At 37.3% G+C, this 143,227-nt stretch overlaps 8 protein-coding genes and 1 long non-coding RNA gene across 34 annotated transcripts; 4 read left to right on the forward strand and 5 right to left on the reverse strand.

Annotated features, from left to right (window-relative positions):
- Window positions 1-14,194: 14,194 nt before the first annotated feature.
- usp18 (ubiquitin specific peptidase 18) lies at window positions 14,195-19,359 on the reverse strand. Of its 2 annotated transcripts, XM_037759839.1 has the most exons (11): window positions 19,249-19,359; window positions 19,052-19,153; window positions 17,713-17,809; window positions 17,389-17,531; window positions 17,234-17,313; window positions 17,020-17,154; window positions 16,686-16,781; window positions 16,448-16,609; window positions 16,232-16,363; window positions 15,873-15,916; window positions 14,195-14,563 (listed from the first exon to the last, which is right to left on the reverse strand). In XM_037759839.1, exons 2-11 carry the CDS (start codon window positions 19,107-19,109, stop codon window positions 14,491-14,493), a joined length of 1,020 nt encoding a protein of 339 aa, XP_037615767.1. In that variant the 5' UTR covers window positions 19,110-19,153; window positions 19,249-19,359; the 3' UTR covers window positions 14,195-14,490. The 2 variants fall into 2 exon arrangements, with proteins under 2 accessions (XP_037615767.1, XP_037615768.1); XM_037759840.1 differs by lacking the exon at window positions 19,052-19,153 and having other exon boundaries at window positions 19,249-19,322.
- An 848-nt stretch (window positions 19,360-20,207) lies between these two features.
- pex26 (peroxisomal biogenesis factor 26) lies at window positions 20,208-23,129 on the reverse strand. Its single transcript, XM_037760935.1, has 5 exons — window positions 22,740-23,129; window positions 22,510-22,650; window positions 21,131-21,456; window positions 20,905-21,045; window positions 20,208-20,795 (listed from the first exon to the last, which is right to left on the reverse strand). The coding sequence occupies exons 1-5, from the start codon at window positions 22,937-22,939 to the stop codon at window positions 20,695-20,697; spliced, it is 909 nt and encodes a 302-aa protein (XP_037616863.1). The 5' UTR covers window positions 22,940-23,129; the 3' UTR covers window positions 20,208-20,694.
- Window positions 23,130-23,821: 692 nt separating this feature from the next.
- llph (LLP homolog, long-term synaptic facilitation factor) lies at window positions 23,822-26,131 on the forward strand. The gene is made up of 3 exons (XM_037760936.1): window positions 23,822-23,973; window positions 25,273-25,489; window positions 25,644-26,131. Exons 2-3 carry the CDS (start codon window positions 25,285-25,287, stop codon window positions 25,805-25,807), a joined length of 369 nt encoding a protein of 122 aa, XP_037616864.1. The 5' UTR covers window positions 23,822-23,973; window positions 25,273-25,284; the 3' UTR covers window positions 25,808-26,131.
- A 691-nt stretch (window positions 26,132-26,822) lies between these two features.
- Window positions 26,823-35,608, reverse strand: hcls1 (hematopoietic cell-specific Lyn substrate 1). 21 transcript variants are annotated; one of them, XM_037760914.1, is made up of 21 exons: window positions 35,450-35,608; window positions 34,046-34,132; window positions 33,880-33,953; window positions 32,463-32,586; window positions 32,213-32,323; window positions 31,972-32,026; window positions 31,837-31,892; window positions 31,549-31,603; window positions 31,194-31,249; window positions 30,704-30,758; window positions 30,361-30,416; window positions 29,825-29,879; window positions 29,486-29,541; window positions 28,983-29,037; window positions 28,779-28,834; window positions 28,471-28,525; window positions 27,877-28,073; window positions 27,726-27,778; window positions 27,523-27,689; window positions 27,381-27,449; window positions 26,823-27,291 (listed from the first exon to the last, which is right to left on the reverse strand). In XM_037760914.1, exons 2-21 carry the CDS (start codon window positions 34,130-34,132, stop codon window positions 27,155-27,157), a joined length of 1,629 nt encoding a protein of 542 aa, XP_037616842.1. In that variant the 5' UTR covers window positions 35,450-35,608; the 3' UTR covers window positions 26,823-27,154. The 21 variants fall into 21 exon arrangements, with proteins under 21 accessions (XP_037616842.1, XP_037616841.1, XP_037616840.1 ...); XM_037760913.1 differs by having other exon boundaries at window positions 27,523-27,775; XM_037760912.1 differs by having other exon boundaries at window positions 27,523-27,778.
- A 712-nt stretch (window positions 35,609-36,320) lies between these two features.
- golgb1 (golgin B1) lies at window positions 36,321-56,895 on the reverse strand. 5 transcript variants are annotated; one of them, XM_037760911.1, is made up of 21 exons: window positions 56,818-56,895; window positions 53,847-53,925; window positions 52,643-52,816; window positions 52,443-52,556; window positions 52,154-52,315; window positions 51,915-52,037; window positions 51,163-51,276; window positions 50,220-50,910; window positions 50,040-50,116; window positions 48,176-48,236; window positions 44,754-46,771; window positions 41,821-42,989; window positions 41,334-41,745; window positions 41,018-41,251; window positions 40,013-40,843; window positions 39,716-39,909; window positions 39,469-39,628; window positions 39,228-39,328; window positions 39,066-39,137; window positions 38,154-38,241; window positions 36,321-38,043 (listed from the first exon to the last, which is right to left on the reverse strand). In XM_037760911.1, exons 2-21 carry the CDS (start codon window positions 53,913-53,915, stop codon window positions 37,906-37,908), a joined length of 7,002 nt encoding a protein of 2,333 aa, XP_037616839.1. In that variant the 5' UTR covers window positions 53,916-53,925; window positions 56,818-56,895; the 3' UTR covers window positions 36,321-37,905. The 5 variants fall into 5 exon arrangements, with proteins under 5 accessions (XP_037616839.1, XP_037616837.1, XP_037616835.1 ...); XM_037760909.1 differs by having other exon boundaries at window positions 41,821-46,771; window positions 52,154-52,312; XM_037760907.1 differs by having other exon boundaries at window positions 41,821-46,771.
- On the forward strand, window positions 55,484-57,753 carry LOC119482985. The gene is made up of 2 exons (XR_005205588.1): window positions 55,484-55,858; window positions 56,712-57,753. It is a non-coding gene; the product is annotated as an uncharacterized LOC119482985 (long non-coding RNA).
- A 1,849-nt stretch (window positions 57,754-59,602) lies between these two features.
- guca1a (guanylate cyclase activator 1A) lies at window positions 59,603-63,114 on the forward strand. The gene is made up of 4 exons (XM_037759906.1): window positions 59,603-59,967; window positions 61,201-61,350; window positions 61,441-61,534; window positions 62,356-63,114. Exons 1-4 carry the CDS (start codon window positions 59,770-59,772, stop codon window positions 62,481-62,483), a joined length of 570 nt encoding a protein of 189 aa, XP_037615834.1. The 5' UTR covers window positions 59,603-59,769; the 3' UTR covers window positions 62,484-63,114.
- A 1,493-nt stretch (window positions 63,115-64,607) lies between these two features.
- On the reverse strand, window positions 64,608-75,692 carry orc5 (origin recognition complex, subunit 5). Its single transcript, XM_037760859.1, has 15 exons — window positions 75,595-75,692; window positions 75,194-75,330; window positions 72,590-72,682; window positions 71,093-71,278; window positions 70,669-70,743; window positions 69,739-69,850; window positions 69,274-69,404; window positions 69,105-69,153; window positions 67,430-67,520; window positions 67,235-67,284; window positions 66,886-66,998; window positions 66,721-66,768; window positions 66,530-66,640; window positions 64,987-65,099; window positions 64,608-64,870 (listed from the first exon to the last, which is right to left on the reverse strand). Exons 2-15 carry the CDS (start codon window positions 75,305-75,307, stop codon window positions 64,825-64,827), a joined length of 1,332 nt encoding a protein of 443 aa, XP_037616787.1. The 5' UTR covers window positions 75,308-75,330; window positions 75,595-75,692; the 3' UTR covers window positions 64,608-64,824.
- On the forward strand, window positions 75,225-113,991 carry lhfpl3 (LHFPL tetraspan subfamily member 3). Its single transcript, XM_037760860.1, has 7 exons — window positions 75,225-75,340; window positions 76,489-76,895; window positions 77,524-78,028; window positions 109,240-109,470; window positions 111,435-111,463; window positions 111,690-112,848; window positions 113,273-113,991. Exons 3-5 carry the CDS (start codon window positions 77,590-77,592, stop codon window positions 111,455-111,457), a joined length of 693 nt encoding a protein of 230 aa, XP_037616788.1. The 5' UTR covers window positions 75,225-75,340; window positions 76,489-76,895; window positions 77,524-77,589; the 3' UTR covers window positions 111,458-111,463; window positions 111,690-112,848; window positions 113,273-113,991.
- The last annotated feature ends 29,236 nt before the right edge of the window (window positions 113,992-143,227 follow it).

Raw genomic sequence — 143,227 nt, forward strand, 5'->3', positions numbered from 1 at the left:
TCACTTTTAGTCGTGTCTGAAAGGCAAATTGCAAAACTCTCGCAAGATGGTTAAGGTTAGGTGTTGACCTTGAATGGTTAAGGTTAAGATAGGTCGTCAGCAGCAAGTCTCGCTTGAGTTTTTTGCAAGTTTTTGCAATTTGAGGGTTATCTTCTAGACATGACCTTCACTTTTGGGGAGCTGTCATGTTGTACATCTTTAAATAGCCTACAGTCTATGCATGGAAGTGTGTAATTTCCATGGATGTATAAAGAGAACTGGATACAGCGTTGGAGGCGGGCTCCCTTTCATTCCTATGAGAGTTGCTCAGTGACGCATGAAGCCCAAATGGCTCGACTGCCGAGTGATAAAGTACCTGAATCATCTGGCGATCTTCTGCATCCACTGGCCCCATAGAACAGGCACAGGTAGCGTTTCCTTTAACCCCGCCTCCCAGCCATTTAGCCACTACGAAAATTTGCTTCAAGACCCGGCGCTCTTCCTGGGGGCTTGATCATTTTGGGAGGGGTGATTTTAAGAATAACAGCATAAAAACCAAACTGCAGTGAGTGCACTCCGGATACTTAATGCTAGCTAGGCTATCATGAAGAGGAAACGTTTGGATCTTTTATACTCAAACCGACATTCTCAAAACTCCTCAAATTTCTCAATTTTCGCCGCCCATCCGCGTAGTTAGAAAAATGTGGATGTGCACGAACAGGTGAAAACCTGCCGCGAAGGGCCATGTCAGATGGTGTGTTGTCACTTTGACTGTGCAGACACTAGCGACCCTCGTGGACGCGGCGATCATAAATCACCCTTCAGGGTTTTACAACTTAAATACATGTTTCACAGTTTCACAACTTCAAACCCTTTTTCTTTACTTTGCTGTTTCTGTAATTAACTATACCTGCTAGTTAGTGGATATTTCTGAGATGAGCACACAAGGTGAAGATCAGAAGTCAACAAGTCAGGTTCAAGTTTAAGAATGAGGCAGGAATCTTTAAGGCAGATAGAAAGACAGACAGAAAATGCAGTGAACCAACAGGCTGGTGAGGAGCTACAGTAGCAGCTGAGGGTTGCAGACTGCTGCGGTTCAACAGAGAGGACCAACAAAGGTATCAAAGGCCAGCAACAGCTGGGTCTGCTTCCTCCAGAGAGCAGCGTTTGATGGATGGGGAACATGATATAGACTTTTCCACTGTGCAGCCACACAACAGCCTACATGACATTCAATACTTCACTGCACATGTCCACTCCGGACTAATCGTCTTGACGTGACACACAGAAGCAGAGGACACATGTCACTCGTGTCCAAGTTGCGAAATGTGCTTCTTTCTCATCTTACAGATAAGAAGCTCAAATATATGACATTCGACTGGTTGAGAGCAGCACAAGAGGGAGAAAGTGATAACACATTCCCTTATGCTATAATCATTTCCTCCCTCCGGCGCAGTTTCTGCCTTGACAGCGAGCTCACCAGCTGAGAGGCAGAGAGGATGTACTGGGAAATGTGCAGAAGCAGCAGCAAAAAATGAAAGATATGGGAACTCTTTCCTCTTAAGTTCACATAAAGTCAAGCGTTGACCGGCTCTTTGAATGGAGTTTGCAGAAGCCATTCAAAATGAGCTTTCTGTCCAGAGATGACTTGTGATAATGTGAAAAGGCTGAGTCATTATTATCATAGTAAACGATCATACCGACAAAACCATAGTTATTGTGTAAATGCTTCAACAAACACGTCTCTCAAGAGCTGAGAAGTTTATCTATAATACACTTAGGGATTAATATTGCGTCCCTGTGTGAGTGTTTTTATATCAAAATCCCTCTCTTTTTTCTTCCTGTTGGTCATGGTAGCCAATTTATTCATTTCTTGTTACACTAAAGCTGCAATAATCAATATTTTTTATGTTAACAATGTATCAAATCACTATTGTCCACAGAGGCGTTTTTGGATGCGAGGGGTTGCATTGCATCCCGGCATTGGACGCTTGACGAACGCTTTCACTCGTGGGCTGCTGCTCCCAGCTTTCAAACCGGAACCAACATGGCGGCTCGTTTGGAAATCGGATATGACGAAAGTACTTCACAGAAATGTGTTGCTGAAAACCTTTTAGGTGAGAAATAAGCCATGCAGTTGCTGAATCTTTAAAGCGAGCTGCGCCAGATGCCCCTGATTTGCATAAAGTAGCCTGTTGTTGGCCGTCACCATCTTGGTTATTTGCAACCAGAAGTGACACCAGAGGGTGGAGCTAAGTACAACCAAACGCTGAATAAGACATTTTTTAGGCGACCAAAAAAGTTATAATTAACTTTGATGAACTGAAAACACACTGTGAAAGGGTTAAAGTTGTAAGACGAAAACACAGCGACCTGTCAATAAGGTTTATTTGACTCTAAATGGGACCATAATTTACTAAATGACCATCATGCTGTATTGAAGAAGACTTAAAACTAGCGATTGAGACCATAAACTCATGTTTACAATGTTTACCGAGGTAATAAATCAAGTGAGAAGTAGGCTCATTTTCTCATAGACTTCTATACAATCAGACTTCTTTTTGCAACCAGAGGAGTCGCCCCCTGCTGGATATTAGAAAGAATGCAAGTTTAAGGCACTTCAGCATTGGCTTCACTTCTCAGAACGTTTCACTGTGACTTTAAACACAACTTAATTTTCTCAATCTACCTTAAAAAGTGGCTTCAAGAAGCTTCACAGTAACGTGAGAATGACTCGTGATCACAAATCTGTATCTCATCTAGACCACAAGATAAACTCTGCATGCGATCCATTAAACTTGCAACAAATATTGGTATTGATTTCGTCATGGTAACAACTCCCACGCTGTGCAGTGCACAACTTCACAGCTCAGTGCAGTACCTGACAGACCACTGAGAGTGAAAGCATTCAAAGACTCGTCTCAGTGAGAGCACTTTTTTGCTCAGTCAGTCGTTTTTGCCCACAGACGCTGAGTTGCATCTCGGGCAGCGACAGGAACTCCGACGTTCTCACCACCTACAACTGACACCCATTTATCTGTCACTGATGTGGGGAAACAACAATGGGCAACAGACAGACGGACGGGCACGTGCAAACACGCTGAGCACTGCACCCTCTTTTGACACAACAGGAACGCATGTTTTCCCACACAAGCTTTAGACACCAAACGTGTTCTCACAACTGTTCTTTTTCATGATAACAGAGAGGTTTATGTAACCCTCCACCTATAATCACAAGATCAGCACACCTCTGTTTTTTCGCATGAAACATGGTGGCATGACTGAGCAGCCTCTATAAAAGATAAAGACTGTGTTTTATTAGAACAACATCTCTGAGATTGGCCACGGGGAAGAACCAGATTCACACATCCACTGCAACCAATTAGGCTTCACTCACGTTGCCACATCAAATAGCTGCTTAAAAAACTAATGGGATTGCATGTTATTGTCATGCTGATGGGATTTTTTGTCTACAAGATCTGAACCTGCAGAGGTTTAATCTCATTTCCAGATGTTTCATCCTCTGGCCATTATTCACATGTGCAAGGAATTTCAGAATAATGCCTTGTGGAGCTTTACATCATCTATCATTGGTAATGCATCCGCACTGCGAGGCATGTGAATTTCTTTTCTGCACACACTGATTTCAATATTACAAACAATCACTGGCTCCTCCGCTGCAGCCCAGAGGTGCAGTGGGTCACTGTAATGGAACTTTGTGTGGGCTGAGAGCTCGCTGACGTCGGCTCTCGCATTGCAAACGCTTTTGCTATGTCATATCTTGGAGAATAGGCGCAGTTATCCAGACGACTACAGCAGTGGATTGTGCAGCAGATCAAACAGGCGGGCCTGGGGCGCATTATATATCACATTTCATTTTGAGTTGAGGCCCTTCATTCATTTCTGACATTTACAGTTGGATCGGTGCGCCCCCTCTCCAAGGCCTCTTGGCGCTCAGACTGCGCTGAGGCCCCACCAGCCACTCTGGAAAAACCCGGTGCATCTGACTTGCATTGCCTGGCTCCACTTGTGTGTTCTGCTTGGCCCGTGCCGCTGGAGGAGGAGAGCGGGCCAATTACCAGCTGCCGCTCCGAGACCAATATGATGTCATCCTCCCGCTCCGCCATAACAGGCTGCAGATGAGAGGGGCCGGGCCTCTCGGCAGCCTTATTCACTTAACGAAAAGCAGGAAAGCATAAAAAATGGTATTGAATGTCCCTCAACATTAACATTTTTCTCCATTTATTATCCATTAAAGTAGCCCATAATGCATCACAGCCTGTTAGGAGACTGGAGATAGCAAAGATAATAGCTCACTGTTTGCACCTTGTTTGAATAACGCTGATAACAGCCCATGAGAAAACAGTGGTAACGCCATTGTGCTTTAAGACCTGTGCATTTCACACATGTGAGGCGGAAGTGAGGTTTATGTGTTATCAACTCAACGCCCCACCCGTAAGAAAAATCACCTGCGTGATAGAGTCGGCTGCTGTGCCCTTTTTCGTTTGTAGTGACACTCCCTCATTCCTTGGAAAGCCGCACTCAGCCAACTGTGTCCTCGCATATCAAAGGAGGGAGTTTAACAAGAACACTGGAGGAAAAGACACTTAGATACACTAAGATACAGGCCCATGCACTCGTTCACTCAAAACACACGCTCGCAAAAACTCTGGAGACCACTTAAGTGCTATCCCAGAAGGCCTTGCATTTCCTAGGAAGTCTCGAAGCCACATCAGAGAATCTGAAGGGGCCTGTGGGCTGCAGCAGATCTCCTCTCATTTCCCCACATACTCCATCTCCAACACCCCACAACCGCACACTACGTATAGACTCTGGAGATGATATACAGGCCGAGCTGATAGCAGGCCGCAGCTCAGAGCGTAAACAAATGGCAGCTTTTACTATTTAGGTGTGATTTTATCTTCATGAGAAAAAATATCCAGTCAAACAAAACCTTTGAGGGGAAAAAAGCTTTATCAACAACTGTCCACATTCATTCATGTGTAGAGATAGACGCTGTTTACATGTAAAGAAAGCTGCAAGTTATGTGTGAAATGTTGAAATTGCAGGATCATTTACTGATGCTCTTCACACTGACAATACTCAGGAAGTCTTCCTCCATGTTGTTGTGATCTGTGGTTACATTGTTAGGGAAATGCAAACCACTGAGGTTTGCATTGTTTTTGCTGAGTATACAGAAAAGGCCAGTGTTGCTATATGACGATGGGAAAGAAGGAAGAGAATTATTTCCAAATTCAATATTTCAATTTTCAGCTCGTTCCCACGAAAACGCATATGAATGACACGATAATGCGCAAGGCATTTAGCGTGCAATAAGAACGCCTTTCTTGCGTTTGGCATGTCATTTGTACGCCATGTAGTTCGTACTGTAAATGCATCAACGTAAATATGCTACGCTCAGAGCTAGGGACGAAGAATAAAAAGTGAGAAAGACCCCTTATGGCGGGCGAGAGGGGAGGTGGACGGGTCCAACAAATACAGCACTTTCAACCAGGACCGGTGTTTTGTTTTGTAAGTTACATTAGTGACGTCAGTGACATGTTTTTAGTGATGTTAATGACATTTGTCAAATTTTTTAGTGACGTTTATTAACATGTTTTTTAGTGACAGTAGTGATGTGTTTTTAGTGACGTTTGTCATGTTTTTTTAGTGACGTTTGTGCCGTATTTTCTGTTCTTATGTTACAACATTTCCGTAAGTATTTTACTTGGTTTACATACTTACTATACTTTAAGCCCAACCATGACGTTTTTCCGAAACCTAACTAAGTGGTTGCGTTGCCTCAACCGAACTGTGGACGTTACCGTAGTTTTGTTGCGTGGCGTACAAATGACACACGAAAAGCCTAAAATGCGCTCTCATGACACGCTTAATGTCCGTGTAATGTTGTGCTATTTATACGTCTTCCCATGAGACCAGGTTGCAATTTTGATTAACCATGCTAACGGTTCTGTGAGTCTGTAGCCTACTGGGGCACGGCGATGCTTTGAGCATGCTAACATGCTCACAATAACAATGCTAACATGCTGATGTTGAGCAGGTGTAATGTTTACCATGTTCACCATCCTATTTTAGCGTGTTAGCATGCTAGTTTTCAGTGCATCAGTGCATAGTTTTGCAGGTTTTTAGTCATAGGATTCATCGTCTGGGGACCATGAATGTCTGTACAAAATGTCATGGCAATCCATTTAATAGTTGTTGAGATACTTCAGTCTGGACCACACTGGTGGATGGACCAACATTACCTGCAGTCTTTAATCATTAAATACCACTAAAATATCAAAGAGTCTGGACTTCAAAAGTTTCAACTGTCATCTAAAAAGTACCTGCATTTCCCTCATCCCACTGCCTCTCTCTCCCCCATAGCTGAGGATGCATTATCAACAATATCTGTTGGTATTTGTTGTGGGAGAGTGAAAAAGGCTTTGAGAATAAATTCCTCTCTAAATCTTCACAAGCCGAGGTTCAGATACGACTCAGGGGAGGGCGGGTGCAGCGAGGTCAGGCACTTCACCTCCGCGTGAGGCGGTGAAGGAACGGACTTCATACCTTTACAAATGAAAAAGCTAGTAGTGTAATAATTTACGATTAATGAGTGATAAGAGGAGCTGTCAAATATTTTCAGCTGAGTGTAGAGCTTTGAGGCAATGACCATGTAATCGTAGGGTCCCTGGTTTGTGTTTGGATGGGTTGTTTCCCAACCCGGGGGTCAAAACGGGAACCTCTCAAAGGGGTTCCTAAAAAAATCTAATTTCTAACGAGGACCCCAGATGATGATGATGATGCCAAAATGTCAAACTGTCGCTTTAAGGGTTCAAAGTCGCAAAGTTTGGAACCACCGAGGCTTTGTCACCGCCGTCGGCGTGTGATACCACCGCACAAGGCATCCTTTAGCACAGCCCGTTCTTATTCCCAGGGGCGTCAAATAGCGAGGCTCGTCACGGCCATCAACGTTCGATACCGGTGCACAAGGCACCCTTAAGCGCAGAGCGTTCCATTAACTATAATGTAAACGCTCAGAGGAAATGCGCCGGGAGTGTGGTGACGTAGTTTAAAGAGCAAAAAGACACACCGGGTGGACGGGAGGGGAGGTCGATGGATCCAACAAACACGAGTCATCCAGGAGACTCGCTGTTTGTGTCCCGTGTTAACAACATTCATTTTCACCGTACAAACAAAGTAGTTTTGAGCCCAACCGTGTAGTTCTTTCCTAAACCTATCTATAGTGGTTTTGTTGCCTAAACCTAAAGTGACGACAAAACGACCGTGTGTGAAGAGTTGGGATGAGAACGTGTTGGAACTGCTGCTTAATTGCATGCCATCTCTCTCTACTGTCGCGATTGAATAAAGGAAAATAACGCCAAAAAGGTGCAGGTGAGAGTGTCAGGTTTGAGGGGATACGGACAGAACTTCCACCCACCTATCATGTCTGCAGACTGGATGACTTGACTGACTGTAAACATGATAACTGACGGATATACTGCAGCTCCTATCATCCTCTTTCATGAGGGCTGCCTCCTCTCTGTAAGAAGACCTCCACCTTGTCACTGTGTCTTTGGGTTTACGCCACAGAGACTGTGTGAGCTATGCCCTGCTTCGCATTCCTCTGCCATCCAACCTCTGTCCAGCCTGGACTTTCCCACAGAACCCTAAACCCTGTGAATGAGAGTAGGCCTTTGTTTCAGGCATTTTTCATCCTGATCCCAGCAACTTCCCCATGGTGGAATGCAACAGGAATGCCAGAGCCAGCTACCTGGCATTAGAGAGTCTTTGTGCGGAAATAGGAGAGGCTGAAGGAGAGAGCAGGTCAAAGAGGTTTGACAATGGATAGCTCACTTCTCAAGGTGCCCAGCCCATATTACAGAGCGAATGAGCAGCGCAACCTGGGTCAAGTCTCCAAAACGTGGCAAGGTGCACCAAGGAGAAGTGAAAAAAAACGAGCCAGTTTCGCTATGAGCTCTCTCTCCCTCCTGTCAGGTTTTTCCTCCTACTGTACAAATCATTAACTGGAGCGCTGATGTAGCAACTGATTGGCATGCATGCACAAGCACAGCTGAAATGTGTGTCTGCAACAGTTAACAGGTTGTTATGAGCTTATCACTAGCTGAGAGCTGGAACGGTGAGGCAGCGGTTAGCCTCAAGGTGCAATTCCATTCATTCTTGTATAGTGAGAAACCAGAGGAGGAGGATTTTAATTGAAGGGATGCCATGTGAAGATAAGGATTTATTATGATGCTATCTGATTAGGTTTACCCACAACGGGTCACAACACGAGTTAATGTGACTTATTACGACCTACAAACTTGACACGTTATATAGCCTATTATTTATCTGGTAATAACGTGACAATTTTATTGTTATAACAAGATTTTTTCATGTTTTTACGACATATATACTTATCACATTATATAGCCTAATATTTATCTTGTTATAACGTGAAAAGTTTATTGTTATAACAAGATGTTTTTCATGTTATAACAAGATATTTCCACGTTATTACAAAATACAAACTTATCACGTTATATAGCCTACTATTCATCTCGTTATAACATGAAAAGTTTGTTATAACAAGATGTTTCTCATGTTATATTATAGGATGTTTTCACGTTATTAAGATAAACAAACTTATGACGTTATATACCCTACTATTTATCTCGTTACGTGAAACATTTATTGTTATAACAAGATGTTTTTCATGTTATAACAAGATATTTTCACGTTATTAATGTGAGTGACATTCAGTTGTGATTCTGCAGCAGATGCATAACGACAACATATCGCATCATAAATATAAAGAGGCTCATACCGGTGGGACCAGTGGAGGGGCCACCATGTGTGGAAACATGGTGGTGTACATGTCAGAGCAGGAGCTTTGAGGCAGGACGCTCACACGCTGAGAGACAGACAGTTACCCGGGCCCCGTCAGTAGAGCCATTTCACCTGTAACCCGAGCAGCGCCGGCTTCTGAGACGACGGCTGATCTTCCCTGGATCCTGAGTCTGATGATAAGGAGCTGAGATAAGGGCGCTAACTGAAGGGTAACGACAGAGCTAGGAAGACGAGGGTGGGGCGTCAGGTCATATATCCCCAATTACCAAGGGGCCTCCGCTCACCTCCTGTGAGAACCAACATCTGTAACACGCTCCTCTCGCTTGGCACTCCACTTCATAATAGATATAAATAATCTGAAAAATAACTGAGATTGAATTAGCCACTAAATGGTACTGTCACTTTTGGGCCGACCGAAATGAAAGTGAATCATCGGGGTCCAAACCAACATTTCAACCGCGCTTTTTCTTTTTCCTGTTCACTTATAGCTGTTCGACATCCCGTTTTCCTAGAAAACTCAAGCAGATGTTCTATCTATTAGGCTCAGACTGCCAAGAATCTCAGGGAGGACAACTAAAGAGAGGCTAACTTAGTGTTGACCAGACTCCCCTTCTCCCACCAGACAGGAAATTTTATGAACTCACAGGGGAAAGATAAGGCTCCTTTCCTCGACACGACCGCTCATACTACGAATTCCAGTGAAATCACCACAGACCAACGTATGTGTTAACACCTAATGCTGAGAAATGACCTAAATATGAGCCGACAGCAGCCGTTTTGAAATTAGAGGTGAGTGTCAAAGGTCACAAATCAAAGCGAATCTTCCAAGATGTCTGTAGTGGCCATTTGTCGCAAAAATCACACTTAAATCTAAGGGCCACTGATGCATCATGGAAATGTGGATTAGGCAGGCAAAGGAGTCCCTTGTCCATGCAAAGTTTCTGTGTTTCTAATGATTTATTTAACTAAAAAAGCAAGCAAACAAAGCACAAAGAAAACATGCATGTTGCTGCTTCTCTTGGTCTGCTAAAAAACAATAAGCCCACCCAGGTGCATGCTGGTCCTACCTGCCTACCTGCCTATATAACCCTGACTCATAAACAAAAGAAAATACTAATTAAGCAAAAAACTAAATATAATAAAGAAGAAAATAGTTAAACTAAGCAAATATCTAGCAAAGCAAAACCAGAGTCTAGATAAAGTAAACATCTAAAATAATAAATCAAACAATACTTATTAGTAGTAAAACAACATTAACTACAAATAAATAGCTCCTACAATTGCTATAATTAGGAATTTAGGTCATTTGAATTATGCAGGATTTTCTTTTTATGATTTCTTTTTTCTTTTATCTGATTTACCTCTTTTTTTTTATGAGAGGAAATATCGAAGTCATGCAGCAGATATTTGCCTTCAGAGCTTGTTTGCTATTTACAAAAGCACACGTCACCATGGTCACCAGGTCTGGTCTTTGGACACGGAAACAGCGAAAGAGAATCATTTCCTATTTGAAACCTCATTATGTAACCAAAGGATAGCTGTGTGAGCCGGATTGCCACCCCTCAGATATGATGTTAGAGGTTATTAGAGCACATGAGGGGCAGTTAGAACGGGTCTCAGATTGGACATTACAAGGGAAACATCCTCCTTTACACCGTCATCTCATAGGGGAGCATTTCTGCAATTTAAGAGGCAAGACCAGCCACCATTCATGTCTTGAGCAGAAAAGGGGAACTGTGTCGAGACAGAGACAGAGTATGAATGAGTTCACTTCCTTTTTTAAAAATAAAGCCAGAAGATGAAACCGATAGATTCTGAATGCACGTTATAACTTTGGAGAATCCAAACTAACCAAAGTCACACAATAACACAAACTAACTAACTATCGAGGCAGCGGTAGACCTGCGACTCCCGTGTTCTGCGAGGTCAAATTACTGTTTTTTTCAATGGAGTCTGGTGGCTTTGAAGAGATCACAGACAACGGCTTCAGTTCCCATTTCAGAGACATAGACTGTAAAGCTGTGTCATGGCAAGATAAACCATATAAATATTCTAAATATGGTGATTCTTTTAAGTGGGCCTTTCTTTTAGGTGTCTAAAATATGTTTTGCTGCCGTCCCCGTCGACAGCAGTACATTGCTTTGCTCCTGAACTATCCCTTTAAATATCACAATAATAAAACCGATCTACTCTGTGAGGCTTTAACGTGCTTTCAGCTGAAAGCTAATGTGAACAATGCTAACATGCGGATGTTAAGCAGGTGTAATGTTCACCATATTGCTAATATTTGTGAATTAGCAACAAGCAAAGTACAGCTGGGGCTGATGGGAATGTCATCACAGTTCAACTTCACTGCCTTAATGACAGAATAGCATGAGGCCTATCATGACATGTGACAGGAAATGACATTATTGGTGAATTATATCATCAAATAGACAGGAAGAGGGCTGGAATACTTAAAGAAATTAAAGTCAGACAAAAGCGTTTATCTAAGCCTGTGAAATCCTCCACACAAAAAAGGGAAAATTTAAGAGTTCTCAAAATGCCAAATTCCATTTTCTCCTCGGTGCATCACAGTGGTGTGTGCTCACCTAGTAACTGGTAAACACACATCAACAATGACGAAAAAGCATTAACGAACCTCGATATGCTCTCCAAAGAAAGCAGTTTAAGTGTTGCCACACTGCTGAGGAATATTGTTATGGCCTATGTGCCCACTGGGACCGCGTTCACACCATATATCCGCCTCAGCTTACTGATTTATCAAGTCAATCACTATCACTGCTGGCAAACTGATGTGCCAAAACTATACAACATCAGGTGTCCTTGGCTGACTGGTTAACACCTGATCGAGATAAAGTAAATTGCAGAGATTATGATCTGCCATAAAGTGTCTGAGTAACCATATCCAGGGGCCAGAGCTCAACCTCAAACAATAGAGACAAAGACCTCATACGTGTGACACGTGCTGCGAGTGAAACGAAGACGTCCAGACGTTCAGTCAGACTTTATTCGCGTGGCCTCGGGGTGGGCTGCCTCTGTCATGCTGTTGTATTGTTAGTGTCTGTGTTGTGGTGAACATCAGGGTGGTGCTGGACAGGTGCTCGACTAACATCTACTCCACACATGGTCGTTCAACATGAATTATTAATTAAAACCTCACAAAGAGACGAATCAGGTCTTTGTTTCTTCTAAAATTTCCGTTGACCTACTTGTTTACAATCAGTCTGGATGACGGGGATGCATACACCAAATGTGCCTTTTATACAAAAGTATTATAAGTAGGTGGAAGGTAACTAATCCACTTTATACTTCTATTCCACTACATTTCAGACAGATGTATTGTACTTGTACTTCCCTAAAGCTTAAGATTGCAGATTTAGATAATCAACAAATAAAATATGATGCGTAATATAGATAAAACTATCCAATAGTATGTAAAATAGTTAAATTAGCTCCACCTCAAATAGCTAAAACATTAAAATGTTTCCTACTAGAACATGTTTACATGCTTTAATGTTCAAAAAACGCTTTACTTATCTCATACTGGTTGTCAGCTGGTCCAGTTGGTCAACCAAAACAAACTGTTCGGTCTGTGCTCCAGCTCCGCTCAACTAGCTTTGTTTGAGGGCATGCCAAACTAGCCGTTATGCAAATGTGTCACTTGGTGACATCACCATGTTACAAAAGAAAAGGTGGGACTTCAATCAAGGCGTTTCAGTCAGTTTAGGAGCATTTTTCTTTAGCGTGGACTTTGCGCTTTGAAACTTTGCAGATTTAACGTGCACAAAAAACTATAAAACACACTGAAGGAAAGAGAAAAAGCACAAAAACATAATAGGTCCCCTTTAATATATAAATATTGATTATAGCAGCTTTAATTAAATGATCTGAGCATGTGTTCTACAACTAGGAGATAACATTGCTTGTAAATCCATCCACCTACACAATAATCTCAGCATTTGCTAATATGTAAAATGCAAATTTTCTCTCAGTATAGGTATTACAATGTCAGCTTCTTACTTATACAAGTCAGAGGAACAGATCTCAATGCAACACTGACTCAAATCTAGACACATAATGTAAACATCTAGACTTTGGTGTTTGATTGTGGGAGGAAGATACCTCCTATACAGAAAGCTGCGCCTGTGCCGCATGGCAGCGAGATGACTAAGCATGAGGCCCGCTGCCTGTGGCACTGTGCAGACATGTTCCATTCTGTCAGAGCGCTGCAGCACATAGGCACCATTTCACACGGTCCCCCGACTCTTGGCCGAGCCAGTGGGAACTTTAGAGGCTCTGCTGACAGCCTATACCAAGCATTTAAGCACTGCGGGTGCAACTGCGACTTTTAATCTCTTTTCACTGTAAAATACATGCAGAACAGGCATTTTTTTAGTCCCTTAAAGTGCATTAATTTTGAGCTTGAGATGTGCTGGTGTCAGGTAGTGAGAAAATGCAAAAAAACAAAAAGTAAGAGTATTATGCTGAAGGATTTTATTGTTTTTGGCAAACCAAATGAGAAAAAAATGACTACATTGTTCTTCATGGGTGACTCATATATTATAGAGCAGTGTCAGGAAAATGAGCACTGACTCCAATAGCAGGTATTTCCCCCCAAACAGTGAATATCTAAGCTAAGCATTCTTCTCAAACCAACACCCCCCTCCCGCCCCCCCACTGAGTGTGTTCACAGTGTGTGTGGTCTGAGGGTGGAAAACCACTCGGTGTGTTGAGTCTTCAACGCCACCTGCTGGTGTTTAGTAGAAATTACTATGCTGGTGTACAATCTGAATGAGCTCAGAAAGATCAATAAATATAAACTAGGACTGTCAATCAAATAAAATATTTAATCATGATTAATAGCATGATTGTCCATAGTTAATCGCGATTAATCGCACATTTTCTATCTGTTCAAAACGTACCTTTAAGAGACATTTTTCAAGTGTTTAATACTCTTATCAACATGGGAGTGTGCAAATATGCCGCTTTATGCAAATGTATGTATATATTTATTATTGGAAATCAATTAACAACACAAAACAATGACAAATATTGTCCAGAAACCCTCACAAAAATATGCTCAAATCACAACATGGCAAACTGCAGCCCAACAGGCAACAACAGCTGTCAGTGTGTCAGAGTGCTGACTTGACTATGACTTTCCCCAAACTGCATGTGATTATCATAAAGAGGGCATGTCTGTAAAGGGGAGACTCGTGGGTACCCATAGAACCCATTTTCATTCACATATATGGAGGTCAGAGGTCAAGGGACCCCTTTTGAAAATGGCCATGACGCCAAAATTTAGCCTACGTTTGGAGCGTTATTTAACCTCCTTCGCGACAAGCTAACATGACATGGTTGGTATTGATGGATTCCTTAGGTTTTTTAAAATCGTGCCTGCTACAACCTCTGAAAGATTGATTGAGTTAATGCATTAAGAAATTAGTGGCGTTAAAATCAATGAATGTTAACGTGTTATTATCACCTTAAATTTGACAGTCCTATTTAAAACCCTTCACCACGTACAATACAATCAAAAGATATACTAAATTATGAAAAGTAAATAAGTTATACTCCTTAAAATTCATGTAGTTTTTATGTTAATCCAATATATTGCACCATGACCCCAGGTATAATTCATCTGCGTACACCCACTCAGCCGGAAAGTTCAGGTTGTTGTCCCTCCTCTTTCGAACCTCTTCTGTACATTAACATGTATGCTGTGGCTCTGTAACAATAACATTAAATGTTTTAAAGAAACATGTATAAAATGTACAGAACAATGCTTCTATGAGTTAGGGTAGTGCAATAAACAAGAATACAAATTTCCCACCAGACACAACAGACAAGACGGATTTCCTGTTTATGAGTTTAAAAGTTTGAAAGCCCTCATGACAAAAACATGACCACCTTTTAGTCTTTAATCTTCACTGAGGAACAAGACAATAAGGCTTTGTCTCAAGATCTAAAGCAGTTTCCGCAAGTAGGAAGATAAAAAGCTTCATGACGGCACCGGGAGTCAAGCATAAGGCTTTAAATGTTATTAATAAAAATCTTAAACTCTGAAAGCAACTGGAGGGCTAAAATGGGAGTCACATGTTTTTTTGTTTTTGTTTGCTGAAGGCGATGGTTGCTGTATTCCAAATTTTTTGGAAGTGAGACGATTTTATTGATGAGGCTGAAGACAGAACTGGAGTTGTTAATGCGAGAGGTAATAAAAGTTTGAATAGCTCTCTGTACTGAGCTCAGAAATTAACTTCAGAGCATGTCTTCAATAACCTGACCCGCCACAGGGTTTGTTACACAGAACCATCTGAGGAGACGTCATTGGAAACTGCCTGGAAAAGGGCAGGCACTTGGATGAACCATCTGTCAATCAAACTCTTGCCGAAGCCAGTCGGGAGAAGAGTGAAAACATCTTTTCAATCGAGAAAAGTCTTCAGTGTTGTTCTTTGGTCTTCTTTCTTTTTTTTGTCACTTTAGTATTTATGGCTTTTTTGTATACACAAATAAAACACAAATATAACAACGAAACTTGCAACAGTGCAGCGAGGGGTTCAGTTTACAACTGATGATGCAGTATACAGGGTTTTTTTCTTATTAAAACATTCTTTGGTCTTCTTTCAATGAAGAAATACCCTCCAGTTCTGATACAACTGATGCTATGCTTATTGTTTAGAACTAACAGTCGTCTCTCCGTGTTGTCACACACACCTCAGCCACGCCCCTAGCTGTAGTAACTCCTCATACGACGCTGATTGGTCCGTGATCTGGCTTGCCGGACACATTACATGCATTACTTGAAGCCTGACAAGATGGATTTTCGTGTGATATTTGAATTCTCGCGGGATCTTGTGACATCGCAAGAATCCGGCTGCCGCGCAAAGTAATGTTTTTACATGTCTTCCTTCTCAAAATTAAAGAAATAGTTTGACATTTGTAAAACAACAGGTGAACCAGAATGGAGCCCTGAGGCACTCTAAGCCAAAGTTATACCTTCCAACGTAAACATAAAAAACGTATGTTGAGTAATTTACCTGCCATGTCCTCCATATGTTCTCGTCACGTCTTCCCAGGAGGCCTGTGTGTTGGGATGCAAACCAGAGACCAAATGAATCACAAATTTGCATAAATCTACATTTTAGTGATGCACAAATCCCTCTTGAACAAGTGTGGTGTAAAAGCTATATTTCCCTTTCACCAATGGTAAAAGGGAGCAAACCTAAGACATGTGCTTCAACAAAGATCTAAATGGGAGCTTTCATGTCTATAACTATGCATTGTGATTGATATGAAGTGTTCCATTCACAAATATATACTTTACAAAGTCTTCAACAAGTACAGGCCAGAAATAAATTGCATTCAAGTGAGACAGATTTTGTCAGATTGGACGTACCTGTCGTACGTGGCTGTCATCTGCGTAGTACCAGCGCTGGTTCCCCCTGTGGCGAACGTAGGCAGTATAGTGCCCAAACATTGCATATCCAGAGTGCACTACCACTGCATGCAGCGTGTACTTGCAGTCATTCTGGGAAAAACAACTTTGTCAACTTGTGGATGACCAAAGAGAAAATTTGTGGATATTATTATTATTTTTATTTCTTATAAGTACCTGGGAAAAGTCTGAGGAGAACGCGTCTTTGTGAGTCTCAGAGAAGTCAAATGTTTCTGGAAAAGTAACCCTGCAATCAAGTTTCCGGGTGGAACCGCGGCTATTCCGAAATCTTTTCAGATGCACGCACAAGATCTGAGGCAGGGAGAGCAGTTTGACACCCTGAGAGAGAAAGAAAGAGGTTTCACTGTGGTGGTTCAGTTCATACTTTGCGGGAAGCGTTTAAACCAAGTCTCACCTGTTTAGATGGAGTCTTCCTTTCACATTGTTCACAAAAGCAGCAATTTATGCCCCTCAGCTCCTGATGCTCAAAGAAAGAGGTCATGCAGTCCTCCTGAAAAGGTTCATGTAAAGAATACTTCAGGAAAGTTTACAGTAATAGTTTGACATTTTGGGAAATGTGTTTATTTGCTTTCTTGACGAGAGACGAGAAGATTGAGACCACTCACACGTCTTAGTGTGGTATCAATCTTCTCATCTAACTTTTGGCAAAAAAGCCAATGATTATATCTCCAAATATGTTTAAATATTCCATAAAAACAATCCACATCTAAAGAAAAGAGAAACGTCACCAGAGAATCGTGATCTTCTTTCACACGCAGAGGCAGGCTGAGCAGGAAGCTGCTCAGAGTCTGGACGGAGCTGCACTCTAAACACTGCAGGTACGTCTCCACAGGAATCTTGTACAGATTCTGGATTTCAAGAGCCTGAAAACAAATGCAAGCACGATATAGATGATGCACTTACAGGTGGAAAAATAACGTATATTCATGATTAAAGACCAACCAGAGGTTTGTTATCCATCTGCTGTTGCAGGAGGTTCAGGATGGAGAGGAACACCTCGTCAGCATCATGCTGTATACTAACTGCAAAACATTGTCAGAAGTTAGAAGATAAACCACATCAGTATTCAATATTTTGTTAAGTTTGTTTTTCCTTACGTCGTAAGCAGTTCCTGTCCAGAGAGTGGAGGAAGTCCAAATGGGGAGCAGGCTCAGGGTGGTCACTCTTCATGGCCGTGAGGACTTTCTTTAGCTGCAGCGGGACGTTACCACCGTAATCTCTCACGCCAGCTGCTTCCCACCTTGTGAAATTCATAAACCCTCATTAATCTTTGTTTTTACAGTCTTAGATCCAAAAAATGGCGACGGCCAAAATGCCGAACTCAAGGCTTAAAACCGGCAGTCCACAAACCAATGGTTTGGTTAAGGTATCATTGTTTTATAAGTCATGATCATAATGAATATGCAACGTAATTTTCTTACTTGTCTAGTAGGTCTCCTATTTCCCAGGTAGCAGAGAAGGTCTGGAGCAGCGTGTTCACACAGCAGGACAGATGGTAGTTGCTGAGGCCTCTCATTCCTGTGACAGACCATCAGAAATGTTAAAATAATCCTGTTGGTGAAAACTTGAACCAAGCACATCATCCATGGCCCACCTAGGGGCATTCACACGTGTGAAAATAAAATAAAAATGTAACGGTAAAGTCCTGATGCTAAAGGTTACTATGGCTGGCAGAACACCCACCTCACTTACATGCTGTATTTAAATAAACAAATCAATCATTTTATAGAAGACTGAGCCCGTTTGGTTTGTTGACTTAAGGCTCGACGTACAGGAGATGTTTATTTTACACAGATCCAAGATCAGTATTTTGTTTTCTATGTCACTGCTGAACACATGAGGGATTTATTGGTTGTGAAGAGAAAAATAATTGTATGAAACGCAGCAATAGATGAAACCACACATTGTGTGTGAGAAACTGCATTGTTACAGGTTGTGGAGGAGTTCATTGAGATCTTAATCAACCATATTGTTTTAACAGCTGATGAACAACCAGGTATGTGTGGGTCTGCTAGAAACTTAAAGAGCCTAGAGACTCTCAGGGATTCCCAAAGGAACTGCACAGAATAAAAAAGTTATTTAACTCACTTTTTATCCCCTTTAGAATCGTAAACACTAGGTCTGTGTATTGGCAAGAATCTGGCAATAAGATACGTATCACGATACAGGGGTTACGATGCAATATATTGCGATATATTGCGATACTGTAAGTAAGGATATATATTGCGATTTTTTCAAATCTAATTTTAGGAAAAGTATCATAGTATAAATAACACTACTATATGCATAAAATCTGAGCATAAAAAAGTTAGAATAGTAGGATCTGCATTTGCATATCTTTGCAAATAAGTAAAGTATTTCCTGAGTTAATCTTTGCATGTAAACTATTAATTGGAATTCAATACAGAGTTTTTGAGAGTTGATAGATACAGTATTACAAAACATAATATTGCAATACTGAATATTTTCGTCCACCCCTAGTAAACACTGAGTCAGTGGTAACAGACAGTAGAAATATGGATCATGTAACCTTAATAGGGATAATAATTAATAGGAATTGCTTTTTAAAAATAATATTTCTTAATATAAGGAATGTGCCATGGTGGCAGGTGACCTGAAAGTTTTACCTGCCACAGCCAACATTTACCCTGTTATTTGGCAGCTGGCAGGTGCTAATTTAATTCCCTGATTACAGGTAATATTTAAATCATATATATCAACAAAACTCACCATCAGAGAGGCAGAATGTGGTCTACTTACCAAAGTAGGGGTTTCTCATATAAAGAGAAGAGAAAAAACTGCAGATCGTTCCAGACATCAGCAGCACAGACTTCACTTCACACAGTTAGTTAACCTGGAGGTCTGCAGACAAAAACTAACCTCCCAGACTGCAGTCAGACTGGTCCTTTGACCTGTTTACTGGGAGAAAACGAGTCAAATGAATGTGTTCCTCTCACCTCAGAGTAACTATAAACATCAGCGATATATCAACAGCTTCAGGTTCACTTCCGTTTTTACAGTTTTCACTTCGTCTGTTTGCTGCAGAATCGAAACTTAGATGTTGCCATGCGCATGCGCAGACTGTGTCTAAAGGTATTACATTATATTTTAATATAAGTTTCAGTTTGTCATCTCAACTGTAAAAACACTGTTAAAATGAAATATGTATTTATTTTTTTTTTCGTTGTGATTTATTATCACAATTTACTTTGTTTCTCTTTATTTTTTTCCCCTATTTAGTTTGTATTTATTTTTGTTTATTATTATTCCTATTCTATTTTTTGAATTCTTATTTCTATTTTTTAACTTTATCTCTCATTTTTATTTTATTTTAATTTATTTATCTATATATTTATTCTTTTGTTAATTCATTTTCTATATTCATCTTCTCTTCTCTCCTAATATAAGTATAAACAAACATGTTATTCTTCCTCCCTGTACAATATGACAAATATTATTCATCCCTACTTAATGAAACAATGTATGGACATTGAGGGGATGATGAAGCTCACGGACTGCCTCTTAAGGACACTTATGACCCTGTTGTGTCTTAAAACATGTGGCTGTGCTGTACGACTGTGCCGTACCTGTTAAAAGGAAATAAAATGTTAAAAAGTAAAAAAAAAAATGTATATACTGTACCACCATTTTATCACTATAATGACTGATATCATTTGTATTTTTATATAATTTAGTTTTTAACTTGTCATTTTTATTTATTTTGCCATATTTGTTTAGTATCTTGAAATGTAGTAAATGCACAAATTGAGCATATACATGTTTAGATGTCTGTATTTGTACTTAGGCTATACCTTACCCACAATGACCTGGTTTAAATGCATTTTAGTGACAGATAGCTACATGAAAATAATATTCAATCATGAGCTAATTAAATAACATTAATGTCAGAGAGTTCTCAATTCAGAAAGTTGTTACACATTCTTTTTTTAAATCTTTTTCCAGTTATACACTACAATCGTACAATCTCACAAGTCATAAACAAAATATCATATATTTATTGTATCTGTTTTAATTTATTTTATCACGATCACATCTGTATCCCTTTGATATCTTATCTATATCCATTTCATTACCAGTCTGTGTTATATGTTTTGTAATTATGTGTATGTGCTGCTGCTATCTTTAATCTCAGTGAGGCACTCTCCTGGTTAATAAAGTTATTATTATGATAAAGAGGGAGTTGCTTTAGGATGATGGATGTCAGTCTACAAATGTCTGTGGTTTCTAACACAGAAAATAGCAAATACAGCTGGAAATGTCTTTATTTTGAGTAATAAAAGTAATTAATCTGACTGATGATAAAAATTGAAAAAAGGGACTAAACCATATTCTCTTACCAACACAACAAAGTAAAAATGAATCAAAATGATGGGATGTGATTTTCAGTCTTTCACAGCCTGATAGTACGGTGCAAACATGGCACTCCACATCTGTCTGAGCAGCTGGAGAAGTTTGGAAATCCACATGAATGAAGATGGAAGAGCTGTGGGGAAAGAACAGGAAGAAATGCACTGATTTATTTCCAATCAAATGTTTTATACTTCAACAAAGACTTGTGATGAAATTGAGTTCTAAAGAGCATTTAATCAAACCTGGATCCATTCGGAACAAAAGCATGTAGAGAAGAACGGCAGCCAGGAAGACTCTCCGGAGAGGAAACGAACCAGAGCCGGTCGCCAACACTTTTCTGTACAAAAACCTGAGCATGGCTTCAAGTTTACGGATTATAGATCCTGTAAAAACAATCAGAAAGTCTGCATTCATTATTTGTACTTATATGACTTAGTATAATGCATGTCATAAGGACTTAGCTGAAACCTTGAGTTGAGACAGGAAGTGCAGTGATGTCAGAGTCTGGACTGAACTCAGGATTTAGAGGCGGTTCATGATTCTGTCGCTCTTTTCCTTCAACAACCTCCAGTGCAGTCTGCCTCTGGTCTTCTGTGAATGCAGCGCATCCAACCTCACCGCCGATCAGCTCCAGAGCTTCGTCTCTGTGTTCAAGAGGCACGAGGACGTGCAGCAGGTAGAGCTCCGCCACTGTCCCGAACCCCGTCACTCTGCTGTTGGACGGGCAGTGTAACCAAACTCTGGCTGCCTCCTGCATCACGGCTGGCTCTCCCACCTTGGAGTAAAGAAGTATGCTGCCAACATGAGAGAGAAAATATATTCAGTGTGGATTTTAGAGCTGAAAAGATCAGTCAGTAAACTGATAAGTCAGATCAACAGAAAAATAATCTTTGTTTCAGTCATTTAGCAAAAATGCCAAATATTCTCTGATTTTAGCTCCTCAAATGTGAAGATTTGCTGCTCTTCTTGTTATATATGATGGGATATTAAATAGGGCTGCAACTTCATTGTCGATTTATCATTGTCGAATTATTTTCTCGATTAATCGATTAGTTGTTTGGTCTATAAAATGTCAAAAAAAGTTGAAAAATGTGGATCAGTGTTTCCTGAATAGTGATATAATGAAAAATGTAAAATAATCGTTAGTTGCAGCGCTAATGTACTTTTTTTTAATTCTTATTTTATTCTCGGTTTTAATAAATAAATATAAGAATAAGAGATAGAAAACAAATTCAAATAATCCAGATATCTGCCGTATGTGCCCGTTGTTGGCCTGGCTATTCAGTGATGCGCAATTTCCTCACAATTAGAACTCCAACTAATGATTATTTTTATAAATGGTTAATATTGTGATTATTCTTTTCAATTAAATTGTTAAAAAAAAAAGTTTATGAAACATCAGAAAATAGTGAAAAGGCCCATTGCAATTTCCCAAAGCCCAAGGTAGTATCTCCAAATATCTCAACATTTTTATATATTTACTGTATTGTTATTGTTGTTATTATATATATCTTGTCCTAATTGTTTGTTATCACTATTATGTAGTCATATTATTTCTTTATATTAATCTTGTCTCTGGGTGGAGGCTTCAGATAAGCCCAATGTGTTTTTTGCCTCTTCCTGCACTGTTTATTATTCATTTATTTTTTTTGTTATGTTGTATAGTCTTAAATTGTGCAAAAATAAATAAACAAACAAACAATTGCTTGTTTTAATATTAAATTTAAAATGATATAAAAACAGAGAAAATCAGCCAAATCTCAAATTAAACAAGATGGAACAGAGAATCAAGAGAAGACAATTTTTACTTCAATTTTCTGATCAATCTAACTAAAAGCTCTGCTCACCACATCTGCATTATTTTAGCTGGTATTTTGTCCTGGTGCTCGTATTGCTGAAGGACCCAGGAGAGGACACCATGCCACTGATTCAGCTCAGCCAATGCTTGAAGCCCTAAGATGCAGAAGCCAGCTTTAAACTCTCCACATCTGAGGAGACAAAAACACAGAAAAGTTAACATTAACCATCCAGGCTGCAGGGGAACACACATACAAGGTGCTTTTTAAAGACTTTTCACCTGTTGTCCTCTTGCTCCATGTTGCTGAGACTCTCCAGGCCTCTGTCGCATGTGTCAAAAGCTGCCTGGAAGTCTTTGAGGACCATCATTTGCTCTGCAGCTGTGTCCAACATGCTGAACGTCTGTGTTAAAGAAGAAGTGCTGCAGGCTGAGAGCAGAGAGCTGCGAGCAGGAGCCAGGCTGGTTGAACAGCTGCTCATGACTCATTTAAGACCAATAAAACACAAAATACAAGCTATTTTACAACACTAAAAGATGCTGCTTTACTTTAAGCAGCTTAGTTTGTACCTGGATGTCAAATAAACCTGTTTGGAGGTCATCTTTGTACACTATCCGCTCTTCAACATCCTTGTTTACAATCTATTAGTGATGTGTCGGTCACAAACGAGTCGGTTCATTGAGCCGGCTCTTTTAAGTGAACGATAATGGTACGTGTCATTGTCTATGTAAGCAGCCATGCAATGCATTCTGGTAGCGTGGCGTCGCGATTCGAGAAACGAAGCATCACCACGCCCGCTCCTCATTTGCATAAAGTTGAGGGCTCGTCTACTTTATGTAAATCACTGGCTTCCGACGCGACTCGCCGCCTCTCGAAACTCCCTAGAATCTTTTAAAATAAACGTTGTCGATCCAAAATAAAGACGTTTCGGTGAACTATTTTCGTGAAATAAGAGAAGAAAGTTTCCAAACGAGCCTCCATACTGGTTCCGGTCTGAAAACTGGTAGCAGCAGCCAATGGAGGGTAAGTTCGTCCAATCAGGTGGGGACAGCCTTGTGTCTAGCGACAGCCCACCATGTAAAATTCCGGTATTCAGGTAATTATATGATTTAGTTATAATCATATTGAATAATTTAAGTGATATATCTGCACACATACTAATCATAGGTCAAAACAGCCAAAGCTAAATTTGGCTGAACTATAAAAGGTAGAAGTGGTAAAATGAAGAGCCGTTTGGGAGCCGAAAGAGCCGGCTCTTCTTGGTGACCTGAGCCAAATGATCTGGCTCACTAAAAAGAGCCGGAATTCCCATCACTACACTGTAGACTTCCTGGTTTGAGATCGCCAGCCAATCAGATGCTCCAATCTTCAGAGTGACTGAAGCAGCCAATCATGTAGCTGTTTGTTTATAACGCGTCATCGTTTTTTTCCTCTCCAGCTTGTAAACACGTGGACCGAGCAGAGTGTGTTCCTGTCTGTCTACGGAGGACATTTAAGCTATTTAACCACTGTTCTGTAAGTCACCGCTTCTTGTTTACATGTGTAATAATACTAACACAATGTATTGATTCAGCATGCTGAATTAAAGATAGCGTTTAAGTGTATTATAGGCTGCTTTAGCTTAGATGGCTAACAAACTAGCAGTCTGTTGACACACTTTGCTGTAGAGTTAGCTTGCTAATATCTAGTCATGTAATGTAACTACCACGAAACAGTGACATTGTATAACGTTGGCTTTATTATTCTGGTTGATATGTGGATAACTGAGTTATAACTATGATATTTTGTCATATAAATAATGAGAAGCACTTGTTTTAAGATTATTAAAGGCCAGAGGCAGCTTTTGTGGGAGGCTATTTTATGTTATAAAGCTGTTCTAGCGGTCCTAGGAGTATCAAAAACAAAGTGAGGGATATGAAATAGACCAGTGGTTTCCAACTTTTTTTCCATAAGGGACCCCATTTCTATCACTGAGTAAACTGATATTTCATATTATATTCAATGCATAACAATAACAGTACAGAACAATTGTTAAACTGTACGAATAACCTGGAATAACTGCAGGAAGTTTGTGTAAAATGAACAATTAGGATGAATTTTGAGCAGATTCCCTGTGAATATTCATCCAATGAGTTTTCCTGTTATTTTTAGGAACGTTTAATACAATTTTCTGTGTATTATGTAGTTTTATCATTTTTAACAATCATACATACTTAATAGGTTTCTTTTTTGACAAATTCAGTGTTTTCTTCTACCTGACACTTGACCATTGTTCTATTAGCTCTTTGGTTGTTTTAACTGCATACTTTTCTAATGCAGGACGAGGCTGTTTAGCAGAGAGGGAAACTGGTGTTTTTTCACTGTGCTCTGATCCTGTTTATATCTTAAACAACAATCCAAACTTTAAAAATAACAATTAAATTTAGTTTTCTTCACAGAAATGAATGAAATGCTGAAATATAGGCCAACTGTATATTTAAAAAAAGGTTGTCTTATATCCCTTAAATTAAAATCAAAAAGGCCTCGAGACACCTGTGAAGCTTTGGCGACCCCTAGTGGGGGTTGGGACCCCAGGTTGGGAACCAGTGAAATAGAGTTTATAGAAAACTGTCCTGAAGCTGAAACATAATGTGAAGGCCTCCAGTAAATGTGTGCTCTTGGTTCTGGCATCTAATGCATCACAGAGAAACTTGACTTTTAATAAAAATAAATAATGTAAGTGTGGGTCCTTTGAGAGCTGCTTACTGTCTAGAGAAAGTATTAGATAAGAATGTGAAAGCCAGTCAGTTTGACTGGTGTTTTTGTTCATTTCAGATCGTCCTCAAAATGGCAAAAAGCCTCCGGAGCAAATGGAAGAGGAAGATGCGTGCAGAGAAGAGGAAGAAAAATGCACCAAAGGAGCTGGCCCGTCTGAAACAAGCTCTGAGTCTGGATAAGAAAGCAGACGCTGCCATGACTGACCTGCAGGAGATCGCCACCGTGGTGTCAGCTGACAAGATCAAGAAGGATGTGGAAATAGGAGAGGGTGACGGTGAGTGAGAGATTTAAGTGTCTGTACTAAAAGATAAATTTAAACTGGTTTGTGTAGATTTGTTTAGTGTTATCCTGGGTTGCTTGAGAAGCTCACACAAAGCAACATTTTTTATTTATCGTCATCTTATTCATCAATCTTTGTTGTGTTACAGATGGGAAGATGGACATGGACAGCAAGCGCAACAAGACAACTCAGTTGGATGGAAATGGTCAGTACCCTGTGTGGATGAGCCAGCGGCAGGCCAAGAAACTGAAAGGCAAACGGATGGCAAAGAAAAGTGGGCAGGGCAAGAATAAAAAGGGCATCGCCTGGTGAACCAGAGGAAACCAAGAGACCTTTGCTTTGCCTTAAAAGACTTTTGACGCAGGAACACAGAATCATTTCATGTATTCTTTTATACGTGATAACTGGATTTTCTGCTATTGAATCTCATTCTGTTCAGTGGGTTATAAGATTCATGGAGTCCGTTCATTATAAAGTAATTCACTGCAGGAAAATGTTTGTTCTTATGGAACAGCAGCTTCATCTTCATGTTGGGACAAGTTTTAAGAAACTAAGACAAAATATGTCTGATTGTCATGTATTCTCTACTACAATTTAAGTCTTTTCATACTCCGATAAAAATGTTTTATTTACAGATCTATGGCTTGTTTTGTTTACTATAGTTTTATATAGACAGGGCTGCACCTAACAATTATTTTCATTATTAATCAATTAGTTGTTTGGTCTATAAAATGCCAGTAGATAACGAATAGTAAGGAAGAAACCAGAAAATATTCTCATTTAAGAAGCTGCAATCAGAGAATTGACTACTTTTCCTTAAAAAATTACTCAAAACCGATTATGAAATAGTTGGCGATTAATTTAATAGCTGATAACTAATGATTAATTGTTGCAGCTCTAATATAAACTTGGCGTAGGGGTTGAGACGCCGACCGTGAACTACAATGTCTCAGGTTTGAGTCACACTGGGGACATTTGTTGCATATCATTCCTCATTTTCTCCCCTCATTTCGTTGCATTTCTCTACTGTCAGATTCTCTAAAGTAATTGGAATATTTTCCCGATATCTCTGCGTATGCCATGATATAGAAGATGTATGCAAAATCATAAAATTAATGAACTGTTGTAGATAAAACGCTACTCTCTTGTAAAACAATAACTTCATTAACAGATTTTTTTTTAGCCATACTTTGAATCATTAATTTAGAGATCCTAATACTATGATCAGATTTCCAGTGAAAGATGATAAACAATAATAGCCCTGGTGTTACTAAATTGTCACTGATGAGAAGTTGACTAATAAAAGTTTTAAAACAACACAAAGAAGCTCCTGTAGAATATTTTATTCAATCCAATCAGTTCATTGCAGATAAAAGATGCAACTCCTCACCATTAACATGGTCATAACATCAGATACCCTCACAGACTTTACGGGAACGTGCCTTAAAGTCTGTGAGTGTGGACACTGGGATTGGGCCTTTGCCACAGACCCGAGATATTACACAATAAAACTAGAAATTGGCTGATCAGAAGCCATTTTGGCACAAATATTCTGTGATTTACTTTTTAAATACAGTGTTAAAATGAATTCCCCCTGTTGAACAACCGAAGAAACATGATAGTTTAAGTGAAGCGCAACCTCCCTGAGCAGCACGTCGCTCACTCCATCAGCTGAACATAAGCGGCCGGGAAAAGACCGAAGCATCCGTGACACTGCCCCTTCCACCAGCCCTCGTCAATCATCTCTATGTTGGTGATGATGTCATCCGGGTTGAAGGAGATCTCGTCATCACCCTCTGTGTGGGAACGGAGACGATTTGTACTCTCAAATGTTGACAGATGATTATTAAATGTCAAAAAGTGAAGAATTGAAAAGATGTCATACCTCCTTGATAGTCGTAAATTGCTACAGCCTGCAGGCCGCTTGACAGGTCTTCATAGTCGTTATCTTCAGCTGTAAAAGAAAACGTTGACATGAATGTTTCACATGTGAAAGGTTTGACATTTCACTGACGGCAGACACAGACCTATCGGTGCTGGTGGTTCAAGTTCCTCGTACTCTCCTTCATCCTCCTCCACCTCTGCGGACCTTCTGGGCAGCGGTGGAGCTTCCGATTCGGAGAAATCGTCTGTGCACGGTGGAGCTTCCGGTTCGAGGAAATCGTCTGTGCACGGAGGAGCTTCCGGTTCGAGGAAATCGTCCGTGCACGGAGGAGCTTCCGGTTCGAAGGAATCGTCTGTGCGCGGAGGCAACGCCGGGGGCTGGTCGTATTCTGGTTCCTCCTGAAAACATCACATAATATCTTTGATTTCCTGATCTCTAATCCTGGAGAAACACAAAGTCATTAGCATGCATATTGACCATCATTTAATCTTTTGACCTCTTCTTCTTCTTCTTCTATGAGTGTTTCCTCTTGTGTTTCCTCTTGTCTGTGCATGGCAGCCTCTCGCTCTCTGGCTTCTCTGGCTTCTCTCCTCGCTTTCTCCTCTTCTGCTCTCTTCTTGTTCTCTTCATCTGAAGCTTTGGCCATGTTCTCAAAACGGGCCTTCAGTGATCCTGCACCTGCACCTGCACTCGCTGCATAATAAAGAGGAATGATTATGAATTAGGGCTGTCAATGGATTGAAATATTTAATCATGATTAATCGCATGATTGTCCATAGTCAATCGTGATTAATCTCAAATTAATTGCACATTTTTTATCTGTTCAAAATGTACCTTAAAGGGAGATTTGTCAAGTATTTAATACTCTTATCAACATGGGAGTGGGCAAATATGCTGCTTTATGCAAATGTATGTATATATTCATTATTGGAAATCAATTAACAACACAAAACAATAACAAATATTGTCCAGAAAGAAATTAGTGGCATCAAAACAAATTTGCATTAATCGACAGCCCTAATTCTATCGAGTAGCACCTTCAAAAAGGAAAATATTGTACTGTTATAGAGAATGTGGACAGACGGCTTACCTTTCTGAGGTTCATGTTTCTGCAACTCTTCTTTGTGTTCAAATCCCACAGCAGACTGCACAGACAACTTAATAATCATTAAATGATTCACCAACTATTTTGATAATCGATTTATTGGTTTGAATGATTTATTTATTTTTTTATTTAAGAAAAAAAAAAGGCTAAAATTCACTGATTACAGCTTCTTAAATGTGAATATTTTCTGGTTTCTTTACTCACTATGGTGAGTCCACAAAGAAACTCCTTCTACTGTCAAACTCATGAACATCAAGTGAAGCAATAATAAAAACAAATCTTTGTCTTCTCACCTTGTCGACGCGGTCTTTCTGAACACCATACTTCCCTCCAAATCCCTTTGAATGATCTGAATGTGTTAAAGAAAATAGTGGCATTAAAACTAATTTACATAAATGTGTTATTATCGCGTTAACTTTGACAGCCCTAATTCTATTAAGTAGCACCTTCAAAAGAAAATATTGTACTGTTAGAGAGAATGTGGACAGACGGCTTACCTGTCTGAGATCCATGTTGCTGCAACTCTTCTCTGTGTCCGTAGCCCACAGCAGACTGCACAAACACAATTAATCATTAAATGATTCACCAACTGTTTTGAGCAATTTATTTATTTTTTAATTTAAGAAAAAAAAAGGTTACAATGCTCTGATTCCAGCTTCTTAAATGTGAATATTTTCTGGTTTCTTTACTCCTCTATGACAGTAAACTGAATATCTTTGAGTTGTGGTGAAAACAAGACATTTGAGGACGTCATCTTGGACTTTGGGAAACACTGATTGACATTTTTCACCACTTTATTGACCAAACAACTAATCGATTAATTGAGATTATAATCGACAATGAAAATAATCGTTAGTTTCAGCTCTTCATGTGTTAAACTCAGATTTAAGATGAGTCCACAAAGAAACTTCTTCTAATGTCAAACTCTGCATGTACATCACTCATCGACGGTCAAACATCCAAGTGATGAAATAATAAAAACAAATCTTTGTCTTCTCACCTTGTCGACACGGTCTTTCTGAACACCAAACTTCCCTCCAAATCCCTTTGAGTGATCTGAATGTGAAATGAATAAAGATTAATGACATGGTACCCATGGGTTTATTAGGTTTTCTAGTTTCATATGATGCCAGTATCTTCACTCTAGCTTTAAAACTGAGCCTGATACAACCTCCGAAATATTGTTTGCGTTAATGCGTTAAAGAAATTAGTGGCGTTATAAGGAATTTGCATTAATGTGTTATTATCGCGTTAACTTTGACAGCCCTAATTCTATTAAATAGCACCTTCCAAAAGGAAAATATTGTATTGTAAGAGAGAATGTGGACAGACGGCTTACCTGTCTGAGATCCATGTTGCTGCAACTCTTCTTTGTGTTCAAAGCCCACAGCAGACTGCACAGACAACACAATTAATCATTAAATGATTGGCCAACTATTTTGATAATCGATTTATCAGTTTTTTGTAATTTATTTATTTTCTAATTTAAGAAAAAAAAGGTTAAAATTCTCTAATTCCAGCTTCTTAAATGTGAATATTTTCTGGTTTCTTTACTCCTCTATGACAGTAAACTGAATATCTTTGAGTTGTGGACAAAACAAGACATTTGAGGACGTCATCTTGGGCTTTGGGAAACTCTGATTGACATTTTTCACAATTTTATGACATTTTATAGACCAAACAACTAATCGATTAATCGAGAAAATAATCAACAATGAAAATAATCGTTAGTTGCAGCCATACATGCGTTAAACTAAGATTTAAGCTGAGTCCACAAAGAAACTTCTTCTAATGTCAAACTCTGCATGTACATCACTCATTGAAGGTCAAACATCCAAGTGAAGCAATAATAAAAACAAATCTTTGTCTTCTCACCTTGTCGACGCGGTCTTTCTGAACACCAAACTTCCCTCCAAATCCCTTTGATTGATCTGAATGTGAAATTAATAAAGATTAATGACATGGGTGGTACCAATGGGTTCATTAGGTTTTCTAGTTTCATATGATGCCAGTATCTTCACTCTAGCTTTAAAAATGAACCCGATACCACCTCCAAAATATTGTTTGCATTAATGTGTTAAAGAAATTAGTGGCATCAAAATTAATTTGCATTAATGTGTTATTATCGTGTTAACTTTGACAGCCCTAATTCTATTAAGTAGCACCTTCAAAAAGGAAAATATTGTTCTGTTAGAGAGAATGTGGACAGACGGCTTACCTGTCTGAGATCCATGTTGCTGCAACTCTTCTTTGTGTCCGTAGCCCACAGCAGACTGCACACACAACACAATTAATCATTAAATGATTCACCAACTATTTTGATAATCGATTTATCAGTTTTTTGTAATTTATTTATTTTTTAATTTAAGAAAAAAAAGGTTAAAATTCTCTGATTTCAGCTTCTTAAATGTGAATATTTTCTGGTTTCTTTACTCCACTATGACAGTAAACTGAATATCTTTGAGTTGTGGACAAAACAAGACATTTGAGGACGTCATCTTGGACTTTGGGAAACACTGATTGACATTTTTCATAATTTTCTGACATTTTATAAACCAAACAATTAATCGAGAAAGTAATCGTTAGTTGCAGCCCTGCATGTGTTAAACTCAGATTTAAGGTGAGTCCACAAAGAAACTTCTTCTAATGTCAAACTCTGCATGTACATCAAGTGAAGCAATAATAAAAACAAATCTTTGTCTTCTCACCTTGTCGACGCGGTCTTTCTGAACACCAAACTTCCCTCCAAATCCCTTTGATTGATCTGAATGTGAAATGAATAAAGATTAATCAGATGTCAGGCAAAAAAGGTATCAAAACTGAATGCTACAGTTTTTCCTCGCCAAAATGTAGAATAAGTTTGGAGCGTTATTTAGCTTCCAAAGCTAGTATGACATGGTTGGTACCGATGAATTCATTAGGTTTTCTAGTTTATATGATGCCAGTATTTTCACTCTAGCTTTAAAACTGAGCCCGATACCACTTCCGAAATATCGTTTGCGTTAAGCACCTTCAAAAAGGAAAATATTGTAATGTAAGAGAGAATGTGGACAGACGGCTTACCTGTCTGAGATTCATGTTGCTGCAACTTTTCTTTGTGTTCATAGCCCACAGCAGACTGCACAGACAACACAGAGGTTGTATTTAAGATTCATATATCACTTTAAAGATCCCTTCCAATAGTGTTTTAAGACATTTAAAAACACTCTGCTTTAACTAATAACCTGTGTCTGATATGGTAAATGGTAAATGGAGTTGCATGGCTCCTTTCTAGTCTTCCGACCACTCAAAGTTTGGGGTTTTCAAACATCCAAGTGAGGCAATAATAAAAGCAAATCTTTGTCTTCTCACCTTGTCGACGCGGTCTTTCTGAACACCATACTTCCCTCCAAATCCCTTTGAGTAATCTGAATGTGAAATGAATAAAGATTAATCAGATGTCAGGCAAAAAGGTGTCAAAAACTGACAGCTACAACTTTATCTCACCTTTCTGTGACTGGTGCTTCTCTGTTTCTCCTTTGTATTCATAGCCCAAAGCAGACTGCAACAGACAACACAGAGGTTGCATTTAAGGTTCATATATCACTTTAAAGATCCCTTCTAAATCTGTTTTTAGGTGAGTCCACAAAGAAACATTCTTCTAATGTCAAACTCTGCATGTACATCACTCATTGAAGTTCAAACATCCATGTGAAGCAATAATAAAAACAAATCTGTGTCCTCTCACCTTGTCTACGCGGTCTTTCTGAACACCATACTTCCCGCCGAACCCTTTTGCTGCATCTTTCTGGGAGGAGTGCTGCTCGACTTCTGCCACATAGTCATTACCCAAAGCCGCCTGAAGAGTAGAGATACATTTATGAACAGATTCAGCATACAGTTTATAAGAGCTGTGGAGTGAAGGATAAAATAGATACAATCTGGTCGTAAATTAGAGGAGCTTATCACCATATTTCGAGTATTAAAAATGTGTCAACCTTGTCCATTCGGTCTTTTTGGACTCCAAACTTCCCTCCATATCCGTACGACGCTTTGGGAGTGTTTTCCTTCTGCTTCCCCTGCTCGTGCTCCGAGGCAACGTTCTTTCTGAGCTCTTTAATACTGTCAGGTAAAGCACAATGACACACACCAGTTCAATGATAGTAATATCTGCTATTAGAAACTATTAATCAGTAATACATAACATACTCATACTACGCAAATATACCTATATAGCGCAATTCATACACAAGAGCTTTACAGACATTTAAACCGTTAACGTTAAAAGATTAAATTAAAGAAAGTGTGAACTAGGGCTGTTAAAGCAAACGCAACACCTCTAATTTCTTTAACACATAAACTTGCGATTTTTAGGTTGTATTGGGCTAAAGGGTTTAAAGCTAGAGTGAAGTTACTGGTATCATATAAAACTAGAAAACCTAATGAATCCATTGGTATTGGTATATTACATACTAGCTTGTCGGGAATGAGGATAAATAATGCTCCAAACTTGGGATTGAGTTTGCCATGTTATGATTTGAGCATATTTTTTATGCTAAATGCAGTACCTGTGAGGGTTTCTGGACAATATTTGTCATTGTTTTGTGTTGTTAATTGATTTCCAATAATAAATATATACATACATTTGCATAAAGCAGCATATTTGTCCACTCCCATGTTGATAAGAGTATTAAATACTTGACAAATCTCCCTTTAACAGATAAAAAAATGTCTGATTAATTTGCGATTAATCACGATTAAATATTCTAAACGATTGACAGTCTTAGTGTGAACATATTTGGAGGCAATTCTGATATAAAATAAAGACATAAAACCAAAATAAAAGTGATTAACGCAAAATTAGAAGGCAGAAGTAAATAAAAAGTTTTTTAGGCTGCCTTTAAAGGCTAAAAATAAATAATTTACTTATGATTTATAGATCTGTTGTAAGCCGTTAATAAGAACAATTTCGTGGTTGCCAGGCTTTGAGAAATCCCTTTACTGGTGTTTATCCCTTTTGTTTGGAATAGGGCGGACCCGAATGCTTCGAAGCTTCGACAGTTGCCATGGTAATCAACCTCCAAATCAGTATTCAAATGCTTTGTTTTATATATAAAATATGTAATATATATATTATGCATATCCTGTATATTCTTACATCTGTGAGCAATCTCTAGTCCTATTCTTACATTCAGCACCACAACCACGTTGACAGTGAGAAAGCAAAGCGCTTTAAATCTCACTGTCAAAGTGTTATCATGTATTACCCATATTAGGAGAGAATTGCTGCCTAACAGCTTGTGCTCTGCTCTCACTTCCTCTTCCTGTTGCTACACAGCACCCACTCTGACCTGCATTTCTTTACATCGTCTAACAAGAGTTTCCAGACAGATGCAGAAGTTGTGCATCCCATACTTGAAGGTTTCTTGCCGTCCTGATCCCTCGACGGTCTTTGCACCCCACCTCTGCTCCTCCTCCGATACGTCATTCTGAAAAACACAAAGTTAGAAGTTAGGGGTTTGACTGACGCACACATCTTCACCCCTCACAGTGACACACATCTCCAGGAAGTACACAGTACCACAAAGTCTGGGTCTGTCTCCCAATCGTCGTCCGCGTCTTCAGCCACCTTCGTGCTCACGTTGTGGCCCACGGCTGACCTCCACATCTGGGGAAGAAAAACACTACAATGAGCCACACTGAAGAGACAGTACTGATTAATAATCATGTGTTCACATTCAAAACTGTTATATGTCTATAAACAGAAAGTCTATTTTTTTATGGTGACTACAATATACAACCACAAGCTCTGACCACCATTTGCTGAAGTCTCAAAAAGGAAGTTATTTTCGACATGAAGCTTCATTTCCCCATAATGAACAAACTGCAGTACTTCATGTAGTAAAAAGACACTAAAATACTCAAGAAATAGTATCATTACAACATGTTTTTTAAGAGAAATACTTTCTGTAGAGCTTCAATTTTTCTGCAACATATTGAAAATAACATTATTTCTTGAGGGAAGCATACAAAATATTCTTTATATTCATCTAATTAATGTTAGGTTACTAAATGTCACTTTACTGTCATAAGTGGAAGCTTCATTTCCCCATAGTGAAACACACTTCAGTACTTCATGTAATAAAAAGACACTAAAACACTAAATAAATAGTATCATGAAAACATGTTTTTTAAGAGAAATACTTCCTGTACAGCTTAAAATCTTCTGCAACACACTGAAAATAACATTATTTACTCATACTTACTTACTTATACTACCTCATTTAATTTAAAAAACACTTTGCTAATGTATATAGTATGTTATTTTATGTTTAAATTGTCTAACTGACTTCTAGTAGTCAGGTATATTTATAGTGTATTCTAATATATTCTTTATATTGTGTGTATACTAGTAGATATTTATCTCTATATGTTAATTTATTGTATTTCCTGTACATTACCTGGATAACACAATAATGTCCACAGTTTGGGATCAATAAAGTACATCTATCTATCTATTATTTCTTGAGGGAAGCATACAAAGTATTATCTTTATTAATATAATTAATGCTAGCTTATTAAATTGTCAGTTTTACTTTAATTTCTAACACATTTTTGCTGTCATAAGTGGTAGTTTTAGAGCATGTAATTGTAGTAATACTGGACATTATATTGCACATACAGGTACATAATAAGATATAAATTTCCTGTATTTCCTGTACATTACCTGAATAAAACAATAATTTCCACAGTTTGGGATCAATAAAGTACATCTATCTATCTATTATTTATTGAGGGAAGCATACAAAATATTCTTTATATTCATCTAATTAATGTTAGGTTACTAATTGTGACATTTACTTTCATTTCTAACACATTTTTAGTGTCAAATCTACTTCCTTAATGAAGTTTAAAGGTGAATAAAATAAAAGCACACTCATAAAGGCTTGTTAGAGTTAGTTTGAAGAAAAAACAACAACTTTACCTTGTGGTTTTAATGGTGATATATCCGTGTTTAGGTGGATAAAACAGAGGAAGTGTTCTTTAAGCTCTTCACTCAAGTTGTGACAGTTTGATGGGCGACAAGTGAAGGCGGATCTAACGGTCGGTACGTGAACGCGCCTCGATGTTAATAATTGTACAAAACGTCGTCTATTTTTTTTTTTACTTTATTTAATAACACTTCCACGTCTTTGCTATTGTAGTATAACATATGTATATGTAAAATAAAAAATAAATAAAATGTTTTTTTTAAGAAATTAAAAAAAAGTAAGAAATGCTGCATTCAGGTGCGCACGGAACTCCGAGAATCAGCGAGTAACTGAGGAGTTTTAGCTGCTATAACTACTTTAAACCACAAGAAATGAAACATACTGACACTGATAATTATGGCCTGTCACTTTCAGTACCAGTTTGTTACTTTAAATCAATTCTATGAGAACTTGGGCAGCTACAACTGTGATTTGTTGTAGTGTAGTTAGCTAACACTTGAGGGCAGCACACAACCTGTAGACCTTTTACATTGCCATTCTGTTGCTAGGGCAACAGCTTTGGTCCAAGTTGACTTCCTGTCAGCTACTGCATTAACAAACACTGCAACAGGAAATACAAAGGGACCCATTTAAAAAGGTCTATACACAATAAATTGATTGATGAAATCGTATTCTTTTTGATTCAGGTCCTCATAAGTATATCGTTAAAATGAAATACAACAATCTCCCTCCAGGAAAGTTCACATTCTGCATGAAAAAATTTAAATACTATACTGATTAATAAATACTGATTAAGTGTCAGAGTATGTCATGACGTCACTCCCACATTTACTGTATAAATGTTTGCGGAAACAGCAAAATCACTTTGATTGATGATACCCATTTTTTATTAACTTCACAAATAAAAGGACAAATAGTGTTTTAATGTGCTAAATTAAAATTAACTGAGCCCAAATAAACAGTAAACAGAAGTCCTACTTCCCCAATGTCTGTTTTTTTCTACAGAAACGGAAATGAGTAAATAATTAATGCTTGACTAGATCTGTCCCTGATCTAAACCACCAACACTTTTATTACATTTTAGTTTTCTATACAGCCCTTTTTAACAGTTATTTACAGTTAAAGTATAGTTCAGTGTGTGTAAGATGTGAAGAAGAACATGAATATTAAAAGAGGATGAGTACAGAAGGATCATTTTCACCAACAGTGAGCCATTAAATAAACAAGAATCAAGAGGATGGTGTCGATATACATGTAGATGGTGGATCATTTTTAACTGTTATGGGCAATAAATTATGCTACATCAGAGTAGTCTATGATGGGATGGATATCATTAGAAAACACAGCAGTCTTTCTCCTCTGGAATTAATCCACACTGTGGTAACATTGCACCTGAATGGCAGCTTCATCTGCCATAAAAACTACAGAGCAAACTGTAAAATCTATGCAACAGAAGCGTGGACGGGGAATCTTATTTGGATATGTAAGAGGGGGAAACCCACATCCAGCTGACGTACATAATACATGTACATATGTACAATTATTAATATAATGCTCCATTTTTAAATGTGATTTATATAAGAGGAAAAGGAAAAGAAAGGAAACACACAATAGGAATGTGTAAGAACAGAAATTGCACTGTGCTCCGATTTTGTGCATGAAAATGAGTAGAAGAGGAAGAGACTGGACTGTAACAGCATGCCCTGAACCTCAAGCCATCTTAAAATAATAGTTTGACATTTTGGGAAATATACGCTTTACGAGTTAGATGACATGGTTGATATCACTCTTGTATCTGTCTGTTAGGCTACATACAGCAGACGGTTAGCTTAGCATAAAGAGTGGAAACAGGTGGAAACAGCTAGCCGAATAACAGATAGCGACTTTTTACTTTGGTTTCTGTATGAATTAAACAAACAAGATATAACCTGTTTAAAAGTGAGCTTTACAGTTGCTTTTGTGTGGATTTTGTTACCAACTGACAGCTTACTGTCTGCCAGCTGTTGCGTCACAGATAAACTAGTCCCCAAAATGTCAGACTTTCGCTCCAACGTAAAGTGACCCTTTTATATCCAAATCTAAAGGCACGTGAAGAACACCATCTGCCAACAGTTATTATGAATCTACTTATTTTTTTCTCTCTAAAATCATAGATTTTGATGTCCTCTCTGCTTGGGTTTCCCTCAATGTCATTCAAGAGCAACATGGTTAAAACTAATGACAACAACTTCTTCTATAAATCTACATACTTTGGCTAAAAGATTAGGTCCTGTAAAGTGCAATGTTTGTGTGTAGGTCATCCTTCACACCCTTCTATAACTCATTACATGTAACAATATAAAACATGTGGATGGCTTGGGTTAGGTCTGTGTCACGTTTCCATATTCTTTCCCCTCCCCTCTCTCTCTCTCTTATTATCTGTCAGGTTTTGTTTTAAAGCGGGCTGGTTTCAGAGGTACCCGCTCAGACACAGCAGCAGCAGGACGTGCACAGTGAGCAGATAGAGGCTGAACAGCAGAGGGGTACGCTGACGGGAGCAGAAAGCCACTCGGAGCATCCGCATCAAACCCGGGCCACCTCTCCGAGTCTGCGAGAGAGGGAGGACAAGGTTACGGGAAGCATTCAGCTCATAAGTCTTTATTATTAGAGTTATTAAGATGACAAATGGGGTGGTGCAGGACATTAGCGGAGCCTTACTCGAGTGACGGTTCCTTCCGGCTCGATGAAAACAGCCGTCTCTGACTGATCCTCTTCTTCTGCAGAGGGCCATTTAGTCTGGCTGTGACTAATAATAACAATAAAAACAGATGTTAGCCGTCATATTTTGTTGATTGATTATCAGAGCTAAAAGATGAATTATTGAGATGCAGAAAAATAACAGAAAGCCTATGACAGCACTGTTTGTCAACTGTTATTACAGAATATGATTATTAGTCTCAACATTATACAATTAAAAACAATCTAATGATCAATGTTTCTTAGATCTTCTATCATAATTAACTGAATATCATTGGGTTTTGGACTGTTTGGTAGACAAAAAAAAGCAAGATTTGAAGATTTCAGCTTGGTTTTGGGACAAATGTGACGTCATTTTTTCACTATTTTCTGTCATTTCATGGGCCGAACAATTAATCGAGAAAATACTTGACAGATTAATAAAAAAAAAGTATATTTATGCCAAAAACAGCTTTGATGACAGACCCCTTCGCTCCACTTTTTAATGTTTTTTGGGGGGGTGTTTGTCTCTTGTTAGCTTTGTTTTTGTGGATTTAAACTCTGAATAGTTTGATTTCATCTTTAAAATGCTGAGTGTATGGCTTGCTTTTCTTTTGATCCATTGAGATGCAAGGTAAATTGATTACATTATTATTATGTTTATATGTTTCTAGTTTTTAACTGATTCTCATAGTTAAACTGACATTGTTTTCACTGCGCCAGTGATGAGAGCAGTTAAACTGAACCAAAATAGTAAAGTAAAGAGGGCCGAAAAACAAAAACAATGAGCTGAAAGATGCTAAAATGCTCTGTAGAGCTGCAGTCAGAAGCCACCCCTTTCACATTACACACAGTCATTTAACCCATAGCTAATAAAAAAAATATGGTTCTTACCGTTTGAGTCGATCCTGCGTGGCCATTAGCTGCTCCTCAGCAGCCACCCTCTGCTGCATCTCATCATCCAGCCTGAGGTAAAAGAGTTGATTAGTATCCATTTGTTTTATCGTACTACTTATTGTAAACAGTATTTCAGGTGATGTTTGAACTCTACTACACCTTCTCTGCAGCTCTTTGACCTCAGCTATGTAGGCGTGGCTGTCCACCACGCTGCTTCGCTCCTGTGGAGCTCCAGGTGCACTGTCCACTTCCTCTGTGTTCTGTACATAAGATAATGACATTGTAGAAAGTTCAAATTATGTGCAACATCCATAACTACTGACTTACAGCATGTGATTTGAGCCGCTATCCACAGAATCTATTCTGTCCTTTACAATCAGAAGTACCAGCAAATGTTCACCTCTCTCTGATAGTGTTCCTGCTGAAGTTTGGGCTTCTGAGCGCGGGCTTCCTCCAGCATGGCGGTGAGTTGCCGCAGGTGATGGTCCCTCTCTGAGAGCGTGGCGAGGGTCTGCTGCTTCAGCTGCTCTGCTTGAGCCATCCAGTCAATACGCTCCAGTCTAACAAGCACAAGACACACACATTCAAATACAATAAAAGACTTTTTGTGCCCTTTTAAAACAGTGACTACGATGACAAAATGCTACCTGAGAGTTTCTATATCCTGCGAGCCCATTTCCACCACATTCTCTAGCTTCATGATGTCACCAAGCATGTCTTCGCTCCTCCTCTTCTCCTCAAACAGCTCCTGGCTGACTTTAATCAGCTCTCCTGCTCCCAGTCGAGCCAGCTCCGACTGCTGCTTCTTGAGCTCAGACGACTGCATTTGAAGCTGCTCCAGCTGCACACAAAGATCGGGAAAGAGAAAAAAATGATGTACTACTATATCACTATTACAGTATGTGATCTAAATATTTACATTTATTGTCAGACATGCAACTCACCAGTCTCTCCCGGTCATTCTGCAGAGCTTGTAGTGCGTTCTTCAGCCCCCACACTTCTCCAGTGGTTCCTCCAGGGCTGCTGTGTGCTGCGAGGCCACCTGTCTTACTCATCTCTTCCAGCTTTAGGCTCAGCTCCTCGACCTTGTTCACCGCCTGGTCCCTGCTGTCCTGGAGGGACGCCATGGCTTTTGAGAACGACTGGTTCTCTGCTTTCAGCCGCGTCGCCACCTCTTTCTCCTCCAGCAGACTCTGCTCGACAGTCAGCAGGTCTCTGGCCAGCTCCGCCACCCTCTCCTGAGCCGTCTCCGACTCGGTCCGCATCACGCCTCCCTCCCATCGCAGCTCGGCGAGCTCTTTGCGCTTGTTCTCCCACTCTTGTCTCTCCTTTTGTAGGCGCTCCTCCAACGCCTCCACTTGTTCCTTCGCCGCTTGCAGCTGCTCCCTCAGTTTCTCGACCTCTGCACCGGGAGCATCCATCACCTGCGACGCTGTCCTGACGTCAACAGCCTGGCTAAGAGTCTCCCTTTCCACTTTAACTACTTCTTCTTCTCTGGCTGCGCTAACGCTCTTTAACTGACTTTCCAATTCCTCTCGTTCCTTCTCCAGAGAGGCAATACGCTCTCGCTGAGCTGCCAGGAGCTGCTTGTGTTGGGAGTCCTTCATGCTCAGGACTTGGTTGAGTTCATCACGGTACCCGTGAAGCTGAGCGGACAGCTGGGCCTTTTCAGCGTACAGGTCGTCTCTCTGGACCAGCAGAGAGCGTAGCTCTTCTTTCAGGCTGTTGTTCTCCCCAGCCGCCTCTTGGATCAGACCGTCCTTCTCCAACATCACCTGGGACACAATACAAATATTAGATTAGCTACTAAAACAAGCTCTACAGATTAGAGGTCGACCGATTCATCTGTGCCGATAAGAAAAACTATTGTTATTATAGGAGTCTTTAAAAATCCACTATCAGCCGACCTCTACTACTGATATTATAAGCTTCAAGGTTTTGTGCGTTACCTGCAGGTGTTTCTCCTCCAGTTGTTTGTACATGTTGAGGACTCGGTCTCTGTCGTCCTGCAAAGAGCCCATGGCCTTCATGAATGAGTCCAGTCGGGTTTTCCTGTTGTTACTCTCCTCCTCAGCCTTTCGCAGCTTTTCTTCCAGATCCCGCACTTCCCCTCTTCTCTGCTCCAGCTCCTCCTCGGCTCCTTGCGCCCGGCTGTCGGCCTCCTTTCTCGCCTCCTCTGCAGCCTGGGAAACACAGGAACGGTGAGGAAATGTGTCATCCATGAACAACATATAGCGTGAACTGTAGATGAGAACATGTTAATACCTGAGCGACAGCTTGCTCCTTCTCCACCAGCATCTCCACCTCCCTCCTTTCTTTCTCATGTAACTCCGTCTGCAGTCTCTCTGTCAGGGTCTTAGAGGACCTCAGGTCCGTCTCTAGCTGCTCCACGTTCAGACACAGCCGCCTCTCTTCTGCCTCCCGCTCCCTCAGCTCCGTCCTGGCCTGGTCCGCTTCACCCTGCAGCCGACCGACAGCCTCCTCCAGAGCTCTGGTCCTCTGATTGAGACTCTCCACCTCGTTTTTCAGGGCGCGGGCTTCACTTTGTGAAGCCTGCAGCTCAGTCGTAGTCTGCTGAAGCTTGCTCCTCTCCTCCTCTAGGGCAGCTTGGATCTCTGTGACTTTCTTTACCTCCTCTTCCAGCTTCAGCTGCAAATCTTTATCTGCTTTCTCTAGTCTGAAAGAAAAACAATCTTGTGAGTTTTGAGCTAAAAAGGTGAACATAATCAGACAAACGCAGAAATGTTTTTACCTGTCCACTGAAAGCAGAAGTTCCTCTTTCAGCGCAGATTCTCTCTGAAGCTGCTCTGCCAGCTCTTTAGCTCTTGTTTCAGCCTCCCGAACTTCAGCCTCCTTACCCTGCAGAGCTTCATTAAAGCGAGTCTCCCACTGTCGGGTCTCATCCAGAACTCTGTCCCGGTCGTCCTGCAGTGAGGACATGCAGCGCGAGAAGGCAGCTAGCCTGGCGAGAGACTCGTCCAGACGAGCTTGCATCTCCTGGGCCCGTCTGTCTGCTGCGTCTGCCATCTCTCTGGCCTCCAGAGTGGCTTCCTCCTCCTTGTCCCTCTCTCTGTCCACCGCCTCCAGTCTCAGCTCAATCTCCTTCAGCTCGGCCCCGAGCCTGAATCTCACAGAGTCGAGTGTTTGCTCTGCCTCCGCTTTCATCGAGGCCTCTCTCTTTTTGGCGTTCTGCTCGATGGCGGTTTTCTCAGCTAAAGCCTCGCTTGCCTGCTTCTGGGCGTCATCCAGCTGAGTTTTGCAGCCGGCCAACTCTGCTTCAGTCCTTTTCAGCTCTTCTACGGTTTTAGAAGTCTCCAGTTGGGATTGTTCTAGCTTGCTGTGGAGCTCGTCGTGGCTTATCTGAAGCGCTTTACCTTCCCTCGCCAGCTCGCTGATCCTCTCCTGGTACTTGATGCAGTCCTTCTGCAGCTGACGCACCTCCAGCTGCTTCTCCCTCAGCAGCTCCTCCAGCTGACGCGCTCTGCTCTGACTCCCCTCTCTGACCCTCTGCGCCGACCTCAGCTGCTGCTCCAGCTCCCTCTGCTTCCCGGACTCCGCTTCGGCTTCGGCTCTCTCTCTCTGGGCTTGCCTCATGTCCTCCTCCAGCCTGGCGGCCCGGTCGCTCTCGCTCCGAGCCTCGGTCTCCAGCTCGGCTCGCTCTCTCTCCAACCTCTCCACGTCCCGCTGCAGCTCGGCGAGGTGCTCCCGGTGGTCCGCCGCCTCTTGCTGGTAGCCGGCGATGCTGCCGTTGAGCTGAGCCAGCTGGTTCATCAGACGCTCCTCCAGGTTGTCCTTCTCCGTTTCCAGACTCCTGAGCAGCTCTTTGAACTGAGCCTCCCTCTTTGAACCCTCCTCAACCAGGCTCTTCTCTCTCTCTTTACCCTCTTGGAGGCATTTCTCCAGTGACGCCACGACGCTCTCCTTCTCTTTACTCTCCTGAAGGTCTCGCTCAAGAGAGGCCAGCTCAGCTTTGAGTCTAGCCTCCTGTTCCTGCCACCGCTCCCTCTCTGCATTAACAGCTGCCTCCATCTCCCTCATTTTATCCTCTAATAAAAGAACACTTTCAGTCATTTCTGCTTTTTCTTTTTCCTCAGGTTCTGGTGCACTCACTGCAGCTATTCGCTCAGCGGGTGTCTCTTCTTTGTCTTCATACCGACTCTCAACAGGCTCTGCTTTGGTCATGATTACGTCTGATTGCTGGGCAGTGACGACCTCTTCTACAACAGCTGCAGCGCTAAGCAGAGTAGCCTCTTTCTCTCCTGTTTGGGCCCTCAACTCTTCGATCTGCTGCCCTAAAGCATCTCTTTCTGCCACAGTCGCATCCAACTCCGCTTTCAAAGCCTCCAGCTCATCCTGAAGTCTCTCCACCTGCGCTTTCATCGCCTTGCCCTCTCGTTTTATCACAGTCTTGTCCTGCATCTCTCTCAGTCTCTCATTCTCCTCCTCTATCTCCAGTATCTTCTGCTGCTTCGTTTTGGCGAACTTCCTCATTTTGTCTTTCACTGAATCCACCTCTTTGTGCGCCTCCTCCGCCTGTCTCTCAGCTTCCTGCTTCCCGGCCTCGTGCGTCCTCACCCGGGCCTGGAGCTCTTTTCTCTCCTGCCTGGCGGCTTCCAGGACGCGCCTCACTCGCTCGGCCTCGTCGCTGACGTTTTCGTACGACTTGAGCAGAGTCTCGTACTCGTCCTTCATGCCTTGGACCTTTTCCTCCCATTCTCTGCAGGTTCTAGCGGCTTCTTCTTTTGCCAGCTCCACTTCTCTCTTACAGGCGTCTTTCTCAGTCAGGACGTCCTCCATGGCCAGTTTGAGGCTCTCACAGGACGAGCCTAAGCTTTGGTTTTCCAGTAACATCCGGTCCACCTCATCAATCAGCCTAACTCTCTCCCCTCTCAGCTTCTCCAGCTCATCTTTCGCTGACTCCATCTTCTTCTGCAGTTCGGCTACGAGCGTCTCAGCTGACGCTAGTTGCTCCTTCTTGGTTTTGTTTTCTTTTAAAGCCTCTTTGCGAGAAATCAGAGCCGCCTGAAGTTTCCGTTGAAGGTGCTGGATCTTCGCCTCGCTGTCTTTTTCCTCCTCTTGCTTCTGTGGCACCTCGACCTCCAACCTTTGGTTTTTTTCTTGCAGCTCTTCCTGTAAAGACGATATCACCTGATCCTTCTGGGACACCGTGTCCTGCATTGAGTGTATGAGGGAGTTCTGCTCGCTCAGCTGCTGGCTTAGCTCCGTGATTTCATGGTTCTTGCTGTCAAGGAACTGCTTGAAGTCCTCCACCTCGGCCTGAAGAGTTGTAATAGAGGTTGTAGAATCTGCAGACGCTGCTTCGGCTGCTGCTTCCATCTCGGCTTTCAGGGTTTCAGCGTGAGACTCGGCCTGGTGGTACATTTCTCTGAGATCATTAATTTCCTCTGAGAGTGCATCAATCTGACTTTCCTTTTCTCTTAGCGCTTGTAGCTCTTTGCTAATTTCTAATAATTCAGCCTCCTTCAGTGACAAACTGCTGTGCGTTTCCTGCAGCTGCGTCTCCAGCTCTGCGTTAGCCGTCCGCACAGACTGGATCTCTCCTCGGAGAGCGTTCACAGAGTCCTCCATTTGTGCAGGAAGGACGTCAGACTGCTCTGCAGGATGCTGGATTACGTCGCTGGACTGTGGTTGCGATGAATCAGTGTCAGATGTGGCGAAATCCACCCAATCCTCCTGGACCCAATCACTTGCTGCTTGCTTTACCACATTTTCAGCCAGTTGCTTCTTCTCTTGGTGAGGTAGCTCTCTTTCAGCGTTTTCTTCTAATTCTCTCAGTTTAGCCAGAAGAGCGTCTCGCTCGCCGCTCTGCATCTCAAAACGCTCCACAAGCTCGTTGTATTCTTCTTTCTGCTGCTTCAGCTGTTCGCGGTGGTGCCTATCTTTCTCTTTCGCTTTGCGGATGGTCTCCTTGCGAGATTCTTGGGCCTCTTGGACTTTCTTCTGAAGGGTTTCACACTCTGCTTCAAGAGAAGCTGATTGGGGATGTAACACGGTTGTTTCAGAAGCCTGCTGCGAGTTTTCAGCTTCCTCACTTAGCTTTTTATTCATCGCAAGCGTCTCAGCGAGAAGTTGATCCTGCTCGCTTATTTTCAACTCGAGAGTCTCGACTGCTTCTTCTTTGGATCTTAAAGCGTGCTCGAGTTCGGCAAGTTTAGCCTCCATTTCCTGAATCTCACGTCCACTAGATTGTTCTACCTCTGGAGTTTCATCTTGCTCTTTCCATTTCTTTGCTTCAACCTCAAAATCTGCAACCTTCTTCATGAGTTCTTTGCGCTGCACAAGTGCAGCCTGCAGCTTCTTCTTCGTGGTTGTCAGTTGCTTTTCCAGCGCTCCTTTCTCCTTTCGCACACTAGCGAGTTCATCACCTACATCTTCAACATCCTCAGAGCTCACTCTCTCGCCTCTGACTTTCTCAAGGTCCACTATCTGCTCCTTCAGTTTACTGACTTCGCTGTCTATCTGGAACTTCTCTTCTTCTGCCTGGAGGAGTTTAGCTGACATGCTGTCACTGAGCTCCATCACCTCTTGCTCTTTTTGGCTGAGGCAGACCTGCAGCTCGCTGATCTCCGTGTCCTTCTTCGACAGAGTGTCGTTGTTGAGCTCTGACGTCTGAGAGTACTCCAACATGCTGGTTTCCATATCTTGAAGCCTCCTTTCCAGCTCGGAGGAGAGGAGCTCTCTGTTCTCCAGCTGAGCGCTCAGCATCCTGGCCTGCACCTCCTGATCGGAGAAAGCCTGGCGGGCTGTTTCCAGATCTTCCTGCAGCGCCTGGATCTTCTCTTCTTTAGTTTTACTATCAGCACTTAAAATGTCGATCTGCTCTTCTAGAAGCTGCATTTCAACACTGTGTTTCTCCACCCCAGAGCTGCTTTGCTGAGAGAGCTTGTCCAGCTCCTCTCTGGCTGATTTAAACTCCTCTGTAAAACTATTCGCCTGGAACTCTGCCTCTTCTTTGGCAGCAGTAAGAGACTGTGTTTCTTCTTCCAGGATCTTGATTTTCTCTTGTGACTCTGCCGCTGCATCTCTGAGCCTCTGAAGCTCAGCCAGAAGCTCGCTGTACCTCTTCTGAAGCTCCTCAGCTAACGCCTGAGCGAAGACCTGGCCAGAGGGCACGTCGCCGCCATCCGTGCTCTGCTGAGTTACATGAACTTGTACCGTCTCTCGGATGATGACGGAGGACGACTCAACTTGAACTGTGGAGGTTTCCTGCTCCATGCTCGTCGCCTCCCACGACTGCAGCTGCAACTGGCCAAAGTCCTGCAGGAGGGACGGCCACTCCTGGCCTCCGTCTTGATTAACAGCCTCCAGGAGAGTCCAGCTGCTGTGGGCCACCTCTGAATCACTACTGGCCACCATCTCGTCTGAGGACGTCCCTTTAGATTCTTCAGACTGGTGTCCAATCAGCTCTGGGCTGCTCTCGTTATCAGCAGACATGGAGAGGACTGAGGTGTCCCCGGCAACTAAGGTGGTCTCCTCTTCTTGTGTGTCGTCCATGAAGTCAGGGAGGGACGCAGAGCTGTCATGGGGGGCCGTACCGGCATCCTGTTCCTGATCTGGAGTCTGGTCGTCACATGATGCAACCCCACTGGAGCGGTGCTCTTCAGCCAGTCTGAGGGACTCTCGCAAGGCCACCAGCTCATTGTCTTTTTCTAGAAGCTGCTGCTCCAGGTCCAGTATGAGCGCTGTGGAAGTCAACAAAAGGAGGAAATAGTTAGAAAAACATTGTTTGGAAAAAAATGACTTAAACGATTAATCAATTATCAAAACAGTTGCCAATTCATTTTCTGTCGATTGACTAATCATTTAATTATTTCAGCTCTAAAGCATCATGATTTATTTGTTGATTATATTTCATATTAATAATCTAAATCTACAAAGTAGCTAGTAACTACACCTGTAAAATAAATGGGTAACACTTTATAATAACCATCATTAATAAATGGTAAATTAATATCTAAAAAACTTTTAGTGAATAGTTATTTTACAGGTAATAAACAATGCTAAAAATGCTAATTAATAATGTTTACTAATTATTAGTAATGCTATCATTTGTGTTATTTTATCATATAGTTTGTGTAATATGAAATAATGAGTTTATAAATGATGTATTGTATCATAGCTGATAGGAGACAATAACAATTACATTCTGATTGCATTAGTAAACTATTTATGAACGGTTTATTGTTGCACACATTATAATATTTTATATACTATATTAAGTGCTCGTTATTTATTACCAAATGATTTGTAAAACATCTATAAACATTACATAGATAGATGGAAACCAATATATAGAAACCAAATATTAACCAATGACAAATTTTAAACTAACTAAGATGTTTTACAAATTATTTATTAACAATTTAACAAGGTATAATCAGTTGCAACTTTATATTAGCCATCCAAATGTTTATAGACGGTTTACAAACCAGTTATTAACCATTAACAAAGTGTTATAAATACCTCGTCCATCTATCTATATGTTTATAAATGTTTTACAAACGATTTCTACAAAAGGTTTGCAAATAATTTTGTAATCATTAATAAATACTTATAATATAGTATATAAAATGTTATAATATGTGCAGTAATAAACTGTTACAATAGCAAAAACTTATAGCATTACTAATAATTAGTAAACATTATGAATTATAATTTCATTGTTTGTAAAATAACTATTAACTAAAGTTTAAATAACTATCAATATATCACCTATTAATAATGGTTATTTATTAAAATAAATGTAATACAGTAAAAGTATAAAATAGAATTAAATGGAAATACTCAAGCAAAATACAAGTACCGCAAATTTGTACTTAAATACAGTACTTAAGTAAATGTACTTATTTAGGTTCCATGACTGCCTCACACTCAGTAATGTGAAGTTTTGGCTCCTATTTCTACACATAGTAGTCTTGTAAATAAAAGCTCTATATTTGTTTTGGCACGGCATAAAAAGGTAAACAAACGCCTCTGACAAGCAAAATCCCTTTTACTACATGCGTGAGCGAACTGATCTTTAGCTTTATGTTTGATTCTGTTTCTATATGAAATTTATTTTGGGAGAACAAATCCAGCTTTTGTACCTTTTTTAGCTTCAGATGAATCCTGAGTGGAAGGTTCAGTCACATCATCGCTTTGAGACGCCTGAAACAACAAAATGAGAATTGGCAGGATTGAAACTTTTTGATGTTGTGATTAAACATTTACTGGAGAACATTTCCTGTTTAAAAAAAAAAACAGGGGACGGGCACTTTTAAAAGCTCTATGTGGCCTCAGTGACTGTTCTTAAATCTATGTGAGCAGCGTACACGACTGTAGCGTGACGTGAAGGTCAGATAAGACGGTCGGATCAGTGCAGAGGGGATTAGGCTCACTTCCTCACACCGGGGTTGAAGTCTGTCTATGACCCGGCGTCTGTCCTGTCTGAGACTGACCGGGCCAGACACATGTTGCGACCCTGGTGTAGACGATAAGACCAATCAGACCGCCCTGCTCTCAAAATAAAAGCTGACTCTGCAAACTCTATATTCAATGACACGGTTGTCTGACTTTGTAGACAGACTGCTTTAACTTCTCTTATACCTCAGCTTATACTAAGCTTCCAGTCTCACATCTTACACTTCAACACCTTTTTTTTTTTAATCATATAAACAGAGACACAGAAAAACAGAAAGTCATTACGATGCAATGAGAAACTTTGAAGTTAAATCTTTGCAGATATGACGAAGCTTGCAGAGAGAGATCAAGGAGCTTATTTAAGATTTCCTTTTGAAGTTTACATCAAGTAAAAAGACTTCTGGTGTTAAATCGAAACTTGATTCTGTGTTTTTAAGACCTCACATTAACATGATCTGTATCTGGATCTCATATCTGGGAGTGAATGTTGTCTGAACAGCGTGACCCACATTCTACAGAAGAAAACCTGTCTAGCAAGATAAAGGTTCACCTAACTTTGTCTATTCATGCTAGCTACACAAGTGGTAGCTAGTCTTCCCTGACAAAACGTGGACAGGCGGGCAGGCAGGATCGAGATAATGACAACGCATTTTAATACCGGGTGTAAATGCAAAAGTCCATGGATAGGAGGCCTGGCCATTATGTACATAATGTATCCAGATACAGTTTAAGGCTGTACTGAATAGTTTGAAAACTTTATTCATAACGTTAACATTCAAATTCTAAATCGACATTCGAATGCATGTGTATTCATTTTGTTTACATTCGATATTTCTACACAGTTGCAGATAAAGGTCAAGCTACACTAATATTATTAGTTATATACTATTTGCAGATTCCAGTGGTGGCTGCGTAGGATTGTTTCCAACTACTGTGATCCAAACTTTTCCAATAACTCCAGAGCGTTGTAAAGTCCAAAAGTCAACATTTATTGAAAAGTGATAATGATGATGTAATGTTTTTATCTTAAACAAATCCATATTTGTTGGCGTTTAGCCTTTTAAAAACAACAATTTCACTGCGGTCAATAAAGGGTTTACTCTACCGTTTGCCTCACACACAAAGGGAGGTACGTATTAAAAAAAAAAATCTATTTAAGCTCCTCAACTATTATAGTAAATTACTTTAAGTTGTTACCAAAAAAAAAGATCATATAATGTATCTACATTCGCTTGGTTCTCCATCAAGACGTCATCACTTTCATTCAACCAGTGTAGAAAGATGACAAAGAAATCGCAAGTTTGGAAGCATTCAAAATTGATTTAATAAAAAAAAAATAATAATAATAATTTAATCCGATGAACCACTCTATTTAAATTGAGGATTTTAATTTATTTTTAGGGTGATGAAGTCATAAAATATGACGACAGACATTCAAAGCTTCATTCGAAAATGTCAATAGAAGCTTTAAATGTAAAAAATATATATTTGGTACAGCCCGAATACAGATCATATGTTAATACCAGGTGTAAATAGGTTGTTAGCACTGACCGTTACAATTTGGTGCTCCAGCTGTTGTATCTTGGCAGTGGTTTCCTCCTGTTCTGTGGTTTTTCTGTAGAGTTGTTCTGAAAATCGGAGATTTACATTAAAACCTCTTGATGACACTAAAAGGTTTGACATAAACACACTGAATTTCATAAACAAATACAACCAGATAGATTTTCTTACCCTGCAGGGTTTCCATGGTGTTGGTGAGCTCGGCACAATGTTCCTCTCTCTCACCGCGTTCATCTTTCAGCCTCGTCAGTTGAGTCTCAATAGACTGAACAGATTCCAGGATCAGGGAGAGGTCAGCAGGGACGGGGACTTCTTCTTCTTCTTCTGCTGCTTCTTCCAGAGCCAGAGAACGTAGATGTCTCCAAACTTCGGCCAAGATCTCACCCTTTTTCTGGGCGTCTTCATGTTCCTTCTTAAGTGAAGCCAGCTCTCGCTCTAGTTTATCAGACCCCTCCCGCTCTGAGGCGTCCTGGCTGGCATGGACAACCGCCTCTCTCACGGATGCAAGCTCACCTTCAAGCCGAACTATTTCCGCCTTGTCGCTCTCTGAAGCATCGCGGCTCGCTTGGACGGCTGCGAGCTCGGCCTCTTTCATCAGAGCCAGCTCTCTCTCCAATCTGGCGACGTCCATCTTCTCCTTCTCCAGAGCCTCCTGCGCCGCCTCTCTCAGGGAGGCCAGCTCGCCCCCCTGCCTCGCCACCTCCGTTCTCTCCATCTCAAGGTCCTCCAGGCTGGATCGGAGGGCTGCGACCTCCGCGTCGGCCCTGCTGGCCTGTTCGGTCCACCGCTGCCTCTCCTCCTCCCTCTGCTTCACGGCCTCGGCCAGCTCCTGCTCCATCTGCCGGAACTGAGCGGTCAAGATCTGAGCAGGAATTAGACGGAGGGAAGAAGAAAGAGGATGTGAGTGGGTGTGTGTTGTGTGGCTCAGCCAAACAATGCAGAATAATGACGTGCCGTCAAGATGAGGGTGTGTCTGTTTGAACAGTTTTCTTTTCATCAAGCAGGAGCAGAATTCATTACAGCTAAAGCATCTACTGTATGCACAAACAGTCACTAAACCAACTCACTATCAGTATCTGCACACATAGCATCCAGCACAGATCAGGATCTGTACCTGTTTCTGCTGATCAGCACTGCTCACTTCCTGCTGCAGCATTTCCAGCACTTGGGAGCGAGAACTAAAGGCCTCCTCGAGCTCTTCACCACGCCTCTGTGCTGCATGCAGCGCCTGGGAGAAACAAAAACAAAGAGATAAAATGATCGTATAAACACTGGGGAAATTATCTGTGGAGTGTGGCCGTCATCTGCTCTTTCACTGGTGGATAAACTGAAGCATTTTCAGGGTTCCCACTGTTATCTAGAGATCATTTTCCAGGACTTTTCCAGTGATAATCTGACATTTTATTGACCAAACAATTAATCGAGGTAATAATCAAAAACAAAATGAAATGAGAAAGAAAAAAAGAAAAGGTCAAACTAATATTATTATAAATAAATTGTGTATAAATAATTATTACACAATTTTGTTGAATACTTGATTCTGATTGGTTAATCACAGCGTTCTACGGTCTGTTATTTCTTTATAGCAAACCGTTGCTATGTATAACAGACCGTTGCTATGTATAACAGACCGTTGCTATGGGCGCAGTTCTGATGTTGGACTCTGGCGGACCATTTTTGTGTCAAATTATTGATTTCTTAGTAGTCGTAGTCGTGTAATAAGCAGGATAATGTACAGCTAGCGGGTCATTGTTGCAAAATGAACCCCTTCAGGGCGATGCAACAATGACCAGTTCACTGTACATTATCTCTTACATAAACCACAAATTAAGAGTCCGTTATTTAAAGAACCCCTGGATCTTTTACCTGCTGAAGCTCGCTGTTACTCTGAGACTGCGTTGTGACCCTCAGCAGCTCTTCTTCATGTTTCTGGATCTGTTCTTGGAAACGCACGTCCTTCTCACAGACCACAGCCTGCAGTTTACACAACTGAAAACAAAAAACACATCAAATCATTCAGAGAGAGCTTTCATATGAAATTTAAAAATCATTAATTATTAACTAAAACTAAATAATTAATGTAATTAAAGACGCCGCTACGTCACCTGTTCAGCATGTGCGGACTCCTTCCCTTGTAGGAGCTGTTCTGTGGTCTGGAGTCGCTGCTGGAGCTCTCTGCTGTTGGCCTCCTCCTCACTCAGCTTGTTCTTCAGTTCCTGGAGCTCCTCCTCGACTGCAGCTCCTGTAAAAGAGCTGTCTGGACTCTGCTGTAGACAAAACAGATGTCCAGGTCAGATAAAGACTGTATTGTTGGGGGGTATCTTAAAGATCTTTGTTGTAAAAGGCATCTGAAGGATGTTTTTTTCCAGACTATTCTGCCTCAATCAGACTCACCGGTGCTCCTCCTTGTCCTTTCAACTCAGTTATCTGCTTGCTGAGTGAAACCATCTTGGCTTTGGCCTGCAGTTTGAGTTTGGTGAAGCGGGCCTCAGCTTCGTCTTTCTCATTCTGTGGATAAGAAGCACATTAGATGACATAAAGAATACAATGAACTGACTTTGTGGAGTCTTGATAAACACAACCAGGTTATTTACCTTGAGCTGTGCATCTTTCTTAGACAGCTCAGTGTCTTTGTCTCGGATGAACTCCTTCAGCTGGACCACCAGTTGTTCCAGGTGAGCCAGCCTCTCCATGGCCTCCTCAGGAGGGGCCTCAGACTCGGATGGAGCCGAGCCCTCACCGGCAGGGAGCTGAGGCACCAGCATGCCCTGCTCCAGGAAACAGATATAGTCAGTTTTTTTGTCATGGTTAGTCCAACTCAACCTGTAAAAACAGCTGTTTAATGTCCTCTGTGGCTCTGTGATGCTACTGAGCTGCACTATGGGAAATAGAAGATATACAATTTTTGAAGCTGCCTCATACTAGGGAATAAAAGTCAGGATATCTCAGCCTCTACTGCTTCAATTTTGATCATTAACTCTCTTTTGAGTGCTGCAACTTAAAGGAATAGTTTGGATGTTTTGAAGTGGGGTTGTTTAAGGTACTTATCCGTAGTCAGTGTATTACCTACAGTAGATGGCCGAGAAACAGACAGGAGTACCAGCACGGGAGCAAAGCAATGTACTGCTGTGGACAGGGCCGGCAGAACAACGTATTTTAGACAACTAAAAAAATCACTTTAAGTGTATGCTATATTTATTTTCACAAGTTTACCTTGCCGTTAGACAGCTATACAGTCTATGTTAGTTTTTATTCACCAAAGTCACACAATAGCACAAACTAACTGACATATTGGGGCAGTGGTAGATCAGCAACCCGTGTCTTCTGTGAGGTAAAATTACAGTTTTTTTCAAAGGAGTCTGGTGGCTTTGAAGAGAGCATAGATGGATACAAGGCTTCAGTTCCCTGTCGGAAAGGGCCGTCTCACGGCAAAGTTAAGTGATGAAAATATTCTAAATATATCATACACTTAAACTGATATTTATTTTTTTAGGTGGCTGAATACGTTTAGCTGCTGCCTCCGTCCACAGCAGTACATTACTTTGCGGTAACTCCTGTCTGCTTCTCCAAACCTGGGGCGTGCTGACCGTCATCTACTGTAGGTAATACACTGACTATGGAAAAGTACCTCTTTCTTTATTTCAAACGATGAGAGACATTTCCTGTCATCATCGTGTTTGTGTTTTTTTCAATGGTTGCTCCAAAATGGAGGATAAATTGCTCCACATTTACTTATTTAAAAGCAGCTGGCAATACGCTTCCTTATAATTTGATATAATTTATGTGTTGCTCGCTCACCTGCGGATCTCCATCTGGACCCTCCTCCCCAGAGAGCTCCTGGAGGACCGTGGCCAGACGGCTGAACATAAAGATGGCACTGAGAGGGGGGAAATATATCAAAGTAACATTAGTAAAGTCTGGCATATAAATCATCGCTTTGCTGCACCTGTGAAAGCCCTTTTCTGTTCCCCAGAGATAAAATAGTGGAAATGTAACACCGATTTTTCAAAACCTTTCTGCTGTGTCCTCCATCAGTGAGCATAAATTACTCATGAACAGTATATAGGCTAATGTAGGATATGTACATTTGCCCTTTTACTGTGTATTTGCCTTGAACTAAAGCTTGAAACGCTGCCTGACGCTGATCGAAAGGTCCTCTGAAGGTGGGTAAATATACACATAGTCCAAAGCGTATTTACTGTATTTTACTTTTGTTTACATATAGTGTCAGCCGGCAGCAGCATGTTACATTACACTGGAGCTGAAACTATTACTGTAGTTGATTAGTCAAAAGGATAAATAAATTATTGACAATTATTTTTGACAATTGTTTTTCAAGTAATTTTTTCAAACATGCCTTAGTTTCAGCTTCTCAATTGTGAGGTTTCACTGTTTTTATTTTGTTTTATTTGACGATAAACAGAATATCTTTAGGTTTTTTTTTTAGTCATAGGTGGTGATTAATCAATTAATCATTTTAATCAGTTAATTAAACCCACTGCAAAATAGACAATAGTACATCTCTACCTACATAATTGTGAATGAATTATATATAAATTGTTGTAGGTAATGGTTAGAGCTGCAACTAACAATTATTTTCATAGTCTATTATTTTCTTGATTAATCGATTAGTTGTTTAGTCTATAAAATTATATAATTATTAAGATTAATTTAATAGTTGACAACTAACTGATTAATAGTTGCAACTCTAGTAGGTTGTAAGTAAACTGTAGTAAACTGTAGTAAACATTCAAGAAATATTTATTCATTTCTTATTTATACCATACTGGCAATTACCCACTTCTCAGCATTTTATATTTACTTGTAATCATTTTGTATTTACTTATTTGCACTGTGGATATATGTTATAAATTGCACATGTTAATGCAAATATTTGTACATATTTCATCTATTCTCATTTCTCATTTTTTATTACGTCGGTTTAATTAACTGATTAAAATGATTCATTGATTAATCACCACCTAACACTAAAAAAAAAAAACTAAAGATATTCTGTTTATCGTCACATAAAACAAAAGAAAAACAGTGAAACCTCACAGTTGAGAAGCTGAAACTAAGGCATGTTTGAAAAAATTACTTGAAAAACAATTGTCAAAACAGTTATAATAATAACAATAATTTATTTATCCTTTTGACTAATCACCTACAGCAATAGTTTCAGCTCCAGTGTAATGTAACATGCTGCTGCCTGCTGACACTATGTGTAAACAAAAGTAAAATACAGTAAATACAATATGTATATACAACCTGGGCTTACACTTATCTTTTTTTCTCACTAATTACCCCTCCATGTCCAAAGCAACACATTGGCAGACACCTCCTTAACTCCCAACCTATTAATCTCCGAGTCTCCCCGAACCGAGCCGAGTCTCCCCGAACCGAGCCGAGTCTCCCCGAACCGAGCCGAGTCTCCCCGAACACCTCTGCGGGACAACTCACACAACTCACACTGCGGCTGCGTCACTCTTTTAGTGACCAAAGCAAAGATGATAAGCTAGCTAACGCGATGATAAATAAACGGGACAACGGCAAACTTTACCAGAGACGTCTTCAGAAAGCAGTAGACACATGTGAAGACTAAAGAACCGGGGAGTTACCGGGAGACACCGTGAAAACATCCGGTGTTTACTCCAGCTGCTGTTTGCACGGTTACCAATATAAAGTTAGCTCATGCTAGTTAGCTCATGCTAGTTAGCTCATGCTAACGCTGGTAACTAAGGAGATCTTCTTAACAACGCGCCTCTCTGAGTGTTTCTGCTCCGTGGATCACAGCTCTCTGACAAACACCAGTAAGTTGTGTATTTTTACTTTAAAGAAAGCACCTTTAACTCACCTGTACGAGTGCTTCTCAGGTGAATGTATCTATGTGATATATATCCTCGGATGGATGTCAGAGCAGAGCCACATCACCAAACACTCCCGGAAACAAAACTTCCTGCGCTCTGATTGGTCCACAGCGTTTCTAAGGGACCGTGTGCAAATTTCCCCACTCCTTTCTAGAGAGTGTCTGCATAAATATATAAAAAAAAAAACGAAAAATGAGCCTGTGAGCTAAAAAAAAAAAAAAAAAAATCTACATAATATAATAAAGAAAATAATAATAATAATAATAATAAATTGGACTTATATAGCGCCTTTCAGAAACCCTAGGATGCTTTACAAAGGGGGCACACAAAATCATACTAATAAATAACACAGAGGAGAAACTATAGCTTCTTATCTTATTTACTCATTTTACTAACTGTATCTTACTTAATTGTTATTCTATTAGGCACTGGTGCTAGAAAAAGTACTTATTTATTTTATACACTTGAACTTGTTGTAATTTTGTTGTATTTTTGAGCAATCTCTGGCACAAGAATTTCCTTCGGGATTAATAAATCCCTTATCTTATCTTATCTTTATGTTTATACAAGAGCAACTGAAACACCCCAATTTAACCCCGGGGATCAATAAAGTATTTCTGATTCTGAAGTTATACATATATATATATTGCAGGATCCACTTCTTAGCATTTTGTATTTACTTATTTGCACTGTGTTTATTTGTTATATAGTGCATGTCTTAATACAATTATCTTTTACATATTATTACATATGACCCATATTTATCTTCTTTTTTTTTTTCCCTCCATGTCCAAAGGAACACATTGGCAGACACCTCCTAACTCATGACAGCTGATGACAGCTCTCTTACGCAGGCAGTAAGTTGTGTATTTTTATTTTTAAAGAAAGCACCTTTAACTCACCTGTACGAGTGCTTCCCAGGTGAATATATCTATGTGATATATATCCTCGGATGGATGTCAGAGCAGAGCCACATCACCAAACACTCCCAGAAACAAAACTTCCTGCGCTCTGATTGGTCGACAGCGTATCTAAGGGACCCTGTGCAAATTTCCCACTACCTTTTCTAGGGAGTATCTGCATAAATATATTAAAAAAACGAAAAATGAGCCTGTGAGCTTAAAAAAAATAATAAAAAATTCTACATAAAATAATAAAGAAGATAATGATGGCAGGACATGAACATAGAGTCAACCGGATCATCAATCACGGCAGGCAGCTCGGGAGGAGTCTGCTGCTGCTGTTTCACTACACCACGGTGTTTGCAGCCTTTGTGGGGCGCACCGTGCAGTGGATGGTGGACGCAGTGAAGTGGACCAGCCTGTTTGCACGCTACACGGTGTCAGTGTTTGACTCCATCTACAGACATCTGCACTGGGGGAAGAGGAAAAGTGGTGCCAGGGAGATCTGCCCGAGCTCTGACATGATGCAGCCACAGTGACTCCCATGTTGTCCAGACATGAAGCCAAACAAAGACTGCAACTGAAGCTGAACCTTTTGGAATATGAAGAAGGAAAACGAGGCCTTAATGAAGTCATAAAAATTATAGCTTTCTACTTTTTTAAGCTCTTAAAACATTGTCACATCAGTGCTATATTTGTATGCTTGGTTACATAATGTGTGTATTCCATTTTTTATTATTGTACGCCCTTCCAAAATGTTGGAAACTATATTTCAGGTGCAGACTGTTAATGCAAATGTGTTACAGGGTAATGCAAATTAGAGTCAAATATGTTGTAAGCAAACATACTGTATGTTTATTGCACTACAGCAGAGGTTTTTGATTGAATCACAAGCCATTTTTTTTTACGTCTGTGCCTGTCTGAAGCATGCACGTTTCATTCCGCTGCTGCCCATTTGTTGTTTTTTGGCAAACAGGCCAAAATCCTTATGTGTTATGAATGAAAATCATGAACAATGAGCCACCGCTCTGGCTACACTTGTGGAGATGCTGCTTATTGTGGTTTTCCTGTGATAATAATGAAACTCGTACTCCTGTTTTGCAAGTTTTATGACCAGTAAGAAACACTAACGCTCCGCCTGTGAATGTATCCCAAAGGCAAATGATATGTCGATGTGAGAAATGACAAAATTAAATGTCGCTTTAAAGGAACAGTGTGTAACATTTCGGGGGATCTGTTAGCAGAATATAATATTCATAATTATGTTTTCATTAGTGTATAATCACCTGAAACTAAGAATGTTTTCGTTAGCTTAGAATGAGCCCTTCATATTTACTTTAGGGAGCAGGTCCTCTTCACGGAGTCCACCATGTTGCTCCGCCATGTTTCTACAGTAGCCCAGAACGGACAAACAAAACACTGGCTCTAGAGAGAGACAATCATGTTTTTACGTTACCTGAAAGCCACCGTAGTTCCGTAGTTGGCATTACCATGGTTTTGCACTCAGCAGCTCACGTTACTGCAGTCTTGGAAAGGGAGGAGTAAGCGGAGCAGTTGGTTGCAATTTGCAACCACACCACTAGATGCCACCAAATCCTCCACACTGTACCTTTAAAGTGAGCCACAGCTGCATTAACTTTATGAAGTTTTTATTTTTACTTTTGTATTAATACATGTATTTTAATTGATAGCGCACTTATACTTTAGTTTAAGCACTAATATGTACAGTATTCAGTATATCTGTGTTATTTGTCTTTTTTTATAACTGATGACACAAGTTGCAAGAACGCACTGTTGGAAGTAGGGCTGCAACTAATGGTGATTTTCATTGTTGATTATTTTCCTGATTAATCGATTAGTTGTCTGGTCTATAAAATGTCAGAAAATGGTGAAAAATGTCGATCAGTGTTTCCCAAAGCCCAAGATGACATCCTCAAATGTCTTGTTTTGTCCACAAATCAAAGATATTCAGGTTACTGTCATAGAGGAGTAAAGAAACCAGAAAATATTCACATTTAAGAAGCTGGAATCAGAGCATTTTTGACTCTTATATCTTAAAAAAATGTCTCAAACCAATTAATCGATTATCAAACTATTTGGCGATTAATTTAATAGTTGACAACTAATCGATTAATCGTTGCAGCTCTAGTTGGAAACATTAACCTTACTTATAACTGACGAAAATCACTAATACAATGCTGCTTTCAAATGTGATTATAAGATACTTGGGCCTCATTTCTGAAGAAGCACTTAGACATGGTTGTAGTATTATTTTCCTTGTTTCTGGTATTGAGTCTGAGATCAAAAAGCATAATTTCTGCAGTGTTTTTATAAACCAAACTGTAATGTTTGTCAAGTTATCAGCCTTCTTGGTTTTAAACTGTGGTATCCAAATAAAATGATCTACTAAATCATGTTTTGTGATTTTTTTTATTTGCAGAATGAAACAAGAGCAGCAACTAAATATTATTTTTTATTAATGATTAATCTAGTGTGTTTTGTAGTGTGCATAGTCTTCATCTAGAGCATTACAGCTGCTGCACCACTCATACTTGAGTCATCAGTTCAGGTGTATGACTGTGATGGTAATCTGCGTCTCCACGTGAGGGATGAAAGCTGTATGCTGTCAGCAGTTCTCATGGTGAACATGGATGGAGATGGACGAGTCAACCTGCCCTTCTAATGGGGCGATTATGCTGATCATGTGCATGTTGGCACGGATTACAGCCGGTGATTAGACCCAAGGAGGACGCAGAGGGGAGAGCACCGCCTCATCCCCAAACACAGACAGGTACAAAAGGCGCCCGCCAGCCAGTCGCCACTCTCACCCTAAAAGTCCCGTTGTTGCGTGACTGTGAAGAGGGAGAACCTCCGCTTCACAGTAGACCAATTGGGCTGAGAGGTTTGTGGTCACCAGCTGCAAAGAGATCTGATCAACACACTTCAGGAGAAATGGGTAACTCAACAGGAAGCACTGTGGACGACCTGCAGGCGGTGGAGATGCACCTCTGGTACAAGAAGTTCATGACTGAGTGCCCGTCGGGTCAGCTCACCCTACACGAGTTCAAGCAGTTCTTCGGGCTGCGAGGGCTCGACCCCGAGGCCACCGCCTACATAGAGCAGATGTTCCGCACGTTTGACATGAACAAGGTGAGATGCTGCATTTTTACCAACAAAGTTTAATTCAAGAGGGTTTATACGTTAACTGTAGAGAGAGGAACTTTTTAAAGATAGTAAGGTGTGATGGTTCTTGTAGGATTTCTTTTTTCAATATTTTTATTGAGTTTTAACATAACAGAAATCAATATGATCTTTGACCAGGTAATAATAATTAATACTTAAATAAATGTTATAATAATAATAATAACAACAATATAATAATAATAATACATATTTTATATATATATATAATACAAAATAAAATAATAAAAATGAAAGATGAAAAAAATCTAATAAGAATATACAATAATAAATATTATATATATAATAAAAATAAAATAAAGTAATACAAATTAAACAATTAAAAATGCTAATAATAAAAAATATAAGAATAAATATATATATAATAAAATAATAATAATGGGACTCCAAACTTCGTTTTTAAGTTGAACCACATGGATATTTATTACAAGGGGACGTGTTTAATTTGAATCTTTTGTCCAAAACTCTTTTGATAAGTTATAGGGTTTAAAATCCTCAATTTTGATGCGCTGGAAACAGCAAATGTAAGGCCTTTTTGTCTGAAAAAATACTTAAATAATTACTTTACAATCAAAATGTGGCAAATAAATCTCAGTTGATCGACTAATCCATTAATTGACTAATTCTTTCAGCTCTAAAACGGATAAAAACACTCGAATAAGACGGTCTGCTGCTTGACTTTTGAAGTGTTTGTTCGGGGTTGAACCTAAAGTTGGGTCAAGAGCTGAAAAGTTCTTAAAACTGTCGCCCAAATTGAAAAACATCTGTATTCATGTTCATTGAATGCATTGACCTCCCAGTTTGTGACCCTTGGATCAGTTTAATTAAGCATCTCGGAGCTGGCGACAGGGTCATCGCAGGATGTGCCTGTCTGAGCAGCTATATTTAGGCCCCCCTTCAGCTCACAAAGGGCCGTGGTAGCTAATCTTTCTGCATGATTTAAACTGAGAGATTATCTGTGAGACAAATGCTTTGATGCCGAGATTGTTGCCTGTGTGTTCAGACAGTCCCTGGAGATAATCCTCCGTCCTGGTACGCTTTATTACACACAGATAGTTTTGGAGTTGAGATGAAGGGGGGGACTGATTTAACTGATTTATCACTTTGAACGTCTGGAAATAGGTTAATAACAAGCAGACGGTCATGCATAATCATTTATTGACACTGTGCTTGCTCTCGCAGGACGGCTACATAGACTTCATCGAGTATGTGGCCGCTCTCAGTCTGGTGATGCGAGGAAAGATGGAGCACAAGCTGCGCTGGTATTTCAAACTTTATGATGTGGATGGCAACGGCTGCATTGACCGACACGAGCTCCTCAACATCATAAAGGTAGAGTATATCATGCACCTGCAACAGTAGGTTTTATATAGCAAGTCCTGGTCTCAACATGGCACGCTGATTTTACTCTGTTCCCCGCAGGCCATTCGAGCAATCAATGGGAGTGAAAATCAGGAGACATCCGCTGAGGATTTCACCAACAGCGTGTTTGACAGGATTGATATAAACGGAGATGGTGAGTGTGTTCTGGCAACTGTATATGGAGATTTACGAAGAAATCGATCGTGGGTGGACAGTGTTCAGACATTTATCAGCTCGAGTGCTGTCTTGAGTCAGGAAACACAACAAGCACTATAAGAAGATATACATGTTTTAAAGAAATGCAGCAAAAGGGCCTTCTTGGATGCCTCTGTGGTAAAAGTGTCCTCTAGGATGCCCTTCCAGTGGACAAAATGAGATAAAGTGCTCTCTTGGATGCCCCTATTGTTGGTAAGACATGATAAAGTGCCCTCCAGGGTGTCCTTCCAGTGGAGAAAATGAGATAAAGTGCCCTTTAGGGTGCCGTTCCAGTGGAAAAAAATGAGATAAAGTGCCCTTTTGGATGCCCCTATCGTTGAGAAAACATGATAAAGTTCCCATAGGGTGCCCTTCCAGAAGAGTAAATGAGATGCAGTGCACTAATGGGTGCCCTTAAATGGAGAAAATGTGATGAAGTGTCCTCTAGGGTGCCCTTTCAGTGGAGAAAACAAGATCCAGTGCACTAATGGGTGCCCTTAAAATGGAAAAAAAACATGATGCAGTGCCATATAGGCAACCCTACATGCTAGAAAGCTTTCTGTGTGCTGACAGCCTGAGTCCATCACTACTGTAGGTGGCTGTTGAACACAATAACAATCCCTAAAACGTTTTACAAAAGATGCTAATTCAACTTTTGCACAAGTATCAGTGTCTTTAAACTATTTGTGAGTCCGACAATAAATCCTTGGAGTAGCCTCCAACTTGTAAACCTGACTTAATTTGCAAACACAATGTCTTTAATCTTTCCCCCTCCAACAGGCGAGCTCTCCTTGGAGGAGTTCGTGGCCGGCGCTCGCAGTGATGAAGATTTCATGGAGGTGATGATGAAAAGTCTGGACCTCACCCACATCATGGCGATGATCCACAACAGGAGGCGCAGCGTTTAGGATGTGCTGCCCAGTCAGACTACCTCATCCTCATTCATGATTCACCCAGAGAGCCTGGCCTCTGGTAAAAAAGGTCATTTATAGACTGAGATTTCTATTAAGATTGAATAATATAATCCCAGTGTACTGCAAAAACACTGACATGTCTTATTTCTAATCTCTAAAAGAGCGACACATATGCACTTTAAATGCATTTGGATGACTCAGTCGACCTTTGCAAGCTGGTCATTGTCCTTGTTTATCGATGCTGAGCCCTTCCAAGGCCACCTTGGCAGGAGGGATGATCTCTAAGACGGTCCACTTACCCACTGATACCCCCGAGGGATAACACAGGGAGATAGTGGAGCAGAGTGCTATTACATGCACTCAATGCTCTCCAAAACCTTTTCTTTTTTTTATGGGTCTGAGTTCTTCGTCTCTTTTTACCCGTTTTTGTCTGTGGGATTTATCCTACTATGACTCTGCAGTAAGCTTCACATCCAGGCTAATTTGATTAATTCAAAGGCTGTAAAATACAGGAACAGGAAAAAGTGTCTGAGGAGATTTAGTAGTGAGTGAGCAGATTATCAAATGTTTACCTTTTTTAAACATGTTTCTAACCTTTTTAAAATAAAAGAAAGCAGAAGTCTTGTGGTTTTGTGTCTTTTTTGAAGGAAAATAAGTCAAAATTCTCTGATACCAGCTTCTTAAATGTGAATATTTTCTGGTTTCTTTACTCTTTTATGACAGTAAACTGAATATCTTTGAGTTGTGGACAAAACAAGACATTTGAGGACGTCATCTTGGGTCAATAAAATGTCAGAAAAAATATCTATCCTCATGTTCAAGAGTTTAAATTACTTGCTTTTTTAAATTTTTTTGACTAACAAAAATCTCTCAAAATCTCAAATATATGCAGTTTACTATCATAGAAGACAGAAGTTCAAAACCAGCAAATATTCACATTAAAAAAACATTCGAAAAACGGTTGCAGATTAATCTTTCCTATATCAACTGATCGATTAATCGACTGATCGTTTAATGTCAAGTTGGTTGTTTGAAACAGTAGAGACAGAGTAATAAAAAGAAGGACCCAAATTCTGGAAAATGTATGTAATGATATTAGAGCTGCTACAATTAATCGATTAGTTGTCAACTATTAAATTAATCGCCGACTATTTTGATAATCGATTAATCGGTTTGAGTCATTTTTTAAGAAAAATAAAAGTCAAAATTTTCTGATTGCAGCTTCTTAAATGTGAATATTTTCTGGTTTCTTTACTCCTCTATGACAGTAAATTAAATAACATAATATGAGGATGTCATCTTGGGCTTTGGGAAACACTGATTGAAACTTTTCACCATTTTCTGACATTTCATAGACCAAACAACTAATCGATTAATCAATAAAATATTCAACAGATTTATGAACAATGAAAACAATCGTAAATTGCAGCTCTACTCTCCGTACCTCAACACGTTTTAAGATGTACATCTCATCGGAAAGCCAAGCAAATTGGAATTTTAAAGGTGAATTTAATCATTTTCTAAACACGGCCCAATTAAGATGAGACAGCTCTTTAAAGAAAAGATGTTTTTTTTGTCTCCCTTTGTGTTTTTCTGTCTGTAACTATGTGTTTTTTATACTGCTGCTTTTCTGAAAAGAGATTCTTAATCTTAATGGGACTCACCTGGTTAAACAAAGGTTAAAAAAAAAAAAATCACAAGCCCAAAAGGTTGGAGACCCCTGGTTTAGTTTAGATTAAAGGAGGACGAATAAATCGGAGCCCAATTAAAAGAGCAAACTTGTAGTTTTTACACAATAAATCTTCATAAAAGCTTGTGAATTTTCTCCATTATAGTATCAGTATGACTTCAGTATACAACCTCATACAACAAGGTAAACAAAGGTGACACATCACGGCAACAAAATCCTCCCTTTGAGCAAGTACGATGATTCACCTGCATGGTGCCAAGGTCGCTCTATGTCAGACTAAAAAGGCTAAACTCTCATCGTATTCATCTTTTTTATCCCATTATTTTAAGCAGGATGAACTATATTATATACTGGCTCTCTTTGTTTTATAAAAGAAGAAATCCCTTTGGATATTTCCTTTAAAATACATAATAAAAGTAAAACAAACCTAATTCATAATTGCCAATATGGCATTTATTTTATAGAAATGCAAATACTTAACATGGACAGTCATAAGAGACAATCTCATTCATCATCCACAAGGGGGCAGCGACATAATTGGATTAATTTTCCTCCACAACAATAGTCTGAGCTCCTCGTTTGGCTCGTCTTTAAATTAAATGTATAAATCCACCTTTTGTCTTGTGTGTCGTCTCTCCGTCAGTCTCACAGGAAGTCATAAAGGTACTTGACAATCTCAAAATTCACCGTCCTGGAAGAAAAAAAATCACACACAGCACATTCTCTGTGAGTAAAAAGGTTAATTTACTTGAGTATTTCTGCCTTCAGTCTCGGTCATACTGTATTAGCAGACATGTATACACACACCTGGAGATGGCACAGATGAAGTCCATAGAAACGGCACATTTGTACTTGGGCGCATCGAGCTGGTCGTCGTGGCTGACCTGAGTCAACAGCTGTAGGGTCACCAGAGACGAGATCTAAATGGAGAACGGAGGGAAACATGAAATGATTCTCTGTTCCACTTCTTTAAACACAGCTTTCCCTCACTCTGAAGCCGAGGCACTAAATGATAGAGAGAGATATGGGTCGAGCTTAATTTCCTAAAACCATTTCATGCTCTGGGCCATAAATAGATCCTGAAACTCACGACCATATGGGCAGAAAACTCTCACTGGTCATTAGGTTTGATTTAACATAAAATATTGTGTCATTTGCACCTAGAAATGGGGGAAAATATCATTTAAAATCCTCTGATTATTATAGTGTACATTCATTTTCATTTGCTTATCTGGCTAATGGGGGAAAAAGCGTGAAATTAAATAATTTTCTATAGACTCTAGTCTTTCTACAGCTAATGTCGGGATCATGGAGAAGGATTACAAGCACTGCAGGACCAAATGAAGGACAACATTAAACCACCACAGAGCTCAGTTTAACTCAACGGAAATGGTCGTGTTGATTGCGTGTAAACAGACAGTTAAGGAGGTTAATTGAACTACTTTGGATGGATAATTTTTAGTGTTCTGCTGACAAACACATACATACGTCTTTATTTGTCCTTGATTTAACGAGTCTAGTCATAACAGACTGTCCTCATCATCAACAGATGACAGGGATTTTAACTGTCAGAACGGACAAATTTAAAAATGTTTACGGCCTTGAATCCAGGATTTTTCAAAAAATTTAGATTTTGACCTCATGGTCCCGGTAGATGATAAATCAGAGGATCACTTCAGTTATTATAGTTCATCCTGAGGTGACCATGAATGTCTGAACCAAATTTAATGACAATCCTCCGCCAAGGTCACTACACCCTTTCACTGAGTTTTATGAAAATCGCGCCAGTAGTTTTTTCGTAATCCCGCTGACAGAAAAACAAACCGAACCAAAAACATAACCCACTGAGACATAGACGATGTATACATGTATTTATCTGTATTTTTCAACGTCAAATTGCGCAGTGGGAACCTCCTTGAAAGGGGGAAAAATGAATGTGAACCTCATGGTGACGCTAGAGTTAAAGCCAAAGTCATCCCTAGAGCCATACCACCACATACCACGGATTTGAAGAAATTCCCTCAAGGCGTTCCTGAGATATCTCGTTCGCGAGAATGGGACAAACGGACAACCCGAAAACATAATGCCTCCGGCCACGACTGTCGCCGGTGCAGCGGCATTCAAATAATAAATTTATTACATGCTCAAACAAAAGTGATTTAATGTCAAACAATGTGAGAAAAAAGTTCCGTCACTGGAATCTGAGGAGCCTCTTCTAGTTGTTTGGTCAGTGGGAGTTAACTCTATCTGCGCACTGTGTCCTGAATGTGTTGTGAAATATGGTAAAAAATTATGCAAATGTGAAGCGACTAAATGTGACTGCAGCAGCAGCAGCCAACTGGACACTGACCTGGGAGAAGATGCTGGCCGTTGGGGCGACTCTGCTGTCCACCACGCTGTAGAAAATGGCGAGCAGGCGGTCCAGAGGGAACGGCTTTGGGCCCAGAAGATGGTTACTGGTCTAGAAAACAGACAGAATATATTGAGATTATATCTGAAGATTGTGATTAACACTGAGCAGTGTTGTGTTAAGATGATCACCTTTTCATTTTTCTTCAAGAAGTTTGTTTTTCTGATTTTACCGTGGTGCTGTTGGGAGGAAACAGAAGGACATCAGACTCATTCATTCAACATACTCTCTGTCCTTAGACGGTTGATTAGGATAAGAAAAAACTACGCAAGCGTGATAAGATCAAAACCCTGTACCTTTACAAAGAAGCGTTTATCTGTGCGTGCGGGGTTGTAGGACGCCAGGTAGGCAGCGATCAGCAGGAACTTGGAGTAATAAGGCAGTTCAACATGAGTGTGAGCAGATAAACCTGACGGGAAATAAATGCAGTGAGTCACTTGTACCATATATCTGGAACGCTAAATATACTTTCATACGGTACATCGTGATGTTCACAAGATTAGGTGATAATGTATTTATTTTGGGTGTGATGTGTTGATATGCTGTTAAAACAAATCGAGGGTGTCACAGCACCCTATCAGCTGTTTAACATCTGCTCTGCGTTACATCAGTGAGTGCCACAGCGCTCTCAGTGTGTGTTAATACCTCTCAACGCTCCAGTCTCCTCCGTTTGCTGCATCTGCTCCCACTGAAAACTGAACAGAGAAAAGAGAAGAGGACATAACGATATAAAATAAACCACAACATCAGTGATCATGCTCTATCAGGTTGTTCACCAGACGGCAGCAAACAAGCAGAATTAGATCAACAGTGATGCGGTTCATTGTAAAAGACACAGACCTGGACACTTCTCTCAGGTAAACAGTCTGCATGGCTTTCTTCAAATGAGGCTCAACGTTCCTCCACAGCTTGTGTGTTTCCGTCTCTTTCACTGGAGACATAAAACAGAGCAGCGTTGATGAAAAAGCCACAGTCATAAAGCACAAAATGAGTTCAAGTTTATAAAGAGAAGGGATGTAATCAGTAAGGTAGGGAAAAACAATGGATGAAATGACTATGCGTAATGTGGAAGGTGTAGTGAAGGTTGTAGAGAATTATCACCCAGCTGCCCCTCAGCTCTGTGGAGCTTTTAACCTCTCTTAGCACATTGTTTGGGTTTTACAGCCAATAAAACTCCACACAGGAGGCAGTTGTTTTCAGCTCTGATAAATCGACTGCACACTGCCTGCCCAGCTCCAAATGGAACACAGACAAAGTTAACAACTAGCCGAAGAAAGTCAAACACCTAGCGGCTAAAGATCTAGATATTTTTGTCACACCACATCAAGAGGAAAACAAAACAGAGCTTCAAGTACAGCAATTTTTTTACTTAAGCTTTTTTTATACTCCGTGCAGGCCTTCACAGATGCGCGCACTACGAGCACGCACAAAGGCGTTTATGCTCAACGTGTTGTTCTTTGCAGTATTCGTCGAAACGCCAGAGGACGTACAACCTAAATATTCTGTGAAGAAGCAAGAAGTCAACGAGTGTTATGGGCAAAACGCTATAAACCAAACTCCTCAATGCCGGAAAGGAATTGTAATTAATTGTAAACTTATATTCATGGACATACTTTGTAAAGAAAGGAGTCAAGTATTAAATGTATTATAATGAAAGTAGGTTGAAAGGTTTAATATCCTGTATCTCATTTTTGGCCGACGCAATCTCGCGCCGGGGACACTACGGCGAACACAAACCCTGCTTCATACTTCTGCATTTAGGGGTTATGCTGTAACAACATGTAAAACATGTAACTACAGCGTAGGTCTGTACTGAATGTTATTTTTTACATTGAAAGCTTCTATTGAGGTTTTCAAATTAAGTTTCGAATGTCTGTTGTCATATTTTATCATCCATCCATCCATCTTCAACCGCAACATCACCATCCCAAAAAATGAAAAAAGGTTATTGTGGTTATATAAATGTTATTTATGCTACTGTTAGATTGCTGCTAGACCGCCCGTTAATACAGGTGCGAACTGGAGAGTAAACAGTTTTTTGACCACAGTGAAAATGTTGTTTTTGAAAGGCTAAACGGCAACAAATATGGACTGAAGCACAATATTTAGATAGATAAAAACATGTTCTGAATTTTGTAAATGATTACGTCTATTTTTTTCAGTAAATGTTGACTTTACAGCGCTCTGGAGTTATTGGAAATGTTTGGATCACATTGACACTGATCACTTGCCCTCGCAGTTCATTGTGCGGCTGCTGGTTATAGTGTTATCCATTAATACTGGACTAACTTCAAAAATTGTTGTCCCCATTAGTCACTTAGACACAAAAACATGGGACCAGGTTTAAAAATACCGAAGTTATCCTTTAAAGAAATAAAAATTGAAAAGTTCAAATAGCTTAAGGCCATTTCAACATGATAGAGAGATCCCTCTTCAAATGAACACAAATAAAAGGGTAAAATAAAGTATCATTAAATATTGATCAACTGTCAGATGAATGAATAAAAGTCTTTACCTTTTCCTTCTGCTAACGGCTCGCAGAACTTTGAAAAGTTGAGGGCAGCCTAGTTGAAAGAAAAGAGAGAAATCAATGATGCAAGACTGAAAGAAAATCAAAACAATGAAAAATCTTCTCTGAATTATGAGTATGAGTGTGTGTGTGTGTGTGTGTGTGTGTGTCTGACCAGGTGTCGCAGCTCTCTGAGGTCCCGACAGACCGAGTAAAAGACTCCCAGCAGGATGTTGACGTAGGACGAGTAAAGCTCAGCTGAATATGAGGGATGTTTGTCCTGGGACAAAATCTGCTGCAGCTCACCTTCAAATAAACGGACAAAATAGACAAACACACATACAGAAAACCACAAAGTCACTACACTCACACAAAAACAGAGATATCATAAAAAAGAAAATGTCTCTTCTCACATCTCCAGCACAATGATTCACTTCCTCTGAAGTGCTGAATTCATACAGTGGTGTTTTTATAACGCACTATTCCTCCACAGACGCTGCCTAAAGTGTTAGAACAAAATCGCAGGTACAAATCTCACATCTCGCACCGCATCCGCCAAGTGTGCGTCATCATTATGCAGCGTGATGGGAGTGTATTCATGACACGGGCTGACGTAGCGCGCATGTGTGAACAATTCTACCTTTACTGTAGTCGGGGAAATGGAGCAGAAGAGGCTCGAAGCAGCCGGTGTTTGGTCTAAACTTGTCCCAGACGATTTCACTGAGCAGGATGACGGTGACGTTATCCTCAACCTGAAAGAGACACATATACAAATATGTAATGACAGTGTATTCAGTGAGAGTACGTCTCCATGGCTACAGACGTTACTACTAATTCAATTTATGTGTTTTATATATTTATATCTCAAATGTCTTGTTTTGTCCACAGCTCAAAGATATTCAGTTTACTGTCACAGAGGAGTAAAGAAACCAGAAAATATTCAAAATGTCCATTTTCTGACATTTTATAGACCAAACAACTGATCGATTAATGGAGAAAATAATCAACAGTTTAATCAACAATGAAAATAATCATTAGTTGAAGCCCTACTTGTGCCTTTCTGCCACTATAATATAATACACTCTAACTCCTAGGCAGTAAATCCATCACGTTAACCTTTTTCCCCCGAGAGGCCATAATAATAATAATAATAATAATAATAATAATAATACAGAGACACATCAACCCTTCATCATTCTGTCATCCTTCACATACGTGTAAATCTGCATCCTAATTATCACTTCAGATTCCTGCGTGGCAGCACTGAAGCGTTGTGACATTGAAAAGACAGATTCCTCCAAACACTCAACCAGAAAACAATCAGCTTTCACAGGAATAAAAACACAAATAATAGTCACATAAGTCTTTTATCCTCTTGATGTCTCTAATTAAAATGCTGCGAGTGGTTCGCCATCCTTCCTTCTTTCCTAACAGCATTATGAGAGAGCTCCACACACACTCAGCTCAAGGTCAGTCATTACAAAAGAAGCTCTTCCAGTCATCATGCATGCAACAACAATAAAGTGGCACACTTGATAGATAACACAAAGAGCTCGCTGCACTTTCTCACCAGCTCCTGAAGACGCAGGAGAGCGGGGAGGAGGTTGGCGTCGGTGTCTCTCAGAAGCTCGGCTTTTTCCATCACCTGAAAAATACACATTTGAGCTCATTTTGTGACATATTCAATAAACTAGAGGTTGTGAATGGCTGTTGTATCATGCCACATTACTGTTTTACGTGCAGTGTGAGCTCACTTTCTAATATAATAAAATGATGAAGCCAAAACACTAGATTAAAAATCCCACTTATTCTCCCCAGGCTAATGCATCTGGAGCTTTGTTCAGCATCTATTTGCATATGTTATTATCACTACCAATCATATTATCATACAAACATTTCAGTGACACATCCCAAGAATAAATCATCTCAGTATTTTGGTGTGCCAAGTGAGGAGTGATGTTCTGACTGGGGCCGTTAAAGTGCACGGCACTCACAACGTATCGCGTCTGCTTGGCAGGAGACTGGGAGCGCTGCTGTCTGTAGACGCGTACGAAGTCAGACAGGGAGGGACTGCGGGGGAGCAGCGAGGCGGCGTCGCAGCCGAAGAAGGACAGCAGCACTTGTTCAAACAGCAACGCAACAGAGACACATTCGACACAGCTGACAGTGGCGTGAGGCAGCTGCGGAGAGGAAGAGGAGGAAGGAAGGATGACAGACAATCAGTTTGATATGTGTGGAGTTAAATACACATCTTCACATTGTGGTTGTTCGCTCCTTCAATCAGTCCTTAATGGAATGAATGAAGTATTCAAACTGTCACAGCCATCCTCTGCTGTAATTTGGTGTTACATAAGAGCTTAGTCACTGATTGAAAAACAAATTAATTGGCAGTTATTTCGATAATCGATTAATCTTTTCAGCCAAACATTTGCTGGTTCAAGCGTCTTCTTTTTCATATTTAGTAAACTGAATATCTTTAAGGTTTTGGACTGTTGCTTGGTCAAACAAGCAGTTTGAAAATGTCACTTTGGGGTCTGGGAAACTGTGAGGAGCTACTATTTTTTGACATTTTATAGACCAAATGATTAATCAAGAACATAATCAGTCAACTGCTATAAGCATTTTTATTTATTATTACATTCCCCTCCTTTACCTCCGGCTCTCTGGATGTTTATACTGTATTTATGTTAAGTCCTTTTTCATAGGTACCCTTTGAAAAGGAAAATAAACAGACTATGAATCAACCTAAATTAAAGCTTGTATATCCATTTGCACTGCCTGTGGGTGTAATAACAATGCATTTTGAAATTAAAAAAAGAACATTATTAAAAATAAAAAAAAATAAAATAATTGGCAGATTAATAAATAAAGAAAATAACAGTTGCAGCCTTAGTTAGTTGGTTACTGTATTGTCCACATTGTGAAAAACTATCCTAGAGTTCATCACAATTGTAGTTGGCAAGAAAGATTTTCTGTACACGTTTCTGGAGGCATTTAATTGTCTATAGCGTAAATATTCTTCAACTAGAAGTGTGGGTGCAAACTGGGTGGGAAGGAATCTAAATCAGACACCTAGTGATTCCATGAATTTTAAATAGAGAAGGGAAACATAAGCCTACGCACACATTCAAAGTACGCACACAAAGCTTTGTGTGCACTGAGAAAAGGCGATTTTTCTGAAAGGCAATAAAATTTATTGAGGGAAGTGAAATTCTTGGTACTTTAAATCAAATCTACTGCGGTATTTCCAAGCAGTCTTTCAGTGGTCTCTAGGAGGCTTTGCATGATTAAAGTTCCAGCATCTGCTTAAGGTTTATATAAGCTTAAAGTAGTCGGTGAGTCAAACTCTTTCATGTTAAGCAGACACTCACTGACATAAACCTGATTAACTGTTTGTCCTGTGACAAACTTTTGTTGTCTGTCTGCATACGAACAATCAAACACCATTCAATCATGGAGGTCCCTGAACTGACAGCAAATCTCTCTCTTACCCCAAGTTCCTTCAGCAAAACCTGCATCACATGACTCTTCCCTGAAGCCCGATGACCATAGATGAAGATGGAGGGGTAGCTGTACTGGTGCGGCTGTAAGAACAACATTCAGTACATTTTTACTCAATACAATTGTGACATTTCATTATGATCAATAACAATCTAAACAAACACGTTCTCCAAGTTCATTCACGTACAAAGATTTAAAATGAATCAAAATATTTCTTCATCAGCAAACACCTGAATCCATAATGGACAAGTCTGTGGCAACAAGAAGTATTGTTCTGTGCTGTTGATTCACAATGGTGATCATGAAGAAATATTATTTTCAAGCTAGACAAAATTTTAGCTAGCTAAAATAAATGTTTTAGAAAGATTTAAAATGTAACTTCACTTTTTTTTTGCTGTAAAATTAAATTAAATTAGTTAAATTATTTAAATTAATTTAACATCTTACAACTCACCTTTTTAGCCTATTTCTTTTTATATTGTATTTATTGTAAAAAAAATGTAATTGCTTTCGTCCAAAATGTAGTAAATGAAACAAAAAGTTTTTATGATATTTTTTTCTGGTTAGTTTACTTGAAAAATCCAAAGAGTGCAGTACAACAGAGCACTATGAAGTATGTACTTATAAGAAGAAGAACAAGAAGAAGAAGAGGAGGAGAAGAAGGGGAGGAGGAGGAGGAGGAAGTAGAGGAGGAAGAAGAAGAAGAGAGGAGGAGGAGAAGAAGAAGAGGAGAGGAAGAGGAGGAGGAGGAGAAGGAAGAAGAGGAGAAGAAGAGGAGGAGGAGGAGGAAGTAGAGGAGGAAGAAGAAGAGAGGAGGAGGAGAAGAAGAAGAGGAGAGGAAGAGGAGGAGGAGGAGAAGGAAGAAGAGGAGAAGAAGAGGAGGAGGAGGAGGAAGTAGAGGAGGAAGAAGAAGAGGAGGAGAAGAAGAAGAAGAAGAGTAGGTGAAGAAGAGGAGGAGGAAGAAGAAGAGAGGAGGGGGAGAAGAAGAAGAGGAGAGGAAGAGGAGGAGGAGGAGAAGGAAGAAGAGGAGAAGAGGAGGAGAAGAAGAAGGGGAGGAGGAGGAGGAGGAAGAAGAGGAGGAGGAAGAAGAAGAGGAGAAGAAGAGGAGGAGAAGAAGAAGAAGAGGAGAGGAAGAGGAGGAGGAGGAGTAGGAAGAGGAAGAGGAGAAGAAGAGGAGAAGAAGAAGAAGAAGAGGAGAGGAAGAGGAGGAGGAGAAGGAAGAAGAAGAAGAAGAAGAGGAGGAGGAGAAGGAAGAAGAAGAAGAAGAAGAAGGGGAGGAGGAGGAGGAAGAGGAGGAGAAGGAAGAAGGAGAGGAGAAGAAGAGGAGGAGGAGAAGAAGAGGAGAGGAAGAAGAGGAGGAGGAGGAGGAGGAAGAAGAAGAAGAAGAGGAGGAGGAGGAGGAAGAGGAGGAGAAGGAAGAAGGAGAGGAGAAGAAGAGGAGGAGGAGAAGAAGAGGAGAGGAAGAAGAGGAGGAGGAGGAGGAGGAAGAAGAAGAAGAAGAGGAGGAGGAGAAGGAAGAAGAACAAGAAGAAGAGGAGGATGAGAAGAAGAAGAAGAAGAAGAAGAACAGACTTCCACATAACACCGGTGCTGACACCAGCCTACATACCTGCCTCATGAAGAAGAAGAAGAAGAAGAAGAAGAAGAAGAAGAGCTACATACCTGTCCCATGAAGAAGAAGAAGAAGAAGAAGAAGAAGAAGAAGAAGAAGAACAGACTTCCACATAACACCGGTGCTGACAGGTCTTGACACCAGCCTACATACCTGCCTCATGAAGAAGAAGAAGAAGAAGAAGAAGAAGAAGAAGAAGAAGAGCTACATACCTGCCTCATGAAGAAGAAGAAGAAGAAGAAGAAGAAGAAGAGCTACATACCTGCCTCATGAAGAAGAAGAAGAAGAAGAAGAAGAAGAAGAGCTACATACCTGCCTCATGAAGAAGAAGAAGAAGAAGAAGAAGAAGAAGAGCTACATACCTGCCTCATGAAGAAGAAGAAGAAGAACAAGAAGAAGAAGAAGAAGAGCTACATACCTGCCTCATGAAGAAGAAGAAGAAGAACAAGAAGAAGAAGAAGAAGAGCTACATACCTGCCTCAAGAAGAAGAAGAAGAAGAACAAGAAGAAGAAGAAGAAGAGCTACATACCTGCCTCAAGAAGAAGAAGAAGAAGAACAAGAAGAAGAAGAAGAAGAGCTACATACCTGCCTCATGAAGAAGAAGAAGAAGAAGAAGAACAAGAAGAAGAAGAAGAAGAAGAAGAAGAAGAAGAGCTACATACCTGCCTCATGAAGAAGAAGAAGAAGAAGAAGAACAAGAAGAAGAAGAAGAAGAAGAAGAAGAGCTACATACCTGCCTCATGAAGAAGAAGAAGAAGAACAAGAAGAAGAAGAAGAAGAGCTACATACCTGCCTCATGAAGAAGAAGAAGAAGAACAAGAAGAAGAAGAAGAAGAGCTACATACCTGCCTCAAGAAGAAGAAGAAGAAGAACAAGAAGAAGAAGAAGAAGAGCTACATACCTGCCTCATGAAGAAGAAGAAGAAGAAGAAGAACAAGAAGAAGAAGAAGAAGAAGAAGAAGAAGAAGAAGAGCTACATACCTGTCCCAGGAGCGCCAGCAGCATCCCGGCCTGCATCTCTCTGCAGGGCAGCTGCTTAGAGACCCTCTGCAGTCTCTCCTCCTCATACCCGGCTTGTTGTAACAGAGCTGACATCCCGGTATACAGGATCTATCACACTGTGAGGAGGTCAGTGACGACACACACCCAGGCTAACGTTAGATAGCTATCTATCTAGCTACCTTTAACGGTCAGTTGCAGCACACTCAGCACGATATTCACTATAAAATACGATCAAAACAATCAATACTGTAGGAAATACATATACTGTACTGTGGAAACACATATATCTGGAAATCAAACGTGTAACAGAGTTAAAAAGCGGTGAAAAGCTGAGTTAGTTAAAGTTAAAAAAACATAAACAAACAGTCAGGAGGACACTCAGGAGTTTCGCGCGCGCCTTCAGATTACGTCAAATGACGGTCTACGTTTGCCAGCCAATCAGAAATCGCGCAATGAATCATGGGTAATGGAGTTTTTTGGCTTTAAAACTCGCATTGGTGAAATAAAGGGATATCAGATGCTTTTATATACTTTAAAAACAAATATATAAATATATGTATTTATTCATTTATTCCTAAGCACTTTATTCATTGTGTGTGTGTGTGTGTTTATATATATATACAGTATATTTATATATATATCATTATTTATTTTGAGAAATTATTTTACATATTAAGATATACAGTATATATACATATATATCGTAATATGTAAAATAATTTCTCATTTTTTTTTATAAAATGGCTTTTAATAAGACTTTCTCTTTTTGTTTTTGCTTTTATTTATTAATTTATTCCTAAGCACTTTATTCATTGTATATACAGTATATATAATATATATATATATATATATATATATATAATATTTATTTTGAGAAATTATTTTACATATTAAGATATACAGTATATATACATAAGTATATATGGATATTTATAAATATCCATATATACTTATGTATATATATATTTTTTTTATTATTATTTTTTTTGTACTATTATTATTGTTGTTGAATAGGTGCATTTGTGTGCGTTAATTCTTGGATTTGCATTTTCAATACCCTGCTCCTACAATTAGAGAATTATGATGCAGCTGTAGTGGGATTATTATGGGAGCATTACATTTAGGACTATTATTGTTTTTATTATAAATGTACCATTGTGTCTGTTTAAAGATTTCGCGCGTATTGCTGGGATAATGCGTCAGAGTGGGATTAGTGGATGTGGGTTGGTCCTATGTGCTCTCCTCCTCCTCCTCCTCCTCCTCTGATTCAATAGGAGCTCAGCTGCAGCTCAGACGGACCATTTCAGCCAGATCTCACTCACCGAACCACGGTGCTGAGAGAGCCTGGTATTGTCTTGTCGGAATAACAGCCTTCTGGCTTTGGACACGACATTTTTTCAAAATACAACATGAGGACAAATGTTGGATAAATACAACGTGGTTTTCTTGAATGGAGTTCTGGAACGCACGTTTTCTGCTGAGCGAGAGTGATGAATGAGAACCAGAGAGGAGGAGAGGAGAACCACATCGCCATGGATACCAGAGAGCAGGGATGCTGAGGATGCTGAGGATGCTGATGATCAGTGGAGGCTGGTGGAAATTTTTTCTTGGTGGTGCTGTGCCACATCCAATCAATTTCAGCAAACATCCCGGTATGATTTAATGCAAAAGAAAAGTGAAGGTATCAAAAACACATGACTACTTTGCAGTTAAATAATCAACAATTATTTTATTCCAACAGGAAGAGTAAATAATGCTTTGATAAACACAACAGTATAAAATGTACTCAGTGGTGGAATGTAACTAAGTACTTAGATACAATTTTGAGGTACTTCTTCTTTACTTGAGTATTTCCATGTTCTGCTACTTTCTACTTTCTACTCAACTACATCTCAGAGGGAAATATTAGACTTTCTACTCCACTACATCTCAGAGGGAAATATTAGACTTTCTACTAAACTACATCTCAGAGGGAAATATTAGACTTTTTTACTCCACTACATTTATCTGACAACTTTAGTTACTTTACAGATTCAGATTATTAATACAAAATATGATCACATTACAATCAAATTACACATATTAATGTGTGCATTCCATATTTAAAACACACAAATATTGACAATTTGTATAATTTGTATAATTTGTATAATTTTTATTATTATTATTATTAGTAGTAGTAGTAATGTTTTTTTGTGTGTGACTCTAACGCCCTTTATTGGCCAGCCGCCACTGCAGGATGCTGAAGATGTGACTGAATAAAGTCAGAAAAATAACAAGTTTTTGTGATTTTGTTTTTTTGCAAACAGATGTTATAGTTTGCTGAGGTTCATAAATAGATCCTGCAGGACCCCCCTTTCACACAGACCTGGAGGATGATCCCCGGGGCCCCCAGCACCACGACCACCACCATGCTCCCCGCCTCCGAGGCTGCCAAGATCTACCAGACCAACTACGTGCGCAACTCCCGCGCCATCGGCGTCCTGTGGGCCATCTTCACCATCCTCTTTGCCATCGTCAACGTGGTGTGCTTCATCCAGCCCTACTGGATCGGGGACGGCATGGACACCCCTCAGGCTGGGTATTTTGGGCTCTTCCACTACTGCATCGGCAACGGGCTGTCCCGGGACTTGACCTGTCAGGGCAGCTTCACGGAGTTCAGCACCATCCCCTCCGGCGCTTTCAAGGCCGCCTCCTTCTTCATCGGCATGTCCATGGTGTTGGTCATCACCTGCATCGGCTGCTTCGCGCTCTTCTTCTTCTGCAGCACCGGGACCGTGTACAAGATCTGCGGCTGGATGCAGCTGGCTGCAGGTAGGAGGAGGCTCTGTTGACTATACAGGTTGCAGTTCATATAACACACTTCAGAGTGTTTCAGAGTTCAAATTAGTAGATAAGAATAGGTGTGCCACATCCCCACTTCATAAAGTTTGGTGTAAAAACATGCTCACATCTGTAAAAACATGCACACATCTGTAAAAACATCTGTAAAAACATGCACACATATGTAAAAACATGAACACATCTGTGAAAACATGCACACATCTGTAAAAACATGCACACATCTGTGAAAACATGCACACATATGTAAAAACATGCACACATCTGTGAAAACATGCACACATATGTAAAAACATGAACACATCTGTGAAAACATGCCCACATCTGTAAAAACATTCCCACATCTGTGAAAACATGCACACATATGTAAAAACATGCACACATCTTTAAAAACATGCACACATCTCTAAAAACATCTGTAAAAACATGCACACATCTGTAAAAACCTGCACACATCTGCACCCAAAAATTCAGATGTTCTAAATTAGTACATAAGAAGAGGTTTCTCCCTCATCCCCACTTCATTAAGTTTGGTATAAAAACATGCACACATCTGCACCTAAAAATCCAGAATACAAGATCTACGGCTGGATGCAGCTGGCTGCAGGTAGGAGGGGGCTCTGTTGACTATACAGGTTGGAGTTCATATAATACACTTCAGTGTGTCAGAGTTCAAATTAGTAGATAATCCCCACTTCATAAAGTTTGGTGTAAAAACATGCACACATCTGCACCTAAAAATCCAGATGTTCTCCAACTTTTTTAAGGTCATAGACTCCAACAGATACTCTTTTGAGCTCTGTTATGACAACTCAAGTGTTTAATAATTCACTTACCCTCATCTCCTCATTGAGATTGTAAAAAAAAATGACTAGGTCAAAACACATAATAATAATAATAATAATAATAATAATAATAATAATAAATTGGACTTATATAGCGCCTTTCAGAAACCCAAGGACGCTTTACAAAGGGGGCACACAAAATCATACTAATAAATAACACAGAGGAGAAACTATAGCTCAGAAATTAAAAGAGTGATGTGTAGGAAGAGTCAGCTGAGATCATAGACCTTGATGAACAGGTGGTGTTTGAGGTGTTTTTTGAAAATGTCCAGGGATGAAGCATTTCTTATTCACAAGAGCATTATATTCATAGAGCATTTCTGTAGTTACTACAGCCCTGATAAAACATTATGTAACTGTTTGAAGTGTAGGTGGAGTGACAACAACCTTGGGGGGAACACAAGACCTCAGACTGAAATAGTGAAAACGAGTTGAGAGATAAATAATGAAAAGATACAAGCATTTATACAATGTTTTGGTGGGGGGGTGCTTTTCTGATACCTACAGGTCAGAACTGGACTTTGAGGTTACCTATCTAAATTAGTAGATAAGAGGTTTCTCCCTCACAGCTAGAGGGTTGCAGGTTCGAATCCGGCTTGGGACCCTTCTGTGTGGAGTTTGCATGTTCTCCCCGTGTTAGCGTGGGTTTTCTCCGGGTACTCCGGTTTCCTCCCACAGTCCAAAGACATGCAGGTTAGGTTAATTGTGGACTCTAAATTGCCCGTAGGTGTGAATGGTTGTCTGTCTATATGTGTCAGCCCTGCGATGGACTGGCGACCTGTCCAGGGTGTACCCTGCCTTCGCCCAATGTCGGCTGGGATCGGCTCCAGCCACACCGCGACCCCTAACGGGATAAGCGGTTGCAGATGGATGGATGGAGGTTTCTCCCTCATCCCCACTTCATAAAGTTTGGTATAAAAACATTCACACATCTGCACCTAAAAATCCAGATGTTCTAAATTAGTAGATAAGAAGAGGTTTCTCCCTCATCCCCACTTCATAAAAGTTTGGTATAAAAACATGCACAAATCTGCACATAAAAATCCAGATGTTCTCCAACTTTTTTAAGGTCATGGAGCCCAGGTATCGCTATCGAAAAAGTCAGGTCGATGCATCCCAATATGGAGTATACCTCTTTGTCTGGCGGTTTACGTTATACCCACCTATCCGCCAAAAAGCCATTGGAATATATAGGAGAGTACTTCCTCTGTAACCTACCTATCTACCTAGTAGTACACCCACCTCATCAACTACCACTACACCACTGAGGTTACCTGGCTACATGTAGAGATTCATCAGAACCAGACAGTGATGTATATGTGTAATTTCCCTCCAGGTTGGGATCATCATTATGAACAAAAGTACAAACAAAAATGTATTTTCTGTATATTGTTCATCCCGAAAATCCCGTAAATGTAACATATTCCCAAATACAGTACATCCAGAATTTTGTTATATATATGTGGTTAACACCTCTACTCTGTCAGTATAAAAGTTAAAACTCTCAGCTATAGAAACAGGTAAGTCCTCAGTTGTTTTTTGGGGTTTACATTGTACGTGGCTTTCAACTATAATATGCAAATTATTCTTTTTCTCCTAATGAGAACAGAAGGGGTCTCTCTAACATCTTCAAACCCTCCATGCACATTAAGTAAAAGAGAAAAACACACCTAAAAGGAAGTGAGAAAGTAAAATCAAAGGAGCAGAGACATGTAGTAGTGTAGTGTGTGACTGATTGAACTGCTTTTTAATTACTTTTAGTCACATTTCCAGCTTCCTCTTTGAAGCAGACAGACACGATCTTGATTTCCTTCCAAAATTATATTTTCAAAAAACTAGTGCAGCTCCGCTTTATATCGCAGCCAACTGTTTCAGTACACACGGGAACATTACAGTAAATATCAGCATTAACTTTATTACATGTATTTATTTACCAGGGACAGTGCACATTAATCAACATTTTAGTTTCTACCTCAATATAAATGTGCCAGAGTTAACTAAAGAGCTAATTTCCATCTGTAGTCCCTGGGCAGATTATTACAAATACATAAATAACTGGTGAGATGATGGACTTTTTAATGTGCTGTGAAAAAACAAGCATTGTTAGTAGAAACAAGAAAAGAAGTATGTAAATGAAGGAGCTTTAATTTAAACCAAAAACAAGAGATTTTATTTTATTTCTGTGAGTGAATGAGTGCCATCGCACCAATTTACACCCTAATAGGAAAACCTATGACAAATAACGACTTTTTGAGCATAATTTAAGGCTCATAATTCTCATCTATAGATCTAATTTGTGTGTATAAATAATCTCCCAGCATCACACTGTGCATCTTCACAGATGCCTGCTTGTAAAACACAGCTTGTTCTCAAATGGGAATTAAATGTCACAACCAATAATAATCACACTCATAGAGAGTCTGCTTCTGTTTTTCTATAAACACACAACGACTAAATATACGTTCTGATTCAGGGTGAACATGTGTTTCAAAAAGTCTGCGGATCACCAGTTTTAGCAATAAATAGCAACTACAGACTGCAATCTAATTCCTCGTTACACAAGCCATTGATTAGATATAGAGGTTAGTAGAGCCGTTGGCCAGCTGTGAGGCTATTTCATAGCAAAAAAAAACAACCTCAGAGTGTCTCAAACTGTAGCAGCTGTGATTATTTTGGAGCGACAGCACCATGATGAGCTCTATCACAGTCATAATGAGTTGCACATCCTGGCAGTTTAAGTCTTTGCAGGTTTTTTTCGTCACAGATCAAAGCTGCTTCTTATTCCTCTGAGTCACAGGTTGGCTTTCTCCAGTTTCCCACCATGTCAGAGGAACAGATGTGACAGTTTGCAACACATTCAGAAGAAGACATGAATCAGAATTTCATCTCTGGTGGTTGACTGTTATCAGGCCATCAAATAGGTGTTATCAGTCGCTATAAGCACCATAGATGTGGGTCAGTAGGGGCCTACTACACTCACTAGTAGGTTTTATCATCTACTCACATGGTTGATCGTCAAAAGAAGGTATAAAAGAACGCGACAGCGACCTCTAAGTGGTTTTGTTGCGCTTCATTCAGTTTTACAACATGTTAGAACTTGTTGCTTTTAAGTTTTGCTTTCACTTTTACGACATAGTAGGCGTAGTAAGGCCAATCGGGTGGGTCCAATCGGGTGGGTTAGCAGTGGTGGAGAGTAACTAAGTACATTTACTCAAGTATTGTACTTGTACTTGTATTCTACATTTATACGTCACGCAAGGCAACAAAACCACTTGGTTAGGTTTAGGAAAAACATCATGGTTGGGGTTAAGTATGTAAACTATATAAAATACGTACAGAAGCAACGTGACATAAGTACGGAAAACACGTGACAAACGTCGCTAACGTAACTTGCAAAACAAAAGACCAATCTCCATATAATGAGGGCTGCAACTAATGATTAACAATCTAATAATGTTATCTCAGCTCAACTCAACTGTATTTATATCACACTTTTCATATTGTACATCATACAACACAAAATGCTTCAAGAAAAAAAAAAAATACATGATAGTAAGTATAATTTTGCAAGACTAAAAATGACAATAGACAATGAAATGTAAAAATAAATAAAAGTCACTAGAGTAAATATGCACAAGAGATAGAAATAGTATGAAACCCAAGGATTAAGACTTAACAACTAAGGCAATAAATGACGAAAAAAAGTGTCCACAGAGGTGTATTATACATAATAATATATCAGCCATGGGGCATTTTTCTTGCATAACAACTACTTTTACTTTTGTATACTTAAAGTACATTTTGCCGCTAATATTTCTAAACTTTTACTGAAGTGAAAATCGTCTTTTTTGATCATCACAGTGCTTCTGTCTCTCGCTGCCTCATTCAGTATCACTCTGTCTGTCTCGTCTCTCATTCTCGTTGAGGCCGCAGTGAAATCTGCCATTTAAAGGTTTTCTAGTCAACTTAAATAGCCAATATCGAGGCGCTTTCTCTCTCTAAGCAGTCTGAAATCCCGACGTGATTGTAAAAAAATCCTCCCTGTCAGATGTCATTTCAGGTGGTATGAGGCTGCTGTGATCTGCTATCAAAGGCAGCACACACAGCTCAGAGGCAGCCCTCTCCTCCAACGATGGGATGTCCTGAATGTTTGATGAGCTCTTGCCTCCTGGTGGATAAAGAGATTTTTTAGGAATATAGCGAAGAATAATGATGATCGCTGTAATGATGTAGCCGTTTCTTTGCCTCTTTGGAGATGTGAAAAAAACACAGTCTGGTTTGATGGTCTGTTTTATAGTTTGCACAAATCCTTTGCATAACTTTGCTCAATAGTTGGCAGACACACATAGCTGGCATGTGGCCCAAACAGAGAGACAACGTTGATGTCTTTGTCTTCTGTTTCTCACCTTCATTTTTCTGCAAGTACACCATCAGTTCTCCGCCTACTGAATTCCCTGACCATCCATGACCAAAGACAGATGGCCACTATGGCTCTTATGGAAATCCACCCACTACTACTTATTTGATTTTGGAAATATTCATCTCCAAGTTGTTGGCTACAACCAGTAGGCCTGTCATACTTTTGTTGGACGAAATAATTGCGATAAACAATAATATTGTCATTTTAAGATAATTTTATTTAACTGTTCCATCCATTGTCTTCTGCTTACCCGGGGTCGGGACGCGGGGGTAGCAGGCTTAGCTGGGAATTCCAGACGTCCGTCTCCCCAGCAATGTTTCCTCTTCCTAGGGGACCCCAAGGCGTTCCCAGGCCAAACGAGATATGTAATCTCTCCAGCGTGTTCTGGGACTACCCTGCGGACTTCTTACCAGTTGGCCGTGCCCGGAAAACCTCCAAAGGGAGGCGTCTAGGAGGCATCCTGATCAGATGCCCAAACAACCTCAGCTGGCCCCTTTCGACGCGTAGGAGCAACGGTTTTATGCCGAGCTCCCTCCGGATGTCTGAGCTCCTCCGACCGCTTGAAACTCGGCAGCAAACCACCCCAGTGCGCGCTGAAGGTCATGGCCTGATGATGCCAACAGAACCACATCATCTGCAAAGAGCAGAGACGCAATTCTGAGGTCCCCAAACCGGACACCCCCCCTCCCCAGCTCGCCTTGAGATCCTGTTGATGAAAATCACAAACAGGATCGGTGACAAGGGATAACCCTTGCGGAGTATACGGACACAGCTCTCACTTTGGTTATACAAGGACCGGATGGCTCGTAACAGCGTCCCCGGTACCCCATATTCCAACAAACTCCCATGACCCCTCCAACAGCCCCGAGAGGGTAAAGAGGTGGTCCACTGTTCCACAGCCAGAATCCGCATTGCTCCTCCTGGATTCGAGGTTCGACAATTGGTCGGAGTCTCCTTTCCAGCACCCTAGAATAAAATTTCCCAGGGAGGCTGAGCAGTGTGATACCCCGATAAATGGAGCACACCCTCAGGTCCCCCTTTTTAAAAATGGGAACCACCGCCGCGGTCTGCCATTCCACAGGCACTGTCCCCGACCTCCATGCGACACTGAAGAGGCATGTCAGCCAAGACACCCCAATAATGCAAGTACACTTTTTCAAAGAGCAATTAACTTGAGGAAATATCTTTTGGAAAAACTGTATTTCATCCCTCAGAGACTAGTGGAAAATTAAGGAGCGTTGAAACTGTTTTGCAAGCTTGTGTTAGCACCGCTAAGACATTTTATGTTGATATATCCTTTAATTTCTTTTTCACTTTATAATTTCTTAATTTGTTTTATAAATGAAAAAGCCTGTAAAAAATCGATCTGCAGGATGCTAAATGGATTTTTCACAACATAATGACCTACAAGGTTATTAACGGCTTATTATTCATAACCATGAATAAGTGATTTATTTGTCATTAATAAACCCATTAGTTACAACATATAAACCCTAAAAGCATACTAGAAAAGTGCCAGTGATAATGAAAACAGGATGCTGATGTTGATGCTCAATAACCTGGATGGCCTCCAGAGCCATCTGGCCATCTGGATCTCACAAACACACACAAACACACACACATTACCACTGCATGAACAGCTGCACATTTTCTGTGAGTCCACAGGAATCCACAGAATCAGAGGTGGGTCTGGTCTAATTCCTGGTTGTCTGACCAGCAGCTTCCTGTGCAGTAAGTGGCGTTCCTCACGGCGCTCTAAGTGGTCTCGCATTCGGAGCCAAAACTAAAAAGTCCATTTGGTTGCTGGAGGTTTTATTGATCCAAATGTTGATTTGTGAGGAGGAAGTGCTCCAACAGGGGACAGTTGCTTGTACTGAGGATCAGTTATTGTTAGAGAGTGACAGAGAAACACAGCAGCTCTGGTTGCTGGATGTTTGATGCATGATAACACAGCTTGATAAAAGCCTCTGACTGATATTATTACATTATATGAATGCTCGGTGCGTCGCGCGGTATTCAATTTTACACCTCTTCAGAACGATGTCAAGTGGAACGGGGACGTTCTGCTTATCACTGTCACATTGTGTGTTGGAGAGGAGAGGGAGAGATACGCAGAGACATTATCACACTGCGTCTGCAGAGCAGAAGGACAGATAATGAGAACTGATCCAGGGAATGTTTGAAAGCTGAAACCTTCACGTTGAAATACTGCTTGTGTCATGCTTATTCCTTTATAGTCATCTTGTTTAATCTGAAGTTAGAAACACATGTGTTATACAAATTACACATTATATTCTACATTCCTTCCTGACAAGAGATACATAAGAATGGTATTTCCTGCAATGAAATTTAATTTCCTTCTAGGGCTGCCCCCTCTAAGTCGACTAATCGGTTGTTTTGGTGTTTCTCGACTAAGATTTCTTTAGTCGACTAGTCGTCTAATCGTCGAATAGATTTTGAACCTTATTACATTGCTGTTTATATATATATATATATATATATATATATATATATACATACACATATGCATATCACTTAAATGTAGCACAGATAAAAAAAATCAACTGTTAACTAATGAAACCAAAAAACAAGCCGATAACAAAAAGAAAATCTTGAAACCACCCGTGTTTATCACGACAAAGACAGATCGACTACAGACGGCCCAACCAACCACAAACATTTCACATGTGAAATATTGTTTCCCAAGTGATAAATTTGAATGTCAGGCCCAACGAAATACAGTAGCTGAAATCACTGAATATGAATGCTATACATTCTGTACTTGTCCCTATTAAAATAGCCATCAATTGAGAGTCTGCTGGCAATAATTGGCTGCTGATCAAAGCTAATCTTAAAAAAAAAAGCCACATTAATGTGAGCTCTGTGAACATTTGCAGTGTAGTGGAGATGGTCTAGATTTAAAGCAGAGGGCTAATGACATCAGCCTAGTCTTTATCCTCTCACACATATAATGAAGGACCGGAAGAGTCTGAGAGGCTTTACAGTGATGTAACATGACCACACATGAGACTAAGACGCCGACAGGAACACACGTATACAGAAGAATCTGTTAGCAGGAGAGAAAAAAGAAGATTCAGAGTGTTCACCTGCAGGTTTTTAGATGAAACCCTCTGCCCTCTTTTCCTCTACTCCCTCTCTCCACTCTGTTAAGTGCTCAGCTGGTTGCTCCTGGCTGCCCTTTAGGAAAACATCTCTTTTTTTTTAAGCTCAGAGAGGTCACAGTGGATGGACGGTGATTTTTACACAGAGTCAAAACAAAAAAAAACACTGCAGAAGTATGAACAATAAAGCGAGATGTTGACACATGCAGAGGGAATCAGCCAAATTAAAAGGCAGCCACGTCAGCTGAAGCTCAAACTTTAGAGACTAATTCTGAGTCTGAGGATTAAGAAAGTGGATCACCTCCTTTAGCTGATGAGGATTTTAAAGGGACAGTAACCGGTCGGTAGCCTCTATCAGCCTCTAACAGTTTCGCAGCCTCAATCTCCCCCTTACAACAGAAACATTTAGGAAAGTATTGACTCTGAGAAAAATAATATAATCATGAGCCATCATAGTGCTTCTTTGGTTACTTGAGAATGAAGATTTTTAGTTGTACATAAATACTACTTAAAGGTCCCATATTGTAAAAAGTGATATTTTCATGTCTTTTTTATTATAAAGAAGGTTTAAGTGCTGTATAAATACTGTGAAAGTATTAAAATTCTCAATCCATGGAGAAATACACACAGCCTGTATTCAGAAACTTTGTCCATCATATTTAAAAAATGTAGCTACGGAATAATATTTATATTTTTCAGAAATAAACTGTGTTTTTTTTTCATAATATGATACCAGTTAAATGTTATGTTACATGTAGCCTTTATTACAATATTTTCTGAGCTTGTCAGCCCTCCACAGATAGATGTTTTATGCTATGGGATAAGAAAAAAAAAACCTTTATAGAGCTTGAAAATCTTGAAATGTGTCCTTTAAAGTCGAGCACCCAGATGATCAGCGATCTACTTAATAGAGCTGTCACCGAGAGAGAATAAATCCAAACACGCCGTGGGCAGGGCGGTTTAAAGGTGTCCCAGAGGGTGAGGTGTTTTATGGGGTGTGTGGTCTGGTGGAGAGGTGAGATTGAACATCGTGTCCACAGCCAGACTTGAGGTCCTCGTATCTGGCTGTCAGCTGCTCACAAATCTGCTGCAGCCAGAGGAGGAATCTGACATTAATGTGCTCTAACAATTTCATAGGTAACAGTGTATAGTCAGGGGTACAAGCTGCTGAAGCATTGGGCTTTCTCTAACAAGGTCTCTGCTGAATCTGATATATATATATATATATATATATATATATATATATATATACTGTATATATGACCTTGAGATTCAGAAAATAGTAACGCAAATCATTTACACATTTTTTACACATGCAGTCTATTAAATTTGTTTTTTGGTTAGAAATATTTAAGTTCATAGAAGACATTTTCAAAAAAGAACATATTGATTGAGAAAATAATCATTTTGCTTTGACTTTTTAATATTATTTCCACCAGCAGTTGTTTGTGTGTGAGTGTGAGTGTGTGCTTCTCAAATCATATTGACAACATATTTTATTGACTGTTTTATTTTATTTTGTATTTATTTTATTTCCATTTATTTATTATGAATAAATAATATTCATAATAAATGAATTATGAATAAATAATTCATAATTAATATAATATGTATTTATTATATAAATATAATAAATACATATTATTTATTTATTTGATATATATATATATATTATTATTATAGTGTTATACCGTTATTGACCGCTGACTCCTGACTCCGGCCGCTAGGGGGCGGTAGTGATCATCAAGAGACGCTCAGAAGGCGACTCAGCGTCGGAGAGGAAGAGAGACAGGCGAGGAAACAACCTGGATGACGTATCAAGAGAGAACAAACAAAACAGAGCCAGCCTAGTTTGACGTGTGATTTAAGGGTTTATTTTGACTAAATCAGAGTTGGTGATTGTCGGAACAATGGAAAGACTAACCAAGACGGCTGTGGTAAGTTTTATTATGTTTCTGTCGAGTTTGAGTAACTTACAAAAGGCTCTCAAAGCAAAGAATATGCAACTCAGCTGTACACTCACTGGCCACTTTATTAGGTACACCTGTGCAATCTATTGCAATTCAATGCAACAGCTCTGCCATCAATTTATACCTTTTGTTGACATGGTCAGAAATCTGTTTATTATTGAGGTTGTAGTTTGCAGTGGAGTTGTACTGGACTACATTGTATTAAGAGGTGTTATTAATTAATGAGGGGTGCCCCTATCTTATTAGATTAGACAACTAACTAATCGTCAGTCGGTTTGGTCTTAGTCGACTGAGATTTTTTTAGTCGATTAGTCGTTTTTTGTGCTTTTTTCATGCAGAAATGACTTATTTCCAAGAAACTTATGAGCACATCTCTGGCAAACACCAGATTTTCAGTGTGTGATAATTTGTGGAGAAACTCAGTCTTACTGATCTCTCGATTAAATGAATCGATTAGTTGAAAAATAATTTCTTTGGGCGAGGACAGCCCTATATGAGGGGGGCAGAATATTGGAAAAACCTCTCAACATAATGCAGTCCAACACCACCACTATCTATGACCTCAGTGCTAAATATGTGATTGAATTAACACCTCTATGACAGTGAAAAAAACTAAACATTATAGGTATCATAAAAGTTAACTTTATGGCAGGATTGTAGCCTACTAGATTGTACAGGTGTACCTAATAAAGTGGCCACTGAGTGTATATCCTACTACTTTACTTACTGTGTACTTCTACTTCAGAGGAAAACATTGTAGTACTACAGTCACCTGACTGAGATGTACTGCAGATTCAGATTTGACTCACAATATATAAACATTAAAATATGATGCGTTATTATTCCTTAAACTGTCCAGCATTATATTAGAATTGAAAGCTCCACCCTCAATAGGTGTTAAGTAAATTTAAGTACAATGTGCTTATAATACCTCTTTCACTCTTCACTTGAAGTAAACATTTGAATGCAAGACTTTAACTGTGCAGTAATAATTATTATTAACTAAATTGATTGATTGATTGATTGATTGTTTGTTTGGTTGATTGCTTGATAAACAAAGTATCGGACAAATTGTAACCTGCTGATGGCGCTAGATGAAAAGTAAGTAAGTAAGTAAGACTTTATTTATATAGCACATTTCATACAGGAGTTGCAGTTCAAAGTGCTTTACATAAAATAAATAAAAAAACAAGCAGCAAGAGCAGTGCATGGAGTCAACAAAATCATGATAAAAATAATAAAACATTTTAGAACAGTAGAAATAGTAAAATATAAATAGTGCAGGATAAAATTCGTAGTGCAAGTTACAGAGAAAATGCGCTGGTAAAAAGATAGGTTTTAAGATGTCTTTTGAAAATGTCTAGCGTGTTTGCTTCCCTAATATTTATGGGTAGTGCGTTCCATAATTTTGGGGCATAGTTGACAAAGGCCGCATCACCAATCTTCTTACGACTGCTAAAAGTTAGTTGATCACCAAAATCTTTTGGATGTATCCTCTGATTGCCATGAATTTCTGCATAAAAGTTCGGGGCAATCCATCCAATAGCTGTTGAGATATTTCAGTCTGGACCAAAGGCGTAGATGGACCAACCCACAATGAAATTAATATACATTTAACGAGAATAAAATTCAAGAAAAACATTGCACTACTATTGTCAAGGTCACATTATTTTGATTCATTTTCTGCAGCTTGTTGATGAATAACATGTCATCCTGCGGTGCTGATGAGTTTGTCTTTTATTAGCCGAGGCGTGATGGACAGATGGGGCTGCAGCAGCGTCTGGAGCCCGTTCGAGGTAAAGCGAGAGCGCTGTGTCTGATTGGTGAATCACGAGGTATTTAGAGCCTTAAGTGTGACTGACAGTTTTGATTGCAGAGTAGTTAGGACGTGGAATGAGCAGAGAGATGGAGATTATGTGAGACGAGGAGAAGAAGAAAAAACTGTCAGGGTTGACAGATGAAAATGACATCCAGAGTCCTGCGTTCTTCACAACGCTCTCGGACTGTAATTCCACAAAATGGATACTCAGTTCAGGTTAATCAGCAAAGAAATGAACAACAGTGATAGGGGTGTAAATCTACATGCACAAACAAAACATAATATAATAGCACCAAGGCCACAGATATTGTTTGACTCAATATGGTTGGTACCAATGGATTCTTAGGTTTTCTAGTTTCATATGATGCCAGTATCTTCATCGGCTACATTGATTAATCAGTCTACCTCTAGTTTAAACCTTGAGATGTAGACTTCCTTATTTTCTCAGTTTCTGTTTGTGATTTAAGACTGTATCAGGAAGGCCACGCACATTTTTAAAACTGATTTTCTGTCATTTCTATTTTTTCCCCCTCATTCGTCCTTCACATTTCAGCCAATCTTCACCAGTTTGTAGATTAAATATTTTGATGATCCTGGGGAAAAGGTTTTTTTGACATGCCATACAGTTTCCCTATAATTGGCTGCCAACTTCCCGTAGTCTATTTGACATAAACTGCCATAAATCTTGAACAAATTTAGACAACATCTGCACACATTTACTCTGAGCTGTCGTTCAAAATTTGGCACAATTCATCTTGTACAAGGCCCTGATATTCTCTGTGTCTAATTTGATGCAGATTAAAAACTTGCAAACACTTTCTATCATCAGAGTTATGTGGCCTTTGTGGACATATGTGTTGTCTGATTGCTTTCTATTTGTTTTGAACGCCTTATTTAACAGTAAATCGCACTTTTATTGCACCGTTCTGGACAGTTGCTTCATGGGGACGAGCATCAGAGGCTTCACAGGCTCCATTACCTCTTCATTAAACCAGCTATGAGGAAGCTGGTTTAATGTTCATGTTGTTGCGAGATTGCTGAGGGAAATTCCTCTGTTATTAAAAACTGCCAGAGTTGAACGTCTAATTACACCCTCAATTTGCTTGCATGACGCAGTCTAAAGAGTGATGTGTCCCTCTCAGAGGCAGCCTATAGCCTTGATTTCTGCAGCGTTTGCTACAAGTATGGCTTCATACATGTTTCATGAGATCTGCCTGTTTCTTTTATGTTTCACTGAGGTCGGATAAAGAAACTGGAAGTCCGTTGGCATTTCCCAGAGCTGTGTTGCCCTTTAAAATGGTAGGATGATGATGGGATGGTGTCCAGTTGCCAGACAGAGAGAGCCGGCGGTGAAGCTGATGGGGAGATAACGAGGTCTTTCCAGGAGTCTCTGCAGGATGTGGATGTGCTGGAGTTATAGGGCTTAATAACACTCCTAATCAGGTGCTAGTTATGGAGCAGCAGGAGAGCTAACAGCAGGGGATTTGGACAGAAATGAGAACGCTGAATGGCATGAGGAGAGGAAGAGGAGTGATTGGCAGCTCCGGGTTTGACATCCCCGGTGTGTTGTTGAACAGAGTGTCTGTGTGTATGAAAAGACAAGAGATTTATTCAGCGAGTGTGTTTCAGACCAGCTGAGTGGGAGTATCACTGATGCGAGCAGAAGCAGCCGCCGATGCCGTGTTATTTTCCTCTCTGCTAAAAGAAAATGTTCTCAATCTGCCGTTGTATTATCCTATTGTATTATGTATCCCTGAGGGAGCGTCACTAAATAGCTTGCCCGCTGCACAAGGGATCAGTGACAAATCCCCCAGCAGGGGAAAGTGATAATCTTGAGGAGCATAAGCTCGTCCCAGAGGAGAACAAAATGCTCTGTTTTTCCTGCTGCCTCTTAAGTCTTATGGGAAGCTCCACAATAACACTAACTAACTTATTACCTCCGCTAAGGAGTTCATGGATTACGGAAAAATTACTGGCCCGATTTTCCTGAAAATTGGTGGAAGAGTGTAGCATGGGCCAAGGAAGAGCTCATTCAATTTTGGAGTAGATCCAAAAACATTGCAAGTTAGTTTTTTTTGGTCTGTGCTCTCCGAGGGCCCTTCTTCAGAGTTGTGGATATCAGTTTGTTGGATTCTATTGTCTCAGTTGTTGTAGAATGGTTCATATTTATCCTCATCTAAACACATCCTCTAGTTTAAATCATCGTTTATTGATACACACGTACTGTATCTGTTTTATTAGGACGTTAAATGCAAGTTGATGCCTGTCTGTATGTGTAGCGGTATCAATACACTATCTGCTCTTTTGAGCTTTTAGCAGGGACGCATCAATCCAATATTATATAATAATAATTCAAATACTGATTTTTTTTTCTCATTGTAAAATTCACTGTTTCCGCTATTAGAATTCCTATAGCTGCAAAATATCAAGACGTCTTGTATAAAATGGGTTTCAGATGCTTTTTTCTGTACACATCAGGCTCCTTATAATCGGCAAAAGTTCAGCACCTCTGTTAGTAGAGACTGTCATGTCAAGCACAGCACTCAAGTCCTCCACGCTTCATTAAGATTTGATTATCCCGTCTCCCCATGATTAATGTAATTAGTGTAACCAGGATGGTGGAGTAGAGAGGCTGATTGCAGCCCTGCCCTGCTGCCCTGGCCTACACCACTTAGACACCTACAGTTATGAGGAGTCGCCACCTTCTCACCGACGACTCCTCATAACCTCAGACGACCGGAAACTTCCGCAAAAGTTTCCCAACAGAGCTAAAAACAAGACTAAGCTTTGAGGCTCGCCCTGCTGTGATGGGATGTGACAGGCTGAATGCGAGGGGCGAGACCCCCGAACCAACCGTACGCCAAATCGACTGGCGAATGACTTAGTTGCTTCTCGATCCCTCGGGCCTTTTCAATCTGAGCTCACAGTTCACGGTTGAGATGTTTTGAACATCGCAGCCAGTTCCAACGACAGATTAAGCGCTGCTGCTGTCGTTGTCATTGTCTCTCTGCAGCGGGTCACTTCGCTATGAATTATATATGCAAACACAACTGCTTGTTTGTGAATAAATCATTACACTTTTAGACATGAATGAAAGCCTCTGAGTGCGTCGAATCTCTGTCGTGGTGCCGATTCTCATCATTTCAGTCACGTTTCAGTCTCACAAAGTAAATATCCTCATTTAATCCGCAGATAGCAGCTGTAACTACTCTGATTCTCTGTGGCTCAAGAATGCAAATGAGCCTGAAGCTTTTCTGGAATCACATACAGTAAAAATATGAACACAAAACTGCAGCGCAAACATCCAACTGGCAACATCCTGTCCAACCTCTCCTCATCGTCCTCCTGTCTGTTTACTCGGACCAGAGCGAGCTTCTCTCTCCCCGGCTTCATAATTACGAGATGAAGCAAGTTGAATCCCGCTTAATTGGGACCTGAGGGCAAAGAGAGAGAAATAAATTCACACAATTAATCTCAGCCCGAGGGCGACGAGAGGGTGCCATGTTTTACCAAAGAAAAAGAGGAGTTATGGTGTATTAACAACAAGGCATCATGTTTGTATGAACATGTTTACTCTGCAGGGAAAGAAAACACAGAGTACCCCATGTGTTAAGTAATTATACTACAAGAGCTCACTACTGAGAAGATCTTCCTTGCTACTAATGATCTAAGCATATTAATTCACCAGCATGTCTGTGGGCTAGTCGCGGCTATTTCTATGTTGGCAGGGAAAAAGTACTTTGCAAAACTCCCTCGTTTACAATTCGGAAGCTGAGATGCTCTGATGGGTGTTTCCACGATGGAAGCTTTTAGTCTGTCACCACCCAGGCCGTTTGTAAATATACCTACGAAAAGTAATGCACAGTAATTCGTATATATATATATCCCACAAAATCAGTTTATATGTAATCCAGATAATTGTTAACCAGGAAGTATATAGAGTGACAAATGCCACGTAGGGAGGAGGTCGGGGTGGAAGTGCAGGTCAAAAAACACCAGACTTTTGCCAAGGAGACCGGTGCTCGTATCCCGTGTGAAACCAGAAGTCAACGTTGTTTTTCTTTGTCACATAACTTCCGCACTTAACATCTTTTCCTAGACCTCACTAAGTAGTTTTTGTCACGTAACTTTAGCAAGAAGGGCCATAACTATCTACTAAGGGTAAAACATGAATTGACACTTGAGAATTCTCTTTTCTTTTTGTAAACAAATGAATGACCAGCAGGTAGCAGTTACATCAAGCCTCTGTTTGATCCATTAGACTTTGCAGCTGATGTCCTCTGTAGCACGCTCTAACTGTCGTTAATACGTCTCTTCCTCTGCCGCTCGCTTTCACATGTTTCCCAGAGGAGGGGCAGGCTATATAGATTTCCCATCGGGGGTTTATCTTCTTGATCACTGGGCCGGGATGGAGAAGACAGCCGGTTGATTTATCCTCCTCCTCCTGAGTTAGGCAGCAGGACAAGGACACGGTGACCCATTTGAAACTATCTGCCTCGGATAAGCCCGTGTGTGCCCCTGCATGTGCATTTGAGTGATGTTCGTTTCAACGTGTGTGAGTGTTTTGAGTTAATGAGTGATGCTGGTGTCTGCTGGTGTCGAGGAGACTGACGCTCAGCCCTAGGTCTTCATCATATATCAGATTCTGTTATGACACCTGACTGTCGTTGTTGGAGGGTGAATGATGCTCAGATGCTCCTTGATTTATAGGAAAGACACTTCTGTGAAGGTTGAACCACACAGGCCAATTTTAAACTCTGAAAGACGTCTATGAACTCTCAGTACGATGACAGTAAGAGGACATAACTTTAAGAAAGCTACTTTAGCATTTTAGCAGATATTAGGAGTGATGTTGAGAGTAAAATGGCAGATTTGTCACTCTTTGGTCTATTCTGAGTTCAATGTCACTGTTGGTTTCTGGTATGTTCCTCATGTTCCACTGTCATATACCACCTCTCACTGGCATATGTTGACAGATGTCTTTGCTTATTGTGATACGCTGATGCTTTGTGCAGATCCCATGTTGATTTTTAGCTTATGGAACAAGAAAACTTCCACTTTATACCTCTCCCCAGCAGCTTAAGTCGATTGACTGACATAAAAACAGTAGATTTTGTTTTTAATTTGTATTTGTTTTAGGGCTGCAACTAACGATTATTTTCATTGTCGATTGATATGTTAATTATTATCTTGATTAATCGATTAGTTGTTTGGTCTATAAAATGTCAGAAAATGGTGAACAATGTCGATCAGTGTTTCCCAAAGCCCAAGATGACGTCCACTGATTTCTCATTTTGTCCACAACTCAAAGATATTCCGTTTACTGTCATAGAGGAGTAAAGAAACCAGAAAATAAAAATTTAAGAAGCTGTAATCAGAGAATTTTGACATTTTTTTTTCTTAAAAAATTACCCAAACCGATTAATTGATTATCAAAAGTTGGCAATTCATTTAATAGTTGATTAATGATTGCAGCTCTAATTTGTTTGCACATTTGTACAAAAATACAATTACTATAAAAGATAGAATATGTGCACAAAGACATTAACATATATACAAACACTTTTACCTACATATAATCAGATATACTGTGCATAAATGTAAAAGTAAACAAAGATGATGAATGATGGAAAATGTGCAAATTTGTTTTACATAAAACACAACGAAGATGAAGTTCAGACTGTCTAGTAGAATAGGGATGAATGAATTAATGGTTTGGAAAAAAATATGAAAATATACATAAAAAGGTGGCAGTTTGTGGTCTGTAAAAGTCTGTAGTTTGTTGATACTAAAGACAGTAAAACTTTGCACTATATATGGATCTTGCCTACTTCCAGAACAGTGTATTCAGCACATATATATTATATTCTGTCTGTACTTTCTCCGCTTCCTAAATATCCAATTTGTAGCCCACAAATCCCCTGTTCTGGTCATATCTGCAGGTCTAAAGTGCATCCACATTTCCTCCCCAAAGAGCCAAAACAAAACTCGGATCCATTAGATCTACTTCTCAGCAGGACATTTCATTTCCAACATCCCATCCTCTCATCAATCAATACGCTCATATCGGACGAGGAAGCTGTTTGATGACTACAGCCTTTTAGCATAATACATACATACTGACATCCAGAATATATTACTCTTCTGGACCGTCTGCGGCCTCAGAAGATTTAAGTGCTGCATTGGGTTGACTGATGGGAAACATGAGCTGGTATTGAGTAAGGGTGGGAAAGAAATCGATTCACCTATGTATCGCGATTTTTCTTTTACGATTTTGAAATTGATTATTTACTGCCAGAATTGATATATTTGCTTAATTTGAGTCTCTGTGGAGGTAGAAGGAAGTTACTGCTTTTATTGTTGTAATCAGAGTACCGTTACGTCATATCCATTCCATATCCGTCAACCAAAACAAACATTATATGTCCCTTATAAATTAAAAAGAAAATAGCACTAATTTTCTGAGGGAGATTTTTGGGTTGCTGGAAAAAAATTAATAAATAATGACTGATATATTTGACTTCAGGACATCTCTGACTATATACATGCTGAAAATCAAACATTTTTAAGGTATTCATTTAGATATTTTTCAAAATAAAAGTCTCCAGAAGTGTATGATTCAACTTTTTCCCATGGTCTAGTGTTAAAAAAGTTAACAAAAATCGCAATAAATCATAAAATCGAATCGCAATACATATAGAATCGGGAGATAGGTGTATCGTCCCAGCCCTAGCATTGAGTAATGAATGTCTACCTGATGTTTACCTGCTCTGAATGGGACAAACTGAGCTGAAATCTGTTCATGGATCAGAGTAACAAGGCGTCTCCTCCCGCTGGTTTCCCTCCGAGGTAGACGCCTAATTACACTGATCATCCATCGACGATTGTAACAGTGGTATTGAGCTGCAAATGAGGAGGTGCACCATGCTGTGTGGAAAACATGACTAACAATGTTAACGTTGGAAAACATATTGGCGGGGGGACTGAATCAAAGAAAGCTTAGTGAAAACTGGGGGCAGACGTAGAATACAAATGAGGTTTGAGCTTGAGAGGACATCAAAAGGCTCCAGAGCTCATGAAGCGCCACAGCAGAGGGTTGTTATTTGATAAACTTAGCAGTGGGAGTTAAGAAGTGTGAGCGCTGGGAGTGTTTGCATCCCAGTGGACTTACTTATGATTACACCGGAGGAACAATGCTCCTCGATGCACCCGGAGGAGGCTCTCGCAGGTCTGAGTGAAGTGTTTTCTCAGGTGTGTTTGTGGGTTAACAGTTGGCTGTGCAGTGCGTTTGTTTACAGTCGCCGTTTTTCGAAGGTCACGGATCAGAAAACACGGACGGTGTGGAGAAAGGGGACGTGTGTTGTTTCAGTGATGTTCGGAGCCACCTCAGCCACCCATTAATGCTCTTCCATCCCTCCGAGCTTGCCGGTTGCCATGGAAACGCCTCTCCGTGCTGCTGCTGCCGCTACTGCTGGCAGCATCCTATCACTCCCTCACTCTCTGTGAGATCGCCAAGGTGAGCTGCTCGGGATCAGCGGGGTCCTTCAGGCTGCCGAACGGAGGGGACGCGATCTGGGAGCTGATGCAACCCCCCCAGTGAGGTTCAAGGTGTCTCCATGGCAACCTGCTTGGATTCAAGAGCAAGGTTCAAGCCTATTTGGCTGCTCCCCAAAGCCAACCGCTTGCTCCAGGTCACAAATCGCAGGTCAGGAGAGCATCCCCGGAGTGGTGAAGCATCACAGCTGCATGACAAGTGGAAAAGATGAGGGTTGTTCTTCTCACATCAGTCAGGCTGTTCTCATTCACTGTTTGAACTTATACCTACGAAAAGTAATGCACTGTAATTCTTACATAATAGGGCTGTCAAACGATTAAAATATTTAATCGTGATTAACTGCATAATTGTACATAGTTTATCACGATTAATCGAAAATTTTATCTGTTCAAAATGTACCTTAAAGGGAGATTTGTCAAGTATTTAATACTCTTATCAACATGGGAGTGGACAAATATGCTGCTTTATGCAAATGTATGTATATATTTATTATTGGAAATCAATTAACAACACAAAACAATGACAAATATTGTCCAGAAACCCTCACAGGTACTGCATTTAGCATAAAAAATAGCCGATTAACACAAGCTTGAACCGCTACTAAATGGCCCTCATGGTGAGTTTGTCAGCTGATGTTTCCAAGGTCAAGAATGCACATTCAGTCTCAACTTTTGAGCCAAAATAGATGAAGTATAAAGTTCAGAAAAAGTCCATGGTGTCTGTGTGTAATAAGGTCAAAAGCTACAGAATGGCTACTAAATGAATCTTGTTTTGTCGACACAATCCTGTGCTGACTGACCCTTTGGTGGAACAGTGTAGTTTAAGAGGTCTCCATGCCTCCATTGTTCTTACGAGCTTGCATTTCTCTATTGGTGCCAGGTGGATTTTCCCTCAGTAAGACACAGCCCTGTATTTTTTTCCTCCTCCCCTCACATCATCATCATCAGTGCTGCAGAAAGAGAGCGAGCTAGAGAAGAGGGAGGGGAAGGCTTGAAAGAAAAGAAAAAGAGGAGAACATGTACTGTGCCATCGCCAAAGATCAGAGACACATTAGAAGTTACTGAAACGGGAGTGGAGCAATCCCCTCGGCTCCACTTCAAAGGCAGCCGGTTTTGGAAGAGAAAATAAGGACAACCGTTAAAGATTCAGAACCGCCAAAAGTTGAGTTCAAGAATCACCAACATCTGAGGAGGCAAAGAGAAGATAGAGCACTTAAATGAAACAACGATTGATCAAACGTGCAACATTCATCGGATCAAATGTCGTAAATAAAACCTGACCATGTGGGCTTGCTACTCGCCCTCCAACTGTTGTTTTATTCCTCGCCTGTCAGCCGCTGAGCCGTGACAATATTGAGCCTAACAAACCTTATCGCAGTAAGGGGATTTTAGCTTTACTGACAGCGAGCATACAAGGCTTAACACATGTTTTTCTTCAGCCCGGGATGCAGCGTGGATCCTGTTTAGCACATTTACTCCTCAGGTTCTCCGATGGGAGCTGTTAATTAATGCCAGCACCTGTTCTGAATCACCTCCTGATAGGTATGTGAGTCCTCCTGTACTTCCAGAGAACAAAAGCTGCTTCAGATTACGGTCGTACGTATGGACATGTGGCGAGGCTTTACTCATCAGAAGATATAGGAGGGAGGAAACAAGAGAGGCCTTTTGTGTCACATTCACAGCCCTAAGGTGTTGGTGCAGTCCTGACACTCATCCATACAAATCCACATATCAGTCGGCGCGGGGACAGCAGGCAGCCCGTCACCATGGCGATGCAGCATCTCTCTCATCCAAACCAGCCGATTGGATACTCGGCGTGGGGGAGCGACCTCCCACTCCCGAACATGTTCCGCGCTCAGACGAAATCAGAGGAAGCTTTGATTAAAGCTCGTTTGAATACTCAGAAGAAGACTGTTCCAACTAGGACCGACTTCAAACGAGACAGGCGCCGAATCTGAGGCGACATCACTGTTTGGAAGCAACTTCTGAAGTCGTCTCCTGTGTACTGTAAAGCAGCAGGGGGGGTTCTCATGCAAGAGATGAGGCGTCTGAAGGAGGAAAACAATACCTCCGCCCAGGAGGATTTTCAGAATAACTTTTATGCAGATTATCACTAAAATAAGAAGGCTTTGTTCCTGCGGCACTGCCATGCCCAGGGGTTTTAAGCAGCGCCACTGGAGGTGTCTTAAAATAATCCTAATTTGCTAACACATCCTCACATCATCACCTAAAGAGGCTTTGAATAATTTCCATTACATTAACTTACATTATTTACCATTTTCTTCGAAGGAGTAGCACCGTTCACCGTCCCCTAAACAGTGATTGTTCATTCATAGCTTAGCAGCTGTAATGAGGCTCGGTAAGCCTGTAAATATTTAGATTACCACACATGTTTAAGTGGTTGGAAGATCTTTTTTTTAGCCTTTGTATGTATAAGGAGTGAATTAAACTGTATTTATCAGCTCGGGAGCGTATCTATTAAGGGTGGGGAAAAAATTTATACAGCATAGTATCGGGTTATTTTGCGTGGCAATATTTTATCGATACACAGACGTCAAGTATCGATCTTTTATTATACAAACTATTAACCTCTTAACACTGGCCCGTTCGCTATTAGCGGGCTCAGTCTTAAAGCTAACGTGAAGATACCGGTATCATATGAAACTAAAAAAACGCAGGAATCCATTGGTACAAACCATGTTATTATCTTGTCGGGAAGAACACTAAATAACGCTTCAAAGTTGCGCAAAATTTTGGCGAGGAAAAATGGCAATGGCCATTTTCAAAGGGGTCCCTTGACCTCTGACCTCAAGATATAATAATGATAATAATAAGTCATTAGAAAACTCTGAGATGAACAGAGTCAAAACTGTATCTTATTAGATAAAACAGATGTTGACAAATTGCATAATCTGCTTTTGTCTACTTTTATCTGAATCAAGGACCCATTGTTTCAAGAATAACTAAGAATTTGAGTGCTAAATCTGTCTTTGTTGTTATTGTAAACTGCATTATGTGATGTACAAAAATAGAGAGCTATACAGTCATAGCAACAGTAGCCTTACTAAGAGTGGTGGGGGCTAAATTCTACTATTACATTAGAGTTAAATAAAGGTGCGTTTATCCTTGAACCAAGGTCAGCGGTTTTTCCTTTGATAAATGATAAAGCACTAATAATATAATAACTCTTCTGTTTGGCCTGCGCTCAATACAGACCTGAGCCGCATCCCTCTCTGCTCAGAGATTATTAGATTGTAAATTTGATCTTCAATCAATTTTACGGCACTCTCTCCTCCGGGGACCATCCCCAAACTAGCTCGTCTTTGACACAGAGTTAAATTTTATTTAGCTTTTCAATAAATTGAATGAGGACATCCTAATGGCCGAGGTCGTCCCGGGGAGTAGAATAAAGAGTGGATTAGCCGGGTTTTGCCCCGACTTGACTTGAAAGTCAGTCTGCTTTATGTCTTTGAAGTGTGGTTGCTCTGTCTGCGTGCCATCCTCTGATCTGACGGAGGAGCGTGGTCTGTCTGGCGCTGCATTTTTAAACAGCCACTTTCATTCCCTTCATGTCTCAAATGAGGTGCATTGAGATTCCAATCTTGTAACCCGTGTTTCTGCTGAATCCCTCCAGTCTTCGCTTCAATCCACACCTGAAAATGACACATGAATGACACACGCATCGTGCATATCAATAACTTTCAGATTCATACCTAATGATTCTAATAATCTCATCTTGATCTTGCAGTCAACACCATGCAGCCACTCATGTTATTTTAAGCCTGAGCACCTCTCTCCTCTACCGTTTCCTTTCTTTCTCTCTCTTGTCTCTTCATCTTCAGTCTGTGCTTCATCTTCCTCACCTCTACTTCCCTTTCTCCTCTCAATATCATCCTCAGTGACAACAGAAACACGGTTGTTGTAGGAGGTGGAGAGTCTTTTGTTTTGAGTTTGCCTGTGTGCTGGCATGCATACAGAGTGGCCCAGAGTGACCCCCAGTCAGTGTCTAAATCACAGGGAATCGTTGAGGCAGAATAGAGCAGCTGAAAACAGTCGTTGCCACCATGTTTCCTGGCTGAGATTTCAGCACCACGGTGTACGGACAGCTCCTCGTGAAGATTACAGCGTTCGCAGGGGAAGTTTAGCTGAAGATATTCTTCAAGATATCCTGTTTTGTATCTTTGCAATGCTTGCAAGTATAGCCAGTGTTGTTGGGAGATTGGTATATTCAATATTAGGCCATGTATGAAATATTGATAGTGTTTTGTATTTTAGGCTTATGCAAATGCTGTGTGGGAATAAGAGCCGTAGCTACCACCGAGGACTCGGGACATTTAAGGATCCTATTTTATAAGGCTATTTTATATTTTATAAGACTTTTCCCAGTACTTCTAGACCCTCTGCATGTATAAATTCTTCTACCGAATAAGTAAATTATTACTGACTATTATCATTATATTATTATTATTATTACAGAATAGGTAAATTGTTCTGTATTTCCCTACCAGAACTGTATTCCTGGTGGTGTGGAGAGGGTTTTTAAGCAGTGTTTAGACCTTCATTTTGGGAAAACATATTACAAACAATAAATTGAACCATTAACAATTAATACAATGCAAAAAAGAAAAAAGTAATTGAATTTTTTTTAACTATGTGGTGTCTACAACCCATGTGAGAAATCAAAGACAAGATGTGAATTAGTCTCTGGGTATGAAAAATATTTTGAACACTTTATTTTACGGTGTCCTGTAATTTCCTATATAACAATAATAACAGTTGTAATAATATAATTTCCAAAGAAGTTCCCAGGAAAGGACTATATCATTTGTTGCTAATTATAGAGACATTGTCCTGAGACAATACACATGGTAAATATCCACTTATTTATAGTTTTTTAAAGTCTAATAAAAGTTAAGGTTGTTTCACACATAACACAAATATTACACAGAAAAAAAGCGTCATCATTTTTTTTTTTGCGGAGAAAGGTCGATTTTCTGAGGTTTTGCACCGCAAAGGCATCAACCAATCACGTTGAGTAGCGTCTACATGGAGGCTCTGAAGTCTGAACCAGGACGGCAAACTTTATAGCAGTATATACTCTATAAATATAGAAAAAGGAATGTTCCAAGGCACACGTATATTTTGTTAATTTAAATATAATCTAAGTGAGGAGAAACTGCTGTCTTAATCTATATTCAAAGGTTGTATGTTATTTCTTTTCTTTTTTTTAAACATGTGAGGCAGTCAAACAAGTGCAGCGACTTCAGAGCAGCCCATTAATCAGCCGTGCCAACGGTCGATAGCACAGACAAACCCTGTGAATCAGTGGACCTAATACAAGAGGTGTTAATGAGGATGGGGGGTATATGGCAGGATTTGTGTTGCAAATTATGCTCCCTTTCCTTTGCCTTATCTCTCAACACACACACCCATGCTCACTCAGTCCTCTGTGGAGCAGAAGGGATCAGGGCGGGGGGGTGGAAAGAGAGAGAGAGAGAGAGAGAGACACACATATTTTGTCCTCATACCTTCTTGCATCTGCCAGTTTCTGCCCCAATTAACTCCCATTAATATCATTTGCCACGGTCCACCTTGCACAGTGCATACAGTATGAGCTCTCCAACGCACGCCTGCACATACACTAACACCGCCTCAGTGACCGTGACGTTTAAAGGAACATGAATCGCACAAAGTAGACAGCTACAGATGGGCCTGTGAAATGCACCATGAGTGACTGTATGTGTGTTTGTGTGTGTGTGTGTGTGTGTGTGTGTAATAGCATGTGGCGATTGGACACAGAGGTCTAGATTATGACACCTCCTCCTCGTGATTGTCCCCGGTGTTGCTGCCAACAGCTGTCAGCTGGGAAGCCTTCAAGGAGAGAGGAAGTGTGTGTTTAGCATGTGTGTGCTTAAGAAAAGAGAAATCAAGGACATCCAAAATCATGAAGGGGATGTTTGAGAAACTTTTGAATGGCAAACTTATTCTGTGTGACCTCCATGTGGAAAGATAACTTCCCTTTTAGTTGTAGCTTTTTAGTCCATAAAATGTTGCTGAAAAATGTCCATTATTTTCCTGAGCCAAAGGTGATGTCTTCAAATTGGTTGTTTTGTCCTCCTTTTTGGCTACTTCCAAGGCAACGACCCCCACACACATGCACGAGCACCGCCGCATCGTAACTACTTCACATACACAGAGCGGAGAGAGGACCTCAACTCAACAACGCTACCTCATGACAAGTAACTGCGGCAATGCTACTTTTGGCTGAATTTTCTCTTGCATTCTCCAGTAAACGTGCGGTGGACACACGCTTTGAGTTCAGGCTGGTGCACGCCAAGGGTAGAGTACGAGCAGGGAGGCATCTGATTGGTTCTTTCCAAGCGGACCTCGAGGCAGTGATTGGTAGACGTTTTTACAGGATTACAGCAGCTACAGATGACGGCTCTTTCCCGGTCCTTTTTCAGAACTCATAATGGATCGCTGTCGGGGTGTGAAGACCATTTCAACCAATATAACAAATAGTGTATACTGGATAACATCGTCAACCCTGCCTTGAAAGAGCAACTTAAGCCCCCCCAAAATCTTGTTTTTGCTTACTCCAGTGATGTAGAAGTGTACTCCAGGGTGTGTCAGTAATCTGACATCACTGTGATCCTTCGTGAATTTTCAATACAAAGTAGTGCAAAACTAACATCGCTAATTAAAGTCACGTTCGATCGCGAGAGATTTAGCAAGATTTCCATTTTTTTAGTGGGGGACTCTTGTTGTTCATAAATGGAGTCAGTTAGTGTGTGGTGTGCTGTTTTGGCAAAATCATTACTCTCCACACACTATAGGAACAAAACTGTTAAATTTAACATAACATGTCGTTACGTGTGGGGTCTCACGTTTTCAACATCTGTTAAGATTTGAAAAATCTACAAGTGTTGGCCAGCCTTTACCCTCTAATCCAGCTTTACTTCAGTTGATTTCAGTAGAGAAACAACAGTCCAAACCAAACCAGTTCATTATTGTCGAGGAATCAAGAATGCTTCATCTCTTCAATGCTGACTTGACCAAAGAGAAAAAACATGCCTGAAGTCTCTCTAGTAACGAGAGAGAGATAAAAGAGTGAGATGTAGCGTGGCTCAGTAATTGACCTCCTCTTCCCTCTGCGATGAAGAGTCGCTCTCAGGAGTCCAGTGTGAACTCCAGCTCATTACCACCCACCTCCTGCAGAACTGGAATACTACCATGCTGAATGAGGCCTTCGGTTAAGAAGCTTGTTTTGAACATTTCTGAACAACTTGTGAGCTCCATTTTTCAGTCGATCTAAATCATTTAAGGCGTTGAACCCGGATCACTCGTCTGTTTTATGAGTCCGAGTGTTATCCTGAGCTTTTAGGTTCGAAAAACATCAGTCATTTTAAAGTGTCGAAAAGAGCTGACATGATTCCTCATCTGAGGGCTTCATAGTGTCTTTCATTATTTATGGCAGGGATTGTGTGCAGGCTTCTGTGGCTGCAGGGATGTTGAGATGAGGAGAATGTATTTATCAGGAGATGAAGAGGCTGACCCCGTTGGCTTACCCCTGTTGTTACTGCACGTTACACCGCAGCTGCATCCATTTGTAGCTACACGGCGTTTCTGTGCAAAGCCTGAAAACAAAACAATTTTGCCAAAGATAAAAGATTGCCCTCGGCCTACTTTAGAGACATTTGGATGCAGATTTGGGGATGGAGACGATTTCTGTTTGAGCTTTTTCAGCTTTACTGATAACAGCAGGAAAAACATTACATGTCTGCTGAAGCTAAAAGATTAAATTCAGTACATTTTGGAAAAAAAGTATTTTTTCAGGAAGCCGTTTAGGTATTGAAGATGAAAGGATTATGATGAGATCAGTCAGTGAGAAGAATAATTACATTTGTTTTGTGCTTTTTATGCAAAAGCATGCAAAGAGTGAGGACTGCTTATTTAGCTCCAGGTACACTTTTGCTTTTGTGGCATCAAACCTGCAGCTACTGGATGCTGAAGCGTGAACCACCTCAGCACAGAAATGGACATTTTAAGGCATTCAGACGAGACTCAGAAAGACAAACCCGGAGTCTTTTTGATCTTCTGTGTTCCTCTTCGACTGCGGGAGGTTTAAGATTTTTCCGTTGAGACAGCGTTCAGTTCAACTCATTCTATTAATATTACAGCTGAGAAAGCCTGCAGGAACAGGTTGTTTACACAGGAGAGAGCTGTGTGCACTGTACTAAATCCTCTAATACGAAATTCAAGGAAATGAACGCTAATATACCGTGGAAGACATGGTGAAAGTTTAGTGTTTTGTAAAAATGAAAAACCATTTCCTGAAGATCAGAAGAGTCAGAAATTAAAATGAAGACACCCTTGCGTGACAGATTTTAAGGAGCCCCATTTACACTTTAAAAGGCACGAATAAACCTGTGGATTTATAGGTTTGTTAGAGCTTCACAAAACAAGATAGCAGTCACTCCAGCCTTGTTGACAGCTTTTCACTGTCATTAGAGAAATGTCAAATGTGCATCCTCAGTTGGTTTCTTCAAACTGTGTGCAGATTTGTACTCAAAATCTTGTCATGATCATATGTTGATCATGACAAGACTATTTGATTACTATAAGCAAATTATTTAAACAGTATTTGTATAGGAAAGATTCTGTCCCAAGCTTTTTGATCCATATAAGCGGTTGATCTCTGTAACCGTGATCACTATAAGCGGCTTCCACTGTAGGAGGATATATGGAGCTCAGGAAGAACAACTGTTGTTACAACAAACAAACTAAGCATCCTGGAAACGTACCAATATCTCAAAAAAGATGACCAGCCTCATCCTTGTTGACAATTTTCACTGTCAATACAGAAAAACACCAAATGTTTCCTTGTGAATTTCACATATTACATTCTCGGTTGCTTTCTTTCAAGCTTTGTTTTGGTGGCCAAGTGTTTGGCATGGTGAGCAAATTTGGACTCAAAAGGCGTACAAACTGTGTCAAAAACATGAGGGAAAGTTGGTTAATACAGTGATAAATAAATAATAAATCACATGTCTGTTGATCTCTCCCATATGCACCAAACAGGGAACGCGTTATCTCATAAAAATAACATGAAGAAATGTATTGAAATGTATGAGCAACCCACTGCTGCTTTAAACAGTTTTTTTTTCCGCTCTGCTCTGAGAACATTGATCTCCAACTCAGGAAGGCTGCAGGAAAAGTCAATAGACTCAGTGCCTCCTGGGAAATGTAGGCGAAGGATATGGATTAGAGTGCTTTTTACATCAATACTGGTTGTTATTATTACAGTAGCCTGTTGCTGCTTTTATTGGTACAACAGTGAGAGGGATGACTTGTTGTGTTTAACTCATGACTAACAGAAAAGCAGACACAGCCCAGACACCCAGGAGGCCTCTGCTCCTCCTCCGCCTCTATCATAGACAGTATATATAAAGGTCTCCATCTCCTCTCATTATGGCGGCCACAAAGAGCGAGAGAGGGGAGGAGGTGAGATAAGAAAGGGGGGAGCGGAGGGAAGGAGGGACTCGAGTCCATGACATTTCCGGAGATTATCCGTTTGCTTAATCTGCTGCCGGCTCACTTTAGTGTGCTTGAGTTTCCATACTTGTGAGGCCCCTGAATGCAGCAATAAAATGTAAATAAGTACTGTACTTTAGTACAAATTCGAGATACTTGTACTTCACTTGAGTCTTTTCTTTTGATGTCACTTTCTAGTTCTACTCTACTACATTTCAGAGGGAAATATTGTACTTTTTTACTCCACTACTTTTATTTGACAGTTTAAATTATTTTGCAAAATATGTGAAAAACTTATAAAATATTATGTTTTTTTATAAATTAAACTAGCCAACAGTATATAAAAGTACAGCTGAAATGATTAGTCAATTGACAGAAAATCTTAATTTTCATGGTTCCAGCTTCTCAAATTTGAAAATTTGCAGCTTTTCTATTTAATTATTTTAGTATATGTAATTATCTTTTAATAACTTTGAGGTTTGGATTATTGGTTGGACAAAGTGTCACTTTGGGTCACGGTATTTCTCATTATTTTACAAACCAAACAATTAATGGGGAAAATAATTAGCAGATTAATCCATAATGAAAGTAATCAGTAGTTACAGTCCTATACATATTAGCAACAGTAAAATCCTGCTTTTAAACATCCTCACTCTCATTATCTAAAACTCACATTTGCCTTCACAAACACAGAAATTAAAACTTCGGACATTCAGACTTGGCTTTTGGCAGCATTGTCAACAACTAAATACTCAGTAAATCATTTGATTGCCTGGGCCGACTGTGTGTGTATAAATGTGACAACGGCTCCTTACTGCCAGCAGAAGTGTTGTTAGATGACTCTGCTCTCTAACAGCTCAGTCTGTCATTGTCAGCCATGCAGCAGACGGCTAATGAAGGCAGCGCGACTCACCACATGGTGCTGTGACATCTTGTAACATATTCTCATATTATCCTCACCTCTTGGTCCCATTTCTGCATTGCTGTCACCTCCTTTCCTTCTCCTGCCTTATTTCTTTTATTTCTTCTTTCTTTATTCTCTAATAAAAATAAAGAATATATATTTTTTTTTGTAAAATAATATTTTTGATCCTGTTTCTCCTCAGAGATTACCTGCTTGTAGCTCAACATTTATATCCTCTGCTAACATATCCTGTTTCAAATGTTTTTTATTGTGAAGCATCATTTTTCCAAGTTAGCAAAACATAGTATTGCTATACTTCTTTTCCATATAAACATATAAATAAACATAATGTCAAAAGACACAAGAACACTCTTAAAATAAATGCAAATAAATAATAATTAAAAAAAAAAAAAAATAAATACAGAATAAAATTAAATATATAAAATAAATAAATAATGAAAACAATAATTATAATAATATAAATCAAACATAAAATTAGAAAATTAATTATTAAAAAAGAAAATATGAATAACTACTGAATAATAAAATTATATATTAAAAAGAATAACTAATAAAAACAAATTATAATACATATCATGCATACAATTAAAGAAAATAAGTAGTTAAAAATAAATATAAATAAATACTGAATAATTAAATATATATATATACATATATATATTTTATTGATAAAAAAATAAATAATAAAAACAAGAATTATAATGTTACATAATAATACATTTAAAAGAATAAATGAAAAACAGTAATAATAATCATAAAAACAATAATAATGAAAAATAATACTATTACTGGTTGTATAACTTCTCTGCTAATCTGTCCTCTGTGAATTTGCATTTTATTTACTATACTTATATCTTCAAGTGTAAATAAGAACCCTATAACAACTCTGAGCACACTGTTTTTGTACAGTACTTTTGAGTATTGTACACTTCAATTCCCTTGGTAGCCAATTAAGCCCTTGAACACTAACCCGTCTTTCTCTCCTCCTGATCCAGGTACATGTCTGATTCTGGGCTGCATGATCTACCCGGACGGCTGGGACAGCGACGAGGTGAAGCGGATGTGTGGCGAGCAGACGGACAAGTACACGCTGGGGGCCTGCTCGGTGCGCTGGGCCTACATCCTGGCCATCATGGGCATCATGGACGCGCTCATCCTCTCCTTCCTGGCCTTCGTTCTGGGAAACCGTCAGGACAGTCTGATGTCTGAGGAGCTGCTGGGAGACAGTAAGATGATAATACCTTCATGGCTCATAGTGGGTAGACACAAACAGGGCAGTGAGACAAATTCAGAACACATTTATATCTGCTTTACTCTAACTTTAAAATAACTAATTGATTATTTAAATTGCTGTTGTTTCATTTTCTTTTGATTGACTACTCCAGTGGTTCCCTTCCTGGGAGTTCAGGACTCATCAAGGGATCACTGGATCAATTTGAAGGGCCAAGACTGGAAATGATATGTATTTTTGTGATTTTTTTTTTTTTTTTTTAAATGGATCGTTTTACTGCTTCAGGCCTCAAGTCCTTTAAAAGTCACTACTCATTCTTCACCAGATTTTTGACCACACCGAAAGTACCTGTTGTACTTTTCCAAACCCATTTCATGGTAATTCATGGAGCACTTTAACAGAGCCAGTTTGGTATACAACGACAAAATAAAAGCTGTAGTGCGATTACACCTGAAATGAGATTCAGGCTATTTTCAAAACAAAACAAAGCCACTAAACTTATTAAAAAATTGATTTGGACACTGGCCTGGATGTCTGCTCTGTGTCTGAATTTTATTCCACTTTTGGCTCGAGGAGCATATAATAAATCTTTAAAGTCATGAGGCTCAAGTCCGAGCAAAGTCAAAGTGAGCTATAAGTCTTTTTTTGTGTGAATACTGCTGTCAAAGTTAATGACATAATAATGCGCAAATTTGTTTTAACGCCACTAATTTCTTTAACATAGTAACGCTAGAATGAAGATACTGATATCATATGAAACTAGAAAACCTAAGGAATCCATTGGTACTAACTACGTCATACTAGATTGTCGTGAAGGAGGCTTTGTGTTGTTAATTGATCTCCAATAATACATATGTACATACATTTGCATAAAGCAGCATATTTGCCTACTCCCGTGTTGATAAGAGTATTAAATACTTGACAAATCTATCTTTAAGGTACATTTTGAACAGATACAAAATGTGCTATTAATTTGCGATTAAGCACGATTAAATAATCGATTGACAGCCCTAGTGAATACATTAAATTTGTGACTCGCATCCACACCTCTGCTATGTTTTTGTAGTTAATTGGCCTTTCCATTAAAGCTCAGTACAATAATGAGACAGCACACATCAAAGACGCCATCTGATTCCTGCTGCCGTACCTCACATCCCACCAGCAGCTTGAAATGAAAAATGTCCTTGCATAATTTCCCCCCGCTCAGGTTATTAATTTTCATACATTAGATGAATGTTATAACCCACCTGCTTGCTTACTGTTACCAGTGAGATTTTTTTTCTGTCTTGATTGGGGCGAGATGACAACTGCACTCGCACCCAGAGAGAATGATTTAAACAGTGAGGAAAGGAGGCAGGAAGAAGAGGAGAATACAGATGAAGAGGGACACGGAGATGAAAAGCAAGTGAGAGGAGAGAAAGATGGGTGACTGAGGGAAAGAATGCACCAATAGCAAGGGGTTAATTGAAGCCTGGGGATGCTGGACAGAGTCATGAATTACTAATGGCTGTTTACACAGCTTGCTGCCAGCCTGTCTAAATGAATCACAGCCACCCTATCAGCCGGGACGCAGTCGCCTGTTAGCTCTTATAAGCAAAAAGACTGGGAGGAAGAAGCCATTATCAACCGAGAGACCGGGGAGGGAAGGACAAGACAGAGAGGGATAATGAGGATGAGAGAGGAAGAGAGGCGGATGTACATGAAATATGAGAATGAAAGTGAAAAGTGGGGGGATTCATCAAACAGCAGATGAAGTTTAAATGGGATGTTTTCTTATCATGTCACTCAGGAGGATGGATAGTGACACCTGTCCAGATACATCGGAGGGGTGTTTTTACCTCATGCATCCTTTAGAGGAGAAGAAGTTTTATGTGATGCTGCCACCTGCTGGTTAAAACATGTCAGCGTTATTGTATTCTCTCCGTACTGAACTGGTTTCTCTCTCTTTTCTCCCCACAGAGAGCGGGAATAACGCCATATAATATCTGGTAATGGTAAAGCAGTCACAAACACACACACACACACACACACAGGTAAGGATCATATTTTAATATAATATTGTTCATAGCAACAGTGAGAAACTGGTAACATCAATCTTATGCTACCGTCATTAATGAAAACCATACAAAGCAAATAAGTTTAAATCCATTCTCCACTATTCTAAGCAACATTAATTCCTGCAGATTCTACATTATTGTTTCTTCTTGCCTGCAGGTCTTGCTGCCTAGACATGATGTTACTTCAGGATCCAGCTTCCCTCTCCTGGTCCAACCTGTGGCTGGGATGCAGAGCTGATGTGTGGGGAAAGAACAGATCTTAGAAGAGGAATGAGAGGAGGTCTGGAAGAGGCCACACAGCCTTGGTGGAGACCAGGATGCCGCTTGTCCTCTCTGAAAGCTCCCCCCTGTAAAATAGCCTTCTCATTCATCTCAAACTGCTTCTTTTTCGCAGGATGAATTCGCAAAAAGACTTTCTTAAAGTTGTTGGTATGTCACTGCATCATGTTACCCCCGAGCTGCTCAAAACTGAAATGCTGAAGTGTCCCGTGTGGATGTGAGGACGGCTGCCAGTGCACAGATTCAGCTGAAGGGAAAAAAAAATATATATTAAAAAGACTCTTCATGTGGTATTTCAGCTCTAGGACACACACCACGGAGCGACGGCTGCTCAAATCGAATTAAATCAAAACAAATTATCCAGACTTTGACCGACACAAATGAGGACTTAACAGACTTGAGGTCGAAGCTGTCAGATCTTCTTTCTTATCAAGTTAACAAACTCCCTGCAAAGGAGTCTGGCTTTGACACTGTTTGACCTTTGATTTAAAGGAGAGCACTGAAGAAAACGACAGGCTGGATTAACGAACAGAAACTACAGTACTGTTTTGTTATTATTAAATGTTTGATGTGATAGAATCAAAAGGTAGTAATTAGAGGTTTTGAAGGTACTAAATAGGAGGAAACACCAATTGTATGAAGTCTATAATCTGTGTACTATAGCTATATGTGGATTACGTCCCTGTACTTTGTCTTGACTTTGAAATATGCTCTTTGAAATGTCAAGCTATTGGTCCATTATTAGTGTGTACCATACAGTATCTTGTAATCTGACAGTATTGTGGAGTACTAACGGGGAGTAAGAAGCTAAACTGAACATGAATTGAGGCTGGATACGTTTTGACTCTTTGTTTTATCTTTTTGTTTCCTTTCATTCTTCAGTCTCCCAGTTAAAAGAGCTAGTTAAACACATGGGTGGTGAGTCTAACTTACATTTAAACAAAAGATCAACACTTTTAAAAGAGAAAGTTGGACATTTTGGGATATCGTATTAGCTTTCTAGCGGAGAGTTAGCATTGGCACAGATAAAAAGATTGGTACCACTCATATCTGTCCAGCCAGCAGCCAAAAACTGGAAACATACTGTAGCTATCATGGGTCAGTCCACTGTACAAAAGCCAAATTATGTGTAAAAACGTCAATTATATGTTTTAAGCAAGCTAACTGCTGTAAAAGTAACTTGCTGCTTTTACACTTCAGTTTTTGTATGGATTTAACAAACCTGACATAACCCATTCAATAGTGCGCTTTAGAGGTGCTGGTATGCGATTTTTGTCACCATTTGACAGAGACGGGCTAGTTGTTTACCCCTTTCTCCATTTGTGCTAATGTTAAAAGGTATAATATGCAAGATTTTCCGAACAAACAATGTGCTGTGCTGCATCAGTGCTGCGCCACAGCGGACAAACGCCCCTTCGGCTGCATTCATTCAAAATCTGGCAACGCTGCAGCTTCCCGCAGGGTTGTACAGAGTTGTGTGCAGTTGTGGTTGTGTTTATTTGTGCTTTAGAACGGAAATAATCAGAAAATAATGCTTTAATTCTCTTATTCAGTGCTTTGTTTTCACTAACGCCGCTCCCTCTCTTCATTCACTCTGTAGCTCGCTCAATCATCGCTGCCCTCTCTCCCTCCCTCGCTTGTTGAGGAGGAGGGCCAACATTGAATGCCATGTTTACAAACAACCAACAACTGTTACATATTATACCTTTAAGCTAACAGAGTACGACAAACATGAGAGTGGAATCAATCTTCTAAGCTAGCTAACTCTCCGCTTGAAAGCTAACAAGGGCTATTCCTTGAACACCTTTTTTTTAAACAAAGTACTTTCGAGTGTCACACAGCAACATTATATTTGTGAACCCGTCTCCTTTTATTACTATTTTTATTTCAGGTGTTACCAGGTCAAGCTGAAGGAGTCCTGAGCGTAAAATACAGACTATTACTCCAAAAGGACTCATTGCACTCTCCTGCGCCATCATCAAGTCACATTGCTGCGGCTACGGCTTTTCACTGCGTGGAGCAAACCACGTGATGTGTGAAGGTATTGTTTCTTTCTCCCAACTCATTCAGTCGAGACTATGACAAAATGTTGAACCCTTTTCTGTATGGGTCTGTTCAGATGAATAACTTCTAGTATGGAATCAAAGTGTGAGACTATAAAAATAAACAGATTTACTAAGGAATGTGTGCACTTGCTTCAGTTTAAAGGGTTAAAACAAATATTTATTAAAGTATATATCAAGGAAAATATGTCTAAAAACATGGTATATGATTGAGGGCCGCGCAGGAAAAGTGCACACATAAAACAAAATATTATCTTTTCCATCTCTCTTCCATAATAAACTGCCATGTTGTGCACCGAAATTGACCCGAGTTTGAAATGAAATATATTTAGAGGGCTGAAAGAAAGACTTCACATGGTGAGCAGTGGTTGTCCTTGTTATGAAACACAGTGAAGGGCAGGAGCAGCATCATAATCATCAAACACCCAGTGGATTGACCAATACTGGCCAAGATGGAAATATCAAATATTGGATATATACAAGGCCATCTGCTCATATGAATCCTAATCGTGGCCTACAGGGGGCTGTGCATGTGATTTTGTTCTAGTGACCCCATGTGGCTATAATGAGTTACATACCAGATAACAAAACTGATGGATTAAAAGAAGGAGACAACTTTGCTATTCTTGAAAATGTCAAGTTTAGACTGAGCGTGTTGCCAAAGAAAAGGTTACGTTGTCAACCAAAATCAAGAGATTCTCTCTTCTGGCCATTTTAGGACACCTCAGACCTCTGCGTTGACACTCAGTTATCATCATTTTAAGCTGCATAAATGCAGTATATATATATATTAATCATAATAAGCGTCTGTCAGGTGATGACTTGTAGTTGTTGCAATTTCAGTGGACAACTCGGCAGTTCAATGTGGATGAGATGGGAAAGATATTTTGTTTTATGTGTGCACTTTTCCTTTCTCAATCAGATGCTGGCTCCCTATATTGGCACTCAGTCCACTCAGAAACCCTGCTATAAAAAACATTAATAATATACAATATCATCAAAAATGGCATAAAAAGTCATAGTACAGTATGTCGAATATTTTCATGAAAAAAGTAATAGTATCGTATGTCGAATATTTTCATGAAAAAAGTGATAGTATAGTATTTCGAATATTTTCATGGAAAAAAACGTCATAGTATAGTATGTCGAATATTTTCGTGAAAAAAAACGTCATAGTATAGTGTGTTGAATATTTTCATGAAAAAAGTCATAGTATAGTATGTCGAATATTTTCATGAAAAAAAAGTCATAGTATAGTGTGTTGAATATTTTCATGAAAAAAGTCATAGTATAGCATGTCGAATATTTTCATGAAAAAAGTAATAGTATCGTATTTCGAATATTTTCATGGAAAAAAAAGTCATAGTATAGTGTGTCGAATATTTTCATGAAAAAAAGTCATAGTATAGTATGTCGAATATTTTCATGAAAAAAGTCATAGTATAGTATGTCGAATATTTTCATGGAAAAAAAGTCATAGTATAGTATGTCGAATATTTTCATGGAAAAAAGTAATAGTATCGTATTTCGAATATTTTCATGGAAAAAAAAGTCATAGTATAGTATGTCGAAAAATTTCGTGAAAAAAAGTCACAGTGCAGTATGTCGAATATTTTCATGAAAAAAGTAATAGTATCGTATTTCGAATATTTTCATGGAAAAAAAAAGTCATAGTATAGTATGTCGAAAAATTTCGTGAAAAAAAGTCACAGTGTAGTATGTCGAATATTTTCATGAAAAAAGTCATAGTATAGTATGTCGAATATTTTCATGGAAAAAAAGTCATAGTATAGCATGTCGAATATTTTCATGGAAAAAAAAGTCATAGTATAGCATGTCGAATATTTTCATGAAAAAAGTCATAGTATAGTATGTCGAATATTTTCATGGAAAAAAAAGTCAAAGTATAGTATGTCGAATATTTTCGTGAAAAAAAGTCATAGTATCGTATTTCGAATATTTTCATGAAAAAAGTCATAGTATAGTATGTCGAATATTTTCATGGAAAAAAACGTCATAGTATAGTATGTCGAATATTTTCATGAAAAAAAAGTCATAGTATAGTGTGTTGAATATTTTCATGAAAAAAGTCATAGTATAGCATGTCGAATATTTTCATGAAAAAAGTAATAGTATCGTATTTCGAATATTTTCATGGAAAAAAAAGTCATAGTATAGTGTGTCGAATATTTTCATGAAAAAAAGTCATAGTATAGTATGTCGAATATTTTCATGAAAAAAGTCATAGTATAGTATGTCGAATATTTTCATGAAAAAAGTCATAGTATAGTATGTCGAATATTTTCATGGAAAAAAAGTCATAGTATAGTATGTCGAATATTTTCATGGAAAAAAACGTCATAGTATAGCATGTCGAATATTTTCATGGAAAAAAGTCATAGTATAGTATGTCGAATATTTTCATGGAAAAAAGTAATAGTATCGTATTTCGAATATTTTCATGGAAAACAAAAAGTCATAGTATAGTATGTCGAATATTTTCATGAAAAAAGTAATAGTATCGTATGTTGAATATTTTCATGGAAAAAAACATCATAGTATAGTATGTCGAATATTTTCATGGAAAAAAAAGTCATAGTATAGTATGTCGAATATTTTCATGAAAAAAGTAATAGTATCGTATGTCGAATATTTTCATTGAAAAAAAACGTCATAGTATAGTATGTCGAATATTTTCATGGAAAAAAAAGTCATAGTATAGTATGTCGAAAAATTTCGTGAAAAAAAGTCACAGTATAGTATGTCGAATATTTTCATGAAAAAAGTCATAGTATAGTATGTCGAATATTTTCGTGAAAAAAAGTCATAGTATAGTATGTCGAATATTTTCATGAAAAAAGTAATAGTGTAGTATGTCGAATATTTTCATGGAAAAAAAAGTCATAGTGTAGTATGTCGAATATTTTCGTGAAAAAATGTCATAGTATAGTATGTCGAATATTTTCATGAAAAAAGTCATAGTATAGTATGTCGAATATTTTCATGGAAAAAAGTAATAGTATCGTATTTCGAATATTTTCATGGAAAAAAAAAGTCATAGTATAGTATGTCGAAAAATTTCGTGAAAAAAAGTCACAGTGTAGTATGTCGAATATTTTCATGAAAAAAGTCATAGTATAGTATGTCGAATATTTTCATGGAAAAAAAGTCATAGTATAGTATGTCGAATATTTTCTTGGAAAAAAGTAATAGTATCGTATGTCAAAAAATTTCGTGAAAAAAAGTCACAGTGTAGTATGTCGAATATTTTCATGAAAAAAGTCATAGTATAGTATGTCGAATATTTTCATGGAAAAAAAAAAAGTCATAGTATAGTGTGTCGAATATTTTCATGAAAAAAGTCATAGTATAGTATGTCGAATATTTTCATGGAAAAAAAAGTCAAAGTATAGTATGTCGAAAAATTTCATGAAAAAAGTCATAGTATAGTATGTCGAATATTTTCGTGAAAAAAAGTCATAGTATAGTATGTCGAATATTTTCGTGAAAAAAAGTCATAGTATAGTATGTCGAATATTTTCGTGAAAAAAAGTCATAGTATAGTATGTCGAATATTTTCATGAAAAAAGTCATAGTATCGTATGTCGAATATTTTCGTGAAAAAAAGTCATAGTATAGTATGTCGAATATTTTCATGGAAAAAGTCATAGTATAGTATGTCGAATATTTTCGTGAAAAAAAGTCATAGTATAGTATGTCGAATATTTTCATGAAAAAAGTCATAGTATAGTATGTCGAATATTTTCATGGAAAAAAAAAGTCATAGTATCGTATGTCGAATATTTTCATGGAAAAAAAAGTCATAGTATAGTATGTCGAATATTTTCATGGAAAAAAAAGTCATAGTATAGTATGTCGAAAAATTTCGTGAAAAAAAGTCACAGTATAGTATGTCGAATATTTTCATGAAAAAAGTAATAGTATCGTATTTCGAATATTTTCATGGAAAAAAACGTCATAGTATAGTATGTCGAATATTTTCATGAAAAAAGTAATAGTATAGTATGTCGAATATTTTCGTGAAAAAAAGTCATAGTATAGTATGTCGAATATTTTCGTGAAAAAAAGTCATAGTATAGTATGTCGAATATTTTCGTGAAAAAAAGTCATAGTATAGTATGTCGAATATTTTCGTGAAAAAAAGTCATGGTATAGTATGTCGAATATTTTCATGAAAAAAGTCATAGTATAGTATGTCGAATATTTTCATGGAAAAAAGTAATAGTATCGTATTTCGAATATTTTCATGGAAAAAAAAAAGTCATAGTATAGTATGTCGAATATCTTCATGAAAAAAGTCATAGTATAGTATGTCGAATATTTTCATGAAAAAAGTCATAGTATAGTATGTCGAATATTTTCGTGAAAAAAAGTCATAGTATAGTATGTCGAATATTTTCGTGAAAAAAAGTCATAGTATAGTATGTCGAATATTTTCATGGAAAAAAAAGTCATAGTATAGTATGTCGAATATTTTCATGGAAAAAAAAGTCATAGTATAGTATGTCGAAAAATTTCGTGAAAAAAAGTCACAGTATAGTATGTCGAATATTTTCATGAAAAAAGTCATAGTATAGTATGTCGAATATTTTCGTGAAAAAAAGTCATAGTATAGTATGTCGAATATTTTCATGAAAAAAGTAATAGTATCGTATTTCGAATATTTTCATGGAAAAAAAAGTCATAGTATAGTATGTCGAATATTTTCATGGAAAAAAACGTCATAGTATAGCATGTCGAAAAATTTCGTGAAAAAAAGTCACAGTGTAGTATGTCGAATATTTTCATGAAAAAAGTCATAGTATAGTATGTCGAATATTTTCGTGAAAAAAAGTCATAGTATAGTATGTCGAATATTTTCATGAAAAAAGTAATAGTATCGTATTTCGAATATTTTCATGGAAAAAAAAGTAATAGTATCGTATTTCGAATATTTTCATGGAAAAAAGTCATAGTATAGTATGTCGAATATTTTCGTGAAAAAAAGTCATAGTATAGTATGTCGAATATTTTCATGGAAAAAAAAGTCATAGTATCGTATGTCGAATATTTTCGTGAAAAAAAGTCATAGTATAGTATGTCGAATATTTTCATGGAAAAAAAAGTCATAGTATAGTATGTCGAATATTTTCATGGAAAAAAACGTCATAGTATAGTATGTCGAATATTTTCGTGAAAAAAAGTCATAGTATAGTATGTCGAATATTTTCGTGAAAAAAAGTCATAGTATAGTATGTCGAATATTTTCATGAAAAAAGTAATAGTATCGTATTTCGAATATTTTCATGGAAAAAAAAGTCATAGTATAGTATGTCGAATATTTTCATGGAAAAAAACGTCATAGTATAGCATGTCGAATATTTTCATGGAAAAAAGTCACAGTGCAGTATGTCGAATATTTTCATGAAAAAAGTAATAGTATCGTATTTCGAATATTTTCATGGAAAAAAAAAGTCATAGTATAGTATGTCGAAAAATTTCGTGAAAAAAAGTCACAGTGTAGTATGTCGAATATTTTCATGAAAAAAGTCATAGTATAGTATGTCGAATATTTTCATGGAAAAAAACGTCATAGTATAGTATGTCGAACATTTTCATGGAAAAAAACGTCATAGTATAGCATGTCGAATATTTTCATGGAAAAAAAAGTCATAGTATAGCATGTCGAATATTTTCATGGAAAAAAAAAAAGTCATAGTATAGTATGTCGAATATTTTCATGAAAAAAGTCATAGTATAGTATGTCGAATATTTTCATGGAAAAAAAAGTCAAAGTATAGTATGTCGAATATTTTCGTGAAAAAAAGTCATAGTATCGTATTTCGAATATTTTCATGAAAAAAGTCATAGTATAGTATGTCGAATATTTTCATGAAAAAAAAGTCATAGTATAGTGTGTTGAATATTTTCATGAAAAAAGTCATAGTATAGCATGTCGAATATTTTCATGAAAAAAGTAATAGTATCGTATTTCGAATATTTTCATGGAAAAAAAAAGTCATAGTATAGTGTGTCGAATATTTTCATGAAAAAAAGTCATAGTATAGTATGTCGAATATTTTCATGAAAAAAGTCATAGTATAGTATGTCGAATATTTTCATGAAAAAAGTCATAGTATAGTATGTCGAATATTTTCATGGAAAAAAAGTCATAGTATAGTATGTCGAATATTTTCATGGAAAAAAGTAATAGTATCGTATTTCGAATATTTTCATGGAAAAAAAAGTCATAGTATAGTATGTCGAAAAATTTCGTGAAAAAAAGTCACAGTGCAGTATGTCGAATATTTTCATGAAAAAAGTAATAGTATCGTATTTCGAATATTTTCATGGAAAAAAAAAGTCATAGTATAGTATGTCGAAAAATTTCGTGAAAAAAAGTCACAGTGTAGTATGTCGAATATTTTCATGAAAAAAGTCATAGTATAGTATGTCGAATATTTTCATGGAAAAAAAGTCATAGTATAGCATGTCGAATATTTTCATGGAAAAAAAAGTCATAGTATAGCATGTCGAATATTTTCATGAAAAAAGTCATAGTATAGTATGTCGAATATTTTCATGGAAAAAAAAGTCAAAGTATAGTATGTCGAATATTTTCGTGAAAAAAAGTCATAGTATCGTATTTCGAATATTTTCATGAAAAAAGTCATAGTATAGTATGTCGAATATTTTCATGGAAAAAAACGTCATAGTATAGTATGTCGAATATTTTCATGAAAAAAAAGTCATAGTATAGTGTGTTGAATATTTTCATGAAAAAAGTCATAGTATAGCATGTCGAATATTTTCATGAAAAAAGTAATAGTATCGTATTTCGAATATTTTCATGGAAAAAAAAGTCATAGTATAGTGTGTCGAATATTTTCATGAAAAAAAGTCATAGTATAGTATGTCGAATATTTTCATGAAAAAAGTCATAGTATAGTATGTCGAATATTTTCATGAAAAAAGTCATAGTATAGTATGTCGAATATTTTCATGGAAAAAAAGTCATAGTATAGTATGTCGAATATTTTCATGGAAAAAAAACGTCATAGTATAGCATGTCGAATATTTTCATGGAAAAAAGTCATAGTATAGTATGTCGAATATTTTCATGGAAAAAAAAGTCAAAGTATAGTATGTCGAATATTTTCGTGAAAAAAAGTCATAGTATCGTATTTCGAATATTTTCATGAAAAAAGTCATAGTATAGTATGTCGAATATTTTCATGGAAAAAAACGTCATAGTATAGTGTGTTGAATATTTTCATGAAAAAAGTAATAGTATCGTATGTTGAATATTTTCATGGAAAAAAAAGTCATAGTATAGTATGTCGAATATTTTCATGGAAAAAAAAGTCATAGTATAGTATGTCGAATATTTTCATGAAAAAAGTCATAGTGTAGTATGTCGAATATTTTCATGAAAAAAGTCATAGTATAGTATGTCGAATATTTTCATGGAAAAAAAGTCATAGTATAGTATGTCGAATATTTTCTTGGAAAAAAGTAATAGTATCGTATGTCAAAAAATTTCGTGAAAAAAAGTCACAGTGTAGTATGTCGAATATTTTCATGGAAAAAATAGTATGTCGAAAAATTTCGTGAAAAAAAGTCACAGTGTAGTATGTCGAATATTTTCGTGAAAAAAAGTCATAGTATAGTATGTCGAATATTTTCATGGAAAAAAAAGTCATAGTATAGCATGTTGAATATTTTCATGGAAAAAAGTCATAGTATAGTATGTCGAATATTTTCGTGAAAAAAAGTAATAGTATCGTATTTCGAATATTTTCATGGAAAAAAAACGTCATAGTATAGCATGTCGAATATTTTCATGGAAAAAAAAGTCATAGTATAGTATGTCGAAAAATTTCGTGAAAAAAAGTCATAGTATAGTATGTCGAATATTTTCATGAAAAAAGTCATAGTATAGTATGTCGAATATTTTCATGGAAAAAAAAGTCATAGTATAGTATGTCGAATATTTTCATGAAAAAAGTCATAGTATAGTATGTCGAATATTTTCGTGAAAAAAAGTCATAGTATAGTATGTCGAATATTTTCATGGAAAAAGTCATAGTATAGTATGTCGAATATTTTCATGAAAAAAGTAATAGTATCGTATTTCGAATATTTTCATGGAAAAAAACGTCATAGTATAGTATGTCGAATATTTTCATGGAAAAAAAAAAGTCATAGTATAGTATGTCGAATATCTTCATGAAAAAAGTCATAGTATAGTATGTCGAATATTTTCATGAAAAAAGTCACAGTGTAGTATGTCGAATATTTTCATGAAAAAAGTCATAGTATAGTATGTCGAATATTTTCGTGAAAAAAAGTCATAGTATAGTATGTCGAATATTTTCATGGAAAAAGTCATAGTATAGTATGTCGAATATTTTCATGAAAAAAGTAATAGTATCGTATTTCGAATATTTTCATGGAAAAAAAAGTAATAGTATCGTATTTCGAATATTTTCATGGAAAAAAGTCATAGTATAGTATGTCGAATATTTTCGTGAAAAAAAGTCATAGTATAGTATGTCGAATATTTTCATGGAAAAAAAAGTCATAGTATCGTATGTCGAATATTTTCGTGAAAAAAAGTCATAGTATAGTATGTCGAATATTTTCATGGAAAAAAAACGTCATAGTATAGTATGTCGAATATTTTCATGAAAAAAGTAATAGTATCGTATTTCGAATATTTTCATGGAAAAAAAAGTCATAGTATAGTATGTCGAATATTTTCATGGAAAAAAACGTCATAGTATAGTATGTCGAATATTTTCGTGAAAAAAAGTCATAGTATAGTATGTCGAATATTTTCATGAAAAAAGTCATAGTATAGTATGTCGAATATTTTCATGGAAAAAAAAGTCATAGTATAGTATGTCGAAAAATTTCGTGAAAAAAAGTCACAGTGTAGTATGTCGAATATTTTCGTGAAAAAAAGTCATAGTATAGTATGTCGAATATTTTCGTGAAAAAAAGTCATAGTATAGTGTGTTGAATATTTTCATGAAAAAAGTAATAGTATCGTATGTTGAATATTTTCATGGAAAAAAACGTCATAGTATAGCATGTCGAATATTTTCATGGAAAAAAGTCATAGTATAGTATGTCGAATATTTTCATGGAAAAAAGTAATAGTATCGTATTTCGAATATTTTCATGGAAAAAAAAGTCATAGTATAGTATGTCGAAAAATTTCGTGAAAAAAAGTCACAGTGCAGTATGTCGAATATTTTCATGAAAAAAGTAATAGTATCGTATTTCGAATATTTTCATGGAAAAAAAAAGTCATAGTATAGTATGTCGAAAAATTTCGTGAAAAAAAGTCACAGTGTAGTATGTCGAATATTTTCATGGAAAAAAACGTCATAGTATAGCATGTTGAATATTTTCATGGAAAAAAGTCATAGTATAGTATGTCGAATATTTTCGTGAAAAAAAGTAATAGTATCGTATTTCGAATATTTTCATGTAAAAAAAACGTCATAGTATAGCATGTCGAATATTTTCATGGAAAAAAAAGTCATAGTATAGTATGTCGAAAAATTTCGTGAAAAAAAGTCATAGTATAGTATGTCGAATATTTTCATGAAAAAAGTCATAGTATCGTATGTCGAATATTTTCATGGAAAAAAAGTCATAGTATAGTATGTCGAATATTTTCATGGAAAAAAGTAATAGTATCGTATTTCGAATATTTTCATGGAAAAAAAAGTCATAGTATAGTATGTCGAAAAATTTCGTGAAAAAAAGTCACAGTGCAGTATGTCGAATATTTTCATGAAAAAAGTAATAGTATCGTATTTCGAATATTTTCATGGAAAAAAAAAGTCATAGTATAGTATGTCGAATATTTTCATGGAAAAAAAAGTCAAAGTATAGTATGTCGAATATTTTCATGAAAAAAAAGTCATAGTATAGTATGTCGAATATCTTCATGAAAAAAGTCATAGTATAGTATGTCGAATATTTTCATGGAAAAAAAACGTCATAGTATAGTATGTCGAATATTTTCATGGAAAAAAAAGTCATAGTATAGTATGTCGAATATTTTCGTGAAAAAAAGTCATAGTATAGTATGTCGAATATTTTCGTGAAAAAAAGTCATAGTATAGTATGTCGAATATTTTCGTGAAAAAAAGTCATAGTATAGTATGTCGAATATTTTCATGAAAAAAGTCATAGTATAGTATGTCGAATATTTTCGTGAAAAAAAGTCATAGTATCGTATGTCGAATATTTTCATGGAAAAAAAGTCATAGTATAGTATGTCGAATATTTTCATGGAAAAAAGTAATAGTATCGTATTTCGAATATTTTCATGGAAAAAAAAGTCATAGTATAGTATGTCGAAAAATTTCGTGAAAAAAAGTCACAGTGCAGTATGTCGAATATTTTCATGAAAAAAGTAATAGTATCGTATTTCGAATATTTTCATGGAAAAAAAAAGTCATAGTATAGTATGTCGAATATTTTCATGAAAAAAGTCATAGTATAGTATGTCGAACATTTTCATGGAAAAAAACGTCATAGTATAGCATGTCGAATATTTTCATGAAAAAAGTCATAGTATAGTATGTCGAATATTTTCATGGAAAAAAAAGTCAAAGTATAGTATGTCGAATATTTTCGTGAAAAAAAAGTCAAAGTATAGTATGTCGAATATTTTCGTGAAAAAAAGTCATAGTATCGTATTTCGAATATTTTCATGAAAAAAGTCATAGTATAGTATGTCGAATATTTTCATGGAAAAAAACGTCATAGTATAGTATGTCGAATATTTTCATGAAAAAAAAGTCATAGTATAGTGTGTCGAATATTTTCGTGAAAAAAAGTCATAGTATAGTATGTCGAATATTTTCATGGAAAAAAAAGTCATAGTATAGTATGTCGAATATTTTCATGAAAAAAGTAATAGTATCGTATGTCGAATATTTTCATGGAAAAAAACGTCGTAGTATAGCATGTCGAAAAATTTCGTGAAAAAAAGTCACAGTGTAGTATGTCGAATATTTTCATGAAAAAAGTCATAGTATAGTATGTCGAATATTTTCGTGAAAAAAAGTCATAGTATAGTATGTCGAATATTTTCGTGAAAAAAGTCATAGTATAGTATGTCGAATATTTTCATGAAAAAAGTAATAGTATCGTATTTCGAATATTTTCATGGAAAAAAAAAGTCATAGTATAGTATGTCGAAAAATTTCGTGAAAAAAAGTCACAGTGTAGTATGTCGAATATTTTCATGAAAAAAGTCATAGTATAGTATGTCGAATATTTTCATGGAAAAAAAGTCATAGTATAGTATGTCGAACATTTTCATGGAAAAAAACGTCATAGTATTGCATGTCGAATATTTTCATGGAAAAAAGTCATAGTATCGTATGTCGAAAAATTTCGTGAAAAAAAGTCACAGTGTAGTATGTCGAATATTTTCGTGAAAAAAGTCATAGTATAGTATGTCGAATATTTTCATGGAAAAAAAAGTCATAGTATAGTATTTCGAATATTTTCATGGAAAAAAAAAAGTCATAGTATAGTATGTCGAATATCTTCATGAAAAAAGTCATAGTATAGTATGTCGAATATTTTCATGGAAAAAAAAGTCAAAGTATAGTATGTCGAATATTTTCGTGAAAAAAAGTCATAGTATCGTATTTCGAATATTTTCATGAAAAAAGTCATAGTATAGTATGTCGAATATTTTCATGAAAAAAAAGTCATAGTATAGTGTGTTGAATATTTTCATGAAAAAAGTCATAGTATAGCATGTCGAATATTTTCATGAAAAAAGTAATAGTATCGTATTTCGAATATTTTCATGGAAAAAAAAGTCATAGTATAGTGTGTCGAATATTTTCATGAAAAAAAGTCATAGTATAGTATGTCGAATATTTTCATGAAAAAAGTCATAGTATAGTATGTCGAATATTTTCATGGAAAAAAAGTCATAGTATAGTATGTCGAATATTTTCATGGAAAAAAGTAATAGTATCGTATTTCGAATATTTTCATGGAAAAAAAAGTCATAGTATAGTATGTCGAAAAATTTCGTGAAAAAAAGTCACAGTGCAGTATGTCGAATATTTTCATGAAAAAAGTAATAGTATCGTATTTCGAATATTTTCATGGAAAAAAAAAAGTCATAGTATAGTATGTCGAAAAATTTCGTGAAAAAAAGTCACAGTGTAGTATGTCGAATATTTTCATGAAAAAAGTCATAGTATAGTATGTCGAATATTTTCATGGAAAAAAAGTCATAGTATAGCATGTCGAATATTTTCATGGAAAAAAAAGTCATAGTATAGCATGTCGAATATTTTCATGAAAAAAGTCATAGTATAGTATGTCGAATATTTTCATGGAAAAAAAAGTCAAAGTATAGTATGTCGAATATTTTCGTGAAAAAAAGTCATAGTATCGTATTTCGAATATTTTCATGAAAAAAGTCATAGTATAGTATGTCGAATATTTTCATGGAAAAAAACGTCATAGTATAGTATGTCGAATATTTTCATGAAAAAAAAGTCATAGTATAGTGTGTTGAATATTTTCATGAAAAAAGTCATAGTATAGCATGTCGAATATTTTCATGAAAAAAGTAATAGTATCGTATTTCGAATATTTTCATGGAAAAAAAAGTCATAGTATAGTATGTCGAATATTTTCATGAAAAAAAGTCATAGTATAGTATGTCGAATATTTTCATGAAAAAAGTCATAGTATAGTATGTCGAATATTTTCATGAAAAAAGTCATAGTATAGTATGTCGAATATTTTCATGGAAAAAAAGTCATAGTATAGTATGTCGAATATTTTCATGGAAAAAAACGTCATAGTATAGCATGTCGAATATTTTCATGGAAAAAAGTCATAGTATAGTATGTCGAATATTTTCATGGAAAAAAGTAATAGTATCGTATTTCGAATATTTTCATGGAAAAAAACGTCATAGTATAGCATGTCGAATATTTTCATGGAAAAAAGTCATAGTATAGTATTTCGAATATTTTCATGGAAAACAAAAAGTCATAGTATAGTATGTCGAATATTTTCATGAAAAAAGTAATAGTATCGTATGTTGAATATTTTCATGGAAAAAAACATCATAGTATAGTATGTCGAATATTTTCATGGAAAAAAAAGTCATAGTATAGTATGTCGAATATTTTCATGAAAAAAGTAATAGTATCGTATGTCGAATATTTTCATTGAAAAAAACGTCATAGTATAGTATGTCGAATATTTTCATGGAAAAAAAAGTCATAGTATAGTATGTCGAAAAATTTCGTGAAAAAAAGTCACAGTATAGTATGTCGAATATTTTCATGAAAAAAGTCATAGTATAGTATGTCGAATATTTTCGTGAAAAAAAGTCATAGTATAGTATGTCGAATATTTTCATGAAAAAAGTAATAGTGTAGTATGTCGAATATTTTCATGGAAAAAAAAGTCATAGTGTAGTATGTCGAATATTTTCGTGAAAAAATGTCATAGTATAGTATGTCGAATATTTTCATGAAAAAAGTCATAGTATAGTATGTCGAATATTTTCATGGAAAAAAGTAATAGTATCGTATTTCGAATATTTTCATGGAAAAAAAAAGTCATAGTATAGTATGTCGAAAAATTTCGTGAAAAAAAGTCACAGTGTAGTATGTCGAATATTTTCATGAAAAAAGTCATAGTATAGTATGTCGAATATTTTCATGGAAAAAAAGTCATAGTATAGTATGTCGAATATTTTCTTGGAAAAAAGTAATAGTATCGTATGTCAAAAAATTTCGTGAAAAAAAGTCACAGTGTAGTATGTCGAATATTTTCATGAAAAAAGTCATAGTATAGTATGTCGAATATTTTCATGGAAAAAAAAAAGTCATAGTATAGTGTGTCGAATATTTTCATGAAAAAAGTCATAGTATAGTATGTCGAATATTTTCATGGAAAAAAAAAGTCAAAGTATAGTATGTCGAAAAATTTCATGAAAAAAGTCATAGTATAGTATGTCGAATATTTTCGTGAAAAAAAGTCATAGTATAGTATGTCGAATATTTTCGTGAAAAAAAAGTCATAGTATAGTATGTCGAATATTTTCGTGAAAAAAAGTCATAGTATAGTATGTCGAATATTTTCATGAAAAAAGTCATAGTATCGTATGTCGAATATTTTCGTGAAAAAAAGTCATAGTATAGTATGTCGAATATTTTCATGGAAAAAGTCATAGTATAGTATGTCGAATATTTTCGTGAAAAAAAGTCATAGTATAGTATGTCGAATATTTTCATGAAAAAAGTCATAGTATAGTATGTCGAATATTTTCATGGAAAAAAAAGTCATAGTATCGTATGTCGAATATTTTCATGGAAAAAAAAGTCATAGTATAGTATGTCGAATATTTTCATGGAAAAAAAAGTCATAGTATAGTATGTCGAAAAATTTCGTGAAAAAAAGTCACAGTATAGTATGTCGAATATTTTCATGAAAAAAGTAATAGTATCGTATTTCGAATATTTTCATGGAAAAAAACGTCATAGTATAGTATGTCGAATATTTTCATGAAAAAAGTAATAGTATAGTATGTCGAATATTTTCGTGAAAAAAAGTCATAGTATAGTATGTCGAATATTTTCGTGAAAAAAAGTCATAGTATAGTATGTCGAATATTTTCGTGAAAAAAAGTCATAGTATAGTATGTCGAATATTTTCGTGAAAAAAAGTCATGGTATAGTATGTCGAATATTTTCATGAAAAAAGTCATAGTATAGTATGTCGAATATTTTCATGGAAAAAAGTAATAGTATCGTATTTCGAATATTTTCATGGAAAAAAAAAAGTCATAGTATAGTATGTCGAATATCTTCATGAAAAAAGTCATAGTATAGTATGTCGAATATTTTCATGAAAAAAGTCATAGTATAGTATGTCGAATATTTTCGTGAAAAAAAGTCATAGTATAGTATGTCGAATATTTTCGTGAAAAAAAGTCATAGTATAGTATGTCGAATATTTTCATGGAAAAAAAAGTCATAGTATAGTATGTCGAATATTTTCATGGAAAAAAAAGTCATAGTATAGTATGTCGAAAAATTTCGTGAAAAAAAGTCACAGTATAGTATGTCGAATATTTTCATGAAAAAAGTCATAGTATAGTATGTCGAATATTTTCGTGAAAAAAAGTCATAGTATAGTATGTCGAATATTTTCATGAAAAAAGTAATAGTATCGTATTTCGAATATTTTCATGGAAAAAAAAGTAATAGTATCGTATTTCGAATATTTTCATGGAAAAAAGTCATAGTATAGTATGTCGAATATTTTCGTGAAAAAAAGTCATAGTATAGTATGTCGAATATTTTCATGGAAAAAAAAGTCATAGTATCGTATGTCGAATATTTTCGTGAAAAAAAGTCATAGTATAGTATGTCGAATATTTTCATGGAAAAAAAAGTCATAGTATAGTATGTCGAATATTTTCATGGAAAAAAAACGTCATAGTATAGTATGTCGAATATTTTCGTGAAAAAAAGTCATAGTATAGTATGTCGAATATTTTCGTGAAAAAAAGTCATAGTATAGTATGTCGAATATTTTCATGAAAAAAGTAATAGTATCGTATTTCGAATATTTTCATGGAAAAAAAAGTCATAGTATAGTATGTCGAATATTTTCATGGAAAAAAACGTCATAGTATAGCATGTCGAATATTTTCATGGAAAAAGTCACAGTGCAGTATGTCGAATATTTTCATGAAAAAAGTAATAGTATCGTATTTCGAATATTTTCATGGAAAAAAAAAGTCATAGTATAGTATGTCGAAAAATTTCGTGAAAAAAAGTCACAGTGTAGTATGTCGAATATTTTCATGAAAAAAGTCATAGTATAGTATGTCGAATATTTTCATGGAAAAAAACGTCATAGTATAGTATGTCGAACATTTTCATGGAAAAAAACGTCATAGTATAGCATGTCGAATATTTTCATGGAAAAAAAAGTCATAGTATAGCATGTCGAATATTTTCATGGAAAAAAAAAAGTCATAGTATAGTATGTCGAATATTTTCATGAAAAAAGTCATAGTATAGTATGTCGAATATTTTCATGGAAAAAAAAGTCAAAGTATAGTATGTCGAATATTTTCGTGAAAAAAAGTCATAGTATCGTATTTCGAATATTTTCATGAAAAAAGTCATAGTATAGTATGTCGAATATTTTCATGAAAAAAAAGTCATAGTATAGTGTGTTGAATATTTTCATGAAAAAAGTCATAGTATAGCATGTCGAATATTTTCATGAAAAAAGTAATAGTATCGTATTTCGAATATTTTCATGGAAAAAAAAGTCATAGTATAGTGTGTCGAATATTTTCATGAAAAAAAGTCATAGTATAGTATGTCGAATATTTTCATGAAAAAAGTCATAGTATAGTATGTCGAATATTTTCATGAAAAAAGTCATAGTATAGTATGTCGAATATTTTCATGGAAAAAAAGTCATAGTATAGTATGTCGAATATTTTCATGGAAAAAAGTAATAGTATCGTATTTCGAATATTTTCATGGAAAAAAAAGTCATAGTATAGTATGTCGAAAAATTTCGTGAAAAAAAGTCACAGTGCAGTATGTCGAATATTTTCATGAAAAAAGTAATAGTATCGTATTTCGAATATTTTCATGGAAAAAAAAAGTCATAGTATAGTATGTCGAAAAATTTCGTGAAAAAAAGTCACAGTGTAGTATGTCGAATATTTTCATGAAAAAAGTCATAGTATAGTATGTCGAATATTTTCATGGAAAAAAAGTCATAGTATAGCATGTCGAATATTTTCATGGAAAAAAAAGTCATAGTATAGCATGTCGAATATTTTCATGAAAAAAGTCATAGTATAGTATGTCGAATATTTTCATGGAAAAAAAAGTCAAAGTATAGTATGTCGAATATTTTCGTGAAAAAAAGTCATAGTATCGTATTTCGAATATTTTCATGAAAAAAGTCATAGTATAGTATGTCGAATATTTTCATGGAAAAAAACGTCATAGTATAGTATGTCGAATATTTTCATGAAAAAAAAGTCATAGTATAGTGTGTTGAATATTTTCATGAAAAAAGTCATAGTATAGCATGTCGAATATTTTCATGAAAAAAGTAATAGTATCGTATTTCGAATATTTTCATGGAAAAAAAAGTCATAGTATAGTGTGTCGAATATTTTCATGAAAAAAAGTCATAGTATAGTATGTCGAATATTTTCATGAAAAAAGTCATAGTATAGTATGTCGAATATTTTCATGAAAAAAGTCATAGTATAGTATGTCGAATATTTTCATGGAAAAAAAGTCATAGTATAGTATGTCGAATATTTTCATGGAAAAAAACGTCATAGTATAGCATGTCGAATATTTTCATGGAAAAAAGTCATAGTATAGTATGTCGAATATTTTCATGGAAAAAAAAGTCAAAGTATAGTATGTCGAATATTTTCGTGAAAAAAAGTCATAGTATCGTATTTCGAATATTTTCATGAAAAAAGTCATAGTATAGTATGTCGAATATTTTCATGGAAAAAAACGTCATAGTATAGTGTGTTGAATATTTTCATGAAAAAAGTAATAGTATCGTATGTTGAATATTTTCATGGAAAAAAAAGTCATAGTATAGTATGTCGAATATTTTCATGGAAAAAAAAGTCATAGTATAGTATGTCGAATATTTTCATGAAAAAAGTCATAGTGTAGTATGTCGAATATTTTCATGAAAAAAGTCATAGTATAGTATGTCGAATATTTTCATGGAAAAAAAGTCATAGTATAGTATGTCGAATATTTTCTTGGAAAAAAGTAATAGTATCGTATGTCAAAAAATTTCGTGAAAAAAAGTCACAGTGTAGTATGTCGAATATTTTCATGGAAAAAAAAGTCAAAGTATAGTATGTCGAAAAATTTCGTGAAAAAAAGTCACAGTGTAGTATGTCGAATATTTTCGTGAAAAAAAGTCATAGTATAGTATGTCGAATATTTTCATGGAAAAAAAAGTCATAGTATAGCATGTTGAATATTTTCATGGAAAAAAGTCATAGTATAGTATGTCGAATATTTTCGTGAAAAAAAGTAATAGTATCGTATTTCGAATATTTTCATGGAAAAAAACGTCATAGTATAGCATGTCGAATATTTTCATGGAAAAAAAAGTCATAGTATAGTATGTCGAAAAATTTCGTGAAAAAAAGTCATAGTATAGTATGTCGAATATTTTCATGAAAAAAGTCATAGTATAGTATGTCGAATATTTTCATGGAAAAAAAAGTCATAGTATAGTATGTCGAATATTTTCATGAAAAAAGTCATAGTATAGTATGTCGAATATTTTCGTGAAAAAAAGTCATAGTATAGTATGTCGAATATTTTCATGGAAAAAGTCATAGTATAGTATGTCGAATATTTTCATGAAAAAAGTAATAGTATCGTATTTCGAATATTTTCATGGAAAAAAACGTCATAGTATAGTATGTCGAATATTTTCATGGAAAAAAAAAAGTCATAGTATAGTATGTCGAATATCTTCATGAAAAAAGTCATAGTATAGTATGTCGAATATTTTCATGAAAAAAGTCACAGTGTAGTATGTCGAATATTTTCATGAAAAAAGTCATAGTATAGTATGTCGAATATTTTCGTGAAAAAAAGTCATAGTATAGTATGTCGAATATTTTCATGGAAAAAGTCATAGTATAGTATGTCGAATATTTTCATGAAAAAAGTAATAGTATCGTATTTCGAATATTTTCATGGAAAAAAAAGTAATAGTATCGTATTTCGAATATTTTCATGGAAAAAAGTCATAGTATAGTATGTCGAATATTTTCGTGAAAAAAAGTCATAGTATAGTATGTCGAATATTTTCATGGAAAAAAAAGTCATAGTATCGTATGTCGAATATTTTCGTGAAAAAAAGTCATAGTATAGTATGTCGAATATTTTCATGGAAAAAAACGTCATAGTATAGTATGTCGAATATTTTCATGAAAAAAGTAATAGTATCGTATTTCGAATATTTTCATGGAAAAAAAAGTCATAGTATAGTATGTCGAATATTTTCATGGAAAAAAAACGTCATAGTATAGTATGTCGAATATTTTCGTGAAAAAAAGTCATAGTATAGTATGTCGAATATTTTCATGAAAAAAGTCATAGTATAGTATGTCGAATATTTTCATGGAAAAAAAAGTCATAGTATAGTATGTCGAAAAATTTCGTGAAAAAAAGTCACAGTGTAGTATGTCGAATATTTTCGTGAAAAAAAGTCATAGTATAGTATGTCGAATATTTTCGTGAAAAAAAGTCATAGTATAGTGTGTTGAATATTTTCATGAAAAAAGTAATAGTATCGTATGTTGAATATTTTCATGGAAAAAAACGTCATAGTATAGCATGTCGAATATTTTCATGGAAAAAAGTCATAGTATAGTATGTCGAATATTTTCATGGAAAAAAGTAATAGTATCGTATTTCGAATATTTTCATGGAAAAAAAAGTCATAGTATAGTATGTCGAAAAATTTCGTGAAAAAAAGTCACAGTGCAGTATGTCGAATATTTTCATGAAAAAAGTAATAGTATCGTATTTCGAATATTTTCATGGAAAAAAAAAAGTCATAGTATAGTATGTCGAAAAATTTCGTGAAAAAAAGTCACAGTGTAGTATGTCGAATATTTTCATGGAAAAAAACGTCATAGTATAGCATGTTGAATATTTTCATGGAAAAAAGTCATAGTATAGTATGTCGAATATTTTCGTGAAAAAAAGTAATAGTATCGTATTTCGAATATTTTCATGGAAAAAAACGTCATAGTATAGCATGTCGAATATTTTCATGGAAAAAAAAGTCATAGTATAGTATGTCGAAAAATTTCGTGAAAAAAAGTCATAGTATAGTATGTCGAATATTTTCATGAAAAAAGTCATAGTATCGTATGTCGAATATTTTCATGGAAAAAAAGTCATAGTATAGTATGTCGAATATTTTCATGGAAAAAAGTAATAGTATCGTATTTCGAATATTTTCATGGAAAAAAAAGTCATAGTATAGTATGTCGAAAAATTTCGTGAAAAAAAGTCACAGTGCAGTATGTCGAATATTTTCATGAAAAAAGTAATAGTATCGTATTTCGAATATTTTCATGGAAAAAAAAAGTCATAGTATAGTATGTCGAATATTTTCATGGAAAAAAAAGTCAAAGTATAGTATGTCGAATATTTTCATGAAAAAAAAGTCATAGTATAGTATGTCGAATATCTTCATGAAAAAAGTCATAGTATAGTATGTCGAATATTTTCATGGAAAAAAACGTCATAGTATAGTATGTCGAATATTTTCATGGAAAAAAAAGTCATAGTATAGTATGTCGAATATTTTCGTGAAAAAAAGTCATAGTATAGTATGTCGAATATTTTCGTGAAAAAAAGTCATAGTATAGTATGTCGAATATTTTCGTGAAAAAAAGTCATAGTATAGTATGTCGAATATTTTCATGAAAAAAGTCATAGTATAGTATGTCGAATATTTTCGTGAAAAAAAGTCATAGTATCGTATGTCGAATATTTTCATGGAAAAAAAGTCATAGTATAGTATGTCGAATATTTTCATGGAAAAAAGTAATAGTATCGTATTTCGAATATTTTCATGGAAAAAAAAGTCATAGTATAGTATGTCGAAAAATTTCGTGAAAAAAAGTCACAGTGCAGTATGTCGAATATTTTCATGAAAAAAGTAATAGTATCGTATTTCGAATATTTTCATGGAAAAAAAAAGTCATAGTATAGTATGTCGAATATTTTCATGAAAAAAGTCATAGTATAGTATGTCGAACATTTTCATGGAAAAAAACGTCATAGTATAGCATGTCGAATATTTTCATGAAAAAAGTCATAGTATAGTATGTCGAATATTTTCATGGAAAAAAAAGTCAAAGTATAGTATGTCGAATATTTTCGTGAAAAAAAAGTCAAAGTATAGTATGTCGAATATTTTCGTGAAAAAAAGTCATAGTATCGTATTTCGAATATTTTCATGAAAAAAGTCATAGTATAGTATGTCGAATATTTTCATGGAAAAAAACGTCATAGTATAGTATGTCGAATATTTTCATGAAAAAAAAGTCATAGTATAGTGTGTCGAATATTTTCGTGAAAAAAAGTCATAGTATAGTATGTCGAATATTTTCATGGAAAAAAAAGTCATAGTATAGTATGTCGAATATTTTCATGAAAAAAGTAATAGTATCGTATGTCGAATATTTTCATGGAAAAAAACGTCGTAGTATAGCATGTCGAAAAATTTCGTGAAAAAAAGTCACAGTGTAGTATGTCGAATATTTTCATGAAAAAAGTCATAGTATAGTATGTCGAATATTTTCGTGAAAAAAAGTCATAGTATAGTATGTCGAATATTTTCATGGAAAAAGTCATAGTATAGTATGTCGAATATTTTCGTGGAAAAAAGTCATAGTATAGTATGTCGAATATTTTCATGGAAAAAAACGTCATAGTATAGTATGTCGAATATTTTCATGGAAAAAAGTCATAGTATAGTATGTCGAATATTTTCATGGAAAAAAAAGTCATAGTATAGTATGTCGAATATTTTCATGGAAAAAAACGTCATAGTGTAGTATGTCGAATATTTTCATGAAAAAAGTCATAGTATAGTATGTCGAATATTTTCATGGAAAAAAAAGTCATAGTATAGTATGTCGAATATTTTCATGAAAAAAGTAATAGTATAGTATGTCGAATATTTTCATGGAAAAAAAAGTCATAGTATAGTATGTCGAATATTTTCATGGAAAAAAAAGTAATAGTATCGTATGTCGAATATTTTCGTGAAAAAAAGTCATAGTATAGTATGTCGAATATTTTCATGGAAAAAGTCATAGTATAGTATGTCGAATATTTTCATGAAAAAAGTCATAGTATAGTATGTCGAATATTTTCGTGAAAAAAAGTCATAGTATAGTATGTCGAATATTTTCATGGAAAAAAAAGTCATAGTATAGTATGTCGAATATTTTCATGAAAAAAGTAATAGTATCGTATTTCGAATATTTTCATGAAAAAAAAGTCATAGTATAGTATGTCGAATATTTTCATGAAAAAAGTAATAGTATCGTATTTCGAATATTTTCATGGAAAAAAGTCATAGTATAGTATGTCGAATATTTTCGTGAAAAAAAGTCATAGTATAGTATGTCGAATATTTTCATGAAAAAAGTCATAGTATAGTATGTCGAATATTTCCGTGAAAAAAAAAGTCATAGTATAGTATGTCGAATATTTTCATGGAAAAAAACGTCATAGTATAGTATGTCGAATATTTTCATGAAAAAAGTAATAGTATCGTATTTCGAATATTTTCATGGAAAAAAAAGTCATAGTATAGTATGTCGAATATTTTCATGGAAAAAAACGTCATAGTATAGTATGTCGAATATTTTCGTGAAAAAAAGTCATAGTATAGTATGTCGAATATTTTCATGAAAAAAGTCATAGTATAGTATGTCGAATATTTTCATGGAAAAAAAAGTCATAGTATAGTATGTCGAAAAATTTCGTGAAAAAAAGTCACAGTGTAGTATGTCGAATATTTTCGTGAAAAAAAGTCATAGTATAGTATGTCGAATATTTTCGTGAAAAAAAGTCATAGTATAGTGTGTTGAATATTTTCATGGAAAAAGTCATAGTATAGTATGTCGAATATTTTCATGAAAAAAGTCATAGTATAGTATGTCGAATATTTTCGTGAAAAAAAGTCATAGTATAGTATGTCGAATATTTTCATGGAAAAAAAAGTCATAGTATAGTATGTCGAATATTTTCATGAAAAAAGTAATAGTATCGTATTTCGAATATTTTCATGAAAAAAAAGTCATAGTATAGTATGTCGAATATTTTCATGAAAAAAGTAATAGTATCGTATTTCGAATATTTTCATGGAAAAAAGTCATAGTATAGTATGTCGAATATTTTCGTGAAAAAAAGTCATAGTATAGTATGTCGAATATTTTCATGGAAAAAAAAGTCATAGTATCGTATGTCGAATATTTTCGTGAAAAAAAGTCATAGTATAGTATGTCGAATATTTTCATGGAAAAAAACGTCATAGTATAGTATGTCGAATATTTTCGTGAAAAAAAGTCATAGTATAGTATGTCGAATATTTTCGTGAAAAAAAGTCATAGTATAGTATGTCGAATATTTTCATGAAAAAAGTAATAGTATCGTATTTCGAATATTTTCATGGAAAAAAAAGTCATAGTATAGTATGTCGAATATTTTCATGGAAAAAAACGTCATAGTATAGTATGTCGAATATTTTCGTGAAAAAAAGTCATAGTATAGTATGTCGAATATTTTCATGAAAAAAGTCATAGTATAGTATGTCGAATATTTTCATGGAAAAAAAAGTCATAGTATAGTATGTCGAAAAATTTCGTGAAAAAAAGTCACAGTGTAGTATGTCGAATATTTTCGTGAAAAAAAGTCATAGTATAGTGTGTTGAATATTTTCATGAAAAAAGTAATAGTATCGTATGTTGAATATTTTCATGGAAAAAAACGTCATAGTATAGCATGTCGAATATTTTCATGGAAAAAAGTCATAGTATAGTATGTCGAATATTTTCATGGAAAAAAGTAATAGTATCGTATTTCGAATATTTTCATGGAAAAAAAAGTCATAGTATAGTATGTCGAAAAATTTCGTGAAAAAAAGTCACAGTGCAGTATGTCGAATATTTTCATGAAAAAAGTAATAGTATCGTATTTCGAATATTTTCATGGAAAAAAAAAGTCATAGTATAGTATGTCGAAAAATTTCGTGAAAAAAAGTCACAGTGTAGTATGTCGAATATTTTCATGGAAAAAAAACGTCATAGTATAGCATGTTGAATATTTTCATGGAAAAAAGTCATAGTATAGTATGTCGAATATTTTCGTGAAAAAAAGTCATAGTATCGTATTTCGAATATTTTCATGAAAAAAGTCATAGTATAGTATGTCGAATATTTTCATGGAAAAAAACGTCATAGTATAGTGTGTCGAATATTTTCGTGAAAAAACGTCATAGTATAGTATGTCGAATATTTTCATGAAAAAAAAGTCATAGTATAGTGTGTCGAATATTTTCGTGAAAAAAAGTCATAGTATAGTATGTCGAATATTTTCATGGAAAAAAAAGTCATAGTATAGTATGTCGAATATTTTCATGAAAAAAGTAATAGTATCGTATGTCGAATATTTTCATGGAAAAAAACGTCGTAGTATAGCATGTCGAAAAATTTCGTGAAAAAAAGTCACAGTGTAGTATGTCGAATATTTTCATGAAAAAAGTCATAGTATAGTATGTCGAATATTTTCGTGAAAAAAAGTCATAGTATAGTATGTCGAATATTTTCATGGAAAAAGTCATAGTATAGTATGTCGAATATTTTCGTGGAAAAAAGTCATAGTATAGTATGTCGAATATTTTCATGGAAAAAAACGTCATAGTATAGTATGTCGAATATTTTCATGGAAAAAAGTCATAGTATAGTATGTCGAATATTTTCATGGAAAAAAAAGTCATAGTATAGCATGTCGAATATTTTCGTGAAAAAAAGTCATAGTATAGTATGTCGAATATTTTCATGGAAAAAGTCATAGTATAGTATGTCGAATATTTTCGTGAAAAAAAGTCATAGTATAGTATGTCGAATATTTTCATGAAAAAAGTCATAGTATAGTATGTCGAATATTTTCATGGAAAAAAAAGTCATAGTATAGTATGTCGAATATTTTCATGGAAAAAAACGTCATAGTATAGTATGTCGAATATTTTCGTGAAAAAAAGTCATAGTATAGTATGTCGAATATTTTCGTGAAAAAAAGTCATAGTATAGTATGTCGAATATTTTCATGGAAAAAAAAGTCATAGTATAGTATGTCGAAAAATTTCGTGAAAAAAAGTCACAGTGTAGTATGTCGAATATTTTCGTGAAAAAAAGTCATAGTATAGTGTGTTGAATATTTTCATGGAAAAAGTCATAGTATAGTATGTCGAATATTTTCATGAAAAAAGTCATAGTATAGTATGTCGAATATTTTCGTGAAAAAAAGTCATAGTATAGTATGTCGAATATTTTCATGGAAAAAAAAGTCATAGTATAGTATGTCGAATATTTTCATGAAAAAAGTAATAGTATCGTATTTCGAATATTTTCATGAAAAAAAAGTCATAGTATAGTATGTCGAATATTTTCATGAAAAAAGTAATAGTATCGTATTTCGAATATTTTCATGGAAAAAAGTCATAGTATAGTATGTCGAATATTTTCGTGAAAAAAAGTCATAGTATAGTATGTCGAATATTTTCATGGAAAAAAAAGTCATAGTATCGTATGTCGAATATTTTCGTGAAAAAAAGTCATAGTATAGTATGTCGAATATTTTCATGAAAAAAAAACGTCATAGTATAGTATGTCGAATATTTTCGTGAAAAAAAGTCATAGTATAGTATGTCGAATATTTTCATGAAAAAAGTCATAGTATAGTATGTCGAATATTTTCATGGAAAAAAAAGTCATAGTATAGTATGTCGAAAAATTTCGTGAAAAAAAGTCACAGTGTAGTATGTCGAATATTTTCGTGAAAAAAAGTCATAGTATAGTGTGTTGAATATTTTCATGAAAAAAGTAATAGTATCGTATGTTGAATATTTTCATGGAAAAAAACGTCATAGTATAGCATGTCGAATATTTTCATGGAAAAAAGTCATAGTATAGTATGTCGAATATTTTCATGGAAAAAAGTAATAGTATCGTATTTCGAATATTTTCATGGAAAAAAAAGTCATAGTATAGTATGTCGAAAAATTTCGTGAAAAAAAGTCACAGTGCAGTATGTCGAATATTTTCATGAAAAAAGTAATAGTATCGTATTTCGAATATTTTCATGGAAAAAAAAAGTCAAAGTATAGTATGTCGAATATTTTCGTGAAAAAAAGTCATAGTATCGTATTTCGAATATTTTCATGAAAAAAGTCATAGTATAGTATGTCGAACATTTTCATGGAAAAAAACGTCATAGTATAGCATGTCGAATATTTTCATGAAAAAAGTCATAGTATAGTATGTCGAATATTTTCGTGAAAAAAAGTCATAGTATCGTATTTCGAATATTTTCATGAAAAAAGTCATAGTATAGTATGTCGAATATTTTCATGGAAAAAAACGTCATAGTATAGTATGTCGAATATTTTCATGAAAAAAAAGTCATAGTATAGTGTGTCGAATATTTTCGTGAAAAAAACGTCATAGTATAGTATGTCGAATATTTTCATGAAAAAAAAGTCATAGTATAGTATGTCGAATATTTTCATGGAAAAAAACGTCATAGTATAGTATGTCGAATATTTTCATGAAAAAAAAGTCATAGTATAGTGTGTCGAATATTTTCGTGAAAAAAAGTCATAGTATAGTATGTCGAATATTTTCATGGAAAAAAAAGTCATAGTATAGTATGTCGAATATTTTCATGAAAAAAGTAATAGTATCGTATGTCGAATATTTTCATGGAAAAAAAACGTCGTAGTATAGCATGTCGAAAAATTTCGTGAAAAAAAGTCACAGTGTAGTATGTCGAATATTTTCATGAAAAAAGTCATAGTATAGTATGTCGAATATTTTCGTGAAAAAAAGTCATAGTATAGTATGTCGAATATTTTCATGGAAAAAGTCATAGTATAGTATGTCGAATATTTTCGTGGAAAAAAACGTCATAGTGTAGTATGTCGAATATTTTCATGAAAAAAGTCATAGTATAGTATGTCGAATATTTTCATGGAAAAAAAAGTCATAGTATAGTATGTCGAAAAATTTAGTGAAAAAAAGTCACAGTGTAGTATGTCGAATATTTTCGTGAAAAAAAGTCATAGTATAGTATGTCGAATATTTTCATGGAAAAAAAAGTCATAGTATAGCATGTCGAATATTTTCGTGAAAAAAAGTCATAGTATAGTATGTCGAATATTTTCATGGAAAAAGTCATAGTATAGTATGTCGAATATTTTCGTGAAAAAAAGTCATAGTATAGTATGTCGAATATTTTCATGGAAAAAGTAATAGTATCGTATTTCGAATATTTTCATGGAAAAAAAAAGTCATAGTATAGTATGTCGAATATTTTCATGGAAAAAAACGTCATAGTGTAGTATGTCGAATATTTTCATGAAAAAAGTCATAGTATAGTATGTCGAATATTTTCATGGAAAAAAAAGTCATAGTATAGTATGTCGAATATTTTCATGAAAAAAGTAATAGTATCGTATTTCGAATATTTTCATGGAAAAAAAGTCATAGTATAGTATTTCGAATATTTTCATGGAAAAAAACGTCATAGTATAGTATGTCGAATATTTTCGTGAAAAAAAGTCATAGTATAGTATGTCGAATATTTTCATGAAAAAAGTCATAGTATAGTATGTCGAATATTTTCATGGAAAAAAAAGTCATAGTATAGTATGTCGAAAAATTTCGTGAAAAAAAGTCACAGTGTAGTATGTCGAATATTTTCGTGAAAAAAAGTCATAGTATAGTATGTCGAATATTTTCGTGAAAAAAAGTCATAGTATAGTGTGTTGAATATTTTCATGGAAAAAGTCATAGTATAGTATGTCGAATATTTTCATGAAAAAAGTCATAGTATAGTGTGTTGAATATTTTCATGGAAAAAGTCATAGTATAGTATGTCGAATATTTTCGTGAAAAAAAGTCATAGTATAGTATGTCGAATATTTTCGTGAAAAAAAAGTCATAGTATAGTATGTCGAATATTTTCATGAAAAAAGTAATAGTATCGTATTTCGAATATTTTCATGGAAAAAAGTCATAGTATAGTATGTCGAATATTTTCGTGAAAAAAAGTCATAGTATAGTATGTCGAATATTTTCATGGAAAAAAAAGTCATAGTATCGTATGTCGAATATTTTCGTGAAAAAAAGTCATAGTATAGTATGTCGAATATTTTCATGGAAAAAAACGTCATAGTATAGTATGTCGAATATTTTCGTGAAAAAAAGTCATAGTATAGTATGTCGAATATTTTCGTGAAAAAAAGTCATAGTATAGTATGTCGAATATTTTCATGAAAAAAGTAATAGTATCGTATTTAGAATATTTTCATGGAAAAAAAAGTCATAGTATAGTATGTCGAAAAATTTCGTGAAAAAAAGTCACAGTGTAGTATGTCGAATATTTTCGTGAAAAAAAAGTCATAGTATAGTGTGTTGAATATTTTCATGAAAAAAGTAATAGTATCGTATGTTGAATATTTTCATGGAAAAAAACGTCATAGTATAGCATGTTGAATATTTTCATGGAAAAAAGTCATAGTATAGTATGTCGAATATTTTCGTGAAAAAAAGTAATAGTATCGTATTTCGAATATTTTCATGGAAAAAAACGTCATAGTATAGCATGTCGAATATTTTCATGGAAAAAGTCATAGTATAGTATGTCGAATATTTTCATGGAAAAAAAAGTCATAGTATAGTATGTCGAATATTTTCATGAAAAAAGTAATAGTATCGTATTTCGAATATTTTCATGGAAAAAAGTCATAGTATAGTATGTCGAATATTTTCGTGAAAAAAAGTCATAGTATAGTATGTCGAATATTTTCATGGAAAAAAAAGTCATAGTATAGTATGTCGAATATTTTCGTGAAAAAAAGTCATAGTATAGTATGTCGAATATTTTCATGAAAAAAGTAATAGTATCGTATTTCGAATATTTTCATGGAAAAAAAAGTCATAGTATAGTATGTCGAATATTTTCATGGAAAAAAACGTCATAGTATAGTATGTCGAAAAATTTCGTGAAAAAAAGTCACAGTGTAGTATGTCGAATATTTTCGTGAAAAAAAGTCATAGTATAGTGTGTTGAATATTTTCATGAAAAAAGTAATAGTATCGTATGTTGAATATTTTCATGGAAAAAAACGTCATAGTATAGTATGTCGAATATTTTCGTGAAAAAAAGTAATAGTATCGTATGTCGAATATTTTCATGGAAAAAAGTAATAGTATCGTATTTCGAATATTTTCATGGAAAAAAAAGTCATAGTATAGTATGTCGAAAAATTTCGTGAAAAAAAGTCACAGTGCAGTATGTCGAATATTTTCATGAAAAAAGTAATAGTATCGTATTTCGAATATTTTCATGGAAAAAAAAAGTCATAGTATAGTATGTCGAATATTTTCGTGAAAAAAAGTAATAGTATCGTATGTCGAATATTTTCA

The sequence above is a fragment of the Sebastes umbrosus genome, chromosome 23 (genome assembly GCF_015220745.1).
Source record: "Sebastes umbrosus isolate fSebUmb1 chromosome 23, fSebUmb1.pri, whole genome shotgun sequence".
Taxonomy (NCBI): domain Eukaryota; kingdom Metazoa; phylum Chordata; class Actinopteri; order Perciformes; family Sebastidae; genus Sebastes; species Sebastes umbrosus.

What these genes read in the sequence shown, in the direction of transcription:
- guca1a (XM_037759906.1), top strand. Translation starts at nt 59,770, where the DNA reads ATGGGTAACTCAACAGGAAGCACTGTGGACGACCTGCAGGCGGTGGAG. An exon ending in GCACGTTTGACATGAACAAG is followed by an intron (nt 59,968 to 61,200) that starts GTGAGATGCTGC and finishes TTGCTCTCGCAG; the next exon opens with GACGGCTACATAGACTTCAT. An exon ending in GATTGATATAAACGGAGATG is followed by an intron (nt 61,535 to 62,355) that starts GTGAGTGTGTTC and finishes CCCCTCCAACAG; the next exon opens with GCGAGCTCTCCTTGGAGGAG.
- orc5 (XM_037760859.1), bottom strand. Translation starts at nt 75,307, where the DNA reads ATGTCAGCTCTGTTACAACAAGCCGGGTATGAGGAGGAGAGACTGCAG. An exon ending in TTTTGCTGAAGGAACTTGGG is followed by an intron (nt 71,279 to 72,589) that starts GTAAGAGAGAGA and finishes TCCTCTCCGCAG; the next exon opens with CTGCCTCACGCCACTGTCAG. An exon ending in GGAGACTGGAGCGTTGAGAG is followed by an intron (nt 66,999 to 67,234) that starts GTATTAACACAC and finishes ATTTCCCGTCAG; the next exon opens with GTTTATCTGCTCACACTCAT.
- hcls1 (XM_037760912.1), bottom strand. Translation starts at nt 34,132, where the DNA reads ATGTGGAGGTCAGCCGTGGGCCACAACGTGAGCACGAAGGTGGCTGAA. An exon ending in AGAAAGACCGCGTCGACAAG is followed by an intron (nt 30,759 to 31,193) that starts GTGAGAAGACAA and finishes TTGTGTGTGCAG; the next exon opens with TCTGCTGTGGGCTACGGACA. An exon ending in AGAAAGACCGTGTCGACAAG is followed by an intron (nt 29,038 to 29,485) that starts GTGAGAAGACAA and finishes GTGTTTGTGCAG; the next exon opens with TCTGCTGTGGGCTACGGACA.
- usp18 (XM_037759839.1), bottom strand. Translation starts at nt 19,109, where the DNA reads ATGTCTGGAACGATCTGCAGTTTTTTCTCTTCTCTTTATATGAGAAAC. An exon ending in AGATGGATAACAAACCTCTG is followed by an intron (nt 17,155 to 17,233) that starts GTTGGTCTTTAA and finishes ATTTGTTTTCAG; the next exon opens with GCTCTTGAAATCCAGAATCT. An exon ending in GGAAGACTCCATCTAAACAG is followed by an intron (nt 16,610 to 16,685) that starts GTGAGACTTGGT and finishes TTTCTCTCTCAG; the next exon opens with GGTGTCAAACTGCTCTCCCT.
- lhfpl3 (XM_037760860.1), top strand. Translation starts at nt 77,590, where the DNA reads ATGATCCCCGGGGCCCCCAGCACCACGACCACCACCATGCTCCCCGCC. An exon ending in CTGGATGCAGCTGGCTGCAG is followed by an intron (nt 78,029 to 109,239) that starts GTAGGAGGAGGC and finishes CTCCTGATCCAG; the next exon opens with GTACATGTCTGATTCTGGGC. An exon ending in TGAGGAGCTGCTGGGAGACA is followed by an intron (nt 109,471 to 111,434) that starts GTAAGATGATAA and finishes TTCTCCCCACAG; the next exon opens with AGAGCGGGAATAACGCCATA.
- llph (XM_037760936.1), top strand. Translation starts at nt 25,285, where the DNA reads ATGGCAAAAAGCCTCCGGAGCAAATGGAAGAGGAAGATGCGTGCAGAG. An exon ending in GGAAATAGGAGAGGGTGACG is followed by an intron (nt 25,490 to 25,643) that starts GTGAGTGAGAGA and finishes GTTGTGTTACAG; the next exon opens with ATGGGAAGATGGACATGGAC.
- golgb1 (XM_037760907.1), bottom strand. Translation starts at nt 53,915, where the DNA reads ATGTTCAGCCGTCTGGCCACGGTCCTCCAGGAGCTCTCTGGGGAGGAG. An exon ending in CTTCTGCTTTCAGTGGACAG is followed by an intron (nt 41,746 to 41,820) that starts GTAAAAACATTT and finishes TTTTTCTTTCAG; the next exon opens with ACTAGAGAAAGCAGATAAAG. An exon ending in AGAATGACCGGGAGAGACTG is followed by an intron (nt 39,910 to 40,012) that starts GTGAGTTGCATG and finishes CTTTGTGTGCAG; the next exon opens with CTGGAGCAGCTTCAAATGCA.
- pex26 (XM_037760935.1), bottom strand. Translation starts at nt 22,939, where the DNA reads ATGAGCAGCTGTTCAACCAGCCTGGCTCCTGCTCGCAGCTCTCTGCTC. An exon ending in ATGGAGCAAGAGGACAACAG is followed by an intron (nt 22,651 to 22,739) that starts GTGAAAAGTCTT and finishes TTGTCTCCTCAG; the next exon opens with ATGTGGAGAGTTTAAAGCTG. An exon ending in ACTTCCTGTCTCAACTCAAG is followed by an intron (nt 21,046 to 21,130) that starts GTTTCAGCTAAG and finishes TTGTTTTTACAG; the next exon opens with GATCTATAATCCGTAAACTT.